The following is a 141494-nucleotide window of genomic DNA, read 5'->3' as shown; positions in this document are numbered from 1 at the left end:
GTTATGCCTTTAGATTCTAGCTAGTAGTAGATACAATGAAGCTTAAATAGATGTGTAACATGTACTGAACTATACCATCCAAAGCTTCCTTCTTTTTTAAGAAGCAATTTTTTGGAAGGAAAAATGGTGTAGGAGGAAAACAAAAGTTATATCACGTACTTGCAAGCACAAGCAAAGATAGCTGCTGTAATCATATAATTGGATAAAAAATTAGGTAACCCAATCCAAGAACAACTATGCATGGACAATGATATACCTTGCGAATGCATATCCTAAGGTCTGCACTGTATATGTCGGCCAGTATGATTGCACCTTTGGAGCTGTCATCTCTTTGTTGCTCCTACGTAGTGCAGGCCTGGACGTGCTTTGTGTTCCAGCACCAAAGCTGGTGCTCTCCCAGCAACAACACATAGTGAATGGTAGGGAGGTCGTTGAGTACACCTCGTCAATTTTGACTAAAAAAAATAAAAAAAACACTAAGAAGGTGACACAAGGTTTGTTTATAACTTTACAAGCAAACACTAAAAGTTTGAATGAGATACCAAATTTCTGTTATAGCACAAACACCATGGTTCCCTCCCCTCTGCTTTTGAGTCATTGGGTGTTTGACACCAGTGCAATAGCTCATCACCATTCTCTCGGGCAGCTTCAGTATGCTCTTCCTTCCCTCCATGCTAGGCGCCACTGCAACAAATGATTTTTTTTTATAATGATCTGAATTTTTTTGGGGATTCAATTAGATAGAGAGAAAATGATACAGGGTAATGCATGTCATAGACTAAATAGAGATTACCACCGATATCACTTAGTCGGAATGATGCTGGCCATAACGACACTGGCAAGGCACTCGCACTGGCGATCCAACATTCCATCCAACCAGTGTGCACCGAAAGCGAGCCCCAAGTTCACTCGTAGCTTGTAGATGTTGTGCACCAGCCTGTCCACTTCGACGTGCTCCACCCATCCCACTTGATATATGGAGACGTAATACAAGTCTCATTTTAGATAATATAAAGTACATATCGCATGAACAGTCTCGGAACCAAGGGTGTATGAAAACTAAAAGATTCAATCATGTACATATTGCTGACTTTGGAGCAGCCACCATCCAATCCCGCACCCCCTAAGCCTTGGCCAGAACACTGCCCCCTGGTACCAGTCTGCATCAGAAAGAGTATTGTGCAAGACCAAACTGGGCAGCATCCCTCGTCTAAGCATTTCGTCGAACAGCTCCCGGGTGCACCCAAACCTGTGTGCTTCTGTAACCAAACTTACGAAGCAATAGAATTCGCCCTGACGCATTCCATGGATGCCGACCGTGGGAGTGCGTGGGGGAGAGGAGGTTTTAGGGTGGGAGGAGATGCTGGGGGCTGGTACCTCCTACCTCCTCTTCGATGAGAACACGCTCCATCATGTCGATGTGGTGGTGCACGCTGTCTGGGGGTGCACCGCCGGCGATGAACCGGACCTTGAGGAGGCGGTCTACGGCAAGCCGGATGTCCGCGATGAGCCGGACCGCACGGCCCAGTCGCTTCATCGCCTAAGCCACCCACTTCGGCGGCGCGTCCCCGCCCACCAAATCATGCTGGTGAGCCACCATCGGCGCCACCGCCGATGCCGACGACGCCACGACAAGTGCCGATGTGACTTGGAGGCAATCTCCAAGAAGATGTCATTGGACTTCTTTGCTGTCTCCGAGACCGAGACCAGTGCCGACGAGTGCTTGGTCGCCTCCGCGGAAAGCTCATGCGGCCGCTTTGTCACCTCGCGGGTGAAGGCTCCGACGACAGCTCCCTCGATGGCGGCGCCTCGGCAGCCCCTACCCTCAGCTGCTGTGCCCCGGCAGGCTGGCGCACCCGCGCTCTCTCTTGCTTGGCACCACCACCGCCGTGATCCATAGTCATCTCAAGGGAATCCACCCTCGCCGTGTTCGCCCTGCACAGATCTAGAGCGGTGGTGCACTGGTGCTGCCCTGGCGGTTGTCCCGTACTTCGCACGCGCGTGATTTTCGCGCATGACGACATAGGCGATGTGAGGACGTGGCTGCAGACGGCGGTGGGGTCGAGCGGCGCAAGGTTGGAGGCCACCTGCGTGCGGAGTGGAGGGTTGGGTGAACACGGAGAAAGGAGAGTCATGTATGGAGAGTAATTGCCGGTGATTGGGTTCTCGTTGCCCGTGATTGGGGGGTGATTGCGTATCCCATCTGCTGGCGCACGAAGGCACGGAGTTGCGGGATCGCAAGGATGGCAGACGGACGAACAAAAAAAAAGTTGCACCAAAAGTTGTCCACACTTTGGTCTTTTTAGTTGTAGGAGATTTGTAGAATGGAATAGATTAATCCATCATCACCATATTCTGCACAAGCTAATAATTACTAGTATGAGAAATGAAGTTATTCTAACAAAATTGATGAATAAATTCATGATGTGCAACTTCATCTAGTATCGACTGACTTCTCAAACTAAACACCCTACTGGATGGAATTGTCGTTAGTCCGTACGATCAGGAAGGGATATGGTAATGCTGATCCTTTCCTTTGTGAGAGCAATTAATGTAGGAAACTGAGGATGGGTGAAAAAGGAGCAGAAAACCTTAAGGGACTGGTGAAAGACTAGACGTGTCGAGGGTTTCACGATTGGGTTTAGAAAGAAAAGCGCCAAAGGATTAGAGTTCGGACGGGATGTGATACCATATGTAGACAATGACACATCGGTCTTTTTAGCTGTATAGAAGAAAATAAATAAAGATAGAAAAGATATCTCACAAACTCATGACCCAATTTTATAATCCATCTAAACCATTACTTAACAAATATGCAATATACTATTAAAAATAGAGATAGAGAATCTTAAATATAATAGGTTTACGTTAGCTTTGTACTTTGAGTAGATTTTAGAGTCCTATATAGCGCAACATGTATTTGTGTACTTTGAGTAGATTTTAGAGTCCTATATAGCGCAACATGTATTTGTGTACTTTGAGTAGATTTTAGAGTCCTATATAGCACAACATGTATTTGTGTGTTAGAATATGATGAACATAGTGGTAGCCTAAGGATAAGTTAAGCGGACCTATATAGCACAACATATTCTCTATAACTTCTTCCTCTAGTGACGTTTTGAGGAGATCTGATTGTATAATAATCTCTATGAGACATCGCATCAATTAATTATTTAGTCTTTCAAAATCCATAGGATTAGTTTTTCTTCTTTCAAATTCAACACATGCATTATTAATCAACACATTACTATAAGTCTATTCGGCTCATCGTCCAGGAAGAAAATCTTGCCACGTTTGTGAGGCATGCGGTGGTGGTGGTGGACGGTGGACCTCTTGTCGTCGCCGACCATAAATGGGCCAAGCATCTTGTTCACCTGCAGCCTGCGGCACGTGGACTGACAAGAATGGCCGTTCTGGCCTACATACATACCATGTGTAGGGCTCAATATTAATTGGGCTTCTAAATAAATGAGGTTATATTGTCGACGTATGAAAAAAAAGAAAAAGGTCTAATTTTTCTTCCTTAACTTTTGCGAAAGTCCACCTTTTCTCTCTAAACTTTAAAATCGGACAAACCATCTTTCTTAACTTTTAAAACCATGTATTTTACCTCCCTGGCACGGTTATAAGCAGTTTTAAAGGTGATTTTGTCTTTTTCCTTTTTATTTATTTTAGCTGAATCTTTAAAAAAAATCATAAAATAAAAAATCTAATTTTATTAGACTCGAAATAAGTAGATTTATACAATGAATATATAATATAGTATGGTTTAGTATAAAGTTTTTGTTGTAGATTTTGATCTATTCTTTTCTATAATTAATTGAAATAATTCATAACTACAGTTTCTATGGTCCAGTTGTGGTAAATTTTTATAGTGACCTAATTATTTTATTTTTGAACTATAGTAAAATTTTCATACTCATTGGATAATGTATAGTTTATTTATAGATTTATTTAGATTCAACCAGCATAAACCCAAAAAAATTCTATAACTAAGTTATATATGATCCGATGACTATGAAATTTTTACCATATTTCAAGCATACAATAATTAGGTTATAATAAAAATTCTACCACAATTGGACTATAGAAACTACAGTTATAGATTATTCTAATTAATTACAGAAAATAATATATCAAAATATATGCAAAAAAATATATTAAAATATACTCATGTGGAGTCCAATAAAATTGGATTTTTTCTAAGGGATGGGGCCAACGCAAACCGACAAGCACGAGGGTGGTTTTAGCTTAAATTTACATGGCACGTAGAGAATGGTTTGGGACTCCAATCTCGCAAGTCGCAGCGCAGGATACTGCCGCTCAATGAAAGTGTTGCTTTATGTCATCTATTCACAATAGTTGTGAATTTACTCAGGCCAAGACCAAAACACATCACAAAAGGTTCAGCTTTCGGCTCCCAACGAGCGCTTGGATGGCAGTTTCTCACTTTTGTCAAGTAAAAACAACGGTGTCTTCTCCAAGTAGCACCAAAACAAGAAACCATTATACACATAGACATTACATGTAGACGTGGAACCTAAGGCATATATAGCCACAAGCCACGGCTAAGGCTATTGTGTCTTGTGCGAGTCAGACCATTCACTCTAGGCATTGTTTAGTTTCTTTACCTAAAGTTAGCTCCTATCACATTGAATGTTTGGACATATATATAAAGTATTAAATATAGACAAAAAGATAATTAATTACATAAATTGTGACTAATTTATAAGATGGATTTGTTAAGTCTAATTAGTTGATAATATGATGCTAAAGTAAACATATTGTTAATGATAGATTAATTAGGTTTAATAAATTTGCTTCACGGATCACTAAGGAGACACCCTACGTACCTACGGTACCAAACCACCGCGCTTGGACTGCTCGTAGTATTTGATAAAATGCAGCTCGACTGAACATGGTGTTTTCAGTACCTGTTTTAGAACATGACCACACGGACCACGCCGACGAACTGCAGTCCAGGTGCCAAATCAGCCTAAGTCATCCTCCCCTCCGAGTCCGAGACGCACGGTGTGGCCACCAACCGCGGAGGTCGCCCCGTCGTCACCGCCTTGCTCCACACCCTCCAGGCCGGGTCACCCCGCCAGGCGCCAGGGGCCAACACGGGCGCGGATCACCACGGGTCTGCTTTGTTTTCGCGGGGCTTGTTTACTTTTCTTTAAAAAGACTTTTTTTTGTTATATCGAATCTAACTACATATACATAAAATATTAAATATAAATAAAAACATATTTAATTCCTCTGCAAAGAAAGGAGAGGTGATGGGAGCCGTCCTGTTCTAGAAACCTGGCTCTGGACCACTTTGAACAGCGTGCAAACCAGGCTAACATGTTCAAAGCGCGAGGGAAACAACATGACCTATTTCACGTTTGGGTGGCACTATAGGGAAATGGTTCAATACTTATTTTTTTTTGTCTTCTCCAACAACATGATCTAAAAGAGAATTCTACCTGCAAATGAGTCTACAGAAAGAAAAGATACTCATCACTGCTGCATGATCGGGCATTAGCACCGGTCGGGAAGGGCCTGTTGCCCCGGTTCCCGAGCCGGTGCTGCCCTTCCGGGACTAAAGGCCCACCCTTTAGTCCCGGTTCGGGCAACCGGGGCTAAAGCCCCCCCCTTTAACACCGGTTGGTAATACCAACCGGTGTTAAAGGGTCCTGCCAGGGCTGCCACGTTGCAGGACCCTTTAACACCGGTTGGTATTACCAACCGGTGTTAAAGAGTTTCTTTTTCTTTTTTTTTTGGTTCACTTCTTCTGTTCTGTTTATTGTTTATATATAATATATAATAATAGGTTTTTCAATACATGTTTTTCTGATACAATAATATATTTATATTACACGCATATTAAGCATATATAAATGAAAATTATAGGCTTAGCTTAATAATTAAGCTTTGCCTATAATAAAATGAATAGACCACATCAAAAATTAAATAGATATGTAAAAAGCTTTATATATATATAGTTTTATATGTACAAAATTCGTAACACATATATACATAGAGTTTTTTCTCCCAATGTCTACAAACGATACAAATGATCATCGTTGTTTGGAATAAGAGTTTCGTTGCCGTTGAAGTGAAACTCGCCGTTTGGATTGATCACTTGGTCGCGGAGAAATCCTGCTATCGTCTCTTGGATAGCTTTGATTCGGTCTTGTTGTAGGACCTTTTCCCTCAGCCATTCCGTCTTTAATTTGAAATAAATAAAAAAGGTATTAGTTATCTAAGTTATTCAATATAATTCAGGAGATAATGAAAAGAGACATGTAACGTACTCTGAGCGTCTCTGTGGGTGTTTGATTGACTTGTGCCATCATGAATTTGCACACGTAATATGGACATAGATTGTTCCCCCCTTCTTGTCTTAAACACCACTGTACGATATATATATATAAAAATATTCACGACCACGACAATAAGAAGGCTAAAAGTTAGCGAAAGTTTGTTAGCTAGTAGAACTTACTTGTGGATGTATTATGTTAAGCGGCGCTTTACATCCACTGAGATGTTCACGGTCAATGAATCTTTCCCAAACCCTATACACAGCCGTTGTGGATCGTGAACTAATAATTACAGAGTCATATTATGATATTTTTGTAGCTGAGATCGACATTACGTACCTTTGAATAATGTTTACCATTTGTTGATAATTTTCTTGTGGTTTTCTCATTGAGTCAAAGATTATCAACCGGTTCTTGGGAATTTCAATGACCATGAGTATCCAGTGAAAGCTGTTTACACACACATATATATAGTCAGTCCTATAATGTAAAATAAAATATGCATGCACTTAATAACTATATAACTCACTCGAAGTTGAAGGGGAAGAGTATTTTTTATTTTTCTTTTTGGTTCACAAAGAACCTCATAAGATTGGTGCAGACTTCTGTCTCATGATCTGCTGTCCACACTGCCTGCGGAGCCTTGAAAACAATATAAGGGTCAACGAACCCAATACTATTGTCATTTTTCATTCTGAGCTCTCTCATTTGGTGCCTGCATATATACATACAAATCCTAAGTGCGTAAGGATTATATACATGTAATTAAAGAAGTTAGAAGTATAATAAAAAGAAAAAAAATACTTACAGACAAAAGCAGCTGACAAGAGATTTGTCAAGAGCGTCGAGGTGGCATAATTGGTGCACTTCTTCGAACTGCACGTATATGAGGTCATCTCCACGGAAGTAGTGATGTTGTCTAATACGAACAGAAATCCAATTATCTCCCCTTTTAGACGCCTCAATGCACCATTTGTTTATTGCAAACATTTGTGTGCCGAGCTCGTGTAAACGCTTAGGGTGGAATAGACTCCTGCCCGTTTCATATCTTGCCCTCCATTGATCAACTACCTCGGCTTTTTCAAATGTTTGGCATCCAAGAATGGCGGCAATTTCTTCCATATTTAACCGCTCTGTCCAAAGTAACGCTCAAGCGAGTCTAGCTCAGACAACGCTAAGGATTTCTTTAGCATCAAGTCTTCATTTGAGCCGTATTGATTTGGCACAATCAAAGGGGGCACCGGTTTTGATACTTCTCCGAGCTGTGGGACCCCCTTTCCTACTCTCTTCTTAGTAGGCTATGAAGACTTGACCAGAGACCGCTCATAATCCGAAAGTGCTGGCTTTTTCTGAGCTTCGCGTTGCTTCTTTTGATGGTCCGCCACCTTCTGCCTCAGTTCCGATGGCTTCACATAAAAGTACGGCTTTTCTGGGTTAAGCCGTTTTTTCCTATCCTCCTTTATTTTATCAAAAAATTGTTGGACCTCAGCTTTGGATGTAGCAATTACCTCTTCACTCTTTTCGTAAGGTAATTTTTCTGGCATCTTAGCTCTCTTTGCTGAGGCAGCCTTCTTTGGAGGTGGGACCGATGACTTCGGTCCTTCTTGGGCGGACCGCTTCTTACTACCTCGCTTTGGAGGCGAGGGGACCGACCGTGCACTCTTTGGAGAGGGCGGTGCAGGCGGTGGAGGTGGTGGGGCCGATCTTTTTGGCGTTGGAGAACGCGTTGGAGGAGTTGGAGACCTCGGTGGAGGAGTTGGAGACCTCGGTGGAGGAGGTGGAGACCGTGGTGGAGGCGGTGGCAGGGTCGGTGTGGCCACCGCAGGTGTTGGAGGAGATCCAGCATTGTCACCGCCCGCAGCACTATGATGCGCTGGGGAGAGAACTGGACTTAGGTTGGAGGAGTTCCTGCAAAGAAAACAATTACAAGTTTTGTGAGCAAACTTTTTTTAATTTCAATACATAATAAATAATATAAGAAGTAAAATCACACACAAACTTATGCTGAGGAATAATTATGAAGCGCTTGCGCCAACAAATAAATGTCTTCTCAGCTGCACCTAAGGTCTTCTCTCCGTCTCCCCCTTCTATGTCTAGTGGCACATTGCCACAACCTTTCTCAACCCTATCAACCGAGACGCTAGCATATCCACCAGGTACTGGTCGATTATGGATTCTTGGAGTTCTCGTTCGGTCGATAGGGTTGACAACAGCGATAGCCACCTTTTTGGTGGCATTCCCATCTGGTACATGCAGCTCACAGGTAGTAAAGCCTCTGTGACATCATCCACGGGGAAGTGTAGCTTCGTGTCATCCTGAATGGTTGGTACTTCCGTGGATGCGCAGTTGCTTTTCAACTAGCCTGAGGGGCTAACATTGACCTTAGGCTGTGATGTACCTTGCCCTTTCGTCATTTGACTAAGTGCTGCTTGCACTTGCCTTTGAATCTCTACCTGCATCCATTCTTCACGAGCTTTCTCGCGCTCTTATGACTGCAGAACAAAAGCTTCCAGGCGGCGGATCCACTCTGCCTCCTCATCCTTCTTTCTCTGGCGGCTTCTCTAGGTATCTTGATCGGCTTGGAATGATTGCAGCCACGGAACTGCCCCATAGCCTCTCGTACGCCACCGTGCTCAGGATTTTCAAGCGCATAGGTGAGTTCATTCTTCTCCCTGTTAGGCCTGAACTCACCAGACTGAACCGCCTCTTGTGCACGGACTAGTCTCTCTGCTGCTCTAGAGATTTCTTGGCCCCAAACTAGCGTCCCGGTGTCTGGGTCCACGCTTCCCCCATGACCGTAGAACCAATGCTTGGAGCGCTCGCTCCAATTCTTTGCTATTGTCTCGGGTGTGACCCCCCTAGCAAGCATCTCCTGTTCCATTCGGTCCCACTTGGGAACAGCACTCTTATAACCACCTGATCCCATATGATGGTGGTATGTCTTTTTACTCGCATTCTCTTTGTTTCTATTGGTTCGTTCCTCGCCCTCTTCTGATGTTTTGTACTGCACAAAGTCATCCCAGAAGGCCCTCAGCTTTACATAATGCTTGAGGTTGAAATTTGGAGTCTCATTTTTCTTGACATATTTATTGTACAAAGACTTCTTCCAATTCTGGAAGAGTACTGCCATCTTCTTCATAGTCCAGTCATAAATTCGCACCTTCAACTCTTCATCGTTGGTGTCGAAGGTGAAAACGTCTGTGACGGCTTTCCAAACTAACTCCTTGTCACGATCAGAGACAAAACTGATCTCAAGAGCACCTCGCTTCTCTCTCCATTCACGAGAACTGATCGGTATTTGATCTCTCACAAGATATCCACAGTGACTAACATATTTATTTGCATGCTCACCAAGTGGTCTGCCTGTAGCTATCTCAAACTCAGAGATTACATAGCGGCCCTCCAACGGCTTCTTTGGCCCTCGTGGAGGTACCCTGTAGAGGTCGATCCAGAAGGCTACACGTAGATATAGAAATAAAAATACTAAATTAATAACCAAGTAATAAGTCTAAAACCTAATGTAAAAGATGCATTAATTATATATGTTTACATTTACATACCTCGCCAGTATTTTCTTCTTGTTGCACGACAAGTTGTTGCTCAGGGGCATTGCCCTCTTGTTGCTCAAGGGCATTGCCCTCTTGTTGCTCAGTACGATTGCCTTGCATGATCTCGTGGTAATCAACAAAGTACTGACTACCGTCATCGATCATATTTTGAATGACATCTTCCATATAATCAGGATCATCATGAGGACGGTCAACCATTTCTATGTCTGCAACCATACATATATATATATTCTATATAAGATAAGAAATACACTAAAATAATATACTACAAAACAATACTAGAATAATAGTACAAACAATAATATATACAAAATCTAGAATAAATTTGGTGGCTAAACACTACTAAAATATATATTAGAGACTTATATACTACTACAAATTGGAGTGCTCTAAAAATAATACTAGAATCTTTTAAGCCAAGTAATACACTAGAATAATATATAAAAAATAATACTAGAATAATAGTACAAACAATAATATATACAACACACTAGAAAATAAAATATGATACAAGAATAATACAAGAATAATATACTACAAATATATACTAAAAATACTACAAGAATATATATTACAAGAATACTACAAAAATAATGAAAGTGTTGGAGTGCTCTAAAAAATAATACTAGAATCTTAAGCCTAGTAATACACTAGAATAATACACTAAAAGAATAATACTAGAATAATAGTACAAACAATAATATATACAAAACACTAGAAAATAAAATAGATATTAGAGACTTATATACTACTAGTACTACTACAAATGAAAGTGCTGGAGTTCTCCAAAAATAATACTAGAATCTTAAGCCTAGTAATACACTAGAATAATATACTAAAAGAATAATACTAGAATAATAGTACAAACAATAATATATACAAAACACTAGAAAATAAAATATAATACAAGAATAATACAAGAATAATAGTACAAACAATAATATATACAACACACTAGAAAATAAAATATGATACAAGAATAATACAAGAATAATATACTACAAATATATACTAAAAATACTACAAGAATATATATTACAAGAATACTACAAAAATAATGAAAGTGTTGGAGTGCTCTAAAAAATAATACTAGAATCTTAAGCCTAGTAATACACTAGAATAATATACTAAAAGAATAATACTAGAATAATAGTACAAACAATAATATATACAAAACACTAGAAAATAAAATAGATATTAGAGACTTATATACTACTAGTACTACTACAAATGAAAGTGCTGGAGTTCTCCGAAAATAATACTAGAATCTTAAGCCTAGTAATACACTAGAATAATATACTAAAAGAATAATACTAGAATAATAGTACAAACAATAATATATACAAAACACTAGAAAATAAAATATAATACAAGAATAATAAAAGAATAATATACTACAAATATATACTAAAAAATAATACTACAAATAATATACTAAAAAAATAATACTACAAAATAATACAAGAATAATATTAATATATTACAAATATATACCAGCATAATATAATTTATAACAGGTCAACACTACACTTATACTAATGTGCTAAAAACTATTACTAGAATAATATACTAACATCATGCATTATTTTTTAGTGTATATATATATATACTTAATATATATACTAGCTAGCATTCATTAATTATTATTTTTGTGTAAAAATATATAGAAATCACTAAAATTGCAAAGTGATTGGCATATAATTCATAACATTTATTTATTATATATATATAAACTGCAGTGGAGTATTTATATATATATATATATACATATATATATATATATATATATATATATATATATATATATATATATATATATATATATATATATATATATATATATATATATATATATATATATCGATCTCGGTTTTGGATTATACATGGCGTGTGTGCAGTGGACGCGCGGGGTCGGGCGTGGAGATCGAGGCGTAGATGGCGGCGTTGGTGGAGATGGTGGTCGCGGCGGCGGCGCTGGTGGCCGGAACTGGCCGCGGCGGCGTTGGAGACGGCGGCGCTGGAGATCGGCGAGGTCGCGCGCGGTCAGATGAACGGGCGGCGGCGCTGGATACAATGAACTCGACGAAGACGAAGATGAACTGCTCAGATCCAGAGCGCCCATGACTTAAATAGAGGTGGACCCTTTAGCACCGGTCCGTGGCTGGAACCGGTGCTAAAGGGCCTTTAACACCGGCTGGTGCCCTTTAACACCGGCGCGTAACACCAGCCGGTGTTAAAGGGTCCAGCGCGCGCTAGGGCGGGCTCCTGAAATTTTCAGGACCCTTTAGCACCGATTCCCACTATGGGCTGGTGCTAAAGGCCTATTTTTTTAGTTTAGGGTTTTTCAATTGTTTTATATATACAGTTTATATTATAAATTGTATAGTAAATTAAATATTTTGTATAATGTTTTTAAACAGTGACATATATTGTAATTTGTTTTAATGTACACAAGAAAATTTTTAAACTTAAATATCTTATTGTATTTTTATAATTTGCAATGATTTTGTAAGAAATGTTTAGTATTTTGTTAATGCAAAAATATATTATTCCAATAAATTTATAAAAACTATATCCAATGAACTGGAAATTTATTTTCACATCATATTGACGTAAATCTTTTTATTTTTGTTATTTATTACCAGGAATGCTAGTTGGATATAATTTTCATCAAATAAAAAATTATATAAAAATATATATCTTGATGAACACACCCTTTGACCGAACCCTAGATTGTCCTAAATGGAAAAGTCATGAATACAAAGATTGCTACACTCATCAAGTTCTACATTTTGTCTAATGGTCAACTTTTCATTTGGAAAAGTTTGAACCACTGAATTTTGAATTTTCATAGAACTCATAGCCACGCAGCGGTTTCGGAACCCTAGATGATCTCGAATGGAAAAGTCATGAATACCAATATTGTTCCACTCATCAAAATCTACATTTCATATATAGACCATTTTTGCATTTGACAAAGTTTTGGGAAGGTGTAGTTGAAAATCCACAATTGACACATATAGTTTCATATAGTTTGTGTGAGATTCAAGAATTGGTGGGTATTGTTAACTTAGACTTTCTCAAATGGAAAAGTTGTGTATATAAAAAGTTTACGATATCTAACAACTTGGTATTCAAAAGTTTTTCATTTGAAGTAATTTAGTTTGTCATTTGACCAAGTTTGACCAAAACCCGTCTTGGATTTTATAGAAATGTAATTAGGATTGGCTCAAAATTATCCAAATGGAAAAATGGACAATATATAAAATATAGATCTTGATGATCTCTAAAAACTTTGTATTCAAACTTTTTTCATTTGAAGTCATCAAATGGGCCATTTGACCAAGTTTGACCAAAGTCAAAGCATTGGTTTTTACAAACATGCTTTCCTTCTCTTCTTTGCTCAGAGTGTAGCTAGCAGGGCTTAAGTAATGACGTCCATCATCTGTCTTTTCTGGATGCAGGTTGTCTCGTTCTTTCATGCGCTGCAAGTCTTGTCGTGCTTCAAATTAATCCTTAGACTTCCCGTAGACACCCATGAATCCGAGCAAGTTCACACAAAGATTCTTTGTCAGGTGCATCACGTCGATCGCGGTGCGGACCTCTAGGACATTCCAGTAAGGTAGCTCCCAAAATATGGATTTCTTCTTCCACATGAGTACGTGTCCCTTAGCATCCTTGGGAATAGGTTCGCTGCCTCGTCCCTTTCCAAATACGACTTTTATATCCTTGACCATTTCGAGTACATCATCCCCGGTTCGATTGAGAGGTTTGGTCCGGTGGTCTGCCTTGCCTTTAAAATGCTTGTATTTCTTTCGTACTGGGTGGTTCACAGAAAGAAACCGACGGTGGCCAAGGTACACGACCTTTCGACATTTTTCAAAAATACACAGTCAAGATCTTCATAACAATGTGTGCATGCATTATATCCCTTGTTTGACTGGCCTGAAAGATTACTCAGAGCTGGCCAATCATTGATTGTTACAAACAGCAATGCTCGCAGGTCAAAGTGCTCTTGTTTGTACTCATCCCACACGCGAACTCCTGGTTTGCTCCATAAAAGTTGAAGTTCCTCAACTAATGGCCTTAGGTAGACATCTATGTCATTGCCTGGTTGCTTCGGTCCTTGGATAAGCACCGGAATCATAATAAACTTCTGCTTCATGCATAGCCATGGAGGAAGGTTGTAGATACATAGAGTAACTGGCCAAGTGCTGTGACTACTACTCTGCTCACCGAAAGGATTCATACCATCTGTACTTAAGGCAAACCGCAAGTTTCTAGCATCATCTGCAAAATCTAGAAATTCTCTGTCTATCGCTCTCCACTGGGATCCATCGGCAGGGTGTCTCAGCATATTGTCTATCTTACGGTCTTCTTTATGCCACCGCAACAACTTTCTATTGTCCTTATTTCTGAACAGACGTTTTAATCGTGGTATTATAGGAGCATACCACATAACCTTGGCTGGAATTTTCTTCCTATGACGTTCTTCACCCTCAACATCGCCAGGATCATCTCGTCTAATCTTATACCGTGATGCCTTACATACTGGACATGCATCCAAATTCTCGTATTCCTCCCCACAGTAGAGGATGCAGTTATTAGGACATGCGTGTATCTTCTAGATTTCTAATTCCAAAGGACAGACAACCTGTTTTGCTTCATACGTAGTGGTGGGCAATTCGTTGCCTTTCAGAAGCATCTTTTTTATGATCTTCAATAACTGTCCAAATGCCTTGTCAGATGTACCATTCTTTGCCTTCCATTGCAGCAATTCTAGTGTGGTACCCAGCTTTTTTTGCCCCTCTTCAGCGGTGGGATATAGCGATTTCCTGTGGTCCTCTAGCATGCGCTCGAACTTGGCTTTCTCTTTATCACTTTCACATTCTCTTTGTGCATCACGGATGGCATCACCAAAAGCATCATCGCCCCGATCATCTTCTGCCGCCACCTCTTCTTCATTATCTCCCCCCATTGCAACATCATTGAAGCCACCGTACTGAGCAATAATATTGGCATGGTCCAATTCTTCTTCTTCTTCTTCTTCTTCACCTTCATCCATTATAATCCCGCTTTCTCCATGTTTGGTCCAACAAATGTAGTTTGGTACGAAACCTGACTTTAATAAGTGTGAATGAAGAGTTCTTGAGTTAGAATATTCCGTCAAATTCTTGCACACGGCACATGGACAGCACATGAAACTGTCCCTCTTATTTGACTCGGCCACACTTAAGAAATAGTGCACGCCATTAATGAACTCTTCGAAGCGCCGATCGGCATTATACATCCAATTACGTGTTACCATCTGCATTAAATATAACATATATATTATGAAAAAATGCACACATATAGTTTCTCATCTTATTGCACAACATGTCTAAGATACATAGTTGATTAATTTAGGAAAGCTTGGCTACAACAAATACAATCGCAACTAGCACTAAAAAAACCAAAACTAAAATGCACTTAAGCAACATAATTAGTTCGCGTCCGATCCCAACTATAATAGATAGATCATTCGCTTGATCAACATCATTAAACTCCTTTCGTCGGCTCACTGCCTCACCACCTTCATCCTCAACCACCTGTGCAAAAGATTTCTTAATGTGTTCAATGTATTCTTCCTCCCAGTACCAACCTGTACATCCGCCGGTACCGTCCCACTGAAATTAAAAGAGAGAATCAAAAGTTTAATTAATATCATTTAAAAAAATATGCACATATATAAGCAAATGTCTGGAAATAACTCACATTACGATCTGGACACTTGTAGAATATACGACTCTTGTTTACTCCCTCTTTCGACACTTTGTACTCCATCAAAATCTTCTGCCCACACTTGCCACAAGTAATGAGAGGGAGTTCCGGACGGTATCGCTTTTGAACCCGTTGAGAGACCGAAGACCCGGTCACGGTTGCCATCTACTATCCATACTCAATTTTTAAACAATTATAAATTCTACATTTACTAGTAAACATGTATGATACAATGGACATTATATGTAGTAATAAAAATAAATCAAGTGATATTAACAAACCAATTAATTTGAACTATCCTACTTTCTAAGATCATAAAAATATACTATAATTCATTCTTGCAAACTACATTAATACTAGGTCAACCATTAAATACGATATATATATATATATGGATACTAATTCATGTGAATGATTCAAAATAACAACGTGGATTTGAGCTAAAAATAATGCGAACATCACAATCCAAAAACAACATGAAAAGACAAGAAAGACAAAAGTTAGTCACCTCCAAGCACGAAGAGACGATGACGGAGTCGAAAAAGATCAACGATGGACGTTGGAGATGAAGAACAAATGAAGAACAAGCAAGAAGAAGCTCTAAGAACAACAATGGTGCTCTCGGTTTCAAATGGGCAGAGGGGAGGAGGGAGCCGGCCTATAAACCGGAACTTTAGCACCGGTTCAGGGCAAAAACCGGTGCTAAAGGGTTACCCTTTAGCACCGGTTTGTAACAAAAACCGGTGCTAAAGGGTTTGCCTCGGACCGTGGCTCTGGCCGGTGCTAAAGGGACTCCTTTAGCACCGGTTCGTAAATACGAACCGGTGCTAAAGGGTCTCTGCCCCGACAGCACCTGTCAGTAACCGGTTTGAGGGAACTAGTACGTTGTCTGTTGACTGATTTCTGGATTTAGGAGGCCATTCACAAGGTGACTTATTTGTCGACATCTATCAATTTGCGAATTTAATGCAAGATAAACAATAAACATTCTTCATCAACTAGGTAAAGGAACGGAGAATCTCAAGGTTACTTTTTCTCTATTAGTAACTTCCGATGCATTAGAAATTTAATAAACCATGAAAACAGACAAATAACAAAGAACTTATATACGCAGAAAAAGAAAGAAAGGAGATGGACCACATTCAGTCCTTTTTCTTTCGTCGATACCTTGAGCATCTCTATTGGAATCTGAATTGCCAGCGAATGGAGATACTCCTCTATCTCTCTGACTAAATAGATTCATAGAGCTGTTTAAGTCAAAAATTTTAAGTTCTGACTGAATTTTTTTTTTAAAAAAAAACTAGTCAAAATTTATGACACCAAATTAGTACCATTAGATATATCATATAATATATTTTCGTAATATACTCATTTTATGTTATAGATGTTGTTACTCTTTTTATAATGTGCCCATATTGGCTTTATATATACTCGATATTGTATTTAAAAAGTAAACAAACACCAAAGTTAACAGAATGATAATACAAAGACCATGTTCTTCGCTCACTGGTAGATTTTGACACGACAAATGACCTGACCCCGGCCGGTCAGCACACTGAACACGAGAAAACAGAACGAAGCAACGACTTCAGATCCAGAACCCCTACACATCACATATCCTGGATTATTCCCCCATCAAATCTAAGCGTAGCTCTCATAATCGTATCACATCCATGTTTTGGCTGCTTCACTGCACTCATCATCGGACAAGGTGACTACACACGAAGCACGTGCAGAATAATCAGAAACAGACCGCCCAAAAGCATCACGAAGAGGTGAAACGCAACTGCCGGCGAGCTCGGGCCGGCGGCGGCGAGCCCATTGACAGCCAAGGAGGAGACACCGATTCCGGCGAACGGGAGGAGACGACGACGCAGGTGCTCGGCCACCATTCCGCCGGCGGCGCGCCCGGTGCCCCGGGACAGTCTGCTGCGCGAAGACGCCGTCGGTTAGCTGACCGACAAACACCTCGCCGCCGGGTGCGGGTTCACGGTGGAACAACACGGCGACAGGCACCTCGCCGCGTCCAGCGCCGCCGGCGCGGACATGGCGCGCGAACGCTGCGGTTGGTTCGAAGCTGGCGCGGCGAGGAGAGGCGGCAGCGCCGAGATGGCCGTGGAAGGTGCTGGCGCTCATGTGTGCCTGCAGGCCTCCCTGGACCGCGCCGGCCATGGCGACGTCGGTGGACTCCACCGTCGTCGTCGGCCTTGCCACCTCGCTTCCGTGGTCCATGTTCCCCGAGCCCCGGCTTCGTCTCCGGCAATGATTGGTTGCTTGGAGGGTGGAGCTCTAGGACTAGGGGAGTGGATTGCTTTAGGCCTCCTTTGGCAGCCCCACTTCCCCGGGAGGATCCCGGCCTTTTTTCTGGGCCAGCCTCTCCCGTGCCAGTCTTCCCTGGGCCAAAATCGTGCACCCTTTGGCAGCCCACCAAGACGAGAATTGCAGCCCGTTTCCCAGCGATTTCCACGAGGAAGAAATACACGATCCATTCGACCGGGAAGGTTTCCCGAGCGCTCGCGTCTCTGCTCGCGAGGTCGCGAGGCTTCTTCCTCCGCTCGACGCTGCCGCCGCCGCCGCCACAGCAGTCGGCCGCCGCCTCCGCCTCTGCCTCGGCATCCGACCGCCTCCGCCTCGGCATCCGGCCGCCGCCTCCGCCCCGAGATCCAGTCGTGCCAACGGGAACCCGCCTCCGCCACCTCCGCCGCCGTGACTTCCCTGGACAGCGCACCCGGCTCCGCTTCGCTCCATCACCGTCGTTATCGTCGGTCAGTCCACCTCTAACATATCCTTCACAGAAGCTTCTCGATCTGCTACGGTTTCGGGTCTCTTGGTCATCTCTTCTCACATTTTGTTTCTTGTAGATCTTGGAGCTGTCGCTGCGACCTCGACACCCGGTTGCCTGAGTCTGATCCGCTCTGAGCACGGCTTCAACACCACCTGCATCACCAAGCTCTTCCCCACACGCTCGCACACTGTCGTGGCACAGGTGAGACTAGACCCCTACGACATCCTGCTACTCTAGCTGATTGGGAAGGAACCAAAATTTATTGTGCATACTGCTTTGGATTAGGAAGGAACAAAAATTTCAGAAGTGAGCCAGGAACGAACGTGTGTGGGTGTGGCGGACGGCCGATATGACCTAGCTAACAATCGTTTAGGAGTTTGACCTACCAATTACATGCATATTTGCTAGCAATGTTATTTAATTTTGGAGCTGTCCTTGTTTGCATTTAATCTGTGACTTTGTTTCGTTCTAGTGTGCGTTGTTTAATTGGGTAGTTAAATTAATTTGCATGTATGCTTCATCATGATATACAATAGATTTGGTCCATCGATGACGACGGTAGTGTTGATTTTGCTGTCATGCATACATTGTTTAGTTTTTATTTTCCTGGGAGCAGGTGACTAGGTAAGTATCATGCTTTGTAGTTATCTATGCAGGTTACGTATAGAAGAGTTGATATCACAGTGCATAGAAGAGTTGGATTGTTTGAAAACATAACTTCTGAAGTTCTGATTAATTGGGTGGCTTTGTGCAAGAAAATTCAGAACATGTGTTTAATAAATTTGTCTCGTGGATTACTTACCAATTCTGTAATTTTAACACTGGGCCTTTAGCAGGCTGTTTGGATCACCATGCCTACCTGTCTGTCATCTCTTCTTCGTAACACTTGCTACATGGAGTAAGCTCAGATCAGCAAGAACCTAAGCCCTAGGGCCTGTTTGATCACTTTGATTATAAGAATTTGCAAATTATCGCCCAAATTGCGCTGAAATTCTTTAGAGACTTCAACAAAAAGTATCTCTTGCTTGGCTCCTTGCACACACAACTTGCTGTCTGTACCACAGTCCTATCTTCCTTCTTGTATGCACTTGGCCACACTTGACCACTTGTAGTACAGAATTGCCAATTTTAGGTAGGTTTATGCTAATCCAGCTATTTAGTCCTTGCACTGATGCTAAGCATAATAGTGACCATTAGCTGAACTTCCCCTTTTAACAAAATACTGGGTTTTTTTGGAACCAGAAGAAAAGAAAAGGAAAAGATAAGACCTAGCTAGACCACTTGTTGCTTGGTTCCCACCTCGATTAGAGCCTTGATAGCTTCCATCTTTTGCCTTGCTGATGTGCCTCTCAAACTGCTGCGCAAAGAAATCGACGTCCTGAGATTTTGTGACTGTTTTGCCCGGGGATTCCCTGGGCTTATTCTTAGGAAATTTGCAAAGTGTCTTTTTCAGCTGTTTCTTTTAGCCTTTTCTGTGAGCCGGTTGCTTTTATGCAGAACTGAGCTGGCTGTAGGATTATGTATCAAATTAGTGTTGCTGCTGGGCGTCATCAGGGATAGGGTGTTGGGACTGCTCATCCAACAGAGGGTGTGGCGTTGGCACTGCCTTGTTAGTTTTGTGTTGAATAAACAGAGCTTTTCCTATATAATAAATGATTAAAATATGGAAACTTGTATAGCTTCCTGCTGTTTATAGAGAAGCCAGGCGGGTGTGGATGCCAACGTGGTGGAATGACATGGAAGGCGACAGAGCCCGCCTAGATTTCACCGGGAGTATGAAGTAGACACACGTTGCTCGAAAATGTAGCAAAATAAGACACCAAAATACAACATAGGTCCAAAGGACCCAGAAACAAACGATATCGCCATCGAACATCTGACAAGTCCCAATGCCACAGGCTTAGTTGGGTGCAGACACGACCTTACTCGAACGCCACTTCGGGATCGAAGTCCGGATCTTTCTCTGTTTAATAAAGCAAGGGTGAGTACAAAGTACTCAGCAAATCCAACCTTACCCTACGGAAGGGGTTAACAATATATATGCATATGGATAAATCAAGGATGAGGCTTAGTTTTATTTGCATAAAGCTATCTTTTTACACATGCAAGGTTTCATTTCACAAATACTGTTGTAAAAGACCTCTTTTTCCACATATGATAGTATTTCTAAAAATGGGGGTTTGATCACAATTTTAAGTGTTGTTGAACCCTTGTTCTCACAACACAATGGCAGTCAACCATTTGTTTCCAAAATCACACTCTCACATGTTTTCACTCATACCAACCCATCTAGTTGTTGAAACCAAACCATAACCTGTCCGAGACCGCGGACACGGCTATCCAGATAGATTTACACTCTGCAGAGGTTGTACACTTTTCCCACAAGTAGGATACCATAACTTACACCGTCGTGCAAGCACAGATCCATCAAAGCCATTACCCTCCATAGCTAAGTAATGGCGCTCACCACGGGAACACTAAGGCCACATCTCATGATACCACAATAATTCACAAAGCTCTTTTCATACATTTCCACAATTTCACATACATCACTTAGTGTCCCGTTGCACACCTGCCTCCAGGTGATTGCCATACTAACTAGAGGGATTTAGACTAAGCTTTTCCCATGCAAGGCGAGTGGTCGTACGATAAATGAGTTAGGCAAGATGAATCATCAACTCAGTCCTTAATCGAGACAAGGCGAATATCTTCACGCTTAACCTCGCAAGGTATAAGCCACAACACCAAGGCATCCCCAAAAGAGATCCCATCCGCCTCATGTCCATAGTAATCACATCTATAACTTGTTCATTAACCCTTTCACAATACCCACAATATATTTTCACCACTCACACCTTTTACTTTTAAAATCATTATATTTGAAAAATATAGCGATGAGTATCCAGGATGAGTAACAAGTCCTAAGCATACTATGAGTAACAAGTCCTAAGCATACTAAATAATAATATTTTTGTCATAGCATATTATTTGTTTCTAGGTTCGAACAAGACAATTACCGAGTAATATCAATTCAAGGATGGCTATTCAACAGGTTTTAACTAAGCAGCGAAAATACTTCGTACATATATCGTACATGCAATATTTAAAACGGCTTCTACGGGTTGTGTTTAAAAATAGGATCAATATGCATCAAAGGGGATCGGTTGGACTTGCCTCCGTCGGCGTCCTCAGCAAACACGTGTTGACAGTCCGGGTCCTCGGCGTCAAACTCGCGGTACTCGTCTCCAACGTTCTCGTTTTCGGGCTCGTTCACTCCGTCAGCTAAAATACGCGACGAACGACACAGACAACACGCACAAATAAATAATCATATAAATTCAAATAAGCTCCAAAAATTATGAAATTAATATGAGAGGTAGATCATGATTTTAGATGAATTTAGGAAAAAGAATTATTAAAATCAGAGTTAGCATATGGTATTTGTGAAATGGTCGGACTTTAATCATACGAAAAAGGCTAACGATGATTAAGGAATAAATGCTTCACGTGGGCATTTGTTTGGCTGGTAGTGCATGCATGCATGTACTATTTGGTGAAGTTAATGCTTATGGCCCACGCATGTATGGTTAGAGAGAAATTAGCACGGGTCATGAGAGCTCTTCTGTATGTCGTGATTCTATTCGTAGAGTTCTTGGCAGTGAATCGGTACAGACAAATACAAGGAAAAATATAGAAAAATACTACAGAAAGACAGAGAAGAGCAAGGAGATGCTCATGAGCTGCTCACCTCGTCTTGCGACGACAGTCGAGCTCGCCTTGTGCGTATGGCCGTATACGGTATACGCGAAGTGAGAGCGAGTGAGCAAGTGAGTGAACGTGTTTCTCGGGTGGTGAGAGTGAGCACCCGAGGCTGGCTTTTTATAGGCCAGAGGAGTGAGGTTATGCCTCTGGTGCTCAGCTTCGTGCCATTAGAATTACTACTGTAGCGCATGGTCGGTGCCTAATTTGCATGCACGATGCATGCAAATGGACGGTGCCTAATCACCGTGTCCTTGCATGCAGGTGCATGCAAATGGACGGTGCATGCTCATCCTGTATGCATGCATGAGATATATATTCGTGTAGGTGCACTGCTATGTTTTCTTGCATGTAAGCTTGCTGGTACTTGCTGTTATTTGTGCGCGAAAAATATGGATGGATTAGATGGAGATACTATAGAGCTCAAATTATTTTATAGTTTTTGAAATATATTTTGAAAATAATTTTTAATGCGAGTGATTTTTGAATGTGAATTTTTGAGATGTTACATTTAGATCACACATAACATGATTAATCCATTTTAGGAGACTCTACTTACTACCTTGGATTGTCTGGTTTAAAGTATTTTCATGTCGTCGCGTAGCTTATATAGTTCGGCTTTGGCAGGGCGTGAAGCTACATGTGTAGTTAGGGGGTGCAAATGCACCCTCTAGAAATTGTGGAAATAATGCTTGAGTCCAAAATTTCATTATATACTAGGTAAATAACCGTGCGTTGCAACGGGAATACAAAATACCACAATAACATATGTATGAGGGTGTTTTAGAAAGATAGATAGTTAACTCTAATTTTAAATGTGCAACTAAAACATCAACTTCAATTATCTATAATGTAAGAACCTATATTTCAACGGTGATAGTTAAACATCAATATAATATTACATAAGCCTTTAAAAACATGTTACAGTTATATATAATTTTTACATCCAATCAGTAACATATCAGCAAGTCATAACTACTTGTCTCTCATTTCTTTGCGATCTCCTCTATTATTACCTAACATTCAGATGTATACGACAAATGTCAGTACCAAAGGACAGAAATGTAAAAATACAAAAGTTGTGCAAAACATAAGACAATACCTTGTCATCAAGTGAGGACCTCCTTGTAGACAATATTCTTTGTGAATGTACCATTTACTTTTGTCTTCTTTTTCTTATCATTCTTATCACTGGATGGGATGGCAAGGATCTTAATGTTCGATCTGGCCGTGGCTCTAGATAGCGCAACATACAACTGACCATGGGAGAACACCGGTTGAGACAAATACACACCAGCATTAGGGATAGTCTGCCCTTGTGCCTTGTTAATTCTAGCAAAGCAGCACCGGATCAAAATTCACACCTACATGATCCATGCAGGTGTTTTGTAGCAGCTGGTGCATTGGTTCAGAGATTCACACAACAAAAATGACAATCTATATCAAGGAGCTCTATCATTCAGTTAAAAAAAGAGTGTAAAACACAGTGAATCTTATTATACTAAGTTCTGTCTACAGTGAAATCCAATTCTAGCATCCTCTCTTTATTCGGTCCTCTTATTATACTAAATCAGTTTTGTTTGTGCCATGAATAAAAGGACAAAGAGAAAATATACTGAACAACTGTAAGCATGCTAGCACCAGGTTCTAAACCTCTTATCGAGTTTCAGAAGTCGTTCTTCCTACAAGTCTGTTTCAAAAGCAGGCAAGCACATGCTGCTGTTCTCTATTAATTCCTTCCGAACAAAAGCTCATCCTACCTTAGAGATTGTGACACACAATCTCTGAAATACCTTGATGAAGGAGTACTAAAGACTGCTTAGCTGAATTATCTTCAATAATTTTTAATAATTCAGAGACTAACAAGTGATCAAGATCTGATCCACAATGTTTTTAGTGTGTAGATGCGGTGATTTATTATCGGCTAACAGGTGATTTGTTATAGGCAAAGAATAGGAAGAATTTCATAAACCAAAAAACTGATGGCAACAGAAACAGAGATTTCAGAATAAAATAAAGTCTATGGCAAGCCAAGCTTCATGATCCTGGATCCCTACACTTTACATTAACTTGTCAAAAAAATAATTTTCAACGAATAATGGCCCAACATTCAAATAAATTTGTTTAAGACTTGGTTTTCATTCGCTGCAACTCGTGTGACAGTCTGAAACTCGTATATGAGAAGGGCAGTATAAGTCTGAATTATTTTTGTGCAGCAACATTGCTACATGCTAGCTTCACAATACCACAGATTTAGACAAGAAAAAATGTAGTCTACAGACCGTTTGAAAATGATCATTTTATTTTGGTTAAGCCTAAACAAATTCTGACTTCATGGCATGATGTAGTGTCCTAATCAGCAAATTGATCGGTGCCCGCTGCTTTTCGTAGAAATTCTAGACAATTTGTTTATCGAGTATCCACAGAAGAGTAACACAACATGAATCTGTACACATTTGAGGAAACAGGTGGTGGGCAAGAGCAGCCAACCTTACAAGGCGAGCACGAGGTCGCGCAACTTCGAGTCGGAGATGGCGGCAGCGCCGATCACACTGTGCATGTGCTCGCGTGCTTACCAACAGGAGATGTGCCGCGCCGTCGGTGAGTCGTCTTCTCCGTGGCACACCTCGGATTGCCGACAACCTGCTGGGCATGGGTGGCGTTCATCGGCCGTAGGTAGGCTACGGGGTAGCTTCCTTGGTCCTCGTCGTCGTCGTGCGCTTGCCTGGCATCAACGGTAGCGAAAGAGACCTAGGCGTGGTGGCTGGTGTTGAGACGATGGTGTTGAGACGACGAAGACGGCGTCGCGGCGACGGCAAGCAGGTGCGACGGATCGAGGAGGTCGAAAAGTGCAGGGAGCGGAGGAGAGAATGACACGGTCGTGTCCAGCGAGCGGAGGGTGGGAGTGATGTCTGGGTGGGTGGGTGTCCAGCAAGCGGAGGAGGGAGTGATGTCTGGGCGGGTGGGCGTTTCGGTGATTGGACGTTGCATCGCCTGCCCCGTCCACACGCATGAGCTGGGCCTGCTCATCTGCAGCAACCTGCAGGTGGGTGTAATAATGTGTTGCTACTGTGCATGCTAAATGCTAGCTAGGCCTTGTTTAGTTCCGAAAAGTGAAAAGTTTTCGGTACTGTAGCACTTTCGTTTGTTTGTGACAAATATTATTTAATCATGGACTAACTAGGATCAAAAGATTCGTCTCGTGATTTACAGCTAAACTGTGTAACTAGTTTTTATTTTCGTCTATATTTAATGTTTCATGCATGTGCCACAAGATTCGATGTGACGGGGAATCTTGAAAACTTTTTGGTTTCCAGAGTGAAGTAAACAAGGCCCTAGCCTGCTAGGAGTAGTATTGCAAGTAGGTGCCGCGCGTGCTGCTGCTGTGCTAATGGTAGCTAGCTTGCTAGGATGCTGCTATGCATGCTCAGCCTTATTTAGGCCTTGTTTAGGGCCTGTTTAGATTAGGAACAAAAATTTTTTGGGTGTCACATCGGATGTGTCGGAAGGATGTCGGGAGAGGTTTTTAAAAAACTAATAAAAAAACAAATTACATAACTCGTCAGGAAACTGCAAGACAAATTTATTAAGCATAATTAATCTGTCATTAGCATATGTGGGTTACTGTAGCACTTAAGGCTAATCATGGAGTAACTAGGCTTAAAAGATTCGTCTCGCGATTCTTAACTAAACTGTGTAATTAGTTTATTTTTTTATCTACATTTAATGTTCCATGCATGTGTACAAAGATTCGATGGGATGGATGAAAAAATTTTGGATAGAGAACTAAACAGGGAGTTTGGAACAAATTTTAAGATTTCCCGGCACATTGAATGTACATGTATAAAGCATTAAATATATAGATGAAAATAAAAATTAATTACACAGTTTCCTTTTAAATCGCGAGATGAATCATTTGAATTTAATTAGTCCTTAATTAAATAATATTTGTCAAATAAAAACAAAAATGCTACAGTGTCAAAATCCAAAATTTTGGAAACTGAACAAGGCCTTAGTTCTGGGCCTTGATTAGTTTAAAAAAATTTGCAAAAAGTTTTAGATTTCTTGTCATATCAAATCTTACGTCATAAGTATTAAATATAGATAAAAATAATAAATAATTACATAGTTTATCTGTAATTTGCGAGGCGATATTTGTCAAATACAAACAAAAGTGTTACTATTACTATTTTGAAAAAAAAAATAGAACTAAACAAGGCCTACAGAAAGTTTACAAAATTTTTCAGATTTCCTGTCACATTAAATCTTTCGGCACATAAATATAGACTCAAAAATAACTAATTACATAGTTTAATTATAAGACAAACTTTTTAAATTTAATTAGTTTATATAATTTAACAATATTTATTAAATACAAATAAAAGTGTTATAGTTTTTTTTTAAAAAAAAGTCGAATTAAACAAAGCCTAGGTAGCCTGCTGCAAGCTGCTTTACATGCTGGCCCTCGTTCCTGCTTTGCATGCTGCCTTGCTTCGTGGTTCGTGCTGCTGCTGTGGTTGGCGCTCCTGCTGCACGCCTGGACATCATGTGTGTGGGGCCCATTCAGAACCCGGGGCCATTCAGAACCCGCCTGTTCGACTGTGGCACATGCCAGAACTTGTTTAGTTCCTAAATTTTTTTAAGATTCTCTATCATATTAAATCTTTTGACATATACATGGACCATTAAATATAAATAAAAAAGATAACTTATTGTACAGTTACCTGTAATTTACGAGACGAATCTTTTAAGCCTAGTTAGTTTATTATTAGACAATAATTATTAAATAAAAATGAAAGTGCTACAGACCTAAAAAAATTTCGCAAACTAAAGAAGACCTAATTTAGTTTTACTTGAACCCGCAAAACTAAAAAAACCTATTAGTCACATCGATTGCTATAGTTCTGGGCCTTATTTAGTTCTTAAAAGATTTTACAAAATTTTTTATATTTTTAGTCATATCGAATCTTACAGCATGCATAAAACATTCAATATAACAATCTTTTAAGGCCCTGTTTAGTTCCCCACCCAAAAATTTTTCATCCATCCCATCGAATCTTTAGACACATGCATAGAACATTAAATGTAGATAAAAAAATAAACTAATAACATAGTTTAGTTGAGAATCGCGAGACGAATCTTTTAAGCCTAGTTACTCCATGATTAGCCTTAAGTGCTACAGTAACCCACATGTGCTAATGATAGATTAATTATGCTTAATAAATTTGTCTTGCAGTTTCCTGACGAGCTATTTAATTTGTTTTTTTATTAGTCTGTAAAAACCTCTCCCGATATCCTTCCGACATATCCGATGTGACATCCAAAAAATTTTCGTTTCCAATCTAAACAGGCCCTAAGCCTAATACGTTTAAAGTTTTGATGTTACCAAAAATTTAGAAACAAACTGTAGCCTGAAAGGACCGAGTAGTCATCCATTATGGCCTTGTTTAGTTCCAAAAATTTTTGCAAAATCGACACTGTAGCACTTTCGTTTGTATTTGACAAAAATTATCCAATCATAGACTAACTAGGCTCAAAAGATTCGTCTCGTCAATTTCGACCAAACTGTGCAATTAGCTTTTATTTTCATCTATATTTAATACTCCATACATGCGTCTAAAGATTCGATGTGACGGAGAATCTGAAAAATTTTGCAAAATTTTTTGGGAACTAAACAAGGCCTATGTTGCAGCCTAGGCAGTAGGCTAAAGCATCACAGGCATGTTGCAGCCTAGGCAACAGGCTAAAGCATCAGAGCAACCACATTGTGCAGGGAGCAACCAGTCGTATGAATGGGTCCCACAGCAGGTGGCACTAGTTATTCCAAACGCCACAATGTATAGGGCTCAACCTGGCCATAGAAGTGGGTCCCATGATGGATTAAAAATCTCGGTCCTCCTCAACCTCTCGTTCCTTCGCGCAAGTTGCTGGAAAGCTACGCTCGCCGCCGCCTCCGTCATCTCCGTCCCCGATCTCCCCCCTTCCACCAAATCAGGCCATGCCCTTCCATGTCCAGCTCCTCAAGTACTGCATGAACTAGGATCTGTAGCATCCTGTCCTGATGAAGTCTCCAAATTCAGATCGGGTGGCTTTGAGCGGCGACCTTGCGGACGCCCGGCGACCTGGGGCGCGGTCCCCCTCGCGAACGGCCGACGATGGACACGGCCTCCTCTCGTACTGCTGGCGACCTGAGGCGCAGCCACCTCGCAGACGGCCGGCGAGGCGAGCTCCCGTGGTGCGCGGACGGCCGGCGCAACGAACTCCCGTGGCGAGCGAATGGCCGATGATCTCGTGCGTCCAAGGCCATCTCACAGCGAGCAAGCACATGCCGATTACGGGGTCAGTGGAGTGTTTTGTCCATGCATCGAATAACCTCCCATTTTCTTCTGGAGTCCAATTGATGCGTTGACGCCTCTTTGGTTCTTCTTCTTCTTCTTCACTGCTAGCACTTAAATCTTCAATGTTGACTGATTGCTTCTCTTGTTGTGCAGAGTATCGAGAACTAGACTCAGATCCATGGGAGCAAGTGTTGGCTGCAGCTCCACCCAAATTGCCAAATTGAAGGACTGGTGGAGACCTATTGCTTGCAGATGCACCTAAACTTTCCTGGAGATGAAATCCTTGAAAGCTAGGTGGAGGAGCTTGTTGCCAACTCCCTTGTTGTGGAACACCTTGGAATGTGTGAGGAGAATGGCCATATGGTGGGTGTACTCCTGGAGGACCAAAAGGATTGAAGTTCTGTAGAAAATTAGATGTTGCAAAGGGAATCTGGGAGTGGGGAGGTGGAGAAATCTGGCCACTACCCTCATGATATTGGGTTGGAGTGTCTTGATTCAAGCCTTGATTGAGGAGGCCTGAAAAGTTTCTAGGTGGGGGTTCCATTCTTGTGTTGTAGAAGTTCGAAATCTCAGGAAGTGTGGAGAAAGAGTGAAGCACGGAGCTTCAGTTTTTGTAGGCAGTGAAGAAGTGAAGCAGCCTGTTTTTGTAGGCAATGAAGAAGGGAAGCAGCAAAGAAGCAGGCCAACGTCCACCCGCCCAACGGCTCCCTGCCGAATGCAACGGCTCTCTTTGTTTATTGTTGTACAGTGTAAATATATATACTTTATTGTCTTATGGGTTGTCCATAGTGCTAGGGATGGCTGGTGGCTATGGACTACATATGGACCACTCCCACAATGTATGGGTTGGCTGATAGCAATTATTTTATTTCTTATGGACTGCTTTTTCACACATTGTGGTTGCTCTCACAGGCGTTAGGTGCTACGCAGCAGCGGCCGACCTAAGCAGCACCGGCGAGCGAGCGATTGTTGTGTGAACGATTTAGTTTGAGCCTTTTTAGTAGTAGGATGTATCCTTCACGAAAGATGTCTATGTATCCACAAGCTAAGTGTACTTCTTTCTAGTTTGCTCTAGCTTCGTCACTGTTTGGATTGGTGAAAATTTCCTCTACCAATAATACAAGGTAGAAAATCGAGGCGGCTGTGCTGGTGCAAACGCTTAGGTGTGCACGGCCACGAGAGTCGGGCACGCACGTTTGCTTCATGCTGTATAGGGACGTAGTTTTTATGTTGTTAATGGCATGTGCTCTTGCTCTCTCCACCACTTTAAGATATATGTTTGTATACTTCTCAATATGAATCCAGTGGAAGGGAATGAGAGGTTAAAAATAACTTTACACACTAGTTAGCGCACACTCCGCCAGACGCCGTATTTGGTGCCTGCGGCGGCGAAAGCAAATAGATTAACCAATTACCGAATGGGATCTCCTAGCTAACCAGCTTCTTTTGGACCAAGCAGAGTGGGATCTCCTAGCTAATTATTGGTTTTTCGGAATCAAACACAAGCTCAGTTTGATTTACTAGCACTGAACAAATTATTCAAATAAACCGAAATTCAGGTTAAGATTGCTCGCCTCATCATGATGCGAAAGGGACCAGCTTGTTCGCGTCCTGATTCCAACTCCAGTCAACAGGAAGCTGTACTAGTCGTTTACTAAGCCGGGTTAAACTTTGCATGTGCAGTCATGCAGAATACGCGATGTTCATCAAATTAGTACTCCATCCATTCCAAAAATTATAAGTTATTTCAAAAATTTTGGAGAATCAAAGTTTTTTAAGTTTGACTAAATTTATATAGCAAAATAATAATATTTTTGGTACTAACCAAGTATTATTAGATTCTTTGTTAGTTATATTTTCATAGTGTATCTATTTTATGACATAAATCTTTATATTTCTCTCTATATTTTTTATCAAATTTAAAAATGCTTTGACTCTTGAAGATTGTTTGAATGACTTATAATTTGAAACGGAGGGAGTACATATGATTGCACTACTTTTCAGAAAAGAAAAAAAAACATATAACTGCATTTGATCAAAATGATCGAAATTATCTTACAGGACCAGTAGGGGAAAAAACCCAAACATCTATACACTATAGCAACTCAACGGACACTTGAGCTCGCATGGCATGAGAAAGATTATCCAGCAAGCACACTTATATTAAGGACAGGCAGCAGCGGCGGCGGCGGTGGTGAAGACGGATTCAATCGAGCGGTATGGCTTGAGGATTCAATCGAGCGTCAATACATTCAAGAACTGAGAACCGATTATTCAGCACGAGCTCCCACGTTGATCAGGGAGACCCCGAGCAAGAGCAGCGTGAACATTGCAATGCAGAGCACGGGCTCTGTCTCGCCGGAGACCACCGTGACGGCACAGGAAGCCATGACGAGCCCCACGGCGGCGGCGGTGTTCGCTCCGAGAGCATGTGCACCGCCGAACGCCGCAGGGACATCGGTCATGCTGACACCGACGGCGACCAGGACCCCCGTGAAGCAGAGGAGGAGCAAGCCGAAGCCGCCGGCGCCGGAGTGGATTATTATGCCCGCGCTGACAGAAAGCAGCATGACGGTGAAGCCGGTGCACATGGCCCTGCTTCCCGGATTGCTCATCGGCGACGGCGTGGCACCGTACGTGGTCCTCTGCTAATTAATTGGAAGAGCAACAAGACAACAACAAGAAACAATTTTCAAGAATCACGGAAACAAGGATGATGTCACGCGATCATCACGTGACCGAAAAATGGAAGTGCAGAATCACGGAACGAAGAATCTGCAAGAACTGAAGGACAGTTCGGACGCTCTAGAGTAGTAGTGTACTAGTACAACCGTCTGGTGGACCGTCGACCGGCACACTACAAAATCCCATCTTTTGACAGAAATAATCCGTGGGACAAATTTTGAGGTGAATACAAATTGGTATGCATACCGGAACGGAACGGAAGGAGATGGGGCGTGGATCGGAGGGAACGGGGATGAGAGGAAGAGGCGCCGTTGCACTTGCAGCGGGGCCGGGCGGTGCCGATGAGGAGATGACTGTACATATATAAGGCGGTGTGCGAGAGACAGAAACGAGACGGCCAAACATGGTCAGCCGGGGAGTAGTAGAGCGCAGACGAGAGCGACCGGTGGCGACTTTGGTGCCGGGAAAGTGGCACCGACGTGATGCTATTACGATGACACAAGGGAACAACTTGTAAATCAAACTGACCGAGTCGTAGCCCGCCGTTCTTCTAATTCTGACACCACCTGTTTCCCTTGCTTCTGGCCTTGTTTAGTTCTGAGATTTTTTTTGATTTTAGTACTGTAGTATTTTCGTTTTTATTTCATAAACATTATCTAATCATATACTAACTATGCTTAAAAGATTTATCTCATGATTTTACAGTTAAACTGTACAATTAGTTTTTATTTTCGTCTATATTTAATACTCAATGTATATGCCGTAAGATTCGATATGATAAGGAATTTTGAAAAAAAAAATTAGTTTTTGTGTGAACTAAACAAGTATATACTCCCTCAGTCCCAAATTATAAGTCATTCCAAGAATCTTGGAGAGTCAAAGTTTTCAAAATTTGACCAAATTTATATAGCAAAATAATAACATTTTTTTGTACCAACTAAGTATCATTAGATTCTTTGTTAGTTATATTTTCATAGTGTACTTATTTTATGACATAATCTTTATATTTCTCTATATATTTTTAGTCAAATTTGAAAATGTTTTAACTCTCTAAGATTCTTAGAATAGCTTGTAATTTTAGAACGGATGTAGTATATATGTAAAGTTGTTACATCTCCTATGCTTCCTTGATGGGCCAACAAGTCCAGCACACACCACCAGGCCGGGATGTGGTGTTGCCTGACTTGACGAGTTGGAGACCGGAGATCGACGAGAGAATTGTGACAACTGCCTAACTTGGGATCGGGGCGGGGGCATCAATCTCCGTCTACGCTGTACAAGAACGATTTGTTGTGGTCGTTAGCTAGGAGCCTAGGACGTTATCCCATGTTTGTTTGTTTGTTGGTTTGTTTGTTTGTTTGTTTTATTATTAAAGCCACAGTTTTCTGGATCCAGCAACTATCATCGTTGTCTGGTAGCTTGGTAACCAGGACCGTCCCAACTCCCAAGCCAGGGCGGCCATCGAGTCGGTCACGTTCGCATCGTCCCCACCCAAATGCGGCGATCGACGTCGACCCGTAGGTGCGGCACCTACGCGTGAACTCAATCTAGTTTTTTTACAATTTGATCCTTTTTTAAAACAAATTTACATTTAGTTCCTTAAGTGACATATAAACTGATCTTTAGACTTTAGACTTTATGGATCGGCGTCAAAGCTCATGGCTCCGAGGTAACACATCTCAGCACCATAAATTTTAGCTTTAAGGTACCTGGCTACACGCAGCAAGGCATTCTAGGTGATAGTGACAATGACATGGCTGGTACCTCAAAGCCACAGATCTTGACTCCGAGGTCGCACCCACAGATCTTGGCTCCGAGGCCGTGGTTCGTGAGTCCAACTGCTCGGCGCCAAGATCCATGGCTCCAATGTTGGAGCCACAGATCTTGGCTCCGAGGCCGTGGTTTGTGAATCCAACTGCTCGGCGCCAAGATCCATGGCTCTAATGTTGGAGCCATAGATCTTGGCTCCAAGGTCGGCACCAAGATCTGTGGCTTAGAGGTACCAGCCACATCAGTGCCACCTAGAATGCCCCTGTTGTGCGTTAGACTAGGCGTTCGATATTACCGAACCGATCGGTTCGATACTTCGGTACCCATACAAATTTCGATTCGTAAGAAAATAGGTACCATTCAGTTCCTAGGAAAACTCGGTACCGACAAAATTCAGTATCGATAAATTCGGTTCGGTTCCGATATTTATTGAAATTACTAAACAGATTTCAACAACATGTAACATCAGGTTTTATAGGCAATTTTGACAAAAAAATATGATCCCATGTAGAATAAGAGTACTAAAATCATACTTATAAAAATCCACAAGACTATAGGAGTAGATAACCACAAATACATAATATAGTTGTTCACAAAAGATCCACACAACCATACTTAGTACTAAGTTTCGGTACACGCTCGGTACATCGGTTTACCAAGGTACAGAACCTGAATTTACTTCGGTAATTTTGGTACCTAAGAAATAGGAACCAAAAAGGAAGTGATTTCTTCGGTTTTGGTATTTTTTTTGTTTCGGTTTCAGATAATTTCGGTTTGGGCCTTGTTTAGTTCCGAAAAGATTTCAGATTTTGGTACCGTAGCATTTTCGTTTTTATTTGACAAATATTATCCAATCATGGACTAACTAGGCTTAAAAGATTCATCTCGTGAATTACAAGCAAACTGTGTAATTAGATTTTATTTTCGTCTATATTTAATGCTTCATGCATGTGATCTAAGATTCGATGTGACGGGGAATCTTGAAAAGATTTTGGTTTTTGGGGTGAACTAAACAAGGCCTCGGTTCTCGGTTTTTGTGCCCAGAGTGAGTTGTGCGTGGCCCGACACCTTAGAGTTAGAGTTAAGATTTGTGACGCCGATATATATTACCTTAGAGCCATGAGTTCTATCGCTAACCCCTACACTACAACAAATCTGTTAATCCATGACGGATTTTTGGTGACAATTTTACAAAACATCACTAAATAGAAATGTATGGTGCTGGATATCCAACCCAGAACCCAATACCTGCTTTCATATATAAATGAGCCCCAAACCCTAATTGTACCCACCCCTGCCTCACTCGGTCCCTCCTCACCATCCGTCGCTCCAAACACGTCCCAGCTACACCACGGGTACAACCCCCATCCCACCCCGTGTCCACATACCAAAGATGCCGACGGCGGCTCGCATGACAACGGCACCCTCCATCTGTGCGCGCAAGGCAGCTCTCAATGGCAGTGCGACCCTCCCTACAGCCATGCCCGCGGGCATGGCGGACCCTGTTGTGGCGCGTCCATGTCGCACGCAAGGTGGCCCCCGGCGGTGGCGCGGCCACTCCCATGTCCCCCGCCAGGTCCTTCGCCTAGTAGATCCATCCGTACGTGACACCAGTTGACATGGCGGTAGCCCCTTCCGTCCTCAATGGCCAACCGAGACTCCCTGGCCCCGACATGCAGATGTGACAATCGTTGTGAGTATGATTTGTTCTAAGCAATTCTATTTTAATGCACAACAGATCAATAGCCAACTACTGGATCTAGTTTGTCATCCTGTCACCCTGCTTTGTATACAGAAACCCCGGTGACTCACTGCATCTGGTGTCTGGTCCAGGTTCCTGATATCACTGATCCACCATTCAAGATTAATTTAATAACTAGGTCATGAATGTACATCCATTGTTTTTTCATTGCTTTTTGGGAGCTAACTTCCGCCTGATTGATTACCTCATTGCCTGAAAGCCACGCACAATGCAGAATCTGCTACTCTATAAGGCCCTAAGGCCACCCACAATGATCCATTTTTTAATCCAATTTTTCATTCCAAAGCGAGTTTATTCTTTTGTTGGACCATATTGCAGATAGAAAAAATCTTGACCATTCTAGTCAAAAACTCACAACTGGGCACTACTGCAGACTATTGAAAAAAGGACATTATTTGCACTAGAGTTGGATTTGAAAAAGAGTATGTCATCTCATATTATATATGTTCCTTACTACACTGCTCACTGCACTTATCTCTATGAGAGTGATTTTGGTTCTGCACATTATTCAGATGGTGGCAGCAGCACGAAGACAAGGTAAGCTTCTTGTTGTTCCTATTCAGTCCATTAGCAGCAATAAGCAATTAACTTAGCCTTCCCTAGTTTTCACATAGCAGTAGCAGGACTTCGACAAGGTAAGTAGGTAGGGTCTCATTATCTTTTATATAGCTGTAATCAATTAACTTAGCTATCTGTGTTATTTTCTAGCTCTCATTATTTTTTATATAGTTGTTTAGATTATCTAATTAGTTATGTTTCTTCCTAGTTTGGTAGTAGCAGTTGTGTGTAAGTGTATTGACATGATCAGTAATTTAGTAGCAATAACAGTCTTGTTTTTCCTACTACTACTACTAATAATAATAATAATAATAATAGTGCTACTATTACTACTGTAGTTAGCTATCAGTAGTCTTGTTTTTCCTTAGTTGTAGCAGTCTTCATCTTTGTTTAGGAATTATGGTTCAGGCGCTACAGTTTACTACATGTGAAGCTGTGGTAAGTATCCTATGCTAATTAAGTGATATTGCCTTGCTCTATTTTTATATGTATTTGGGTTATATGACTATGAATATATACGAAGAGCTGGATGACTTATATCACATTAGATGGCTAACAATGAACCAAAACCTACTATAGCTACTATCAAGTATTTCATCACTTCATGTTTTCACTACCATGACAGACGGCACTATATATTATGTCAGAGTTGAAGGCTATAATTTTCTAGAACAACCATACATGTAAAAGTGTTAGGAATGGAACAGGCCATCTAAAATGTTATTGTATTACACCAAGTTCTGCATTTTGCATAATTTATCTATTCAATTGAACATAAATATCATTGATTTACTTAATTGATTATTGAATGATTGTTCCAGGTATATGTATTTTGATGGTTCATGTTAGAAGAAATGACACGTATTTCTTTGCTATAAACTACAAGTGAAATTTTCTGAACTGAAACTGAAAGCCAATCTATTACTTTGCTGGTAGTAATTCAGATTAAAAGGTCATTTGCTTTGTGAGGGTGACAAGTATGAATTGATTTTTCTATCCTAGATTGGATTGATACATGCTAGTTTGCTGTTGTGAATCACCAAGCAGTAGTGTTATATTATCTTGCCATTGCAGTGCTAGCTATCTATTAAGTTCTCTGAATCACCATTTGTTTGAACGTTTCTTTTTCATGGTTTAGTGCAGATGAGAATTGATGGATAAACAATATTGGAGAAGTGCTTGACAAGGGAGATCATTCCAACGAGATGGCTGCATTTGCTTATTTGCTTATTGCTGCATGGTGGATAGATAATGTTGGCTGTATGAATTAGTGTTGTTTGTAAATTGCTTCATCATCAATGTGTAAATATTTTATATATAAACATATTTGACCAAATGGTTGTAATTCTATAATTGAGAATGCTATAAATAAATGTTACCGTATTTGTCATTTAATAAATGTCGGGATTTTTTACAACAACAAAAAATAGATGAGCTAGTTGGTGATGCAAGCATTCATGTCATTGTTCACATAAGCAGTGTTGATGATGTGACAATTCATCCGTGACGATTTTAAACTGTCATAGGTATTGGGCTTGAGCTGGGCTAACTAGGCTTTGGGCTCAACTGTGACGGTTTAATATCGTCACAGATTGGGTTAATCCGTGATGGTTTTGTAAAAATCGTCACAGAGGTTAATCCATGACGATATATAAAACCATCACAGATATTGCATTATGACGGTTTTTTGGTGATCCGTGACAGAAATTTTTCGTCATGGATTAACAGGATTCTTGTAGTGCTAGGATTCAAAGATCAGTTTAGATCATTTAAGATGCCAAATATAAATTTATTTCAGGAAAAAAAAATCAAATTGTAAAAATTATGTGAACTTGCGGTGTCTGTTGGGCCAAGCATTAGTACTCTCTACACCGGCCAACATAAAACACCGTCATTCCTGTCTATACTGCACAATATACTTTCTCAATCTCAAAATAACTGTCTACTAGTATGTACGGGCTCCACGAAAAAGCATCCCTAGTACTTGTAGGAGCATGAGGAGAGACTAGCGCGCAGTGGCGCCAAAGTCGTCGGTTTCCTGTGAATTTTGGATTGGCGCGCAGTGGCGCTGGGCACTAAAATAGAATGGCTCTACCAACGAAGCCCCTAAAACATGCTCTCACAGAGCTTTGGGCATGAATGAGCCAAAAAAATAGTGGCTTCTTCCGGCTTAGATCGTGTCGAGTCCGCGGCCGGCATGCGGTTGCGCCACCGGCCGGTGGGGGCCGGTTGCGGTGGCTGCCTGTGCCTGAACGGCACACGTTAGCAGGTGAGTGAGTTGAGACATGTCGACAAGGACGACCGCGGCGTAAACGTAAACAGCAAGGAAGTTCACTCGTCGAGGTCGGGCGACGGGCGTGTCGTCGTCCTGATTCCTGAACGGGGGGGTTTGGCGCTTGCGATTCCAGTTCCAGTAGGACGGACGACGGATGGGATCGGATCGGATCGGCCTCTCATCGCGACCGGGGCGGACCCATCATCGATCGATCACCATCACGGCCGCAAGCGTCTAGAAGACGAAGATCCAATAATTCGTGCCGGGCTCGGCGCCACGCCCGGTCGTTGCCTTCCCATTCCAGGCCTAATCCCCTCCCTCCCTCCCCTGTCTCTGGCCTGCTGAGCTTTGCTAGTATAAGTAGTATAAGCGCCCAGCGCAGGCAAAGCAAGGCCGAGGCGAAGCCAACCACTCGCTCGAGCGTTGGGCGTTGTCGTAGACGGAGCCTGAGCCGGCCGGGAGGGAACATGGACCACGGAGGCGAAGCGGCGAGGCCGACGACGGCGGGGTCCACGTCCACCACCGAGCTCAGCATGGCTGGCGCTGTCCAGGGAAGCGAGGCCAACATCGGCAGCGGCGCCTTCGACGAGGTCCCTGTTGCCGTGCTGTTCCACCTCCACCACGGACCAGGACACGCCGTGGCGTACGCCAACATCGGCGAGTTATGGCGGCAGCGAGGCTCCATCCATGTGGCGCTTCAGGTTCCGGGCCTGCATCTCCCCGACGGAGTCGTGCCGGTGCTCCACGACTACGGGTACTCTACACTGCAGCCCAGTCCGCCGGGTGCCGGACATGACCAGGTGCTTGTCGACCTGCTCCCCAACGGCTACGGCGCCGGACATGGCGAGGCCTTTGTCGGCCAGCTCCCAGGCGGCGGCGGCGGCGGCGAGGTGCTTATTGCCCCGCTCCCCGACGGCGTCGGCGTGGTGTTGGACGGCTCAGGCAACTTCGGCCACGGGCAGCAGACACTGCCGGTGCCGGGCACTGGGCGCGCCGGCGGAATCGCTGGCATGCTCCGGCTCCGCGACCCCAACCTCGGCGCAGGGTACGACGGTTACGTGGCGCTTGCCGACGACCTCGGCGCAGTACTGTACGACAACCGCGGCATGGTGGCTCAACACCTGCGTCGTCGTCTCCTTCCGTTGCTCGGAATCGGCGCCTCCTCCGTGGCTGTCAATGGGCTCGCCGCCGGCCCGGGCTCGCCGGCGGTTGCCTTTCACCTCTTCGTGCTGCTCTTGGGCGGTCTGTTTCTGGTTATCCTGCACGTGCTCCGTCTAGGCTGAAGCAGCCAAGAATGATGGAGTACTATATGATTATCTGATTACAAGCTGCGCTTAGATTTACAAGGGAATAATCCGGCATGTGTGCTCTGTAGGTGTTCTGGATCTGGAGTCGCTTGTTCAGTGTCTCGGCGTCAGGTTTGGTCGAATTTGTCGTGCCAAAATGTACCAGTCAACGAAGAATATACGTCTTTGTATTATCATTCTGCTATAAAACCTTTGCTGCTTGTTTACTTTTCAATTGATACTCCCTCCAAAGTCGTTTTTAATAAAGTTTGGGTTAAACATTGGAAATATAATTTATGAATAACTTTTAAGTTATTGAGTTTAAAAATATAAAAAACATATGAACTTTAAAAATACATTCATAAAATATATACATTAACGAATCTTCTCCATCATTAGGGTGTGGTACATCATACATCGCTTGGCTGAAAGTATAGAAAAAAATATTATTGAATTACCAGTAAATTCAATACATAGGCTCAGACAAAACAAGGTGCAAAGTTATCCCCCTGGTTTGTCTACTAAGCTGCCAGGCTACCTGGCAACGTTGATGGTTGAATAATCGATCCAATCACCAAACTGGCTCTAATAATAAAAAACAAACAGACATGGGCTGACGACCAAAACCAATCGTTTGCGTAGATTGTTGGTGCCCTTTTTTCTTTTCAAGTTCCGCCTGCTCTGCAAATGTCCCTGTCTGGATCATCATCTGTTCGAGTGTTCGGCGGTGCATATGTGCACTCGCGGCGCTCGTGGGCCGCAACACCGCCGCCGTGGGGCTCGTCGTCATGGCTTCCTGTACCTCCACGGTGGTCTCCGGCGAGCCAGGCCCCGTGCTCTGTTTTGCCATGTTCGTTCTGCTCCTGCTTGGAGTCTCCCTCGTCAACATCGGAGCTCGTGGTGAATCATCAGTCTCCGATGCACTGATGCGATTAAGGACGTGGACGGTGCTTCTTCTCTAGTTTTACTAAATAAAAAAAAAATAAAAAAAATTGTCTATTCAGTTCATAAAATTACACTAAAAAGAACCACCGCAAGTACCTATTTGGAGAGCCACCCATCCTTATGCTTGATTCATCCTGCCTTGTTCGTTTGAGCGATGTGACATGAAAAAATTCGCCCCTCCGTTCTCCGTCAAGGCAACACCACAGGTTTCTTCCTCGTTGAGACACGCGCTCGCTCACTCGCCGCGCCGGCCCTACGCGTCCTCTACGGCGTACATGCCATTTTGTTTTTGGCTGAGAATTTGCTCCTCGGATCTTGTTTTTTGTTGGCTTCTTACTCTTCCAATTAACAGAGGGCTACACCACTCACTACGGTGCCACGCCGTCGCCGATGAGCAATCCGGGAAGCAGGGCCATGTCCATCGGCTTCACCGTCATGCTGCTTTCTGTCAGCGCGGGCATAATGATCCACTCCGGCGCCGGCGGCTTCGGCTTGCTCCTCCTCTGCTTCACGGGGGTTCTCGCCGGTGCAAACCTGGTCGCCGTCGGTGTCAGCATGACCGATGTCCCTGCGGCGTTCGGCGGTGCACGTGCTCTCGGAGCGTTCGTGATCCGCCGTAACACCGCCGCCGCCGTGGGGCTCGTCATGGCTTCCTGTGCCGTCACGGTGGTCTCCGGCGAGACAGAGCCCGTGCTCTGCATTGCCATGTTCGCGCTGCTCTTGCTCGGGGTCTCCCTGATCAACGTGGGAGCTCGTGGCGAATAATCGGTTCTCAGTTCTTGAATGTATTTTGGATGGAACCAGAGACAACCTTAAAGATTTTAGCATTTTGTATTTTATCATTTTAAAATAATTAAGGTCTTGTTTGGTTTAAGTTTTTTTATCACTCATCACATAAATATTTACACACATGTATGAAGTACTAGAGAATAATTTACGAGACGAATATTTAGAATCTAATTAATTTATAATTGAACACTAGTTATCAAATAAAACAAAAATACTATAATACATGTCCTAATAATTTTCATTTTGCAGGCCCTAATGTTGTGTTTGCCAATCACTTGTTACTACAATGCCTGTTACTCATGCCGTGCTGCGTGCAGTTGAAACCCAACACACGATTCTAAATAAAAAAAAAAAAAAAAGCTGAAACCCAACACACAAAGCGCTCTGACAAACTTCACCTTCGTTTCAGACCACAAGTAGGCTGCAACTCTGAGAGATCGGTTTGGCAGTGATTCGTTGGAAAAAAATGTAGTACTTGTAGATATTATTCTAATAAAGTATAATATGTTTGATCAAATTCAAATAAAAGAGTAAAATATAATATTTATTGTACTAAATATATATTATTAGATTCATTATTATTATTATTATTATTATTATTATTATTATTATTATTATTATTATTATTATTATTATTGTTGTTGTTGTTGTTGTTGTTGTTGTTGTTGTTGTTGTTGTAGTATTTTTTAAGAGAGTAGGTAGTACAAATATACTCTCTCTTCCATAAATAATTATATTTATTTGATTTCTATGACTTATGTTTGATCATTTGTTTTATTCAAAAAAATTTAATAAACATTATTTATTTTTATGACTTATTTTATTGTTAGATATCTTTTTATAATAATTTATTTATTTTATTATTTATATAAAAAATTTAAATAAAGCGAATGATTAAATATGAATCATAACAGTCAAATATGAATCATAAAGGTATGAAAACGGCTGTGTTGATTTGATGCTTTTGATTGACGGGTGCTGTCGGCCCCTTTCCATATCCATTGGTTCGATCCTGCACCCTGGTCCCTGGAGCTGAAGTCACTGCCTAGTACTGCCCTTTTTTTCCTTTTTGTTACCGTGGACTTGTTCAGTTTCAAAAAATTTTACATTAGGCTTCACCTCAAAAACCAAAAAGTTTTCAAGATTTTCTATCACATCGAATCTTTCAACACATGCATGAAGTATTAAATATAGACAAAAATAAAAACTAATTGCACAATTTAACTGTAAATCACGAGACGAATCTTTTGATCCTAGTTAGTCCATGATTGGACAATATTTGTCACAAACAAACGAAAGTGCTACAGTAGCGAGATCCAAAATCTTTTCGCATCTAAACAAGGTAGGTAGTATAACCACTACGAGATAACTAATATTTTATACTCAAAATATATAGATTACATAATAAGATAATAATACTATAAAAACTAAATAGCAATAGTAAACTTACATTTAATCTAAAAAAAATATAAAATTAACTTAGTTACAGAGAGCGTGGAGTCGCAGACTTATACAAACTCTACTATATTGAAATGATATATAGCTCTAAAGGTCTATTGTCTTTGTTCTACTTTTTTTTATAAAAAGTACTTTGTACTCAGTTTAGTTTTTTAAGCGCTAATCATATCATTTACTCCCTCCATCCCAAATTATAAATCATTCCAAGAATCTTGGAGAGTCAAACTTTTATAAGTTTGACCAAATTTATATGATAAAATAGTTATTATTATGATACTAACTAAGTATCATTAGATTTTTTTCTTAATTATATTTTTATAGTATACTCATGTTACGTTACAAATCTTAGTATTTTTCTCTATAATTTTGGTCAAACGTGAAAATGTTTTGACTCTCCCAGATTTTTGGAATAACTTACAATTTGGGATTGAGGGAGTAGTTTTGTTCAGAATAGAATAACCAAACAAAAATAGCCATAATTATTTAGTTGATTTAATCAAATTCAAATTAGATAGCCATAATTATTTAGTTGATTTAATCAAATCCAAATTGAATAGCCATAATTATCTAGTTAATTTAATCAAACCCAAATTATAATATATTTTTGTATTCGCAGAGTTTGTGTTGGTTTCATGTTTCACCGATGCCCATTGTGCTGACTGTTGAGGAGCATCGGGGCTCCTTTCGTTGTAGAGCATCTCCAAAGGCTTTGGCAAATTAACTTGACATTTGTTGCTATTTGCAAACTCCCATAACAAAATGCAAAGGATAAAAATAGGTCATCTCCAAGGGAATTGGCATTTGAACTTGGCAAATGATAAAAATAGAAGGTCTCCAGACGCGCGCGCTTTCCTCGCGCGTGACTTTGCTCGCGCGATCGGATTTGCAAAGTCGTCCACAGCTTGGCATTTTTGCCAAGTTTGCTCTCTCATTTGCCAAGTTGCCCAAATTGCAAACTCCAAATGCAAAACTGTTGGATACCTCTTTTGGAGCTTTTTAACAAATTACTCAAATGCAAACCTCAAATGCAAAACCCTTGGAGATGCTCTTACTCACGTGTCTGACTCCCCGAAATCAATTCTTTCCATTTTTCTCCCGGTGGCGTTCCATTAGGTACGCGTGAGGGACTTGCAAGATCAGGGAAAAGAAGAGCTACAATTTTACATCAAAAATCCTTTCTTATTTTTAATTTTTTACACCCTTTCATCTTTATGTTTATATATTCTTTTCCTCGTATACATTTACATAAGGAATTCTTGCTTATTCTTTATTTATTTTTACATCCTTCTACCTCCTAAGCAAAGCTACAATTTTACATCAAGAATCCTTTCTTATTCTGTAATTTTTTACACCCTTCCACCTTCAAGTTTATACTCCCTCCATACTCATAAAGAAAGTCGTTTAGGACAATGACACAGTCTCCAAAGCCTAACTTTGACTCTTTATTTTTTATAAAAAATATTTATCAAAAACTGGTATATATATATATATTATGAAAGTATTTTTTTAAGATAATCTATTCATATAGTTTTTACATTTCCAAAGTAAATAACTTAAAAGTTATTCATGATTCATATTCTCAATGTTTGACTCCAATCTTATCTAAAAACTTTTTTATGTGTATGGAGGAAGTATATTCTTTCTCTCTTGTACATTTGCATTAGAAATCATTGCTTATTCTTTTTTTCTTTTTACACCCTTCCACCTCCTAAGCACAGGGTTGTAGGATCGCACGTAACGCGCCGGTCTTACTTTTGTTCTTTTTAGTTGTAGAAGATTTAGCTACTATAGTATTTTTATTTTATTTGACAATTAGTGTTTTAGTGTTTCACCTCTAACCAAAGTTGGGCCATGGATCCTATCAAGATAGTCACACGGCTTCTTCCTCCCCATGACACAATGGTGCCCCTCCCTTTCCCATGGTGTGATGGCGCTCCTCTCTTCCCTTGGCATGGGGCTAGATCCGCCCCTCCTCCCCAGCGGCGGATTAGGCGACCTCCACCACCTCCATCACCTCCATCTCCAGATCTGGCGACCTCCACCACCTCCAGATCTGGATCTGGCCTCGGGGCTCGTGGATCCGATGAGCTCGCTGATGGGCCCACCTTCCAGCAACAAATCGAGGGCGGGCGTGGGTGAGGCAGCGACTCTCCTCCTTATTCGACATTGGGGAGGCTGGTTTTGCTAGTGGGGAGGCCAGCTCCTGGTCAGCGGTGGAGGACGCGCCCCGACGACGAATACCTGTGGATGAGCTTGGTGGGCTTGTCCATGAGTTTTCTTATTTTTATTTTTTATTTGATTAATTTAGGTGGACATTTAAACCGCTTTGGAAAAGATTTCATTTACTGTGACCTTTGGGCCGATGGGGTTACGATAGGCGAATCGGTCACTCACCTTGAACGCACGCACACAAACCAACCCTTATGAGTATCTTTGGAGACTTAGCTGGCAAATCCTCAAGTTTATTGAAGTCACCACAGGTGTGTCACTGTCGACGAGTATATCGCCTACCACTGAAAATGCAATGTCGTTAATTCAATCGTATAATATTCGCTCCCACATGAGCCAAACCAGGATTGTGGCGCTACCGAGCTAGCAACTCCAGCAGGGCCCCTACTTAAGCCCCAATAGCTAAATATGGGTGCCCAAGTTAAAAATCCAACTCCAGCAGAGCCCCTACAACAGACCCCAAATTTGTTGGCCCAACAAATTCCTCCCACCAGCCCCCATTCCTGTTGGGTCACCCCCTCGGCCCCCATCCGCCTGTTTCACCCCGCGCGGTACGAAACTGCGCCACCACCTCCCCTCCATCGCGCGACTGTGAGTCGGCCTCCGCTCCAGCAAGCCGCTCGTCTCCGCTCCGGCGAGGGCCTCCACCTCCCATCCACCGCGCGAGGGCCTCTAGCAAGCCGCCTACCTCCGCTCCGGTGAGGGCCTCCAGCAAGCCGCCCGCCTCCGCTCCGGCTGCCCTGCTCTCTTCCCTTCTCACCGCCTTCCTCGCCTCCCTCCACCGGTGCCCCCTCCCTCGCCTCCCTCCGCCGCGCTGGAGCGGCCCGGCCATACCTCCCTCCGCCGCGTGGGCACGCTACCCCACGCACGCAAGCGCGATGCTCGCCTCGCCTCTCTGCCTTGTGTGTGAAGAGGATGAGAAGAAAGGTCTGGCCCAATGACACATGGGTCCCCTATGTCATTGGCTGCTGATGTGGATTTTGGGAGCTTTGTTTGGGGGCTATTGCTGGAGTAGAAGAAATTTGTTGGGCCAATAAAAGTAGGGGTGAGCATCCAGATAAAAAGTAGGGGCTCTGTTTTTGGAGTTACTGCTGGAGTTGCTCTAACCACTAGGCTAAACTTGATGTGACCGTATTTCAAACTAATTCAAATCTATTAAAAATCAAAATAGAATGAGAAGAAAAAAGAAATAAAAGAATTAGAAAAAGAAAATATTTTTTAAGAGCTGGCAAGTGGAATAGGAAAAGCTCCGCCGAGTCGTGTGGAACTGTGGGGGACCAAAGCTCAATTTGCTTGCCGGAGCAGCAACCAACAAAACATATTTGGGCCAATAAGAGCATGGGCCGGAACAGCAGGAAGGAAAAGATCCACCTTAGCCGTCGCCGTCAGAAAAGGCAACAACTAGCTCAAGTGGATGTTAATATGTTATATACTTTGATTTCATCATCCATCGCTGAGCCATAGATAGAGAGGCTGTTTAGCCCTCAACATCCTGTTGAAAACACTGTAATTTGTGTATAACTGTATCAGCCCTAAACCTTCCCAAAAAAACCTCTAGTGCGGTCAGGAGGAATGGATACCTGAACTTGATTTTAATTTGAGTAACAACACCTAGTCATGTACGTATCCAGTGGTGACACAAGTCATTTTGATCAAAGCCAAGAATAGCAGCGCTATCTCAGAATATGTGGTGTTATAATCCTTATCTTCAATCAAACCGCCATTGTATCCTCTCATCAACACTCTTATTGAAGCAGCATGTGGCATAATATTGGACTGTCACCTTGGTGTTCCAATCTTGCCGAAAGACCATATAAGAGTGAACATATGCCTCTGGAACTACAAGCAACTATGTATGAATTGATAGAAGATTGGATCATTTGTATCTGGCTAAGGTGCTCCAAATATCCAATCAATATACTGAGACTCACAATAGGATTTTTCTTCGAAAATATGATAGTCATCATTAGAAAAAAAGAGTGAGAATTGTAATCATGAGCTCTTTGTATCCTAGTCATTGTACAATTGTTTTGTTGAAACAAGCTCCTTAAACCTTAATCTCCTTTTGCTTTACCCTTGATCCCCGGGTTTAGCTTTCCCTTTTTCCAGTTGGTTATAATAGAATCGTTTGCGAGCACCTGCTACTAATAATGTGATTCTCTCTCTGTGTGTGTATATATATATATGTATACCACTGTCATCCCTTAACAACAACGGAAACGACTCAGCTATCTAAACACCAACACGTATCAATGGCAGACGTCTCTGGCGCCATCACCCCAGCCAGCTGCAGGCGCTGTCTGTCTCCAACTGCGGTGGTGGTCCATGACGCCATCCAAGAGGACACAGTGCAGCAGGATGGGGCACCAACCATGGATGGCATGGCAGTTCGAATTCAGTTCTTGAACAAGTCCATCCTCAGGTTTCCTTCCAACCTCCGAAGGATCGCTGCAGACAAGGACTACATCGCCCCGAGGACCGTGGCTCTTGGTCCCTACTACCATGGCCTCCGCAAGCTCCAGGCGATGGAGGAAGTGAAGCGCACGGCCGTCGGCTTCTTCTTCCAGGGACTGGCTGCAGCTGCTGCTGGTGCCGCCGCCGAGTCGCGGGAGTCAGCCTACCAGAAGATGGTTCCCATCGCACGCCAAGTCCGTGGCTGGTACGCCGACGCCGCAGGTATCGCTACCCACGACGACGATGCGTTTACTACCATGATGTTCGTCGATGGATGCTTTCTGGTGCAGTTCATCGGCACCATGCTGCGTAAAGGAGTTGAAGAGACAGCTGCTGCTTCTCCGCTGAGAAGCATGATTCAGCCACACCTGCTGGGCATAATGAGGGACATGATGCTGCTCGAGAACCAGATCCCATGGCCGGTGATGGAGTTCTTCATGCGCCTGCAGGGCTTGCAGACCAAACACATCATAGCCTTGCTGGTGTCATGGGGCCTCGAGGGCAGAGTGTGGCGGGACTCACAGGAACCACTGTCTCTGGTCGACATTGACGAAAGGTACACCCCATCACATCTCCTTTGCCTCATCCGCTTCTACAAAGTCGGCAGCGCCTGCGGCAGCGGCGGCGGCGGCGGCAGAAGAAGAAGAAGAAGGAATGGAGAGGAGGGCATCTCCGGCAAGGCTGTGCCCATATCTACCAGCGCGGCGGAGCTGGCCGAGATGGGCATCAAGCTGAGAGCCAGGGAGAAGACGACCAAGCTGTCGGATATGAACCTCATCAAGGGCCCCTTGTTCGCCACGCTGTCCCTGCCGCCGCTGTACGTGGACAGCCTCGCCGCCAACTGGCTCGTCAACATGGCGGCGTTCGAGATGTGCACGGAGGCGAGCTCCACGGACGAGTACGCCGTCAACTCGTACCTCTCCGTGCTGTCGCTGCTGATGAACCAGGAGAACGACGTGCGCGAGCTGCGCGTGAAGCACATCGTGCACGGCTTCTTCGGCGACGAGGAGACGCTCGAGTTCTTCAAGAGCCTCACCCCGATTCTGTACCTAGATGGCCAGGCCTACCTTCGGATCATCGTGGACCTTGAGGCCTACAGGCAGAAGCGGCGTGCTTGGATAGCCGTCTACAGTTTCCTCTACAACAACGCCAAGACCATTGCGACGGTGCTGTCCATCGTCGGGGTGCTGGTGGGCATCTTCAAGGCGCTCTACTCGCTCAAGAAACAACAGATGTGATCGACTCTGACTCACTTGTCTTGTGTTCGTGCTATACTATGATGCTTGATTGTTGTATTATTGATTCACCTATATTTTCCAACTCCTATCATGTTTCATGGACATGATGATGTGTCATGTGTGTGTGTGTGTATTTTTATAAATATATAATAAAGTGGATACATATTCATGATACATGTGATAATATAACTCATGATGATATTTACTATAAGTTTTTGAGAGAGAAAAAATAATATTTATCATAATGTTATAGTATCGAAACTCGAACTGGCCGTAGAATAAGTTATTTTATAGACACTAATAGAACGTACTTACTTGGCGCAGTGGCCGAAGGAGGTGAATAGCATCGATGTGGCGCAATGACAGGGCCAATACATGAAGCTAACCACGGTGACAACATTCTCACCCGCACTGAAGTGGCTAGGGTGTTGCACCACTACAAAAATCTGTTGCGAGGCATTTTTATTTTTTCTTTCGAGTCGGACAGTAGTTACAACTGTCTCGATTAATACCTCGGATTAACCAAGACGGTTATATTTTATTAACCAAGACGGGCAATGTAATATGACCGCCTCGGTTAATACCTATTAACCGAAACGGACATTATAACGCAACCGCCTCGGTAAATCCATTAACCGAGGCGGGCATATTATGAAGCCCGCCTCTTAAAATAGTGGCCCAGTAGACAACCCATATCGGTCCGATAGCAGTCATCATATAAATATGGAGCTAGGGTTTCCTTCTTTGACCCATCTCTCACTCCCATCCTGATCCTCTTCCCTCCCAATCCTGCCGCCCCTTCCCTACCAGCAGCACCGGCCCCCTCCCCTCACCCTCCCCTCCTCCCACTGGCCCGACGTGCGCCCCCTGTCCTTCTCCCACTGACCCAACGCTCTCTTGCGAGCCGCGACGACGCCCGCTCACCCTGGAGCAGCGGCAGCAGCAGCGGCTGCTCCCCGCCACGCACGCAGCGCCCCAACTCCTCCCTCCGCTCCCTTCCCGCGCCCCTCTTCCTCCTCCTCGATGGGGAGGCCAACGGCCCCAGCCTCCATTTGTACTGCACAGGAAGCCCGCCCCCCTCCTTCATCTGTGCCGATGGAGAGCTCGACGCCACCTCCTCCATCTGCACCGACAGGGAGCCCGAGGCCCCCTCCTCCATGTGCGTCGACGAGGATCTCGGCGGCCCCCTCCTCCATTTGCGGCGGGCGTGCTCCTCCAGTGGCGGGTGCCGGCGCGGCCGAGGCCGGATTTGGCGTCGGGGTGGCCAGATCCGGTGGCGGCAAGGCCGGATCCGGTGAAGGACGCCGACGGCGAGCAACGGCGGGCATGGATGGGCTCAGCGGGTCTGTGGATGGGCTCGCGGGCCTGTCCATGGTTTTTTTTATTTTTTTATTCGATTAACCGTGGCGGGCAGACAACCATCTCGAAAAATAGGCCATTTACCGTGACCTTTGTTTCGAGGCGGTTGCAAAAACCGCCTCGTTTAATCATTTTTTCCCGTTTCCATTAATCATTTTTATAGTAGTGTTGCCTCCTGCCCTCCTCTGCGGATATGAAGAGATGGAGCTCATATCTACCAAGTACCAGAGGCAAACCGTGAGATCAACACTGATGGTGAGATGATGCCCACCATGGTGGGGAGTGGAAGGGGCAACCCACTAGATTGGGAAGCGCAGCGCCCATTAGGTAGGGTGGGTCTGGGGCGTAGACGCCTAGGTAGGTTTGGGGGATCATTGTCCAGTGGTGTGGGTGGGTTGACAATGGCGATTGAGGGAGAAGGAGGTTTACCGAAATGGTTGAGGGAGAGAAAAAGAGAGGAGATAGTGTGGGACGGGGGTCTAAGGGTGGTGACAACGCTATGCTAGAGTTAAATGTTGTTCTAAAAGTTTTTTACAAGCGACCTATATAATAAGTTGCTCATCTATAAAAATAAACTTTCAAAGGTGGACATCTTAAATGGACAGTATCTTTAAATGACTATTTACAAAGACGGTCTGCTTAAGATGTCTGCAACTAAAATCCATTTTAGAGAACATATTTTATGAATGTCTCCAAAAATATTTTGTCTCCTAAAGTTGTTTACAGTGATGTACGAAACTGACGCCTCTTCTGAAAATAAAAGCTCTTATCTCCGAATTTTTTTTTCGATTTGTCCATGCAAGCTCAAGGAAAGAAACATATATAATATTGTAGCTGTGGGCCTTATGTAAAATTAAACGGCCGGGACACAAAAAAAGCTAAAGCTGTAGGTGTAATTTGTGTGGTAAAGAAAAGGGAAAAAAAATATGTCGCATGGAAAGAAGCTGGTTCCGCTAATATGCACCTGCCGCATGAAAGCAAACCAACAACCTTCTGTTATGTCTCAGCGATGATCAAAGTTACACATCCACTTAAAAAGTTGTGCCACTTGTTGCCTTAGAGCAAGTATTATAATATAGCCAGCTGCTGGCTGTAAGATTTCTTTACAGTCTTCTTGTAACCTACTCATATAATGGTTAGCTCATCACTATTAATATATGACCCACTTGTCTGTCTCATAGATTTTCTTGGTTTTTGTTTCTGAGCCGGCTGTAAGTCGTCTCTCTTCTCCATCTCAACATTTAGCTGACTTACAGCCTGCTATAATACTTGCTCTTATCTGATGGCGACGGCCGACGGCTATATATAGGGCGCACCCTCTTCCTTCCTTCACTTTCAGTTCATGCTCTTATTGGCCTAAATATGTTTTTGTTGGTTCCTCCTGCCGCAAGCAAATTGAGTTTTGGTCCCCCCCACAGTTCCACACGACTCGTGGGAGCTTTTTTCCATTCCACTTGCTTGCTTTGGACTATTTATTTTATTTTATTTTACTCCCTTTGCTGCAAGGATTTTTTTCTTTTTCTTCTCATTTTATTTTTGTGATTATAACTTTTTGCAAGACGCAGCACAAAAACAGACGACACATTTACTCCTAAGATCGTAGCACACGCACGCACGTTCTACCTTAATTTGAAATCATATATGTCTTATATGTGGCCATACAAGATATTGCTAGCTCTCTCGCAATTGTGGTTGCTTCATGCCTCCACTTTCTAAGAGCTGGTCTGCACTGTAGAAATTTACTGTAGAGATGGCTGTTTCTGTGGTGAGATTTACGGTTAGGTACATTACGGTCAGGCTCCGTGTCCCCGTGGTGCCGACATGGCCTCGCCTGTTGTTTATGCGCTGACCTTTGCTGGCCCCAGGTCAAGCAAGCATTGCAACCACAACTAGATTTTTCAATTTCTCCTAGTAATGTGGGGTTCTCCTAGTGTTTTAGCATTTAAAATTTAGTATAAACTTTCCCTAGTAAATGCCTTCTAGTGAGGATTCCCTAGTGTTTGACTAGTGGTAGTGTTTTATTACTAACTAAAAACACTAGGAGAACTCCACCATTTTGGTAGTGAACGATTGGGAAGTCATTGAATCTACCACGAACAAATGCACGACACAGGCAGCTTTACATCTTTCTAAACTGTGGGACCGGGAGTGGTAAAAGACGAACGTGAGGCTTGGACTCAAGGGATCAGGAGGCCTTGTGATCAGTCGTGGTGGCTGATATCTGGAGATATTAACAAGTGCAAGTGTATATGAGAGTGATAGTGTTCACCGAATCAAGAAGACAGTCGAACAAGTCGAGTGGAGGCTTTGAAAGACTTGGCGGCCGGGCGATCGAGGGCGGAGGTGACACACGTCGAGTGGTGGAGAACGCGTATGGAGTACACTACTCATGGACAGTTTGGTGGTTTGGGTCTCAAAACCATCGAATGGATGGTTTTCGGATTTGGACCTCAAAACCCGGATGTAGGTTCCGAGGAAGAACGGGACGACACGTGGTGGAATCACAGAGGTTGTGTCAAGGCGAAGTTGATCTATGCACGAAGCGTGGTCGTCCAATCGACAGAAATTGGGTTAGACCATAATACCCTCAGGCTAGGTGCTTCGACCTAAAATATCTTGGAGCACTAAGAGTTGTGTAATATATAGGCCTATATAAATAAATGAGGCTGCCTCCACTCAGTTTACCTCTCTAGTTTCGATTTTCTCATTTAGGTTTTCCTATTCTCTAGCTTTGTTGTAGAGGTCTGTAGATATTTCATCCGTCTACGTAAACAACAGTGAATCTTGCTAAGTTGGAAGAGTGGCCTTAACCTCTTGATGTCCTCTGAGCTTTAAGAATATGAGTTCATGGTGTTTTTTTAGTTGTTTTGTGTTCTTTGTGATCGTTTTTTCTTTCCCCCTCCTCTCACGTTCTTTCTTGGATCTTGAGTTTTGGTGTGTTTTGGATCAAACCGATTGTTGGAAGATGAACTAGGACAAGAGTTGATCCATTCCACCGAAGAAAAATTTCTAAATCCTCACGAACTCAAAGATCGGGGCGATTCAATTTTTTGGGAGAAAAACTCATTCTTGCATGGATTTTTTTTCTATTCACGGAGTTAGAGTTTGTCTTGGGCGATGATCTTCTAGGAGTAGCCTACCTACTATGTGTTTTTCTCTCTGCAAAGTTTCAAGTCAATTCGAGTTGATTTTGATCGAGTTTTGGTTGTTGAATCGATTTTTCTCGAGAACTGCTCGTACATACTGTACATGTCCAGTGTAAATGTCGGACATGTCCCAAACTTTTGAGTTTGGAGCTGAAATTTGGTGAAGACCTTCCTAGTTGTTTTGATTAAAATTTTATAATTTTTGGACACCATTTGATAGGGTTTTCGATTTTTCTCCTAAAGTTGCTTTGTGTTGTTCACTATACGGGACGTGTCCGGTACATGCGGACTGTGCTTGGTTCATTGGCTTTTTTGAGGTCATGTTTACCAAACATGTCGGGTGCAGTTCCCGGACAGGTGTGGCGTGAGTTGCTGGCGTGTTGTCCGTGGTTTGTGCATTTGATCAGCTGGTAGTTGTTGTGCTCAATAACTTTGGATGAAGGCTACTTTGAATGATTTTGGAATCAAGTTCAAACAAGTGCCATTGCTATGTGATAATGAGAGTGCAGTGAAGCTCACTAACAACCCGGTTCAACATTCAAGAACAAAGCATATAGATGTCCGTCATCATTTTATAAGAGATCATCAACAAAAAGGGGACATTTGTATTGAGAGTGTGGGCACCGAAGATCAACTTGCCGATATATTCACCAAGCCAATTGATGAGAAGAGGTTTTGCAAGCTAAGGAATGAATTGAACATATTAGACAGCGCCATTGACAGCGGAGCTCGACGGGTTGCCGGTATCCTCGTCGCCGTCGCTGGCGTCGCGCGGGCGCCGCATTTTGCCTCGGCTCGGAAGTTAGCACGCGAGGGTCAGGCGAAGGCGACGAGGCGCTGGGCGTCGAATGGTCAGTAGGAAGGAACTAGGAAGTAAACAGGAAAAACGTGGGTCAGTAGAATTGCAAAAGGATCATTATTATCTTTTAGATGATCAACCAGCTTTTAAACATCCATCTATATCTATACCATAAAGGAGCAAATCTATACCATAAAGGAGCTAAGGAATTGTAAAATATATGTCACCTAAAACTATGTTACCCACCTTAACGCATCTGATTAAATATTAATTGTGGGCCTAAGCAGTGGCGGACCCAGGAATTGAAACCAAGGTAGTTCTAAATTTTTTTTTCATGCGCAACACGACAAAATTCAAAGAAAAAGTTTGGTAAAATATTGCTCGTATGTGTGGAATTTTGTGACTATCGAGGCTGCGTTTGGTTTCCCATGACTGAAGTTTAGTAGCTACTGAACTTTTGTCACTTTAGTGATTAAACAGCTAAACAATCTGACTAAAAAGGGACTAAAGTAGTTTAGTCTCCACTTTTTGTGTTGGTTTTCCATCGTGCCAAGGAACCTGTATACCCGTAGAAGTATTCTAGAAATCTGTGCCTGGCGCTCTCCTCTATATTCTGAGGGCCTTAACCATCTCCCTGAGAAAGTAGACAGTAAAAGCTAAAATAGGTACTCTCATCATCAGTTGGCTTGAGTATTTTAGATTTAGAAACTCGCCTCTTCTCCTATGAGTTGAGTATCTCATTCTATGTCCTTCGGTTCGTGAAGCATTTCTTGTTTATGGTGGCCCGTTATGTTCTTACTGAATATCTACCCACTTATTTGGGTTGTGGACATCACTATGTTTACTTTATATGTTTGACGGTTATTTTCACACAACGGCTGAATATTTAGAAAAGGAATTTGAGGCTTCTGTTCATCTCTCTCTGGTTGCTATTTTCAGTACTTCACAAAGAAACCTTGGACAACAAACAAATGCACAAAATAGGTATCATAAATCGAGTACATGTATATGAATTATGAACTACTCATTTCATATTCGTATTCATATTTATATCTGGTAATGGAAAAAAAATCAACATCGAACAATAAGTATCCGAGATATATTTGTATCCATTCCATTTTTACGCTAGCATTGCATCCGTTGGTGTGGCCTAGAGACCAAGTCGTGGATAGGCGACACGCGGAATCGGCGTTGTGGAACTTGAGGAGCTCCCAATTTCTAGCAGTCATGTGAACTGATGAGCTGGTTAGGTTCTTTATGGTGGAACCTGCTTACCTGAGTTTAATCTCTCAACTTAGCATGGGTATTCGTATTTTTCTGGATTTATCTCATGATTTATCGATGTTATGCTTTTAGTGGTAGGTGATGTTCCCGTCGTCAGTGAGACGCCTGTGTTGACTTCGTGAATATTTTGATCTATCGGCTCAGTCATTCGAAGGTGGTCATAGGATAGGATTTATGTACATGCATTTTTTTAATTATTTGTGTATGTATATTCATAGAAATAAGTGTGCATATGTAATATAATTCTTAGAAAAATACAAACAGTGACGGCGGGCTGGCCAAGTTGGGGAGGGTCGCCCCAGCCCATATAGCCGTGGCCCATAGGTAGCGCGACGCCTCCGAGGCTCCGACGGAAGAAGCTTCCTGGAAGCTTCATGTCCGCAACCGGCACAAGAACACGTCCCCATTCCGGACCTCAAAACCGAGCAAGGAAAAATAAAACGAAACCCGCTCGATGCTTTTGCAGTCTCCAATAGAAGATTCCAGAACCCATCTCCGCCCCATATAAATACCGCTCTCTTATTCCTCCTCGTCACCGCGCCCGCCTTGCTCCTCCTCCTCCGGGAATGCCTTTGCAAATGCATACTCTATTCGCTAGGTTGATAGGTTGAAAATACCGTTCTGATTCGTTGGTAGATTTTTCTGATAAACTCAAGCGAACTGAGCGATAGGTACTTCCCTATGCGCCTCATCCTCGCTGCTTGATCTTTTCTCTCCCCCTATTACCTTGTTATTAGGGTGCCCCAGCCCGGTTCACAGGTGAGGACGAGGTGACCACTCCGCCGATGGCCACTCGGGGCAGCAGCAGCGCGACGGCCACAGGGCTCGCCCTCACGATGATTGCTGTCGGCGTGGGCGTCAGCTCCGCCGGCAGCTTCGCCTTGCTTCTCAGCTTCCCCGGGGTGCTCGCCGGCAGCAGCCTTTGTTAGAATGAATGGATGGTGGTAACGTGATGCCTGTTGAGGCTCACGGTTGCGTGTTAAGTAAAGGTGGGAAAAGCCCCCACCGTGGCTTACAGGAGATGAGTTGTTACAACCGTACAAAGCCCAAAGACAAGGATCTAGTCTATGACTAATGCTCTATGTTTAGTACAACACATATGCATGATCACGTATGAAGAGGCCTACCACTAATACTAGTCAAATGCATATGCATGATCACGTATGAAGAGGCCTACCACTAATACTAGTCAAATGCTGAATATTTCTAACACCCACCGTCAATCACAACTGTCTTGACAAGTTGAGATTGTTCCTGAATTTAATCATCAAATTTTCTGGAAGTGCATTAGTGAAACCGTCAGCAAGTTGATCCGTAGTGCTGATAAATCTGATGTCAAGTAGTTTTGCTGCAACTTGTTCTCTCACAAAATGATAGTAAATTTTGATATGTTTTGTTCGAGCATGGAATACTGGATTTGCTGACAAGTATGTGGCACCAATGTTATCACACCACAGACACGCAGCTCGACGATGTGGAATACCTAGTTCATCCAATAGTTTACGTACCCACATAACTTCAGCTGTCGCATTAGCCAATGACTTGTATTCTGCTTCTGTACTCGAACGTGACACCATAGCTTGTTTCCTTGCACACCAAGAGATCAAGTTGCCACCAAGAAATACGGCAAATCCTCCTGTGGATCTTCTATCATCAGGACAGCCAACCCAATCTGCATCTGAGAAAGCACTGACTAACATAGAGTTAGATTTTGTGATTTTTATGCCTAGACTGATAGTACCTTGGACATATCTCAAAATTCTTTTAACTGCCTCCCAGTGTACTATGGTTGGAGAGTGAAGAAACTGGCACACTTCGTTAACTGCGAATGATAAGTCTCGTCGTGTGAGTGTAAGGTATTGAAGTGCACCAACAATGCTTCTATACCTTGTGGAGTCTTCAACTCCCAATCTAGTGCCACTTGTGATAGACAACTTTTCAGTTGTACATAATGGTGTCTTCACAGGTTTACATAGTTGCATATTGACTCTTTGCAAAATTTCAGATGCATACCGTTCTTGTGTCATTAGCAATTCATCCTTTTTTCTTTGAACTTGAATACCCAAGAAGTAGTGCAACTTACCAAGATCTTTGATTGCAAACTCCTTCTCTAGGTCTCGAAGAAGTGCATCCACGGCTTCCTGAGAAGAACTAGCCACTATAATGTCATCAGCATACACAAGCATAAAGATCACATAATTCCCTTTTTTCTAAAAGAATAGTGATGTGTCAGCTTTGGAAGGAACAAAACTGAGACTCTGCAATTTCTTACATAGCCGAGAGTACCATGCCCGGGGTGCTTGTTTCAATCCATATAGGGCTTTATCAAGTTTACACAAGTAGTGAGGTTTGGTTTTGTCTTCATATCCTGGAGGTTGTTTCATATATACTTCTTCTTCAAGATAACCGTGTAGGAAGGCATTTGTAACATCTAATTGCCTTAAACACCAACTTCGTGACATGGCAAGAGATAGCACAAGCCTAATTGTAGCTGCCTTGACAACAGGACTGAAGGTATCTTCATAATCAATACCATACCTTTGCTTGAAGCCTTTTGCCACTAATCGAGCCTTATATCTATCAATCGTACCATCTGATCTTCTTTTTATTTTATAGACCCATTTGCAATCCATTACATTCCTATTCTTTTGAGGAGGTACTAGGTGCCAAGTTTTGTTCTTATGTAATGCATCAAACTCAGTGTCCATGGCATGTTTCCAATTTTTATCAGCTAAAGCATATTTCAACGTTGGTGGTTCCTCAGGTGAGACAGCTAACTGACCATATCGAATTGTGCCATCAGTGTATACCTTTGGTTTCCGTATTCCATGTTGTAGGCGAGTGACACGTTGATGTGTAGGACCTACATGATCTGTAGGGGTAGCAGATCTAGCCTCTTGTGGTGACAGAGGTTGGTCGGGAGCACCAGCAGTAGCGCCCAATTCAGCAGCAGATTCAACAGCGCCCTGCTCCCCCATCTGCAACGCACCACCTGGCGAAAGTGGAGGCAGAGTGGACGCGTGCTGCTGATCTGATGCTGATCCGCCTGCAGGTTCTGCTGCGTGCGCTGGGTGATCACCTCCAGGATCTGCACCTGTCGTTGCCAAAAATGGAAGGACGGAGGGAGCATTTTGGATGATATTTCCACCATTTTGTGTCTGGTTTTCAGCAGCTCCTGCATTCTCATCAGCCATATTAGTGTGCATAGAATCAATGCCATTAGTATCAACAGTATTATTATCCCCAAAAGTAGAACAAGGATTTCGAAGTGAGGTAGGAAGGAGAAGTATTTCTGATCTCAATCGAGCTCCTGCATTTGGGTGGAGCTTGGCAAAAGGATAGACATCCTCATCAAAGACAACATCTCTTGATATGTAGATGCGACCCTCAGCTATATCAAGACACTTGAACCCTTTGTGCATATTGCTATAACCAAGGAAGACACATTCTTTTGAGCGAAATTGTAGTTTGTGAGTATTATATGGATGTAGGTTAGGCCAACATGCACAACCGAAAGTTCTAAGTGTAAGATAGTCTGGTTTTTGTTGGAAAAGACGTTCAAGTGGGGTTTGCTCTTGTATGACTTTGCTAGGGAGTCTATTGATTAAGTATGTGGCAGTAAGGAACGCCTCGTCCCAAAATTTCAGCGGCATAGAGGCATGTGCAAGTAAGGACAAACCAACTTCTACTATATGACGATGTTTTCTTTCAGCAGACCCATTTTGCTGATGTGCATAAGGACATGAAACATGATGAGATAATCCTATACGTTGGAAGAATGTATTTAGTTTATGATATTGTCCTCCCCAATCGGTTTGGATAGCAAGAACTTTTTTGTTAAATTGGCGTTCTACAATGGATTGAAAATCATGAAATTTTTGAAAGACTTCAGATTTGTGTTTCAACAAGTAAACCCATGTAAATTTACTGAAATCATTGATGAAACTGACATAATAATTGTTTCTTCCAACAGAGGTGGGAGCTGGTCCCCATACATCTGAAAATACAAGTTCAAAAGAAGATGCTGAAATGCTTGTCGATTTTGGATATGGTAACTGGTGGCTTTTTCCCTTTTGACAAGCATCACAAATAGAAGGTTTATTTGGCTCAGAAATAAAGGAAATTTGATTCTTGCTAAGGACCTGATGTACTACTGTAGAGGATGGATGGCCAAGGCAGTTGTGCCACCTAGATGATGACGGCTTGATGGCAGCATGTATTGTTTTATTTGTTGAAGATGGACCGGATGTGGATGGCAACTTTAGTGGATACAATCCACCCTTGCATTCCCCTCTAAGCAGTATGTTCTTCGTGACCTGATCCTTGATCAAGAAATAATTTGGATGATATTCAATAAAAGCATTGTTATCAGATGTAAGGCGATGAACTGAGGCCAAATTTTTGTTAGCCTCAGGGACATAAAGAACATTGTTTAAGATAAGATTGCATTTTGGGGTTTTAACAATACTTTGACCTATTTGGTTGATTCTCATACCTGCACCGCTGGCCGTGTGTACTTGATCATTGCCATGATACTTGTCCCTCACAGTGAGTTTGTCCAACTCGCCTGTGATATGATCGGTAGCACCGGTGTCGGTGTACCAATTTGTGTCGATGCCATAAGATGTGGTTGCAGCTGAGGCCGAGCGTCGCTCCAGTGGTGGCCTGAAGGAGGTTTCAAAACGCTTGTAGCACCGGTAGGCGCTGTGTCCGCCGTCTCCGCAGAGTTGACATGTAGTGATGTAGTCGCGGTTGCCGTGGTTGTCGCGGTTGTTGTTGTGGTTGCCACGGCCGCGGTTACGGCCACCTCCTCGCAGGAAGCCGCCACCGCGACCGCCTCCGCCGCCGCGCTGGGAGCCTCCGCGACCACCTCGAGTGGCGGTGTTCACGGAGGTGCCTGAGTTGTTGGGTTGGAGCAGATCCATCCTTTGTTCCCAGCTGACGAGATGCGTGTAGAGGTCCCCGAGGGTGAGAGACTCCACACGCGATGACATGGACGAGACAACCGGATCAAAATCCGTGTCTAGCCCGGCGAGAATGTACGAAGCCACCTCCTCGTCGTCAAGTTTCTTCCCGGCCGCCGCCATGTCGTCGGCGAGACCTTTCATCTTGCTGAAAAATTCAGCAACAGTGGACGATCCCTTCTGCGCGTGTGCTAGCGCCATGCGGGTATTGATTACCCTGCCGCGGGATTGAGCGGCGTTCATGTCTTGAATGACCTTCCACATCTCGGCAGAGGTTGTGCAGTTGGACACCTGTACTTGCACATCCTTGGACACAGATGAGTAGAGATAATTGAATATTGTCTGATCCTTACCAACCCATTCATCATAGTCAGGATTGGGGATCAACTCTTCTGGCTTGTCCGCAGCTTTAGCCACCATCCTGGCCGGCATGCCTGCGGTCTTGGCGTCGAGGAAATGTGTCAATCGCGCACCGCGAATGGCAAATAGGACGTGGGTGCTCCATGTGGAGTAGTTGTTCTTGGCAAGTTTCTCTGTTACTGGGCAGCCGATCAAGGAAAAGGCTGTGGGCTGAATAGAGGAAGAGGCCATTGGAGATTCTTGCGAATTGGCTTAATATTTCGTGGATTGGTTTACCTAAGCTCTGATTACCATGTTAGAATGAATGAATGGTGGTAACGTGATGCCTGTTGAGGCTCACGGTTGCGTGTTAAGTAAAGGTCGGAAAAGCCCCCACCGTGGCTTACAGGAGATGAGTTGTTACAACCGTACAAAGCCCAAAGACAAGGATCTAGTCTATGACTAATACTCTATGTTTAGTACAACACATATGCATGATCACGTATGAAGAGGCCTACCACTAATACTAGTCAAATGCATATGCATGATCACGTATGAAGAGACCTACCACTAATACTACTCAAATGCTGAATATTTCTAACAGCCCTTATCTTCGTCGGCGTCCGGATGGTCGTCGACGACCCGACGGCGCCCACAGGCCTCCCCGGGGTGCTCGGCGCTGGTGTAGGCTGCCTGCGCCGCAACCTCGGCCTCGCGGGCATTCTCTTGGCGTCCTCTGCCGTCAGCGCGACAACGGTGGACAGTGCGGCGGCCCCGGTGCTCTGCTGCTCCTGCGCGTTTGTTCTGCTCCTGCTTGGGCTCTCCCTCGTCAACATCAGAGTTGTTCTTCTTGGGGACGGAGAACCGGAACACTAGTACCAGTAGTGGTTGCAATTCTTATTAGGGGAAACTAGTAGTAGATGATGATCATAGTACTAAAGATCATTTCGTTCGATTGCTGTATCCAAACCGAACCCGGAGCTTTGTCTTTCTCAACACTATTCTATTGGGTCCACTGATGTGTGCTTCTGTTTTTCTTTTAATTCAAACCGAGCAAACGCCTAATACATCTTGAAAACTTTTTAGATTTCGGAGTGAACTAAACAAGGCCTAAGAGGATGTGAACTGAAAAAAAGTAGTTTCTTCTGATTATATGGAGTGATTTTTCATTGTGATTTTGAGAGTTAAAAGAATCACTTTTACAATAGAATGACGTATCCTACAGAATCATCTTCCATACAATTAGAATAGACGGAGCTCTATCAAATAGGCTTTAAGTTTGATCTTTTTTTGTGTCTTGCGATGCATAACCTTAATCTTACAACTCCACCAACAGCAGCTGATTGCTCCAAGAAGGACAGAAGCACTCATCTTCCCAACTAATGCCAGCCCTGATACCACAAACTACAACCAAGGTATAAATGTTTCACATGCAGGATCTAATGAAGCCTCACATCAGGGGAACAACTGTCCCACAACCATGTTTTACAGGTTGTTGGAACCGTTTCCTAATTTGATCCAAGGAACGCAGTGTTACATGGATGCCTCAACACAGTCAGACCTAGCGATCTCTCTCCCCGGAGAAGCTGAGATCGACATCTTCATTATCAATACTCAAATGTCGCTCCCATTAACCATATTCATCAAGGCAACAATGCAAGATTCCACTTCAGTTCTGATGGTGGAAACAGTAGCTCTTGCTTTAGCAATAGTGCTGCTGAAAAAATTGGAGCTACAGGATGCAACCTTGTTATCTGATAACCAGCAGTTGGTCCATTTCTTAAATGGAGCTGATCTCTCCAACCCTCCTGTTTGGAGAATAAAACCATATACACAAATAATCAGTTCTCTCTTGGCAGACACAAGCTCTTCCATTTGCAAGACTAGAAGATCTTAGAATCAAATGGCAGGCTTGTTGGCTAGACAGACTCTTACTGTTTTCCATTCCAATCATAACAATTTCTCAGGGGTTTGTTCTAAGGGGGTGTTTGGTTGGGGTTAGTAAAGTTTAACAGGTACTGTAACATTTTTATCTTATTTAAAATTATTGTCCAATCATAGACTAATTAGGCTTAAAAGATTAGTCTCGCAAATTACCCTCTAGTTGTGTTTTTAGTTTCGTAAATAACCTATATTTAGTACTCCATGCATGTGTCCAAACATTCAATGTGACGGGCGGTAAAGTTTACCGGAGGAAACCAAACACCCCTTAACGCACAACATGTACAAGAGTGCCCATTACTTGTGGCACTCCAATTTGTAACTATTAATAACTCTATAATGATTCTAACCGCTTCTTGTTGTTAATCAATGAATGAGGTTCCTTGTCAAAAAAAAACCTTAATCTCAACTTAGGTTTATCCATATATATAATTCGTCGACTCCTACATCAAACTAAGACTGGGAGCAGAAGAAAAGGTATTGAAAGGGTGTTTGGTTCTAAAAAAACCAATATTTAGCTACTCGTTTTGTTATAAATTATAAGTTATTTTGACTTTTGGCTCATTCATTTTGCCATATGTCTAGACATACTATTATATATAAATATCTATTTTATCTATTTTGTCATATACGCATAGAGTATATGACAAAATAGATATATTAAAAAATTAAAATAATTTATAATTTGGAACGGATGAAATACTAGTAGTTTTAGAGTGGATTCAAACACCTTGCTAATGATAATTTAAAACGAATTTACGGTACCTACGAGATCCAACTCTTCCTCCAAAGGAAGGCAGTTAGCTTTAGAAGCTGCATACTTTTTGTTGGCAAAAAGTTGGTTGGAAAAAGGATTGCTCAAAAAAGTGGAAAAGAGAGCTCCAAACGGATATACACGATCGGTCGTGTAGCAGACTAGCAGTAGAACACGAACGTGCAATGCGCAGTGACAAAATGAACAGTTGATTGAACACAGACCACGTTAAAATTCTTGCCAGCTTAAGGTCAACCTCGTCGCCCTTGGAGTACGTCACATCGACACAACACGACGGACTCGGCCGCCACCACGTGCGGCGTTCCCACAACGTGGCCACAACCTTCGCTTTCGTCACCAACGCAAGCAAAACTGTCTTTCTAGGTCTGACTATAAGGACTTGTTTAGTTCCGAAAAAATTTTAAATTTCGGCCTTTAGCATTTTCGTTTTTATTTGACAAATATTATACAATCATAGACTAACTAGGATCAAAAGATTCATCTCGTGATTTACAGGTAAACTATGCAATTAGTTTGTGTTTTCGTCCATATCTAATGCTTCATGCATATGCTCCAAGATTTGATGTGATGGGAAATCTTGAAAAGTTTTTGGTTTTCAGGATGAACTAAACAAGGCCTAAGACCTTGTTTAGTTTCTAAAAAATTTTGGTTCGGAATACTGTAGCACTTTTGTTTGTTTGTGGCAAATATTATCCAATTATGAATTAATTAGGCTTAAAAGATTTATCTCGTGATTTACAGGCAAATTGTGTAGTTAGTTTTTGTTTTTTACTATATTTAATGATTCATGCATGTGCCGCAAGATTCGATGTGACAGGAAATCTTGAAAAGTTTTTGGGTTTTGGGATGAACTAAACAAGGCCTAAGTACACTCTCTCCGTGCTAAAAAAACACAACTGTAGGATTCGTGTCTGTTTGGTTCTCTTGCTGAATTTTAATCAGCTAAACTTTAGTTATTTAGTAGCTAAATTTTCAAATACACTGATTAAAAAGGAGCTAAAATAGTTTAGTCTCACTAGTCACCCAAGAGTAGCTAAATAATTTTAGCTGGCTAAAATTAAGCAAGAGGAACCAAATAGGACCTAAAACTTGACCAATGATTAGTATTAACATTTAGGTCTCAAACATGATTTATTATAAAAATATATTCCATAATCAATCTACTATACTTATTTTGTATTATAAATACTAGTAACTTTTTTATATAATTTTTTATCAAAGTTGAAATTGATTGACTCCTTGAGAAATGAGAATTGTGTTTTTTTTTGTATAGAGTATCTCTATCATTGCTTTAGAGCATGACAACATGTTTAATTCCCGCAGCTAAAATTAGCACTATATTTGGATGCTAATTAGAAGGACCAAACGTGATCTATTTTAGTTTGTATAAACGGTGACTACTTGTTAAGACATATCTATTAATCCTAATTAGATCATGTTTAGCTCATACGGTACCACACAAAACATGGTCTAATCATGAGCTAATTAGGATTAATAGATTTGTCTCACTAAGTAGCTAGTCACTACTTATGCAATTAGTTTCCATATTAGTTCATATTTGGTCCTTCTAATTAGCGGCCCAACATTGTGCTAAATTTTAGCAATTGGGATCCAAATAAGCCCCTATTCCACACACGGCAATAGATGTGGTTTTGAAAAGCTACATGCACTCCATTGCTATAAGTATACTATACAAGCTTGGAAAATTAGAGATGCCTGTTTACTTCCAAAAAATTTTGCAAAATAGGAATAGTAGCACTTTCGTTTGTATTTGACAAATATTGTTCAGTTATGAACTAACTAGGTTCAAAAGATTCGTCTCGTCAATTCCGACCAAACTATGCAATTAGTTTTTATTTTCATCTATATTTAATACTCCATGCATACGTCTAAAGATTCGATGTGACGGGAAATCTGAAAAATTTTACAAAATGTTTGGGGAAGTAAACAAGGCCCTAGCCTCTTTCGTGAGATGAAGAGATGACCTCCACAATGGCCTCTAGCAGCCTATAGGGGTACCACTACCACTCCTTGTGACATGGAACATTACCGCCGAGCTAGATGATGGGATAGTACGCCAATGCTATTGCGTTGGGAAAGCCTTCATAGTTATATACTATATATCAATATAAAGGGCATGCTTGTAATGGCGTCCATTTTAATTAAACTTCAATATCTTAATATTTATACTGCTGTATATATACACGTGTGGTAATGCATGAAAATGCTTCCGATAAGCATTCTATGTAGTACAATCCATAACGCAATCTGATGAACATTTATGTTTTTCTTGAGTATATCTTTATTATCAATTTGTTATAAGAAAAAAACACTGCTGAATGACTGACGAATTCGGTTAATAAGGTCAAGCGAACGTGCTAGAAATATACTCTCTCTCTCTCCCTCTTTCTCTCTCTACAGATGGAGATATGTTTGACAAAGCAAGATATTTTTTGCAAAAAAAGACAAAGCAAGATTTGACATGAAAGAAAAGATAAATTGCTTCTTTTTTCCTTGGGAAAAAACTGTTTGTGATTAAACTGTGCACAAAATCGAAGGCGATTGCTAAATCCAATACACTTTGGGGCACCAATTATCTGGACAGGGAACGAAAGGGAAAAAAGAACTCCAAGAAAACCTGGTTTCCTGTCATGCCCAAACATCCAAAAATCTCATCTCAAATGGCCCAAGCTCACTACGATGATGATGATGAATTGATAACTAAAATAGCCCTCAAAACTAAACCTTCCGAAGATTCGGTTTGTTTATTAGGGGAAAAAAAGAGTTAGATAAGACTCGGTTTGGTTAGGAGGAAAAAAAACTCTTGGACCATGACCATTTCCACATCTACATCGTGTCACATGATCGATTCCCACCATTGATATTTGATTTAAAATACCATCTGAAATGTTTGCCGTCCGCACATTTCAACAACTATATGCCCATGTCATGAGCCATTCATTTAATGAGATTGGATGATTAGGATGATATATTACTTCCAAGAAGGTAATATGTGAAATATTAGTTAATTAATTAATTTTGGTAAAGTATGATAAACAAGGAAAGTTTAGATACAAAAATCTTTTTTCTAGATCCATTTGATATGATAAATCCTTTTATTTTGCAGCTTTGATCATCATTACATAATTTGATTAGTATATACTACCAAAATGGATCTAGAAAATCAAAGTATCTAATTAATTAATTAGCCTGTAACTTTTCGTTCCTCTGTACGTGATAGCTACATGTTTTAGCGTGTTTCGTTCCCAATGTTAGTTGGCATGCAACATAGAAGATCATCACAGGTTTTGGAAATGACAGACCGGAGGGAACTCTGGCCTCTTTTTATCTACCGGCAGCCATAAAACAATATGGGTGGGGATAACAATTAACAAAAGGGCCAGAGGTAAAATCTATATACCTAATAATAAAGAGTCAAAATCAAAGTATTTTTTTCGTCCATCCATTCGTTTGATCCATCCCTCCAACTAACAAACAATGAAGAGTTTCTTCCATCCAGACTTATACGTAAAGAAAGAAAGGGGGGAAAAAAATTCTCAGAACCCGCCAAACCGGCCGCCTCGATCGGCGGTCGCCTTCGCTTCCCTCTGCAGTTGACCTCACGTCTACCATCACCCACCGTGCAAGAAGAAGAACCGCAGCGGGAGCAGGGCACTCAGCCACACAGAGAGCTGAGCCGAGCAGGGAGAAGGTGTCGGAGTCGGACGCGAGAGCAGCAGCATGGAGGCGGCGGCGGAGAGGGGCACCGTCGTCACCGCCTGCGTGACCGGCGCGGGGGGCTTCCTGGCGTCGTGGCTCGTCAAGCTCTTGCTCTCCACCGGCCGCTACGCCGTCCGCGGCACCGTGCGGGATCTCGGTATGTCTCGCGTACGTCCCCGGCAGCAAAGCCCCTTGCTCTAAGTCTTCTGAGAGCTTCTCATCACGTTGGTCACAGCAATAAACTTCGTCCTCTGAATCTCAAGAGAAGTAACGGTGGTGATGATTTTGTGCTCCTGCGCTGCTGTAGGTGATGGCAAGAATGCCCATCTTATGACACTCGAAGACGCCGGCGAGAGGTTGCAGTTGGTCAAGGCTGACATGCTGGACTACGGCAGCGTTGCGTCCGCGGTCGCCGGCTGTGAGGGTGTCTTCCATGTCGCGAGCCCTGTCCCCTCCGGTCAACTCTCCAACCCTGAGGTGATTTTGCTCAAAAAAGTTTGGTCCTTGCATTGCTTTTTCTGAACTTTCCAGGTTGTAGCTAGTTTTGTTCCTCCAATTACAAACAGTGCTTATGAATTATGATGTTCTATACTTTCTGTTCCTTTATTATAGAACATTTTACCACAGTAATCTTTTGCAGGCAGATGTCATAGCTCCTGCTGTAACTGGTACACTGAATGTGTTGAAAGCTTGCCACGAGGCAAAAGTGAAGAGAGTTGTTGTGGTATCTTCAGTGGCTGCTGTGTTCAATAATCCTAACTGGCCTAAGGGCGAGGCCTTTACCGAGGATAGCTGGTCAGATGCAGAGTATTGCAGAAAAAATGAGGTATTATATATAGTAAATCCATTAATTAAGTAAAACTGCGTTGTTTCAGTTGTCAAGGCTTTATGTGCACATATAGTGGGATGGAGCATGTTTATGTTTATCTTTAGGTCTGATTGTCTGAGCAACACAATGAGTTATCGATTTAGTATTACTTATAGGATCATCCACGATTATGCCCTTTGTCCTTACTGCCGACTTGCCGAGCGCTGCAACTAATTTTGACATGCTAACATGTGGCTTTGATTCAAACTTTCAGAGGCGATTTTCCTTTGTGCATTCTCTCTCTAGTTTCCATTTGGATGTTTTCTTAAAAAATGAAACTACCGTCATTGTTTGGTTTAACATTAATGTAACATTCTTCATTCAACCTTATGGGCTACTTTTTCCATGGAGCAGGTAATAGTCATGTCTGAATCTACTCGTATTAATTCATCTGAGTTCTTGTTCTTGTAGGAATGGTATTTCCTTTCTAAAACACTGGCAGAACATGAGGCTTTTGCTTATGCAGCAAAAACTGGGCTAGACATTGTAACTATTTGCCCATCATTGGTGATTGGACCTTTGTTGCAACCCACAGTAAATGCAAGTGTTAAAATCTTCCTCGGTTATATCAAAGGTGGAGAACATTCTTCTTCTTTTTTTACTATTTAGTCTTTTTTTATTTGCATTGAGTAGTATTTACTGCATCTTTTGTTAACAAGTATCTTCATTTAGTGTATGGTTAGGACTCTGTCTTGAATGTAAGTGCTGTTCTTGTGCAGGAGATCAGGAGACAGTCAATAATGGATCCATGAATCTAGTGGATGTTCGTGATGTCGCTGACGCCCTTCTGTTGGCTTACGAAAATCCTCAGGCATCTGGACGGTACCTCTGCTGTTCACCAGCAATAAGAGTCTCTGATATTGTAAACACACTAAAGACCTCATATCCAACACACACTTATCCCCAAAAGTAAGCCTCTACCTCTTCCCCGGCAAGTGATTTTGTTCTGTCCCTTTCATGTCCCTCCGTATCTTTGATAGATTTGATTCTACTCTCTGTACAGCTTTCATTTTTGAAAACATAAGTATAATGTGTATGCATGGCCAGAATTGAGCTGGTGAAAAAATGAACATGACCCCAATTTTTTCTGCAAAAATCTCAAATCTTTTCTGATTGACCAAATGATAGTGCTCTAATCGTATATATCAATCATTGCTTTATAGAGACGTAACTAGTGCATTACCCACGCTGTTTAGCAGGTCTTAATTATGCTATTCAGAACTTTGCATCATGTTCTTCCTTCCCATCTGATTTACTCATTGAGCTCCTTTTTCTTTATCTGAAAGATAGTTACTGAACTTTTATCCTTCTCCGTCGCAATATAATGACTTGCAGATTCGTTGAAGTGGAAGGTAGCAACACATATATCACGGAGAAGCTTCGGAAGCTAGGGTGGACCTCTAGGCCTATGGAGGAAACCCTGCGGGACAGCGTCGATTGCTACCGAGCTTTGGGGATCCTGAACTGAGCTTCCATTCAGCTCTGGGCTTTGGCTGCTGCTGCTGCTGCTATTTTCAGCTTCTTTTGGATCTCTTCATGTAAGCAGTGAATCAGAAATTTAATTCAGAATAAGCTGGTGTAGGAACTAGAAAAGGGGATCGTGGGAGATGCTGATGCTAAGAATGAACTTGAACACCATCGTTTCTGAGTTTTTGTCTCTGCGTGCTTGAGGGCAAATTAGTACTCGCATGCTGTAACGCTTAAATCTGGTGTCGCAGAACTGAACCAACAATGAAGAGGTTCTGTGAATAAATCGAAGTACGTGGTAGACTAGCGCCATGCTGTGAATAACAAACGTGGTAGAACCGAACCAACAATGAAAAGTTTCTTTGCCAAATGTGCAATTCCTGGTTGCTGATATGGGCTTTATGGTCGACCAAATTTTATTTACTTGACACTTGTACTTATGTGCCTAAAACTTGCCATATGAAAGAAACTTTTCAGTCTAGCCTGGAATAAGCATTTATGTTACTGTTACTATGAAACTTTGGTGACTGACTGACTGGCCAGGAAGGTAAATATTCTAGCGAAGCAAAGAGCACAATGGCTAACAAATAAGGCAAGCAAACACAGGTGTCGCATGAAGTTCCACCACTCCGTTCATACAAGGGCCTTCCACTGGCCCAACAGTTGGTATATTGGATTAGACAGAAAAGGGTAATCTTACTACATTAGTTTGCAAATCACCTACCAAATCACAATCATTTTCTACTGCTGCCATGGCAGTTGGGAGTCGAAACTACCATCAGGAAACCCAAAGACCTAATTAACGACAACTGTTTCAGCCAGCAATCATCGGCACAAATTAACATAACCAAATCATATTTAGAGGCCTAAGTTCAGACCAAGATGTAATTGCTTTGCTGTTATCATCTCTTGGCTACTTTCAGGGAGACTGCTGCTGCTGCTCTTCGGAGGGTTCTTCCTCTGGCACTTGTGGCTTCTGCCACATATACGTCATTGGCTGACCCTGCTGGCCACCATACATCATACCTGCTCCTGGCACCTGCTGTGCTGGCACATAGTAATATGGATAAGAACTATGATCAGCTGGGGCCCCCATAGCAGGCGGCAGGCCAACTCTTGGAAGCCCGAGTCCCTCCTCTTTCATTTCATCCCTTGGGATTATGTCCACCAGGAAGTCATATATGTCAGTCCTGGTGATGGCAGCTGCAATGTCGTTCTTCTGCAAGGTCCGGCGCTTGTTCTCCTCTGTGTGCATCCATGACCTCAATGTCAGCTCTAATATGAATACCTCGCATGCCTTCGCAAAGACAACAGGAGCTTCTGCAGAGATCATCCGCACGTCCTCATCAGCCTTCATTATCTTCTTTATCCTTGCAAGTGGCAAGGTGTGGTTCTTGAAGTCAGTTGTTTGTTCAATCTCATCCATCTGGGTAGTCCAGAACTCCCTGAGCTGCTGTTGCTGCTGTTGCTGAAGTTGATGGTGAAATTGCTGAGCCTGCTGGTAGACCATCTGGTGCTGAGCACTGAGTTGAGCTGGATTGGGGAATTGTGCTGCTGGCTGTGAGCCAGGAGGAACAGCAGGAGCTCCAGCTACCATTGTGGGTGCTGCATAGGAAGCAGCAGCAGGATAAGGTTGTGACCCAACACCCATCACTGGCTGAGGCTGTGAGGATGGTTCCATCTTGTTTGTCCAAAATCAATGTTGTCCTGACCCCTGGAAAACAATTGCAAAATTGATCAGTTTTTTCATCCCATCCAGATCAACCAGAAAGATTACAAATTTACAGGTTATAATAACACTTGTAAAAATGCAAAAGACATATTGCAGGTTATAACACTGTTAAAATTCTCAGATCTACGTGGATGGATGGGATTGGGAATGCCTCTTTTGTATGAAAAAAAAACACAGGCCTTTATCTTATATACTCTTGTAGCTTGAATGCTACCCTTGAGAGCGGCAAATAATCAGACTGAAGTTACAAAAGATGCTTGCTTGTAAAATTTCATCTCAAGCACAAATTCATCTTAGAGCAACTGCAGCTGTGCTATAGCTCATTGGCATAGCATTTATCTTGATGGTTGATTTCAATATCACAATTCACAAATACATAAACTTCCATTAAACATGGAACAAACATATGATTAGTTGATTATTTCGGACAAGGGCAACTGGTATACAGTAAAGGAGACAATATTTTTAATAAAAAAATCACAACGTCTATTAACCTTGTCCCTAATTCCTGATAATGCATGACAGGAAGGCAAAATTACCTTTCATGCTCCCACTTTCAATAATTTAAAACTAGGTATTTGCACAACCAGTGAGTCCCTGCCAGTATTGGTCAAACAGGTTACTGATATTGCAAATAGCTTTGATGATGGAAAAAAACAATTTAGTTTGATGGTTCACTTTCCATTAGCTCTGTCAATGATAGCAAAGACACATTTGAAGTTTTCATAATGATCTCTTTTCATGATCTGTTACCAAAAATGAGGTTTAGTATGTTCTGCACGTAAGCTTAAGCTAGGCTGCAACTGCCTAAATAGAACTTAAATAACATGGCGATTCAGTGGTTTCTTGGGTAGTTGGCTTAGGTGGAGTAAAGCTGACATGTGTCTTGTCAACATGACACGCACTGTGAAGAACTCAACATCTTTCAAAAAATCAGATTCAATGGATGCATTGGACCAAAAGTTCACCTGTAAATTAAGTTTGGAATTGAGAGGGGGAAACAGTAGATTCTAGAACTACTATAGCATGTTAAATACCAAACTACAGGTCCAGAACCAAATTAATCATCACATCTAAGCTCTTGCAGAAATGTAATCCATATGCAACATGGGACTAGTAATCAGAGAAATATGGTAATGTGCACACTTGGAACTACTTAATTCCCATGTCACACCAATAAAAGAAATTACATGCCAAACTTAAGATAACATGCATGCCATTAGTTACAACATTATCAAAGATAGACGAAAGCTTAAATTCTGTTAAGATAGTACAAACCCATTACCCAGGTCTCCTTTCCCTACATAGGCACAAACATGATTTGACGGCTTAAAGGAATAATATTCTAAATTCCAGAGAGTTCATGAGCAGACAAATGGCGAGAGCATTATAGCATCAGCTACCCTCACAACTCACTACTCAGCAATGGTCAGTCTGTAACTGGCATGAGTACAACAGTCAACAAAAAAAAAAGTTCTTGCACACATCAAAAGCAGATGCGCTGGACTACCGGAGCAGTAAGTACAGAAGGTCAGGGTGTAGGCGAGTCAACCAGGTCTTCTTCGAAGAAGACACCGTGCAATATTCATATTCACTTATTCAGACCAGCCTTAGTTCTATTTTTAGAAATCAAACCAGTACCAAAGCAAGCAAGGGATTACCATCGAACGGCACAGGGGGTGGTCAATTGAACACCGAAAAAATCGGAGTTGAATTACATCTACTAGTACCACTAGACCAACACATATCGGAGGAGCATATGACCCGCCCAAAGGGATCCGGGCTTGTTTCATCACAGAAACGCGAAGATCGTGCAGGAAAAGGAGAGGAGGAGGAGATACGCACCACCTTGAGCCACCGCAGCCGCCGCCGTGTCTACTCCAACCCTAGCAAGGAAAACGGATGAGACCGAGGAGAAGGGGAAGGGGAAGGAGGAGGGGAGGAGGAGAAGATAGGGATGAGAACGGGGAGATGGAAGCAAGCGGCTCACCTGGATCCGGCGCCGAGCGCCTGCGGCAGCCCTCGTCGCCTGCGAGGCAGCCGGCAGCGGTGGCGGCGGAATCGGGAGTCGGGAGCGCTGGCAGCTGTCAGCCTGTCACGGAGTCGGGGTCGGGGGCGGTTTTTTTTTTTTTTTTCTGGCCTCAGGTGGAGTGGGCCTGGTTCCCGGATGGCCGAGATTCGGCCCAGATCCCGTCCGATCCGTACATGTGTTCAAATGAGGCTTCACCAGCTGATAAAATCCAAGCGAATTTTCTTTTCTTTTTTTTTATGGAATCAATAAAGTTTTGCCGGAAGGCTTTTAAAAAGAAAAAAGTGTTGTAACACTCAGAGCGTTTTATGCTCTCCTGACACCAGTTTTTTTTCTTGGTATCTTCTTCATCCTCCCGCCGCCCACCCTCACACGTGGTAAGGTCTTGCCGGCCGATGAAATCCTATCGCTCCGTGGCGACCTCTGTCCTGCTGTCATGGCTATGGCCGCCCTTTCTAACCTAGTCCGATCTCTCCTCCTCCGTCCGCTCCGGCGGCGTCACTACCGCCTCTGTGCCATCCTCTTTAAAAATATTTTCTAAGTCCGTCGGAGATGGAGAAGAGAGGGAGAGACGGAGATAGAGAAGATGAATTGAGTATTCCAACACGACTCCAAAAAAAGTTTATTTGACCTCCTTCGCCTATAGACGATAGATGTGGGTAGCATGAAGGGCGAATTGAACAGACCTGCTGATGCAGGAGCCCAGTACATGAGAACCCCAGTATATGGCAACAAGTACCATTCTATATCGTAAACATAGATGTTACCTAAGGGCACTCACAATGCAAAACTCTATCACAGAGTCTAAGACAATTACTTACATATTATTTATAATATTTTGCTGATGTGTCAGCATATTTATTGAAGAAAAAGGTAGAAAAAATAAGACTCCAAGTCTTATTTAGACTCTAAGTCCACATTGTTCGAGATAATAAATAATTTTAGACTCTATGATAGAGTTTGCATTGTGAGTGGCCTAAGTCAAAACAAAACAGAGATCTGTAGCATCGATAAATAGCCCCCAAACAACTGCGGAGCTAGTTAAGACAGTGCATCGTTGGGTTGGGCACACCACACCTCTGAACCAGAGCCAATCCCCAATTCAGGAAATGAATGTAAATCTAAAACACCCAGAAGCACGTGTTTTCGTTGCTTGAAGAGTACGGCGCCTGAGTAATGGCATATACACATACGAGAAAACAGCAGGAATATTCAGACATGCCAGTAGCTAGCTGCAAAGTGTATAAATTATTCCTGCTGTTTACTTCCAGACCTCTGCAGAGTGTATAAATTATACGGTATAAATCATGTGTATACACACAACTGAAAAAATTATATACAGTATAATTAAATGAGCAATGTGGCCTCTGCAGTATCACCCACTACTGGATCCTATGTTAATCACCATAGCCATCTACTAGTTGAGTACTTGTAATCTTCTATCCACAGATAAAAAAAAAGGTCCGCTGAGTGTCGGTACCTGACACTGACAGTAGCATGATAAATAGCCTGCAAATCATCCATTGGAAACACAAATTACAAACCCCCACCAGAGGACAAGCGTGTTGGAGAATATATGCCAATGCAATGCGACATAAAAGCTTTCTGTTTACTTCCCGTATTTTCAGTCTTAGCCATAATCCAAAGATGACATATCACAACGTTTCACAGATAAACAAAAAAAAATATAGATTATTTCATTCATGTAATTATGTAAAGCAGAATAAATCGTGAATAAATTAAATAGCATCACAGTCAGCACCCTACTTCGTGAGTTATTTTACCCATGATGCATATTGCGAATACAATAGTCTACAAGTACAAAGACATGTAATCATATAATGCATACATACATGATAGAAAGCACCTCCGTTATTGGAAAACTGTTATTGCATAGTGCGCCTTTTGGTCCTAAGTTACTGTAAATCGAATAGATGCACTACTGTTTACTTCCAGAAACCATCAGCGAAAGGGAAAAAAGGATGCTGTGACTATCAAATTGCTACTAGTTGTCTAGCTAATAAAGAAGAAAACACAGTAATGAGAGATGGCATCACAATCGTGCATTTTTCATCAAGAATTATTAAAATATATGCATGCTTACTTCTAGAAACTGGTATAAGAAAACTAACAGAACAACGAAAGCGAAGTTTTACCATTCTACTTAATCCAATCTTGGATGCATACGAGAGCCTCAATTGTTTTGATATTCAATTTGCTCCATTGCTTACTAATTGCTGGCCCCTCGCTGCTTAATGCTGCCTCACACTGAACAGCAGAACCAGGCATTGCCAATATGTCGCGTGCCATGACAGAAAGAGATGGATACTTTGCCGAATTACTCATCCACCAGTTCATAATATTAAAATCATCGTTCCTTGGAACAAGGTCATCATCAAGGTACTTGTTAAGTTCTGTCGATATCTGGCTCTGCACATTAAGATGCTTGTCCGGATCTTACAATGAGTCACTGTAAAATCCACCCACTTGAACATCACGACTTTTACAAATTGGTGTGTCGACACTTGGTTGATCTACAGAACTACAATATTCAACAAAGAGCTCCAAGATTGTATCATTTACAGCAGATACATATTTTGCTGCTTCGCTGCCAAAAGCTAGTTTTAGATGAAACTCAATAAAAGCAAATTTGAATCTTGGATCAAAAACAACAGGTACTGACAACCACACATATGAGTTTTGCCAGAACTCATCAAGTGCTTCCTGCATCTTCCAGACCATTCTAGAAAGTTCAGTATGATCAGTAGACGCTTGTTCTTCCAAAGTTCTCCTAACTATCCACAATTCATTGAAGTACATATTTGCTGTCGGACAAATAGGACCAGAAAATACTTGAACAGCATGATAAATAGCCCTTAATATCTTGCAAACTGACTCAACGGTTTCAGTTTCTTTAGCAGGTAACAACTCTTCGGAGGGAATGTCTTCTTGAAATGCAAAAGAACTTCAAGCCTGAAGTAAATTTTGTGTCACAGTTTTGCATCTTCCTCAGGAAATTTCAATTCCATATGTCTAGTAACTTCTATAAGCTTCTGTTGGGCCAGCGATGTGGACATACATGCCTGGATAAATCTCTCTAGTATGTCAGTAGCAAGGCACACGCGAGACAACAGCAAAACATCCCTTTCTTTATGGAAGTAGTGGTCATTGCCTCCTGGGAGATATGGAAGCTAAGAAATGATAAAGTGTTCAATAATGGCCCAGTCCACATTGACATTTGGTTCAGAAATTTCAAAAACCAGTGCCTCCTTCAATCCCTTCGGTTCAAGGATGATCTTAGATCAGCCTTTTGTTTTTGGCTAAATGCATTTAGTTAAATTCTTGTTGTATGTTTGTGCTCTTTTTTTCAAAATTTATAAAATGAAGTGCTGTGGGGATTTCCCCCACAGTTTTTGCCTTCAAAAAAAGATTAAGCATGGGTTGCCCTTTTGAAACAATGCTGTTAAGCACACCATCCAGGCAAGCAGTATTGCATAGCTCACCACCAATAGGAAAGCATTTCCTTTGGATGAGAAAGTCCTTCAGGTTAGATGTACGCTCATCGTTTCTGATTTCATGACACATGTCAAGCTAAAAAGCTTCCGATCAAGATTCCAATCTCTTATAGCTTCCCATATGACATTAAATGGCCCACTTTCAGAATCTAGTGCACGAGCCTCCTTAAAATGTATTATCCTATCCAAATTAGTGGGTGATGGCTGAAATACACCAAATTTGATGATTCTCTTTTCAAGTTTCCAGTCTGAATCAATGAAATGCACTGCCAGACAGAGATACTTGACCAAGGCCTCAGATCCATAAGTCCACAAACATGCTGATAACGAAACCAGATGGGATGAAAGCGCAATTTTCTTCTTAAGGTCAGCCTTTCTCTCCTGGAACAAAATAGTCGAAAACTCTTCGATATCAGTGCTTGAAGCCATGTTGAACGCTGGATTTAGGCTTTTTGCAAAACAAGTCATTTCTTCATGATTGAGAATGGAGAGGTGATAGCCATGCAAACTAATAGTCGAGCGATTATCCAGTGGGTCTTCCCTGTAATTAAATTTTTTTTCTATTTTTAAAAGTTGATTTTGTATTTTCTATAAAAAGATTTCTACAGGCGGGTGACATAATTGAACCACCTGTAGCGGTTCACATAACTGAACCGTCTGTAGAAATGAATTTCTACAGGCGGTTCTCAGTTACCTGCCTGTGGAAAAGTTTATTTCCACAGCCCAACAGCGCAGGCGGTTCGTCAATCCGCATGTAGAAAGGGGTTGCGAAACCTCTGTGTACTAGTGGGTGATGGACTTTACTCTAAAAAGAATCCACGGTTGTTCTTTTAAGTTTCATGATGATTACCCTTCAATATAAAAAAAATACTGATAGTTTAATTAGCCAATTAGGCATTACCGCATTAGCTCTAATTCTCCTAAACCGATGGACATAACAAAAACTGAACAAAGAACGTACCTGCTGGCTGCTGGTGCTGGCTGCTGCCTCTGGTCGCCTGGACCTGCAGTGCGGACAACAGCTCAGGGTCTCAGGGTCAGGGATGATCGGAGTCGGTGAGCCTGGACGGAGTCACGGAGGTGCCTGTGCCTGTATGGCCTGGCGGCGCCGACGGCACTGCGGCAGGCAGGAGCGTGAAAACTGAATCGCGATTTTTCAGCAAACATTGGGTGGGTCCAACGCACACAAGTTAAAAAGTAAGTTTGTATGAATATATTTTGTTAAAAGTTTAGATGCAGTAAACTTTGAGTTTATATGACTACGAATCCCTTTTTTTTGTTCTCTAACCGATTCTAGATACATATTCGATAATAATGTGAAATATCCAATATTATCTGTACCTGTGAAGAATAAGGTACCATCTAAAATTTAAAAACTTATATTTATGACTATTTCATTATGCAAATGATAATTATTTTTACTATAACAGATGATGCGTATCATTTAAACTATTTAAAAGTTATCTACATGGCTAATCATATTTATGGCTAATTATAAAGCTTAAGTTTAAATATTTTTCAATAAGTAAATTAAATATGTAATTTTTTCATAAAATTTTAAAAAACTGAAGTCCTTGATAAGTTTATTTTTGTCCCTCAACTCTTGTCTTTCTCTAACTTTAACACCTCAACTATCAAAACCGTTCAATTTTGGCCCTAAGCCAGTTTTGAGTGGTTTTCGGATGGCCCTAGGTTAAAATTGAATGGTTTTGACAGTCGAGATGCCAAAATTAGACGGCTTTTGCAGTTGGAGGTCAAAATTATGCCTTGTGTTGTTTCGGACTGTTTTTTTTAAAATAAGTATCCCATAGAATGTTTGGATACATGCATGGAATACTAAATATAGACTTTTTACGAAATAACACAACTAGAGAATAATTTAGGAGACGATTTTTTAAGCCTAATTAGCCCATGATTGAACACTAATTGTTATAGTTATAAATGTGATAAAATACATGTTAAATTTTAGTACCTCCAACCAAACATCATCTTAGACAAAAAAGGCAAGAGTCGAGGGCTAAAAACATACTTAATTCTCATCCCAAAGATCCATAACTGCACATAACAATACCATATAACCAACTTTCTTGACATGAATGGCAAACTTGATCAAAACCAACCAAGAAAAAAAAAATGCTTCGCACCATGCATAAATGGCAGTAATATCCACAGATGGCTAGACATATCAGACAGTTTGCACAAGCAAACAAACAAATTGTTCTTCTTTTTTTTTTTGAGACACGCAAGCAAACAAACAAAATGGTGCCTAAGGAGGGGAACGGAGGGGGTTGCAACGCCATTGGGCTCAGTGCATTTAAGCGGTGAGCTCGCGGGGAGCCCCGACCCAGTCCATGATCTGGGCTTAAATGGTCTGTGGATGTGAAATTAGACAGTCGGCCACAGCCCACAGGAGAAAATGGGCTATGTCCTCCATTCGTTCGCTGTTTCTCGATGCGTTGGTTTACTGAGCATATATGCTATTCAAGATTAACGCAAATGTTCAAGATCCACACTATGAGTATGATGATCTGAAGCCAGCAATCATTTACATGGTGATGTAACCTTACGAGCCTCAAGACCTGTAGATCAAATAAACCTGAGCACTACTGGTGATTGCTCCCAAATTTAGATTTTGATGGGGCACACTTGCACAGCACAACCAGCACGCCAAGATGAACATAAAAAGAGCATCAGTCATCAAATGGTTTTCTATTGCCGTCATACAAGAATTCTCAATCAGGATGAAGTCATTGGCACTGTACAAATAATCTGCACCAGATATACCTAATAACATGATAAAATCACTAGAGAACAATGTGCGCAATATAGTACATGTGAACACTCAGAAGCCCGCATTTGGTAGCTTCCAGTCTGCGAGATGTCTGATATACAGCACAAGAAATGGGCGGTGTACTCTTGCGATATCAACCTGTATTCCCGGGTTAGAAGCACTATGGTTATCAACTGTTTGTGATCTTCTGATCTGATGATGAGAAGGAAAAAAAAATAATGGTCAGCATTGATAGTTTGCTGCAGCATGATAGCCTGTAAAACGTACCACTCACCCCTAGGAGTCTGTGAACACAAATATCTCTATTCAGCGCAATACAAGCAATTTAAATTTCTCCGTCTATTACTTGTATTTGATTTGTTCCCATGATGATAACATTTTGCAATACAAAGTTTCTCATACAACTGAAATTTATCATGAGTGATTTGCATCACATGTACCGTCAAACCCCATTTTCAGTGGAAACGTAGAAATCCCCTAGAAAAATGAACTTAGAAGTTTTCAAACAATTTGAAACGATAAACATCCATAGTGAATCTATAGATGTACTTCAACACAAAAATTGAGCTGAAAACTCAATCTAGAAAAATTCATACAAAAATGAACGATTTCAGGTGCATATGCACTACAAGACAAAATTCTTCTAGTGCAGGTGCACCTGAAACATTTAATTTTTGTATGAACTTCTACAAAATAAGTTTACATCTCACCTTTTGTGTCGAAGTACGTCTAAAGATTCACTATGAATATGCATCGTTTCAATTTTTTGAGAACTCCTAAGTACTAAATTCGTTCCAAACTATAATTTGTTTGACTTTTTTGACCTAAAGTTTGACCACTTGCCTTATTCAAAAATTTGTGCAAAATATCATTTCTTTTGTTGTGGCTTACTTTAACAAAAGTTCACAAGAATGACTTAAATTTGAACTATGTTTGCACAATTTTTTTGAATAAAACGAGTGATCAAACTTGGGGTCAAAAAAGTCAACCAAATTATAATTTGGAATGGAGGGAGGAAGTTTTTCTAGGATGTTCCACGTTTCCATCAAAGAGGGGTCTGCACTGAATATTTTCCTGACTTGCAAACCAAATTCTATAACAAACCCTGACATCCTTGAGCTGCAGAAACCTCCTCAAAACTAGCTGTAACTATGATGCATATTTACTCATATATATAATCTAAGTACACAACATTTTCCTGCCATGACGGAAAAACAGTTTCAATATTTTTTTTCTCGAACTGGCCGGAGAGCTGCATCATTATATTAAGGAGTGAAAGAGATACAAGGTCAAAAAAAAACAAACAAACAAACATGTACACACACAAGCACAAAAAAAAGAAAAAGAAAAAGGGGGGGGGACCAGAAGTTAACACAGCTTCAATATTGTGTTAGTTGAGAACAAACCCATTTATTTCTATAAGATACTGCACATCCTATTGATGGTTATTTTTCAGTAACTACCCTGTGATTGTCTACCTAATAAGATACACTAGTGCAGGTGCAAGTGGAAATGTTTCAACTGTGCACTATCAAATTTTATCGAGAATTAACAGTTAAGATGCTAAACAAGACAAACCAATAAAGCAATGCTTCCTTACAAAACTGAAACACGGAAATCAACAGAACAATCAAAGTGAAGAGATTACCATTCTATTTAACCCAATCTCGGGTACATACAAGAGCCTCGATTGTTTTGATATTTAATGTGCTCCATTGCTTATGTATCACATTTACCTCACTGCTTAATGCAGCCTCAAAATTAACAGCAGAAGCTGGAACTGCCAGGACATCACGTGCCATAACTGAAAGGGTTGGATACTTAGTAGAATTACTCATCCACCAGTTCAGAATATCAAAATCATCCTTCCTTGGGACAAGACCATCTTCAAGGTAGTTGTCAAGTTCTGTCAATTGTTGGTTCCTTGTCTGTGCATTAAGATGCTCATCCCAATCTTCCAATGAATCACTGTCAAATACATCCAACTCAACATCACGAGCTGATGTATCAGCACACAAGGTATCTGAAAGACCACAATATTCATGGAATAGCTCCCTTACTGTATCACGAATGGCAGATACATACTTTTCTGCATCCGTACCAAAAGCTCGCTTTAACCGGAACTCAATAAAAGTAATTTTGAATCTCGGGTCAAGAACAACAGGTATCGACAACCACACGTATGAATTTTGCCAATACTCATTGAATGCTTCCTGCATCTCCCAAACCATGTTAGCAAGTTCAGTGTGATCAGTTGATGCTTCTTCTTGCAAAGCTGTTCTAACTTTCCACAGTTCATTGAAGTACATATTTGCTGTGGGGCAAACAGGACTACAAATCACTTCAACAGCACGATAAAAAGCCCTGAGTATCCTGCAAACAGACTCAACAGTTTTGTTATCTTCTGCAGATAACAATTCTTCAGAGGGAAATGCCTTCTTGAAGTGCAGAAGAACTTCAAGCCTAAAGTAAATTCTGTGCCACCATTTGGCATCTTCCTGTGGGCACTTCAAACCCATATGTGCAACAACTTCTAGAAGTTGCTGTCGAGTCAGAGATGAGAACATATGTGCCTGAATAAATTTCTCTAGTATGTTACCAACATGATAAAGCACTGGTTGCCCTTTTGAGACAATGCTGTTAAGCACATCATTCACACAAGCAATATTGTATAGCTCACCTCTAATAGGAAGGCATTTCCTCTGGATGAGCAAGTCCATCAGCTTTGCGGTTCCCTCGTCATTTCTAATTTCACTGCCAGACGTCAAGCTGAAATGCTTCTGATCAAGATTCCAATCTCTTATAGCTTCCTGTATGACATTAAATGATCCAATATCAGAATCTAGCACACAGGCCTCCTTAAACTGTATCATCCTTTCCAAACTAGTAGGTGAGGACCAAAACACACCAAATTTGATGGTTTTCCTTTGAAGTTTCCAGTCAGAATCAATAAAATGCACTGCCAAACAGAGATACTTCACTGAGGCCTCAGGTCCATGAGGAGCCCAAACACTTGCTGACAAGGAAACCCGATGGGACAAGAGTGCAATTCTTTCCTTAAGGTCAGCCTTTTCTTTCTGAAACAAAAGAGTTGAATACTCTTCTATATCAATGCTTGAAGCCATGTTAAATGTGGGGTTTAGGCTCTTTGCAAACCTTCTCATTTCTTCATGCTCGACAATCGACAAGGGATAGCCATGTGAAATAATCATTCTAGTTAGCTCTTGATAAGATGCTTCTTGGTCAGGTTTCCTGGTTATATCAGTAGCAGTCTGAGCTGATGAGGTATTTTGCTCTGAGGGATTCATATCATCCATTGCTGGTAAAGCTAGAACATGACGTTCGCCTGAGCTTCCTTTGAGGAACTTACTAGCATATTCTGCAATCTGAACTTTGCCATTTGTCAATGCAGGTGAAAGCTCATCTTGAAGGCTAGATTTAGAACTCGGTATACTGGACTGGAACAACACACCTTTCTGATGATTTAGGCTATTTCCACTCCGTGCTGGACAAGTCTGAGTATGCCGGTTCAAATGGCTTCTACCTTTATCTGCACTGAGTCGCTTGTGGCAATGGACACAGTCAGCACCCTGGACTCTCCCTTGAACATAGAATGGTATAAAATCCTTCCATACCTTTGACCTGAATTTGCTATTCTCACTATGAGTCAACTTTATCTCATCAAGTGAATCTGGAAGAATTTGGTCCACCGGCTCTACTTCATTCACCACTATATCTGTAATGTATAAAGTTTGAATAGTTCAGTCATAATATGCACAAAAAATGAAAGACAAGATTTTCCATGAAAAAGGCAGGATTTTAGCTTCATACAACATACAGACTAACAAACCACGAAATTTACGAAATAAAGAAAAATGAGAGGCGAATGCGCTGTACATAGTCTATTGTATGCTCCTCTGTTTAACAATGCATCTTTTTAAGTGTTCTAAAAATGCTTCTTTTTAACTCGGCTACTGAGACAGATTAAAAACGCACTAACCACTTAATATCCTTCACAACATTAAAGTAGGAGCGCACAACTAAAAGTAAAAAATGTAAGAAAATGTTTTATCTTTAAAATGGTAATCATCATGAAATGACAGTCCCATTGTAAAGGCCTAAAAGCTTCCAAACTAATTAAGGAACTAAAAACTTCTACAAAAAATTATAGGATCTGATGATCAATGTAGTGCAGCTTACAAAATACATAATACCACATAATATCATTATGAAGAGTCTACAGTTGTATTAGCTGCTTGAAATGAAAATTGGCATCTCCCTTAAGAACTAGTCAGTAGCTAAAGCATACCATACGGCAAGTCTGCGTCCTGTTGAACTGGGCTTGGACAAAACCCATCTTTTGCTCGGCAAATTTTCTGGTGTCGCCACAAATGACTTGTCCCATTAGATTGACCATCAGCACCTCTGCAACTCATGCGAATATGGCAGTAGCGACATTCCGCGCTCTGAATTGCTCCATCTACAATGATGGGCTTGTATTCATCCCAAACCTTGGACCTCTTCTTTCTGAGTCTGGAGGGGCCATCAGAAGCTGCCCCTACTTTCATGTCATCACTGTCATGCTCGTCCAAGTGATCCATATCTGCAGATAATCCAATATTATTAACTTTCTCAAATATCATTTAATCTCAATTAAACAGAATGACAAACATCATAATAAAAATGCTTAATCACCATGAGGAAATGTAAAGTGGTTCCACTGTAAGCTGAACTCCACAGAAAACCTCCTAGCATAAAATGCCAGAAGCATTCTGCACAAACAAACAATAAGTGCAGAAGCTAACTACTACATGGACAACAAGGTGCTAAACGCAAAGCAGATAGCCATTAACTCCCACCCATCCTTACTATTTATTAACAAGGACATACTTGCAATCACCACCACTTCATGCACACAGACAGCTACAACATAAAGCTAACACATAGTATTCTCTAAACAACTTCAAGTCTCCAAGCGCCCAATTAATGTCAGAGGACAGAATAAATTCAAGGTAGGGCGAAATCAATAGCATAGACCAAAAAATAAGGTTTAAAATCGATGTATAGAACACACATGGGCCTGTTTGGATTGTCAGAATTCATCTGAATTAGAGTCAGATTCCACACCAATCTGTTTGGCTCCACACAGGAATTATAAAGTAACATTCCAGAGCTTTCCATTCTAGAAGATGAAGGCCCACAACCAATTCATGGGCTTATATTGGAAATTGATTCTCCGTCCCTTCCCCACACCCCTGACTCGCCCCACGCCCTCATCCTGATTCCCGAGCTCTGTTCTCAGGGCCATGGCAGGTAGGATTTCCTAGTGCCAGCCCTTCAATAGGCCCCTTCATCCATCACCAGATCTGAGCGAGACGTCAGTGTCCTCCTCCCACCATCCTAGAAGCAAGTTCTGCACACGGGCCACCTCCCGCCACCTCAGCTTCCTGGTGCAATCCCTCACCCTGCCTCCGATGTGGCAGTCCTAGAACCACTTGTGCTCCGTCTCGACCAGGAGCTGCCCCACGCTGAGGGAGGACACTGCCGTGCAGGGGCAGGCCAGCGGTGTCCCGTGGCAATTGCAGCAGCAGTGGTGCACACCCCACTCTGTCATGGTGGCAGCAGCCCATGCCCAGCTGGCGACACGGAGGCTGCCCATGGAGAGGTCGGTGGAGTCCCCGAGATTTGTTGGCCCTACCAGATTAACCCTCACCTCGCCGCCCCTCCCTCCTCTTCATCCAATGGTTTGGGTTGATAGCATCTGTTCTCCAGTTACTCAACCAGCATCGGAGAAATGCAAAAGGCCTTGCAATGTTATTCATTCTAGAAACTGCAGCTCACAGAGTCTCCCCTCCCACAGTTATCGCTCCCCCAGATATACAAAGTTTCATTCGTTCCTGAAAATACTTCTCCTGTTTCGGTTAATTCCATGTCTGCACTCTTTCACCTGACAGCTGAGTATTGCTTCACCAGTAGTTGGTTCAATCATTCTAAACAATCCATCACATGGTTAGTGCTGTTACTTAAAATCAGTAGTGGGAAACTGTGGTTGTACTGAGATGCTACACTCGGTTCCCACTTCCTGGCGCTTTTGATACCCACCGCAAATTAACAAAATTCTAAGAATCAGCCAAAAAATGGAATTTAATTCTAAGCAAAAGTTTCCATGTCCAAAAAAACAAAAAAAAATGAATTGAATCAAATTCTAGGTAACCCATTTCTAGTGGAATCTAATTGCTATAATCATCTTTGTTAAAAAAAATCTATAACCATTCATGGAATGAGATACAATTACAGGTATCCAAACAGCCCCATATAGAAATGATTTCTCAGTCAAGCATCCGACATCTTGTTGTGCAATTCAGTGTTGATAATATTTATTTCCGTAAAAGGCCCATTCAACTGTCATGTAACACCAATACAGATATGCATATCTGTACCTGTCATTTGAAAAAAAATGTGGACACAATTCAATTTTGTTTAAAAACACAACACAGCAAGGGATCTGTGAAGAAAGGAATGCAAGCGTGCCACCACACCAGTCAAGGGAAGTCGCAGAACCTGGTGTAGAGATTTGAGGATCGAAGCGAGCAGCAAAGGTGGGATCTAGGTAGGGTTAGGTTGGAGCTGGACGGGTGTTGGGGGTGAGCTTGCTGGATCCCGCTCAGTTCATCATCTGGGCTCAAGTGAGCTCTGGAGGGAGTTTTCGCTCAGGATATAGAGAACACCATCCACGCAACCACTCATATGGCCCAAATTGTTAAGCCATTTGGCTGCTTGGGATATTTGAAGTTTGCAGCGCTTATTTTCAGGAAAATGATGGCAGCAGCACTTTCAAAGTTTTCTTTTTGGCAAAAAATTAGAGATGTTCTTGCCAAAAGATAAAACAAACTACACCGACACTCACTGTTTAAAAAGGGGCTAAACTTGTGAGAAATCTGATCGATCTACGTATTTTCAAATAAAACACCCCGCCAACAATGGGCTGATATTCAACTCCATGTAACTCATACTCACACTCATGCTGTTCATAGCAATGTAGTGGAACCAGATCAAGAAAAAAAAAACAGAAATGCAGATGCCACACTACCAGCGCTGAAACTGAAAGAAAACTACAGTTTAACTTCCTGGAGTTTGTGCTTCAGAGTTCATAATGAACTATATTTCACTAAACTTGGCTAATTTATCAAAAACAAAGTACCAGAAAGAGAGAATCCTTCGAACTTGTAACTTACTGCTTAAACTTATGTAAAAAAAAAATGGATCATATGTACTCTATACTCTAGACCGGTAGACACCCATAGCCGATATGTACATACCAAATTGTAAAATACTAAGCGAGACTAGCAGCACTGGGGCCAGTCTTCATAATAATGGAGAAAGAATTGGGCTACAAATTGTAAAACAGATCGAGCAAAGCGAAAAATCGATCGCCCCAAAAATCCTCACTTAATTACGGAATAAAATACAAGGTATGCGGCGCCAAGAAGGTGGTGGGGATGGCACCCGCGCAACCCCAGCACGGGTCCCCGCCGCTAGCGACTCCCGGCGGCGGCCAGGGTGGCGGCGGCCGAGAAATACGAGATGGGCGCGCAGTACTTCGGCGGGGAAGGGGATGACGCGGAGGATAAGATGGGGAAGGGGAGCTAGAGGTGGCGCACCTGGATCGACGGACGTCATGCGGGAACGGCGGCGGCGGCGGGGCCTTTTCCTCTCTGCGGGAGCCGGAAGCGGACAGCAGCGACCCGACGTGCCCAGGGACCAGGGTAACCCAGTCCGACCCGCGCCCAACCCGCATTTGCAGTGAACCCAACCCGGCCCGGCCCGGTAGCGGTTGAAACCCATTTCCACTCCGCCCAGTGACCCAGCCCATACAACTCATTTTGGCCCAATCCACGCATTGTGACGCTGTTCAGTTCACTGCATCGTAGCAGCACCTGACCTGACGGACGAAACCAACCCAAGCATTGTGATAGCAGAAGACGGGGAATTAAAACCGTATCCAAACTGCGTGGCTAATCTGCGCCTTTAGACTTCTCATTCAAACATAGCAACTAAAACATCTTACGAAATCAATTGAGTGAAAATCAACTGGCAGGTACGAAATGAAATTACCCCTGCTGCTTCAGGAGAACAAACCAAGAGCTGAAGTTTTGGTTGTGAATTGACATACATACACAAACTGATCATTCAGGCTTCAGGAGATAGCTAATGTACTACTAGAACAGACATGATTCAAATCTTAGATGTTCTGATCCTGGAAGGTACATCGACAGTAGCATCTTACGTATGGGATGCACAAGAAATGCAACGAAGCAAAAAACAGGTTCCAGGAATCGGAGTAACTATTATTCATTTTTTCGGAATATCTGAAAAAATGAAGATGTAGCAAAGAACTATATCATGTACTCGTGCAACGGTTGTATTATGTGCATGTCCCTGCTGCGAAGCCGATCGAAGAACTCAACAAGCTAACCTCAATTGATGTGGATAACGGCACCTGGTCAAGAATAAACAAACAAGCATCAGCCAGGTAGGGATTGACTACTACATGTAACAAAAACATCAAACATCAAACGAGAAGCTGGCTATCAGTGTCCTAAGGAACTGTAACAATGCCTGCCATTATAACATTTAATTATTGATCAGTTCTGATAAAAATTGGCAGGAAGGACCAATAAGGTGGGTATTTTTAGAAAACTAAGAATATCTGGCAAACCCATTTGTTTGAAAACTTGATTTGACCAACACAACATCGATATCAAAAAAAATCCCAACATCATTAGCATAATGCCATAACGACACCTTCAAGCAAAAAATGATAGTGCCTCTTCCAAGCAAAAAACAGATCCTTCATATATGTTATTTGCCTACAGTGTTATCATGCTGGAATTGTTGAAAGTGCAATTGCTACATCCAATAAATGACATGGTTCTGATTTATGAAAATAAATCATAGGAGTTCGGACTTTGAATAAAAAAGACATTGCCCAAAAAAAGTCAAAGTCAAGAATATTCTAGCTCTTGACATGGACAAGTTCCTCTCACCTCTCTTTTGACCAAATTCACACCAATGAAGTCAGAAACTCTTATTTGACAAACTGGCTAGTGGTTATTCCGAAATCAAAATTCCTAACAATGTTCTCAAAAGCAAATCAAGACGGTGAAGCAAATTCAGTATCCAAGTTTTTTTTCGCAACATACAAACTCAGAGCGCATGGTTGTCAACCAGCAGTATAACCAGCTACAAGTACAGCAGTGAGCAGTGTGGTAACCCACATTGGTTCGTCAATGAAGCATACGAACAACACTAATATAGTACCAGGACATCACAACACTACCCCACCACCCCAGCAGGACGATCTAGCTCCAGGCAGGGCCAGAACACTAGAGCAGTACCCATCATCCATCAAATGTACGCACTACTCCTTTTGACACTATAAACAGTCACTAGAAATATCAGATATACGGCAGTGAACAACATGTGGATAAATGATTTTACCTACTCAGTTGGTATGAACACAACCGGAATCGCTGGCTAAGCTGATGGTGTAGCGGAGATGTTGTAGCGACTGCGCAAGCCATCAATAGTCCTCTCCGCAGACTTCGCCATCTCAGGGACGGTCACCTTGCACACTGGTCGACACCACCAAAGTTAGAACACAACATGTTGAAGAGAGAAACACATGGAACTGAACTGAAATTCAGAGAAATATGTTGTTTCCGTCTGCAAAAGTACCACGAGATGTGGATGCCTGCACCTCAGCCACGAACTTCTTGTACGAGGTCTGCGATTCACGGAAAAGCACCAGAAAATTCAGAATTCAGGTCAACACAAGCGACCAGCAATAACAGAGTCAGTTACGTCTATGATGGAATAGCGATGGCAAACGTAAGGGAACGAGATCGGGGGGTACCTTCACCAACTCGGCATGCTCGGCGATCTTGTCGGCCATCTTCTTCTGCTCCTTGTCCGCTTCCTCCGCCAGCTGCAGGCAGCCGTGGGACTGCATCTGAGCGCAGGGCACGCGGGGAGAAGATGGCATCAGTCATCACTATCACACATCCACACATGATGAACTCGACGAAGCAACCAAAGGAGAGAGCGAGCGAGATATGCAGATGCAGGGAACGGAGACCAGCTACCTTGACGCGCTTGGAGATGCGAGAGTGGAAGGCCTCGAGGTCGCGGACGTAGTCGCCGTGGAGCGCGTCGAGGCGGCGCTTGAGGGATTCGAGGTGGGACGCGGCGAGGCTCCTCAGGTCTCCGATGGTGGACGTGGCAGCGGGGGCGGCGAGGGGCGAAGAGTTCCTGGTCCCGGGTTTCGCCGGCGGGGACGACGGCGAGAGGCGGAAGCTGAGATCGGCGGCGGCGGCGGCGGCGGCAGGGGACGGCGTGCGGCACGCGGAAGGCGAGGAGACGCCGGAGGAGAGCAGGGAGACGGGGCTGGGCGTCGCCACCTTGGGCTTGGCCCTGGACCTGGGCTTGGCCTTCGGCTTGGGCTTGGAGGAGGCTGCGGTGGTGGTAGCTCTCGGCCTCGCCATGGCCGACTCGGGCTCTCCTGCGATACTACCGTCTCTTCGTGGGTGGAAAGCGTGCAGAAGAAATTTGAAATTTGAACGGTGAGGGGAGCAGAGCACGCTTTATGAACGCAACGGCAGACGACGAACTTGTGGGCTCAGTTCACGTGGGACCCACGGTCAGTGAATAGGCAACCTCGCGCCTCCCAGCAACGTTTAGACCAGTTTCATAAGGTTGTTTTGTTTTTAAGGGTGTCGATAGAACACCCACTGAGAGTTTCATTCATAGTTTTATAGACATTTAATTTCAAGACTCACAGAGTTGATAATCGTGCAAAGAGAGTTTCATCTAGATAAAATTCATTTCTTCTCTCTTACCTGTCATCCAAAATGACTATGTGGCAGCTTATTTAATGTGAATAAAACTCAGACCTTGTTTAGTTTCAAAAAAAATTCAGATTTCACTACTGTAGCACTTTCGTTTTTATTTGACAAATATTGTCCAATCATAAACTAACTAGGATCAAAAGATTCGTCTCGCGATTTACATGCAAACTGTGTGGTTAGTTTTTATTTTCGTCTATATTTAATGCTTCATGCATGTGCCGCAAAATTCGATGTGATAGGTAATCTTGAAAACTTTTTGGATTTCGAGATGAACTAAACAAGGCCTCAAATGAAACTCCTACTGAGACTGACAGTGGCACAGCACATGCCACAAGGACACCACACACAAGGTACAAAAGGCTCACCAGCTGGCAGATGACAGACAGGACCCACAGAGCACGACCACTGTGGCATATCTGAGTTCCACATCTCGAGCTAAAAACAACTCATTGCAAGTCACCAGCATACATGGTGAATAACTGAATATGAATATACATTAGGCTGACTCCTCACAGGGGAGAAAAGCATATAGCAGAGGCACCGCGGAACTCTCCTCCATGCCCAGGCGGGGTGGGTTGGGGGGGTTATATTACACATGCTATCTAGCCCTACATTACACATCTAGCAATCTGAGCACCACCAAAACTGGGGCTGCAGCAAGGCGTGCGAGGAGATGGGCCCATATGGGCCTCGGCTCACACAACGGTACACAGCTTTTGCCGGATTATAAGATTATACAAGCTAGTACAACGCATCGTGCCCTGGCAAGTTGACCCGAGGCATTGAGGGTTCCCTCACCGATCATATCCTAAATAGGTACCGCAGGTCTTCGACGGTGAGCCGGGTCGCGTGGCCACCAGATTTGTCTTCACCAAAAGCAGAGTTCACCATGGCTCTCTTTTCCTCCTGTTGAACAAGCAAGGATCTGGGTCAGCTGAGCCAAAGTAACAGAAATTTACTAAGAACAGTTGTTACTATTAGAGTTGACATACTCCTATTGATAGGAGATGAGATCACTTCCCATGGTAGTGCAAGTGCTTAAATTAAACTGGGTTACACTTGCTTGGCCCCCTAGACATGGTTCAAGCACCTATCAGGTTATCATGCAATTCTCCCTAAGGGCCACATTATGTGGCCAACTAAACATCTTTAAAAAAAATGGTAGGAGCTCTCCCTTTCAATAATGAGAGTACAGAGGACACAGTACAGGTTAATCTGAAGGCCCAATGGGATGTAGGAACAGTTCCCCAACTAAACATCTATTGACTGTAGTCATCTTAAAAAAACATTACGTGATTAAATAACATTTGTGTACAACAATGTTAATGCATAGCACTCATGCTCAAAAAAATATCAGGTAAATGGGCTGTAAGCACGGGAAAAGATGTATCAGCACTTCAGCAGCAAAACTTTAACCAGAATTATTACCTGCAGAGCTAAAATACGATCTTCCACAGTATCTTTAACGGTCAAGCGTGATACAGTAACAGGCCTAGTCTGCCCAATCCTGTGTGCCCTATCAATTGCCTGGTCCTCAGCATAAGGGTTCCACCAGAGATCAAGGAGAATTACATGGCAAGCAGCAACCATGTTGAGACCAAGATTACCAGCTTTCAGTGACATAATCATAACTCTAACCTGAAGAAAGAAAAAACTTCTGCTTAGTATGTCTGGAAAATGTAAAAGAAACAAAAGGCATGAAAAAACAAACATATCAAATGACCTCTGGGTCAGTGTTAAAATCCTTCACAGCCTTATCTCTTAAATTGAGAGACATTGTTCCATCTAGTCTCCTGTACTGTATAAGATTGGTATTCAGTGAATTCTCCAGCAAATCCAACATGCCAGTCCACTGGGAAAAGACAATGGCTTTCACAGGGGCTACTCCACTTCGGTTTGATTCCATTGTATCACTTTCAGTAAGGGCATTCAAGTTAATGATTGAATTCAGTATATCAATGGCTGCTTGTATCTTGGATGAGACAAAGCTGATTTGACTGATTGAAGATGACTCGTTATCTGCAGATGAACTAGCTCCTGCAGAACTGGATTCGCCAGAGATGGAAATCTTTAAAGCTCCTGACGAAAATAACAACTCAAAACCTAATGTTCTACTGCAATTAGGGGCAGGGCACATAGTCTCATCAGTCGTTATTCGTTCATGTATACATTGATAGCAGAAAACATGACCACAAATTGTCACAATAGCATCCTCAGGTGTGTCCTGCAAAATGTATAATTTAATTGCAGACATATAACATAAGCCAAAAGCAAAGCATTTTAAAGTGCATGCAGTAGAATGAAAATTTGAAAACCAGCTATTGTAAATAACACACTTACATACTGCACGCCAGATTATAGAAAAAAATGAAATTAAAAAAGAAAAGAAAAAAACTCTGGCCTAGCTCCTTGGTAATGTTAGGCCTATATCCATGACACCAGATTTAAGCATGGCCAGAATAAAATATGTTTTCACCAGTTCAAGCAGTCATTTTGCTATGTGTTCATGTCCAATGACAAAAAACTTCTAAAAAATGAAGTTTGATGGAGTAGATTCATAACAAAGTGGGATCAACTGAAAGGCTGCACCTTAAATGAAGGAACAGACCTAAGTTGGATTTATCCAAATGTGCGTACTTTTAAAAAACGTATTAAAAATTTACACCAACTATTTCTGCAAAAATATGCTAAATGTGTGCTGTGCAAAGAGATAACAGATAAGCATCATTTGTTAAACATAACTATCTTTTGCAGTGCACATGTCAACATTTTTCTGAACGACTTTACATAGTACATATTTTAACATAAATGTCTGGATTTTTTAAGAAGTTTTTAAGGTGTATACATACCCATATTTTGGAGGAGCTAGTGGCCTAGTGCAGAAGATATGCATTTGGGATCACATGGACAAAACTTCTAAACAACTCATCCTATGTTGGGGTAATTAACCTACAATACAAGGGAGCCCATCCCTAACAATCGAATGAATCCAACTAATCACACATCCAGCAGTACACCTAAAAAGAAGGGAAAAGGAGATAGAAATAAGATGAACATCAAAATAGCGGCGAGAGATTAGATTGCTTACATCACATAAGCTACAGGCTGACCCCACTTCCAGTTTTGCAAGCAAATCTATCACCACTTCCTTAGGAAGTTTCTTTGCCATTTCTATAGAACCATCACCTCCATATTCTGACTGATTGCCCTTCACAAGAATAGGATGATCACAGGCTTGCCGAAGCCGCAACAACATTAAAAGGATGTTGGCATAGTTTTGTTTGAGTGTCCCAGCTGCAGCAAATGCCTGAAATGGGCAGGCAACACATAAGCATCCAGACATTTCAATTTCAAGATTTCCCATTGCAAATATGAGATGCAAATATTTAACTACTGATCACATGGATTGGATCGGTACAGATTAAATAAATATAAAAGCATGAACTCATAAGGCAATTTAAATAGAAAATGAGGGAAAAGCTAACAATATACAAATACAAACCCAAATAATGACTCTAGATTACGGCATTGATGTTGAGGCGTTGAGCATATGTATACAGTATAGTACAGGGCAACGAATAACCAACAAGTTTTAAGAGAGTAGCAACACCATCCAGGTGAAAAAAAACAAGATAAAGCAAGTGGAACTTGAAGACATAACCAACCTTGAATCGTTGCCGAGAGCGTTCTTCCAGCGTCAAATAAAAAGACCGTTCCTCTTGTGTGAAATCTACTTTTTTCAGATTAATTGTCTTCGGAGGTAAATTTATTATTGGTTTGCCATTAATCAGAGTTTCTACATGAAAAGGTATCATCCAATCATTATAGAGATTTTAACCAAATGGAAGATAGAATCAACTCAGCCAAGTCCACATGTACAACGAACTATAATGACAAAACAGAGATAAGTACAGAAAAGAAAAGACAACAATGCCCAATAAAATAGCAAGCACTTACAGGCTACAGCTCTATAGTAATAGTAAAAGCACAAGAAACAGATTAACATTCTATCTTAAATGAAGCTATCTAAAACTGGAAACAACATGCTGATATGGAATGTTAACCACAATTCCACAAACATTACATGTAAGGTTAAATGAAGAAATAAATTTCAACAAACCTCTTCACATGTCCTGTAGGAACAAATAGTTGAAATAACATTTAAGTGCTGCACATAGACTAAGTAGCATAAAAAAATATAACTGCAGGAAGACAAATTGAGTAAAAATCCAATTTTATCACCTTTTGTACGACGCAGGAGAACTACCCTCAGCACAGCCTGAAGTTTCTTGTATCCATGAATTGCATCTCTAGCAATTGGGTGCTTAATCATTGAGCAAAATGAGTTATACGTGGAATATGGATCATATTTCAAGAAACGGAAATAGCTGTACAGCTCATCAATTGCATTTTGTATAGGTGTTCCTGATAAGCACCATCTCCGTTTTGCTCTTAGCCCACAACAGGCTCTGGCCACTACAGTTCGGAAGTTTTTTATTGTCTGAGCTTCATCAAGCACAACCCTAAACCACCGCACTCTTGCAATTGGACCACTGTCAAGGTCAAAGTTTGAGCCCTTAAGTTTCTTCTTCTTTTTCTTAGCCTTGTTTTGCATATTTGCTGGTGGCTTTCTTTTATTGCCAGCAGAGGGTTCTTCACTGTTCTTTTGATCTGCGTCATCGTCAGCCATCTGTTTAGGTACTTCATTGGCCACAATTGTATATGTAGTGACAACTACATCATATTTTGCTAGCTCACTTGGATCTTTGGTCCTTGCGCCACCATGGTAGACTAAAACAGATAATTTAGCACTTTCGCTAACCTTGTCAGTTAATTCGTTAGCCCACTGCTTAAGAACACTAGCAGGGCACACTACTAGAGTACCTGCAGCTGGCCTTGTCATGGAACGTGAGGTGGATGCAGATGATGTGGAAGCTTTAGCTTTTTTCTTGCGTTCTGCTTTGGTTTCAACCATTTTATTCAGAATACTATTTGGTTGATTAACACAAAGTTCAGCACTAGTACCAGCAGCTGTTGATGATGAACTAGCACCTTGGTCCTTGTTAGGTTCATTGCTAACAGTTTGTTCTCCCTCATCATCTTCATCAAGGTTTAGTGCTTCAGATTTCAAACGATCTGAATCAACAGACATAAATTTTGACTGTTCATTCCTTTGTTTTTGTATAAGGGCAATAGTGGACACTGTCTTCCCTAGGCCCTGTTACAACACAACTGCTTGACTGTTAGAATACAAATATGAAAGATCTAAGTGCTTATGAAGAAGTAAGGAAATCAGAAATAACCTGATCATCAGCGAGAATTCCGCCTGCACAATGTGAGCTATTCTCCTTTGAAACCATCCAAGCCAACGCCATTTTCTTTCAAGTATTAAAGGTATGTAAGGAACATGACATCCAGCACAAAAGGAATTGACACATAATCAAGAGTTATCCATGTACCTGATGCTTAAGGAGAGGTACTGCTAGCACACCCTCGGGCAGATCATCTTCCCTTTTTTCACGACTGATATTCTGCATAACATATTTTGAAAACAATGACATTCATGGAGTAGAATGATGACACTCAGTACAATGAAATATAACAAGCAATAGCTAAATAAAGTTTACCTGGGTACTTAAATGTATAATTCCTACAGGGAAAATAAATCCTAGTTGAGCGAGGAAAAAAATAACAAAAATAAAAAAATGCATGCCTCACTTAAAAGTCAAAATCATTCAGAAAAGGAAAATTTGTAAATGGCTATGGTAGTTGCTACTTGCTAAACATATTTACTGATCATCAGATCAAAATCAAAATATGTAAAAATGCACCATCAATCTCTGGCTTCCTTGATTGAAGTACACTTACAATTTATTTTCTGAAAGATTATAGAGCTGAAACCTTTCTTTTTGGTAAAGTATGGATCAAGAAATCATCTTAGGAGCAAAATGATAAACTCAAAACATAGGTATTGCAAAGATAAACTTTCAGGCTGCAGTTGGCGTTGCTGCAGATTATGATAAATGGGATAGTCTCCCATTTGCTAGAACCGCTTTCAAATATTTAGGCGTTCAGTCAGTCAATTGAAAAGCATGTTGCACATGGACATATTGTTCCATTTCAAACTGTAAGTCACACGAGATAAAGGGGACAATCAACCATCACAGATCAGACAATCTAATTTGTTAACCGATAATCAGATTTTCGAAATGGCATGCTAGATTTTTCAGAACTACTTTTCTACTAAAAAAAGTGCCCCACACACAAGAAAGAATAAATAAAGCATGCAAAAAGCCCATTAAATCACTTTAAAAAGTGCAAAAAGGAACATTAAAGTAAAATGAAATGTAAGTATTTGTATGAATGATTTATTCAAATTCAACAAGTTGGAAGATGCAATTTATTTTATTTGAAAGCATTTATACAGCAATCACACATGTCGACATGTAATAAACTCAAATGTGATTCTCTCTATCCCTTATAGAGTATCCTTTTGATGAAGTGGGAAACTGCCAATTAGATAAATTAAAATATTGTCTACCACTAACACCCACTGATTCATCAAGTCAAGCCAGCACTGAGGAGAACAATGGTTACATTGTATAGAAACTGCCATCGATGTAAGTTCAAGCAAAGAGGGGATTACTATTAATCTAAATGTATTCTGATTGCCACTGGATTCAGCACACCACAGTATTAGTTGGGCAGGAAGCAAGCAACATGTACGCATAAATGATCAAAAATACCTGCAGAGCTTCTTGATATACTGCTCTCTCATCATAATCTAAAGCCCTATTTTCAGGATTAAGGCGACTGCGTGTCTCAAAGCCATTAGCAACTTCACTGTTATTAGAACTGGTTGCTCCAACCATTGGAGGTAGTACCCTATGTGAGGTAGAAGTAGAACTTCCATATACAATAACATCATCTGCCCATATAAGGGATAAAGATTAATGTTACTACAGAAAATCTGCACCATTTCCAATATTTATATAATTGATAAAATTATATCATGTGAGGCTATTGTACGCACCATCACCATCCACTTTCTGGGTATTAAGTGTGCTAGAACTTCCTCTTGCAATTATTGAAGATGAAGGCTGTAAATTTCCATTGGCAATATTTGTCCCCATTCTGTTTTCACCAACATTTGGTGACCTTTTAGTGGAAAAGTGCGGTGGAAGCTTGCGTGTCTCACTAGCAGCAATTAGATGCATAGATTTTGATGTGTTGCCATTTGAAAAGGATGGTGGAAGGACCCTCTTGTTATTGTCATTTGCATCTGCTGTTGAACTGCTATCAATTCTACTGGAAGTAGAAAGGCCCTGTCGCATTGGATGGGGATGAATCCTGTCCCCTGAACCAAATGTATAGCGAGTAGTCTCAGCATTTCTACCATTTGTAAGGGATGCTGGAAGAATCCTGTATTGACCATTGTTGTTCTCAACAGGCCTAGCCGATGACGGACCAGGAGCGCTCCTCTGCCAATCTTCATCCTCAAAATTGATTATACGTCCTTCAGCATTTTGATCAAACCTTGTGATTGCAGATGCTGGCTGGTGGTCATCACCAAAAATCGAGTCATCATCACTATCCGAACTCAGGTCAATAATGCCACCGTTTTCAATCATACTGAAGCTAGCACATGCACCGTATGTGTTATCAGGACTTCGTTTTCCTTAGCATGACTAAACCATTCATGAACCAATGGTTTGATTTAAACAGTACTTCCTTTTTTTTCAGATGATCACCAAGCTAAAGAGACAGCACACCACACATCTCACAGTTATTCAAGTTACCCTCACTGTGGGAGTAACCTGCAGGAAGATCAAACATGTTAGAGCTGACTAAATAACAAGTAGTCACAAATCGGAACAGCAACAAGTGCATAACAGCGGGGAAGCTATATATGTAACACAAAATAAACAATAATGAAGGAACAAGATCTCTTCCAATCAGCAATATTAACCTAACAGCTCCCCCAGCACGTCGGACATAACCGTTACAGATGCAGCCACAGCCCAAGTTTTGGTGTTAGGGCATTTATTATTTCCGGCTAATGTGGTATGCACTGGGAGAGCAATCCTAGATCAAGAAAACTGGATCGGATCGAACGGGCCCATTCAACGGTCATAGTTCCCAGTAACAGACGAGCAACCGGAACAAATCTTACATGCCTGATACCCCTTGTGTTCCCGACGGGATCAGCCAATCTGGCATAGGAGGCAGGCACGCTCCCAAACCTAATATATATAAAATAAAAAAAAACAAATCCCCAACCCGCCACAGCCCAGCGGCCGAGACTCGGCGTCACGCACGAGGGTTCACTTGCACGGAATCCCGCAAACTGTTCTCCGAAATAGATTGAACCCATGCCCATCACTCAATCGACAAGTAACAGGTCCTACGGTGGCAAGCAATGGCGATCTTGCACGGCACGCTGCAGGGAAAAAAAAAAGGGAGGAGAACCTCGTCGAATCAACCTATGTATTGGACGAATCGACAGGATTGGACTGAGACGTACACGTGAGAGCGGCGCGTAAAACTTTTCGGGTTTCGATCGAGAACAAAACCGACCCCCTGGAACCACGAGGGAACCCCACCCCACCCCACTTCGCCCATCCATCATCCATCCATGCGGAGCAAGCCGACTCACTCACCGCCGAGAAGGGAAGGGACCGAATCCGCGCCCCCGACGGACGGATCTCCGCTCCGCTGGATGGCCCAGGGAGAGGAGCGGCGGCGCGGCCGAGGATCCGGGGCCGGGGAGGAGAACGAGGGGCCTCGAGGGATGGAGCGAGGGAGGGAGACCGGCGGCGTTGCGGTCGGGGGATATTCAGGCTAGGTTTGGACTTGGGTCTTGTTTAGTTCACCCTGAAAACCAAAAAGTTTTCAAGATTTACCGTCACATCGAATCGTGTGGCACATGCATGAAATATTAAATATAGACGAAAATAAAAACTAATTACACAGTTTAGCTGTAAATCACGAGACGAATCTTTTAATGCTAGTTAGTTCATGATTGGATAATATTTATCACAAACAAACGAAAGTGCTACAGTGCCGAAAACTTTTCACTTTTCAGAACTAAACAAGGCCTTGGGCAACTGGCGAGGCGTCGCGAGGAAGTGGCGGTGGCAGGCAGCAGGGGGGCGAATGGCAGTGTCAGCCTTGCCCGGTCGGTCGCGGCGTCGGGTGCGTGCGCGCTGCGCCCATTCCCTTGGGCAAATCTATTTTCCCCATCTTTTTTTCCTGTGAAAAAAAAAAATCCCCATCGTCCCAGATAATATTCACGCAGGGCTTGGGAATATAAAAAAAAAAAAGCTTTCGATCACTATAACCGAATGTTCCGGTACCAGATTGAGATGTCGCATATTAGTTTTAAATAAGACTACCTGTGCCCCGTAGAAAATACGGATACATGGTTAATTGGTTGATCGAGATACCCAACATACTATAGACAAAAAAAATAATTTACTCTCTCTCTCTCTTTTGTCCTACTTTTCCTATCACATATTGTTGTTCATCAAAGATTGTGTCATAGACTTATTAGCCAACCTCTATCTCATGATGTTGTTCATCAAAAAGGCGTCGTCGGCTTCTAGACAGCTTGTCGACGTCCTTACCTCTAGGTAGTCCATCTCGAATGAGAGTTTCGACAGTTCTTTACTAATTTGTCCAAAAATTAATCATTCTTTGTCATGTAAGCGCGATAGCTATCTTTACTTGTAAACATTGTTGGTATATGATTGATCTGTCTGTCAATATATATATTACGATTTTAGAATTCTTACAAACATTAACATCTTGCTAATAGACATTATTTACTACAGAAAATGCATAACCCAAAACCACAATTAGAACCAATATTAACAAAAAATAAACTCCCATCATTCCAAAGAAAAAAACTTAATTCTCGAGTAGCCAAGCAATTATTTCATCAAATCTATATAATTACTAATATTATGATATGCACTTGACTAATCATAAAACATATTTTAATAACAAATCTAGTTAGATTTGGGATTTGTTGCCTTCTTGAAAAGTGAGATTTTTATTTTTTTTTCCTAAAGAAACATTTCTTGAGTTGAAAGGACATTGAATATTCATCCAATCTATATAACTAAAGTCAATCTCAAGCTACAAGTGGTCGTAGTTTACATCGCCGCTTAAAACAATAACAATGCTCATCTTCTACTCCCACTCATTACCTATGGCCCTATCTCCATCCACCCTCGTCAGTCTCGCCCACCGCTAGGCAGCGGCGCTAGTGATGCTATTGCCCATCTTCGCCACTCCTTCCCCACTCTTCTCTAATGACTGAAGGAAGAAGATGAAGATTTCTTCACCCTACTGCCTCACCCGCGACCCCTCAAACTGCCACCACCGCACAACCCTACTCCTTCTAAGGCCACTGAGCATAGAGACCTCTCCTAGAAATCCGAAACCCCAAATCACATCCCTACTATTTTGTAAATATAGGAAAACTCTGTCTTATTATAATATTTTTTGCAATTGTTTCCATATGAATGGCAACTCAAAGTGTCCATAGAACAATTAACCTAAATTTTATGATTTAGTTCAAGTTTGCACTAAATACTAGTAACCAACTTCTCAGACACATACTTATATAGAAGGATAAAATCATTTCATGAGCACTAGATTACAGCAAACATTGTAACACATGGACACATCAAACATGTTTGGTTCATGGATAAGCCCCTTGTCTCACCTTGCTTAGTAAGATGACCGACGGAAGAACGGTTTATGAAGCAAGCTGTTAACATACAGTGGCAAGCTTTTTGCCTTCTAATAAGGCCTGATTTAGTTCCAAATAGATTCAAGATTCCACGTCACATCAAATCTTGCGGCACATGTATAGAATATTAAATATAAATAAAAAATAACTAATTGCATAATTCGTCTGTAATTTTCGAGACAAATCTTTTAAACCTAGTTAGTCCATAGTTAAACAATAATTATCAAATACAAACAAAAGTGCTACATTAAGTAAAACTAAAAATTTTCACCAAGGCCTAAGGTGAGCCTTGTCGTGAGGTTAGGCTAGGCAAGACTCACGTGGAACCGAATGCATACATTACCCACAAGCAAAAAAAAAGTGTTATAGTCTCTTTGTTTTAAAATGTAAATCGTTTTGACTTTTTGAGAGATCTATAATTTTTACAATATATCTAGACATAACATATGTTAGCTTATAACAAAAAATATGTATCTAAAATTAAAACCACCTATAATTTGAAACGGATATAGTAGTTTATACAACAGCATACAATCTTGTTTTTTCAGAACTAGCGAAGAGTTGTATTTCTTTGCATTAAAAAGAAAAAGAAAAATCCTTAGAGCATATACAACGCTGTTCAGTGAGTCCTCTGCATAACAAAATATTTGCAAAAGGCCCCTTCACATGCAACAGCCGAGGCAAGGCCGTCGTCTCACGAGTAGACACCTCCGGCCCGTGCTCCGAGAAGCCGACCTGCGAGCATCGATCCTGTGTGCATGCTATGACCGTGAGTCTTTCCTTATCTGAAGAACGTGCAAATAGGTTCATCCTTATAATATCAATTTAAAAATGAAATCAAATCCAAAAACCATAATTCAAATTTATTTAGATTCCTTTTGATCAAACTATATTTTAGAAGTGATAAAACATATGTTACACATTGAATATTGCCAGATTAGTAGTTTAAAAATATTATAATCATATTTAACTTAATTATTATGCTTGATTTGTTTTGTACCAACTAGCAACACACTGGTGTACAAGGATCATATTCATACTTGATCATGACCATATGCAAGCATGAAATAGACAATTCATTGTATGAGTTACCTATTTAGCTGTCTGTGCACGGATTTAAAAAATTTATAGACAGGATTGTACATGCCCTTATAAACACACACCAACCCATCAACACAGTTGTCAAAAGAAAAACATCAGCAAAAAAAGACAAAAAAAAAGCACAGATCATGCAACACAAAAACAGCACAGATCATGCAACACGAAAACAGCACAGATCATGCAAGTTACAAACATTGCCGATGACATAAGACAAACATGACCAGACCCAGCCTAAGCTTGCTACGGTTTCATACAATCTCAATTGCAATAGCCAACAGACAGAAAATACGCATGAGAGCAAATGAGAAGGCCGGTCATACAATTTTGTTCTACACCTTGCAGCTTTCTGTTTGCAATTTCACTTGCACAACACAAAGTGGGCGCAAATCCCATCACCACCTACCACCTGCGTAAAACAAAAATACATCATGCTTCAAATTGACATGTACAACACAACTCATGTACAATTTCAACCATTTCCATCACCACCTGTGTAAAACAAAAATATAGCATCATGATTCAAATTGACATTCGCAACACAACTCATGTACAGTTTCAACCATCAAATCTCATGCAAACCATTTTATTGACTGAAACAGCCCAACTGAACCATAGAAATGCAACATGCCTGTAACTCATTACTGAATTCAAGATTGAAATTGTTCTGCATTTACATGAAACAAAAGAGAGGGAGGATTCCTATGGGGAAAATTCACTACATTAAATCAATGACGAATCTATCAGTTATTAACCAGATACATTTCTACAAGGAAGGTAGGGAGAGGAGAATGTACAGATGGGGGGTGGTGAGACTGTTACCCTGCTATCTAAAAGCTAAACTCCCCATGATCAGGTAGCCAAGGTGTGAGTCGGAAAAAGAATCCTGTAGACTAAAATCTCCAAAAGGGAGAAACAACCAAAACCATCTTATCTGCCTACAATCCTTTTTTACTAGCCTAGGAAAACGTTTGGTCTCGTCTTGAGCCAATGCACCATCTCCTTGTCAAGCGGGGAATTATTCAACACGGCGTCCATCATTGGACTACCAAAGAATCTTGGATCACTCTTGAACACCCATATCCTATCCTTTGGCCATGGTCTCTGTGCCTGTTTTTCCTGTAATCAACCACCAAAACATCATTAACTAAGATGTACCGGAACCAAATAGTCAAGGGAAAACAATTCGTAAGATGATGCCAGTCTTCATATTTCCAACATTTTATAGGCAAGACAGTGATCACTGGGATATAAAGTAAAAGAAGCACGCATGCTACATCACAGATAGGATCTATTAGCAGTCAATAGGCATAAATGTCTTCCGTATAGTACTGACAATATGCCAAGTTACACTAAGTAAACAGTTTGGGAAAGAAATTGAGAAAAAAAAGCTGGCAAGAAAACTTAATATTTTCTTCTAGAAGATAAAGGACAATAAGACCGATTAAACATCACTTTTTTATCCATGCAAAAGCATTCCATGTGCATAAAGTTATGACAAGTAGCACAAAATGATTCAGAAAAATAATGGTAGCAGTAGGTAATGATGTCTGATATATGGTATATGGGGTCTACAGCACCAAATTGTTTCATGATCCAACTTTTCTAGAACAAAATAATGAGTGTGCAAAACAGTTAAACTGCCATTACTTAGTTCTTTTGGAGTTTTGCTTTCTCCACCTCCCATTCCAAAATGAGTTAAGCACATGATTTTTGCAATCTGGTAACCCCAAGCACTCACAAAATAGCACTTACCATGCGCGATAACATGAATCTCACAGTTCTGTTTCCATAAACTCGCTCTTGCGATGGCTTAGCAGACTTCACATAGAAGGACGAGACATCTGGCAATGACATGCAACCTTTTCTAGCTCTTGTCAATCTAGATTCAGGTTCTGAATTCTGACTATACCAATAGATAAGCTGGGCTAAGCAATAATTTTCTGGGTATGTCTTGCAGTACTCCTGAAAGCCTGGTCCCAATTTATCAGCATATTTGGGGCCTAAGTCAAGCGGACTGATATGAACTGGTGGGGATTTTACTGTCTTGTAATCCTGCACGCAGCCATACCTGAGTGAGCTCTAAAAAAAAACAGATGGCAATACCACAACCATCATTTTCTCAGTAAGTAATAAGCTTTCACTTACCCGGACACGGAAGAAGCACTTTGTATACGCATACAAATGAATCAAATCTGCAGCAGCATCATGACGGCACTTGTAAGTGCATGGAAGAGTTCGCAATTCATCACGCAACCTGTACAAAAGGAGGATCAGATTCCACAGACAAGTAATTGTAGGGGAGAAGTCATTGCAAAATACTGATCAGGTCCCAAACTTACCACAAGAGAGAATTCCGGATGCCTCCCTCAATATCTTCAGAGTCTGGCGGGTCATGAGCACGGATTTTGACCTTCAGATCACTAAGTACCTCTTCTTCAACATGAGGTTCCATCGACTGAAGGAGTTCAGCAACTATCGAACTGTCCCCTTTCCAGATGGCAGATACCAGACTTTTCCCAGACAACCTTACCAGAGGAGGAGGAGCATTCTTTGGGTCTCCAAATACGCATCTCATAACATATCTCACCTGAAGAGTTAGTAGAGAAGCCAATAAGGATAAGCAATGATACAATATGTACGGTAGCTAGGTATCATCAAACAAGCCCAAGATTGAACACAAATAAATATTCACCTTGTCAAGTGTATGCACTATTTGCTGTAATCTTGAATTTAATACTCCCTCTGCCTGAGCGTGGCAACATAATTAGGTCAAATTCAGCCAAATAAGAAGGGAGGGGGCAGAGAACTAGGAGGCCTGACCAAGCCATCAGCTAATTTACCTGAACCTCAGCATCATTCTTCTCAGAGTCCATGTTTATTTCTATAAGGAACTGGCGCTTCTCATCCACATTGTGCCTTAAGATCTCATCAGGAAGTTTCTGCCTCTCAAGGTATATAAACCGCACCTTTTACAACAAAAGTTGATATAAGGACCAATCTAAAATGGTTACAACATCAGAACAGAAACTGAACAAAAGACAGCTATTACAATTACCAGGTTAGCCGTGTAAGCAACAAGCCATCCAGGCAAACCAGCAAGCAAACAGGTACCAAGACCAGCTCTACCCAAGTCAATTAAGTCTTGTTGAGAGACAGAGTCTGTTTCGCAAGCCTGTAGCAGCAGGCTATGCCTATCGAGCACACCATGGAATTCCATTAATACCTGATTCACAACGACATAAGTAGATGTGAGCATGTCAGAATCATGCAAATAATCAATAAATATTGGCACTACAGGCATCCCTTCCAAACTATCCACCAGCAAACTTCCAAAAGTTCACCTTCTCAAAGGCTCCTTCACCAGAAAAATTCAAATAGCTGCCGCGGCATACTTGACTTCCACAGAGGCAGACTGATGCTTCATGTTCTTCTTTGCTCTAGCAAAATAAATATGTATATAGACATCAAACATTGCAATATAATACATGATTTCATAAAGAAACCAGAAATGTGCTCACCTCAGTTACAGAATTGTAATCAAAAGTGATTTCCTCGCCTTCTGCAATTGGTCGAAGTGTGTAAACTCCAATCTGGTATTTACCATCCACTGCTGTCACTCTATTTAAAAAAAAAATCAAGAAGCATAAATAGTGGACATTAGCCTTAGGGAGAGAGGAAAAAAGTCCAAGCATTTTGAGCCATGCAAACATTGTAGCACATACATGTATTCAAATTATCAATGGTTGAGTATCAATTTAATTAGCATAGAAATGCACAAGCATAATAACCAAGCAAATGCGTACTGAAGTTTGTCAAAGAAACTTGATACATAAATCCCAACTCAGAATAGCACTGTGATCCAACAAATAGAATGAAGCTTGGATATGCGAGAACAGCTACACTATATTGCTCAATGCTCAGTCATACTGATTTCCAGACCCGCAAAATATAATAAACATTATTTATGGAATGTCATGTATCTTGAAAGAGTACATAATAATCTAAACCCACAGCAGAATTCCAGGAAAAAAAGGATTTATTAGAGTAACAGCAGACCAGTGCAAATTTTGGAAGTAAAGCAGAGCGCTACATCTATCGCAATTGTTAACAGACAAGCTTGCATAAGCTTTCATGCCAGTTTTTGCATCATCATGCATATAAATTCTTTTTTTTTCTCGAACAATGCAGGACAGCTGTGTGCCATTTCATTAAGACCCAAAGGAGGGAGGGGGGTACTCCCTCTAAAAAACACCCCATTTGCATATAAATTCTGACCAATAATCAAAGAATAATATTATATAACCACAGAAGCAATGGAACAGTTAACATTCACAAGGTAGAAATCTGAAGCTCAAAATGAGCTTACTTTGCTTCGCAGTTAGGGTTGCAGGAGTGGCAGATTCTACTCGCATAGTTGGCCTTGTGCATCGCATCAACAAAAACCAAGTCATATCCATCTCGGTCTCCCTTCCATCATGACAGAAGTAAAAGGTTAATAGGATGAAAAAGACCATGAATTGAAATGACACCAGTTACAGGTTAGATCTCATTAACCAGAGACTGAACACAACCTTTGGCCTTTCTAACATAATGTTGTAAAACTCAGGAGCTTGATCTTCGCTGTTGTTTTGTATATGTTTAATACCATCTTGCTTTTCATACCATCTCCAAGAAGGGTAAACCTGCAATGTTTACAAATCGACATATTCATGGCTATACTACTGCCCCTCGATAAGAATGGATGAATATTAAAAACTAAGGCATACCTCCCCAAAGAACTCGACAACAAAGTCATCTACACCAAATCCACCTTTTTTGTTGCAAACAACACCAAGACCCTGGAAAAGATGCACCAAACGTGTCAAAAAGACACAAGAAATGACCCTAAGTTAATATAGGTTGCTGAAGGCTTGCCTTTCTATAAGCGACAAAGTTCTGATCAGATCGATTTCTCATGGTCTTTAGCATCCCCAAGCACATCTTTGAAGTTCGTCTGTCACCATTATCCTCCGCAGACCTTTGGATTTCTTCAATGACAGGCCTAAGGTTATAAGTCATAGGGGTATTTCCCGAACCAGTGAAACGCTTAACTTGCTTATTCAATGTATTCAGAAGCAACTGCATTGAAAATATTTTGGGTAAGTTCAAAGCTTGAACAGAAAGAGAGAGGGGTGTGTAACCTAGCGCCAATTACCTCCTCGATAAAGATATGCTTGTCAGTAGGTGACAACTCAAGATCAGCAGGCATGATGTCACTCAGTAGATTGTGTGTGTATGGATCTATGCCATATACTTCTTGCTCAAGAATTTCATCTCCTGCTACTTTTCGGGGTTGATAATCCTTAACCTCTGGAAGCTCCAAATTTTCAGTGCCATTCTTCTGTGACAGCAACTTCTCAGAATAGTCATCAGGTAAAGCAACTCTCATTTTTCGTTGTACTTCCTCCACATCTGCTACAATAAGGTACTCCTCAATAACTTCATACTTCCTAGTAACTGGTGGAACAAGGCTGGCCTTTGTCATGCGGGCACCCAATATACGATCATCGGTCACAGATTCCCCAGGTTCAATTAACTTTAGACCGTTTCCTTTTAAGTCCCAGGCTCCAGAATTTACATCAAGGTCACTCTCGGTATCAGAAACGGTAGTTTCGCTCTCAGTTTCATCACCTTCAGAGTAGACATCATCATCATCAGATGTTTCACTACCAGAGTAGACATCCTTTTTCTTTAATTTAGACAGGCTCCTTTTGATTTCAAGGTCAAATGCACGAGATGAATTATCTGCTCCAGCAGCCACCAAATTTGCTCCTCTTGTTTTGTTTTGCTTCTTTTTGAGTTTAGTATCAAATGAATATTGACTAATGTCCAGACTGTCATGGGCTGCTGCTCCATTTCTCTCAGAAATGTGCCTTGGGTTCCCTAGTCTCTTTGCTAGCTGTATGAAGGAGACAACAATTTGCTTTATATCTCCCGAATCATTGCCATCTTTATATCTGAGGTAGAATAGGAAATGTTAGAAATACAACAATCACATAAACTTCTAGAAATCTTCAACTAGGCTAGACTAGGTCATTTTTACCTCAATGCATCTTGGCACATGGTACGGATGTCATGCTTGATGGTACGAAAGCCATGGCGAGCATAATACCCATTTTTCAACCTACCTTCGATCTTGGCAACCTGTAAAATGGAACAGACATGGGTGTGAAGTATTAGTACACCGTATTAGATCATCAAGAGGACTCATCCAAATAATTACCAAATAGTGATGGTACCTTTGGAATGAAAAAATCAAATCTGTTACTCCTCATAATTTCTCTCAGTCTGTTTATGACAAACTCTTCCATCTTCCTATAACTGTTCTCTGCCTGTCTCTGCATCAAACGCCTCATTTCTGCATCCCTTGACAAAACCGCAGAGGACTTTCTAGCATCAAGCAATTTTGATCGTTTATAGAAACCTTGTCCAAATGAAAGGTTAGCATTCTCTCTATTTGAAATATCAGCAAAATAACCATCAAGCTCATCAGAACCATCCAGCTGACTGGTGAAGTTCCTTGCAACTTTGGATGTGTAGTTGTTCCCATCACCTATCTGCTTCAAGGTTTTCATTTTCTGATATGACTCCTCTGGATTCAATGAGCTCCTGATCCATTTTACATGCTGAAATTTACTTTTCAGATCCCCTAGATGACCGCAACCTTGAATGTGAACATAAGATATTTGTGGAAGCTGCTCAAGTACTCTGCCAAGGGCATGTGAACTAAGATTCGAACAACCAGCTAAAATAAGAGTCCTAATATTTTGCTTCTCATAACCAGCCTGAAAGGAAGATGAATGATTGTGAGTCCAGAGTTAGGAGATGACAGAAGTAATTTCTCAAGAGTTCAAACAGATAGGCAAGACACATACCATAATATCACAAAACACAGAATCAGTGCAAAGAGGGCCAACAGAAGACAGATCAATGAATCTACACATGTTCCTGTAATACTTCGCGGCAGCATTCCAGCTCCTACAGGTAGCTGCAGAAGAAATAAGTGATTTCACATCTGCCCTCATAAAATGGAAGATTCTTGCTAACACATGGCCGTTTAGTAAACCCCAGCTTTCATTTCCTGCTCTGGGATTCACAGAATCATTATCAACAGAAGATGATGCTCCATCACATAACTCTTCAAAACAGATGTCCTCCTTCCGACTGGCAAGAATGTCTTCTGACAAATGAATATCTTCATCACTCTGATCAGGTAGCAACTTGGCCCTTTTTGCAGACCCACCATCTTCTGTAAGGCTCACAAAAGAAAAGGAAATGTTACACATGTCCACAAATTTCGTTCAGTATTTAGCAAGAAGGAATATGTGAGAGTGAAACAAATTTGACAGTTCAAGATTTCAAATGCATTAAGATTAGCTGAAAGTTAAAATTTAAGAGCTGAAAGTAAGTAAGATGTCGTGTAAGGCATGACCACAGTACCTGGCAGGAAATTCCTAGATGCTGAATTGTGAGAAAAGTATGCTTCAAACTCTTTTTTTGGTTGTTTTGCTGAAATCCATGGGTCCAAGACCTCATTTATAGCTAAAGTAAGTTCCCTGCTCTTGAAATATTTCATGACTAGTTCATGTAATTTACCACGTGTATAACCCACAAATTGGGGGTGCAACTCATGGAAGCTACCTGATCCTTGGTTCACACCAAAATTATATTGGTCTGGGTGCATAAGAGCAGCAGTAGAATTTGAGCTTCTTGCTGCACTGGGAACAGAGCTTCCAGGTTTTAAATCCTTCAGAACTGGAAACCATGTGTTATCAATCTTACGGAACACACTACTTTGTTCAATGATAGTGCCCTTTTTAACTAATTCTTGCAATTCGGAATAAGAAAATGGACCATGCTCATGCCCAGTGCCATCAAGGTAGTACCAGTCACCCCGATTAACTGATAGCTCATCAACAGTGCATACACGGTCCTTTGGAATGTTTGGAACAGACTTGGACTTGTGCAAACTTTGTGAATCATGGTCATGGTGCTTCCTGTGCGTTGAACCTTCATGGACAGAACTTCTCTCGGCCCCAATTGAATGGGAGCGTGAAGATCTCGACAGTGGTCGATCAGTTCCTCTAGGTTTTGTACGGGGTTCAACAGATGATTGGTCTTTGACAACACGAGAATTTATCCTAACCACTGGAAGCATCATGCCCTTCACTCCCCTAGGAGGCTGTCTGGTCTGACCTGGCCTCCCGGGTACAACACCACTTTTAGTGGTGTCATTAACACTATCAGTATCTTCTTCGGTCGATGAGAATGCCCACAATGGCAGGTCATGCTTTTTAGCACGTACAGGGTAGTACAACTCATCCTTGCAGGGCCTGCGTGGATCCTCATAGCTACCTTTTGGCATTTGACACAGAGGATACCCTTCATTGAGAACAAGTTTTTTTCTGAATGGAGTATCTTGGCTCAATTCGTCATTTCTCATCCAGTCACCACCTTTGCAAGACCATCTCCCAGAAAACCATTCGCTAGACTCAACATAATGATGAAAGTTGTTCTTCTCCACAGAAACAAGGCCATAAGCATCTGTTGCTCTGTTTTCTAAGAATTCCGTGCCTCCATTGATTCCATCATCTCCTTCAGTGTGCACATGGAACCTAGTAAAATCTGACATAATAATAATATGTAAATCACAAATTCCGGGGATAACAGAACAAAGGCAACCAAAGAATTATATGGTGGCATCATGAAAAAAACTACAAGAAGAGAAGAACTTCTGTAGTTTTTGATGAAACAATTTTAAATATGTTTTTCTGAAGAATTGTAGGCTCAAAAGCAGATGATAAAATACGAAAAGCAGAATACAGAGTCAGCATCTTAAAGTTGGATACCATCTATAAAACGAAGAAAACATATAGCCATTCCCAAAAATTGGACAAGGAACAGTGCAAATCCTAAGGCCAAATAAATTTTGAACTGGTACAATACCTTCAGGGTGACTCCAACTTTGCCAATCAGCAGGCTGAAAATCTGCGCCTAAAAGCTCTGCAATTTCCAAATGGCAAAATACTACAACATTAGTCCAGCCATGAGGTTTAACACCATAAATTTGTGCAAGTTCAGGCCTTCAGGCTGCTGGGAAAGTAAAATGCAGGATGAAGTACAGTGCAAGTTCACAAAGGTACAGTGCAATTTATTCAAAACAAATAAAAGAAAAAAATAGCAGATCTTTAACATGACCTGGGAAGTTCTGTATTTGCATTTACCCCCCCCCCCCCAACCCCCCCCCCCCCAAAAAAAATAGAGATAAAGTATTAATTGCCCAATTAAACCTGACACCAACAATCCTGATTTTACAAGGCAGATTAGAGATCTACATTCAAACATGGTATGAATAGATCTGATACAATTACACAAAAAATCAAATACAGAGCTTTAGAAGGATATATATGTAAAAAACTGCGACTTTTTATGGTAGTCAGATCAAAAAAATGTTCCCGGGGGTGCAGATGCAAAACAGTTGAAACAACAAAAATTCCTATAAAAACCAAGGTCAGGGCCATTAGATTTTTTGCAACAGAAAACTGTATCCAAACAAGACCAATAATAATGCAAAGCTTATGGGCCCAAACGGCCCAAACCCAAGCAAATAGACACCATATAACACCTCATCGGCTCTCAGGTGCAAACTGCAGTCATGATGGGATGCGTGTTTATTGCCTCCACACCCACAAGAAACCAAAGCCAAGGGCTTCGCAGCCAACTCCAAAAGGATATAACCAAAAAAAAAAAGGGAGAACCCAAGTCCAGCCCAGCCCACAGCAAAAACGTGGAACTTCAAATATAGCAAAGTGAAATAGTTTTACCTCCAATGATCTCCAGCTCCTGGCCATGGACCAAAATCGATCCATCCATCAGTGCTTCAACCCTATCATCAATGTAGAATTCCTCACTATCTTCTGCAGAAGCTTCATCCATTTGTTTATCCTCAGCACCTGATGCCAAGTTAGAAGCTTCCTCTAGAGCTTCATCGAGCAAATTTCCTGGGGCTTCTGGTGGGTTAACCATCTGTGTTGATGTGTCCGAATATAAAGAGGGGAAATCAGATGGCACCAGTGGTGAAGCTGCATTCTCTACGGTCACCCATCGGTTGCTATCAGCATGTTTTATCAGATGATCAGAAAGAAGATATCCATCTTCCACCAGCTTCTTCAACTCAGCAAGCTTGGAAGGTCCTTGCTCGATACCAAAGTGATCAAGGTAAAACCACCTCCCTATATCACAAATTGGTTCGGTGGGTTCAGGTGCTCCACTAGTGTGAGGTGGAGTGTCACAGATATCCATGTCTTCTATCATATCTTCAGCTAGAACTCCAGTAGGCTCAGGATCTGGTGATGGAGGCAGGGGAGGCGGCACCGCAGGTGGCAGAGGCGGAGGTGGCGGAGGCGGAGGTGGTGGCGGTGGTAGTGGAGGTGGTGGTGGCAGTTCAGTGTACTGACTGCTTTCAGTGGGCTTTTCTTTGGAGATTTTCTCCTCATTCTTCCCATTGCTACCACTCTTGGTCTTTGAAGATTGCTTTGCTGATTTGCTTTTGTGCTGTGACTTTTCTGAGCTGCTGCCACTTCTGCTCTTCTTGCTTGCTTCGTGAGTGTCAGTAGGCCGACAACGTTCAGAAGGCGATTTGTCATGACGAAATGGGCTACGGTCTCTGACATCCTCATGCTGGACCCTCCCACGAGGGGAATTCTCAACACGACTTGGTGTGTTATCCCTCAAATGGGGATGACGAGGTCTATGTCGAGGTGAAATAAATGGACTGCGGTCCCTGCTATCGTACTGGCGACCACGCTCCCGGTGCGGGGAACGCTCCAAGCGGCTCGGGCTCCTGTCATACCTGTCATGACGAAAGCGATCATGAGGAAAACGGCCCAAGATGCCTGGGCTCCTCTCGTGCCTATCACGCCGATCCCGTGTCGGTGGCGAGACCTCACGATTTCTCCCAGACAAATGTCTGGAGGCAGATAAACTCTTCCCTTCTCCCTTCCTGCGACTTTTTGATCCTGACTGATCAGAGGTGTCAGCGTGGTGCTTGTGGTTAATGCTCTGAGGCTCCGTTGGCCGGTTCTTCCTTGCACTGCCACTGATGCTGCTCTCTGGCTTAATTTCACCAGGCTCTTCATCAGAATCCCGCAAGGAGCCTTTCTGGGCAGATGAACCTGGCCTCCTGCCATTATCATCAGCCTGCTGGGACTTAGCATCCCGCCTTTTTTCAGACGGTGCAATCTCCCCTGGCTCCACTTCATCCTTGATAGGCTTCCTGGTGCTCTTCCCAGAAGACTTCTCCTTCCTCTGCCTCTCCGGCAGCAGCTCTACCTTCTCAACATCCCCGTTCCTCCTTGCCTTCTTCAATGGCACTGCTTGCTTCGTACTCACGATCTCCCCAGGCTCCACCTCGGCAGCAGCTGCTGCAGAGGCTGCCAGGACCTTCCTCCACTTCTTAGGTGGCATGCTCCTCTCAGGCAACCCATTGGTGTCGGCCTCCCCATTGAGCAGCTCACCCTCCTCCAGGTCAGCAGCTGTCGTCGACTGCTGGTTCTTCCGGTGGTGGTGGTGGTGGCCATGAGCCTGAGCCCTCTCCCCCTTGTCCGGCATCGCTTCTCCCGCTCCTCCTCTCCTCACGAGGGCGCCGGCACGGAAGCCCTCGACTGCGCGGACGGCGCACGCGACTCCCCCATCTCCCATGGAAAACCTAGGAGGCTGCCGGGGCCCGCCGTCGTCCGCCACGCTGTGCCCCACGGTGCGCTTCAGAACCCTAGCTCCCCGGGGCTCTCCACGCTCATCTCCGTCGCCGGCGCCGCAAAACCCTAATCACAGAGGCAGCCAAGGTCGGAATCAGGCGGCAGCAGCAGCAGCAATGGGAGGAAGGGCGCGAATTGGCGCGGGGGAACCGGGCCGGATCGAAAGCGGCCGCGGATCAGGGCGCGTACCTGCGGGGAATTGAATAGCGGCGCCCTCAGATCGGGAGATCCGCCGGCGGCGAGGGCTCGGTCACCGGCGGTGAGCTCCCCCCTCCCCCTGCGCGCGGCCCCGGAAGCTTCCGGGATTGGGGGCTCCACACCTCGCGTCGTGGCCTTGGCGCGGGCGCGGGCGCGGGCGAGGGCGCGCTCGCTATCGCCTGCCTGGGTTTGTGTGTGTGTGTTGGCTTTTGGGGACTATGGCTCGTTTGTTCGTAAAGCCTCCTCCGCGGCCGCGGCCTCGCCCCTTATGAGGAGGGGAAGGGGGGGGCGGAAGGAACGAAGACGGGACGCAGTCTATCCCTCTCCAGGAGGAGGGGAGGTGACATTTATCGGGGCCTTTACCAATACCGGCCAACGGTTTTCCAGATTGCACCACTGGTTCCCGCCGTATTTGCAGGTGAGTCCCTGGTTTGGTTTGGTTTGTCTCTTCATGTTGCTAAATTAAAAAAAAATCAAATTTCTAGCATGTTTTCTTCATGTGAGATTGAGGAACTTTTTCTCGAGACTCGAGTTGTGGATGAAGTTTGGAGTGAACCGATAGTGCATTTTACTCAGCGTGAGTTTTTTTAGTGTTGCTATCTAGAATGATCTTGGTATTTTTGGAAAGTACCTAAGTTAATATGGTATCATCATCTGTAAAATTAACTACCCGACAATTAGCCTAACATGCTATCGGGTGATTTGGTAGTAAATTGTAGAAGAGTGATGAGATTTGAAGGTAGGAAGTTATTTCGGCGTTATTTTATCTTAAATAATCAATGAGGTGGTTAATTTTTTTTTTATTTAATTTGGTAGTTTCTAGCCTTAAGATACGACAATATTGGAAATTGCAAGGTACCCCAACTCTAGATAATCATAGAGCCAGGACCTGTTTGGATACGCATTCTTCCACTGTGTGATGTAATAGCATCTGGCATTGACGAGATTTTTTTTTTTCAATTTTCGTTATGGGGCTACTCAGAATTCAATTTTAATCAATTGCAAATAGGGCCAACGTCTTAACAAAATCTTCAAGCGATTGTAATAAAGTTTTGTTCCGAATATGTTTTTTGCATTAAAAAAGTCCTTGTTTTTTTTCTTTTTTATGCTACCTCCGTGATATATATGAGTATTCGATACATGGGCCCTAGGTACCTATAGCAATATGTTATACTTAATCATACCTATGTCCAAGAAAGTCATACTAAGCATGAATCTTATGCTTGAGCCACACACCAAGTTTCTCTCATCTTATGCTAAATGAAATTTCCAATGTGATTTCTACTTGAGAAACCTTTCTCGAGGGTTGTGGATGAAGTTTGGAGCCAACATGGTATTTTTGGAAGTACCTAAATTAATATAGTATCATATATGAAATCAACCACCAACAACTAGCCTAATTTGCTATCGGTAGATTTGGTAGTATGTTGTATAAGGGTGATGAGATTTGAAGGTAGAAAGTTATTTCGACGTTATTCTGTCAAAAATAATCAATGAGCTGATTAATTTTTCATGATTTGTTTTGTCATCTCTAGGTCTAAGATATGACAATATCGGAAATTACAAAACACATTGATACAAAATAATCTAAGAGCCAACGATCCTATGTTGGGTATGTGTTCTTCGACTTTGCGATGAAATAGCATCAGACATTTGGTGAGAACTTTTTTATTCTCGTGATGGGGCTACTAAGGATATGACTTTAATCAATTAAAAACCGGGTCGACATCTTAACAAAAACTTCAAGCTAGTGTAATAAAGTTTTGATCCAAATGTGTTTTTTGCCTTAAAAGATTCTTGTCTTTTCTATTGTTTTGTGCTACCTCCATGTTATATACTCTCTCTGTCCTATAATATATTGCATTCTAGGAATTTTAAGATAAGTTAAGAGAGGATATAAAAGACACATGTACCCTCATTTTACATGATTAATGATAATTGGTTGATAAATAAAAAATATTTAATGCAAAACTGAGTTTTGTCCTCCAAAATACACTATATTTGAAGAGAAATTTTGAATGCTATAATACATTATACTACAAGACGGAGGGAGTATGAGTATCCACTACATGGGCCCTAGATACTTATAGTAGTATGTTATACTTAATCATAACTATGTCCAAGAAAGACATACCAGGCATGAATATTATGTTTATTTTCTTGCACCTTACACTCACATAAGAGTTGAGCCACACGCCAAGTCTCTCTTATCCTGTGCTAAATGAATTTTCAATATGTTTTCTACATGTGAGATGGGGGAACCTTTCTCAAGGGTCCTGAGCTGTGGATGAAGTTTGAAGCCAACAAAAGGACCCATGATGCATTTTACTCCACATGAGTTCTAGTATTTATAAAATGGTCATGGTATTTTTTGGAAGTACCTAAGTTAATATAGTGTCGTCTATAGAATCAACCACCGACAACTAGCCTAATCTACTATCACTAGATTTGGTAGTATGTTGTACAAGGGTGATGAGATTTGAAGGTAGAAAGTTATTTCAGCATTATTCTATCTAGAATAATCAATGAGGTGGTTAATTTTGGTGAGAGTCATGCATGGGGTTGGCCTCTGTCGGCTTGTTTGAGCACTTATGTTGGCATGCTTATGCTAGGTGTGCTAGAGCTTATCCAAATGTCATTGCAAATGTTTAGCCCATGATTAACCCTCAGGAGAACATAAGTTCTTTTTTGTCGCAAAGAAACAACTTGTGCATGAAATTGATGAAGATCTGGTGAACTTATGATCTAACAAGTTCTAATGACAAATCTAAAAAAATCCAAGAATTGTTAAGAATTTGTTGCTTTGCGTTATATCCAATATGATCACTTACTTGCTTCATGTGTTTGCCAAAGAGAAGTAAACACTTGGTTGTAAGAAGTTGAATTAAGAATAAAAAAAGGCTTGGATTAATATGTGGGTGTTTGCAGTGATCTTTGTATAAGGCTACATCACCTTGTTTGATCATGTTTAACACTTGTTGTTAGTCTTGCTCTATACATTCTTGGTTCTATTTTAGTGGTGAACCTTTTTTGAAGCCTAAATTTTGCTCAAAATGCTTTGCTAGTCATGGTTTGTGCCATGTGATCGTTTTGAGCATTTGCTAGCATATGGATTTATTGTTATACTCAAGTGGTAGTATCACTTTGAGTATCTTCTCATTCTTGATGACCTACTCCTATATCTCTCTCGTCTACATCCTAGCGCCTTTCAAAGAATATTTTGAGGGAGACTTGAAGTTTTGTTTAGCTTGATGTATCCATGTGCCAAGAAAGGGGATAATGGTTACACATAGAGTTGTCATATGCAGAGAGTGTGCATTCATGTGGGGGAGTGCACTTGTTCGGGGGGAGTTCAAAAGCCCTAGTTTGGTTTTGGATAATTGATGAAATCCTAGTACTAACCTCTATACTAAGTGTGTGTAGACTTAATGATGTTGGTACATGCCAAGTGATGGAGCAAGAGATGGTCATGGTGATAACGGTGATGACCACAAGATGATCAAGTGCTCAACTTGGAAAAGAAGAAAAAGAAAAACAAAACCCTATGGAGATCAAGGCAAAGGTATTGCTTAGAGTTTTGGTTTTGGTGATCAAGACACCATAGAGGGTGTGATCACATTTAGGATAGATAGTCGTACTATAAAGAGGGGAATTCTTTGGCTAAGCGGTTATCAAGTGCCACTATGTGTCATTGTTCATGTGCATGCATTTAGAACCTAGTGAGTTAACTTACCTTCTTCGAAGAAAATGATTGTGAAAATGCTAACACACTTACACATTATGGTGTACACTTGGTGGTGTTAGCATACTTTGAGAAGGAAGTGGAGGTTGAAGGGTAGAGAGGGGTTTGGGTTCCTCTCTCCCTTCCACCGAGCTTGCGAGACGGGATTCGGAGCTTTTTGAAAAAATAAAATGCATATTTTCTATTACACCGGTGGGAAGTTTGGAGAAGTCGCGGGAGAAACACTCACCGGACGTTGGCCGCAGAGGCACCGGACGCTAAGCCTGTGCGTCCGGTGTGCTGTCGTGCTTGGCTCCATTAGGATTAAGCACCGGACGCTGAGCACCGGACACAGGGTAACTCTTGTTCATGCGTCTGGTGCTGCCTGTCTTCTACGAATGTCTCTGACTGAGAGCACCAGACGCTCCTGAGCGTTTGCAGTGCTCTCTGGATAAGGGACCGGACGCTTAGGAGCGCGTCCGGTGGTGTGGGTCTGGTGACCCCGTGTGTTTGCAGACCTCTCTGCGTACGAGATCGGTAGGCACCGGACGCGTCTGGTGCTAACTTGAGCGCGTCCGGTGATTCAGTTTTGACCGTTAGAGATCAACGCGCCTGGTTCAAAAAGTTGACACGTGGCTCTATTCCAAGCACCAGACGCACAGTTGAGCGTCCGGTGGTCACTGGTTATGCGTCTGGTGGCCCCGACTTTTGCCCAGTGAAGGAGCCAACGACTCTATTTGTTTGAGGGACTTATAAATAGTTATGGCCGGCTTGGGGCTCACTCTCTTGGCATTCTAGCATACTTGACATCCTTGTGAGCCTAAGCAAACACCTCCCACTCATCTCCTTCATAGATTAAACATCTTTGTGAGATTGAGAGTGATTCCAAGTGCATTTGCTTGAGTGCTTGCATCTAGTGGCACTTGGGGATCGTTCTAGTGGCGGTTTTCTTGTTACTCTTGGTGATTGCCACCACCTAGACGGTTGGTGATTGTTCGTGACCATCTCCCAGTGATTGTGAGGGGTCTTGTACCTTCCCGGCGGAGAGCCGAAAGGTAACTCTAGTGGATTGCTCGTGTCATTGAGTTACCTCACTTGTGGGTTGGTTCTTGCGGTGTCTTAGTGAGGACAAGGTTCATGCTACACCTCTTAGCCGCCGAATCACCAAGTATTGGTCGACACAATGGGGACGTAGCGTGCCGGCAAGCACGTGAACCTCGGGAGAAAATTGTGTGTCTCGATTGTGATTGTTCATTGGATTTCTCCCAGTGATTGGACTTTATATTATTGTGATTGGTTCATCCCCTCTACACGGCGGTATAAATATCTCATGCTATCCTTTATTTACCCAAAGTAGTGTAATTAGTTTAGTTACTTACTTTGCCTTTTGAGTATAGCTCACTAGTGTAGCTTGTAGTGACATAGCTTTTGTGTGCCTAGTGATCATATCAACTAGAATTGTTGAATAGGTGGCTTCCAAACACCCCATTAGAGCTAGAATAAAAAGCTTCGCTTTGTTATTTACTAACCTCTTGCTCTAGTGAGTTTGTAGATTTTTTTAAATAGGCTATTCACCCCCTCTAGCCATATTAGGACCTTTCAGAGTTGCATTTGAGAATGATTTTGGCTTTTGAGGCTGCTTTTGCTAGTTATCTTGAGCCTCTGCCTTTTCTAGAGGGACTAGTACTGTTTCTAGAGGTTTTTGAGATGCTTTTGGTCTTCTGCTAGTGGTGTTGATTTATTTCTACGTCTTATTGACAACTAATTGTCTCGCTTGGTTGTGTCAAGTCGAGCATCCACCTATGCCTTTAGGAACCAAGTTTTGCTTCTTCTCGGTTGCATCGAGTCGTTACCCATGTCTTTAGGGACCAAGTTTGCTCATTTCAAATGACTTTGATTGCCTTTTCACTGGCTTTTGGTCGTTTAGATGGGTTCACAATTTTTCTTTTGCTTTTGATTCATCTCTTTGTATGTTGTTGACTATTCACTCGTCAAGAGGATGATTCATTGTAGATTTGTATGTACCTAGGTCATTGGAGACTGAGATGCCGATATGCAGTCTGAGAAAAAAATTATGTGTGTTTATATTTTTCTTGTATCATCTACATGAAGCTAACATCTTAAAATGTATGGTGCGAAATCAAATAATCTTCTGAAAAAATAGTGGTGGCACGTGCCGAGATACCGATTGCAAGCACAAAACATGCTTGGCAAAGTTTATAAATCCATCAATTAACGTGGTTTATATAGCTCATTCATGAACTACTTACAAATAATTAGCTAACATTGACACGTTGTTGAACAAGCCTTTTGGGTTTGCATTCAGTTTTTTTTTGTGCCCGTGCTACTTATCAACTTTTTGGTGCACGTGCTACCTTATCAAGAACAATGGCCTATTTATGTTTGCATATTGAGAACAATTACTGTCTCCTGTGACATGTTATGATCATATCGACCTATTATATCAAGCATTACTCTATCAGCATGGTTCAAGGATTAGCTTCATCCAACAGCTGACTTAGCGTGTTTTTGTTAGGGCCTGTTTAGATTGGGAACGAAAATTTTTTGGGTGTCACATCGGATGTGTCGGAAGGATGTCGGGAGAGGTTTTTAGAAACTAATAAAAAAACAAATTACATAGCTCGTCAGGAAACTGCAAGACAAATTTATTAAGCATAATTAATCTGTCATTAGCATATATGGGTTACTGTAGCACTTAAGGCTAATCATGGAGTAACTAGGCTTAAAAGATTCGTCTCGCGATTCTTAACTAAACTGTGTAATTAGTTTATTTTTTTATCTACATTTAATGTTCCATGCATGTGTCCAAAGATTCGATGGGATGGATGAAAAAATTTTGGGTAGAAAACTAAACAGGGCCTTAGCTTCATCCAACAGCTGACTCCACATGCATGCGGATCGGATCATCCGTTACTGTTCTGAGGAACGAGCGTAGCTTCTGTTGATCAGACTGGGTGAGCTAACAAACGAGTTGAGTGATGGCATGGGCTTACGAGTTACGAAATTACAATGCAAACCAAATTCCGTTCACAGGTTCGACCTTAGGATCAGATAATTGCCGACTGATCAATATGACAAACAAGAGCTTTGCTACGATACTCCCAAGTAATTGTGAACCATTTATTTATTTTGATCGAACGGTAATGATCACATATTACCTACAAGAAGGTAATACTGTGCAGATGAAAGGGAACATATCTGGTGGAAACCACAACCTTTATGAAAACCTGTGCAAACTACGACAAAAAAAGTCGTCTAAATTTACCAAAAAAATCACACATGTATATGATATGATGATACACAACATTGTAAAATATCTTGTCTAAACTCAAATTTGTTTGTGAGATATAAAAATAATAAATTTCAAGCCAAAAAGCTGTCCACGGGATTTGTTAGAAAAATGTTATTTTTATATCTCACAAATGAATTCGAGTTTGGACAAGAATTTTTTTGGTGTATCATCATAATTTACTTTTTTGTCGTGGTTTGCACAAGTTTTTATGAAGTTTGTGGTTTTCACTAAATACGTTTCCTAGATAAAATATATATTTATTTAATTTTTATTTTGTAAATTATGATAAATAAGAGAAGTTTGAGGTATAGAAAATCTTTCTTTAAGGTTTGATTGATACACCCGTGAGCATCCCCAACCGTTTTGCATAATTGGTTTTGGTAAATGAGGGAGTTTGCCAAGTCTCAAAAAATATGGCAAAGGTAAAAAGAGGCAATCTCCAATGGTTTGGCATTAATCACTTGGCAAAAAAGAAAATTGTGGACCCACACAATTTTTTTGTCGAGCTTTTTTCCTCTCCGCGTGCCGGGTGAATGTTCGCGGAAAATTTATTTCTATCGAGGCGCTGAGGTCGCGACGTTTGTGCATAGCCGCTCGGAGTTTGGCGGCTGGAGTCTTTGCCGGCAAAAACGATCCGAGACATCGATGGAGTACCTGGCGTTGATGGAAGACCGATAGGCAAAAACACAAATAATTGGGAGGGCATCGATGGAGTACCTGGCGATGATGGAAGACCAATGGGCAGTTCGCAGGAAAGTCTGGCGGCGGAATGTCGCCAAACTCGCGCGACCTTAACCTGTAGCCGCGCACGGACTTCGCGCCAGTTTTCCAATGCCAAGTGTGAACAAGCTTGGTATATATGCCAATCCTTCCTCTTTTTTTGCCAAGTTAATAAAATTGCAAAGTCCAAATGCCAAACTATTGGATAGGTGTTTTTAAGACTTTTTTGCAAATACATGAATGCAAAGCCTATAAGCTCAAATACTCTGCAAGCTCAAATATATTAATTTATTTATATTTCACTGGAAGCGTCACACGTACTATATGTGAATATGAACCGAACAGTTTGAATTTAAATTTATATTTGGATACAAATTTAATTTTAAAGACAGCAAATATCCACTTACTTCATCTATTATTTTATTAGAATAAATATTTGTGCATGTTCAGATTTAAAACACACGTCTCCGCCTCCAACTTTTCTCTCGCATACATAAAAGAAAGGACCACGACTCCACGGACATGGAAGATGACAAGCCTCTGGTCGCATAGAGAAAGAAAGGACAACGTGTTGAGAGGGGATTCAACAAGTTTTTTTTTTTTTTATTTTCCTAGCTTAATTAATCAATAAATTAATTCAGAAACTCAAAAAATCAAAGGTTCAGATTTATTTGAAATATTACCTCTTTGCAAGTAAAAAGTGCACCGTAGCATTGCCCGACAAACAAATATAATGCCATCAGTTTTTAAGTCTCTCTACGATCATAGCCATTCTTTGTCATATCTATCTCAAGATTAATATTCCATTTACCAAACGCAACCGCAAATTAAGGCATATCTTGTCTGAGCGCGTAAACTGTTAGTGTTTGACAAGAAAAAACTGCATTACCTTGAACAACACGAGCACGAGCACAACAGAGTCCATGCATGACCAACCTCCCTTCTCTTGATTGATACTAATAATTATAAGAAGATAACATGACATGCCAAGTTTATAGCTAGCAACAGTATCAGTAGTAGTGCCAAATCAATTCAGGACATAACATATCAAATGCGGGCCTACTCATCATACAGAGGTAGTCGACCTTGGCGCCTCCTGGCTCCATCAGAATCGAACGAAATCGTACCTTCTTCTTCTATGACTTCTATCTTGGCCTGTTTGACCTGCCCCGACGTGCCGACTGTCTGCTGCTGGTGCTGGCCGCCGCCGCCACGCTTCCTGCTGCTCTCACGCGACATCTCCACCATCTCCTCCATCTTGGGAGTCAGGTACGCGCTACCACCACCCTTGCTCGCCGACGTCGACTGCGGCACGACGTCCATCCCCGACGCGCGCTGCTGCGCGTGCGAGCTCATGCCGGCGAGCAGGCACGCGCGCCCCGTCTGCTGGTACTCCGCCCGGTCGCCCACGCGGGCGCTGAGGTCGCGCAGCTCCTCCTTGATCGCCTCGCACGTCGGGTCGTTGCCGGCGGCCCCCGGCGCCGACTGCTCCACGGCCTTGAGCCGGGACTCGAGGATCCGCGCGGCGCCGGCGTTCTGCCCGCCGTCCGCGGCCGTCCGCGCCGCCGCGATGTCCTCCGCCGCCGCGAGGCGGACGCGCTCCCGCTCCACGTCCAAGGACGGGGCAGGCAGCGTCGCTAGCTCCAGCGGCCTCTGCACCACGGCGGCGGGCGCCGCGACCTTGCGCGCCGCCTGCCCCGTCGCGGCCTCTCGGTACGTGCAGCTCGCCTTGATGAGGCGGGTCACCTCCTCCGTCGACCGGGCTCTCGGCACGTGCACGAGCACCAGGAACCGCCTCTCCTCGCCGTCGTAGAGCTCGCCGACGTCGATGGTGGCGGCGTGGCCGTCGGCGCCCACGTGGCTGACGTAGGCGCCGGACTTGACTTGCTGGACATGGACGCCACGGTGCAGGCACGTCACGGCGACGCGCGCCTCCTGCACGGCCACCGAGAGGAGCCCGCCGACGCAGCGCGCGAACGAGTCCTGGATCGCCGCCTCGTCCCCGACGAACGAGAAGGTGCCGCCCGTGGCCTCCGCGACGGCGTGCATCGCGCCAGCGTCGTGGCTGGTGCCGAAGCCGAACGTGTGGATCGGCGCGGCGGGCCGGCTGCTGCCGGCGGCGACCGTGAGCGAGGGCGGCACGAGGTTGACGTAGCTCTTGGTGCCGTCGGGCCTGACGCTTGTGCCGCCGCAGTTGTCGTGCCCGTCCGAGAGAAGGATCATGCCGGCGACGACGTTCTTCTCCCGGCGGCCGGCGAGCACCTCGGCTGCCACATGGATGCCCTGCTTGATGTTGGTGAACCCCTGGACGGCAAGCGACTCCACGGCGATCTTCGCCGAGGCCTTCCCGGCGTCCGACATGCGGGCGAGGCGGGTCAGGCGGCTGGCGTCGTTAGAGAAGGTGACGACGGAGAGGCGATCGGCGGGGCCGAGCTGGTCGATGACGAAGCACATCGCCTGCTTCAGCAGCGCCAGCTTCTCGCCCTTCATGCTGTCGCTGACGTCGAGCACGGTGACGAGGTCGAGCGGCGCGCGGGACACGTCGGACGGCGCCTTGGCGTGCACGAGCACCGCGAATCTGTCCCGGGAGGTGAACCTCCCGACGGCCGGGAACTCGCACTGCGTGCTGAGGACCAGCCCGCGCCCGCCGTTGGCTGCCGGGCCCTGCGGCGGTGCGGTCGGGCGGTCCAGCGGCTCGTCGTCTTGGAACAAGCCAGCTGCCGGCGGCGGCGGATGGAGATGGGGACTCTTGGTGTTCGACATGGCTGCCTCGCTGATGATTTGCTTGGTGGTAGGGTTCGGCAAGGCAGCCAGCGCCAGGCAGACGAGACGGTATAAATCAACTCCTCCCTCCGTGGGCCCGGGCCGTGGCATTCGATCCGAACCGTCGCTGCCCTTTTGGCTCCCAACTCGCAACCCCGTAGATTGCGTCCCGGATCCACTCCTGTTTGCTGTTTCCAAGTTCCAACCAACAACCCGAGTAACGATTAAATTAAATGACCTATCATTCTATCAATATACTGATATGACACAATCTATATCTAAATACCTACAATAATAATATGAAAGAAGTCATCTATATCTATATCTATATCTATATCTATATCTATGAAATATATTTATATCTATATCTATATACCTATAATAATAATAATCCATTGTAGCATAGGAAATCGCATGCCTCGGCTCTTTGTGTCTGTCGTGCTGACTTGCTTCCTATGTAGAGCATCTTCAACAACTTGGTATTTCAACATGCTATCCTACCAAATTTGCTAAAAGCATAAAAATCCTCCATCAAAAACTCCGTATCTCAACTTGCTAAATTTTCCAAGTTGCTATCCAGAGGTTTCTACTGCCGAGATTTGTCAAGTTGCTATCCCAAGTTGCTATCCCGAGCGCAACTTGTTGGAGACACATATTCTTTTACCAAGTGAGCGGATCCCATCTGTCATCCTCTATTTTTACCAAGTGAGAATAACAACTTATTGGAGACACATCTTTTTTTCTTTTGCTAAACAAATTAGCAACTTGCTATAACTCAAGATTTGACAAGTGAATTTTACCAAGTTGTTGGAGATGCTCAAGTGACTCTATCTTTACATGACTAGAATCTATTCGTTTGTCTTATAAGCTATATTTTTCTGCTAATCAGTAGTATTTTCTCTAAAAAAAACAGCAAACAATACTTTCATCCATGACTTTTTCAGACAAGCAAATAGGCTCTAACTTTGTTTACTACTTCCTCTATCTCAAATTATAAGACATTTGACTTTTTTACCTCAAGTTTGACCACTCGTCTTACTCAAAAAAATTTATGCAAACATATTCAAATTTAAGTCATTTTTGAAGAACTTTTATTAATAAACCAAGTCACGACAAAAGAAGTGATATTTTGCATATTTTTTTTAATAAGACAAGTGGTCAAACTTGGTGTAAAAAAGTCAAACGTATTGATAATTTGGGATGGATTGAGTATTTGACTTCTGTTAAAACCTCTAGAGCCTTGTTTAGTTCACCTCAAGTTTCAAAAACTTTTTAAGATTCTCTATCACATCGAATCTTGTGGCACATGTATGGAGCATTAAATATAGATAAAAACTAACTAATTACACAATTTGTTTATAATTTGCGAGACAAATCTTTTGAACCTAGTTAGTCTATGGTTAGACAATAAGGCCATCCTCAATGAGGGTTTCATGACACAGTTTCCAACTCATACATATTTTGGAAACAATGTAGAAAAGTTTTATCCCTATGAAACTCTCTCTATTTTCATAAAACTCTTATTACCTCTCTGTTCATTAATATGGTGTCACATTAGCATATTTAATATTCACTAAACTATAATAAAATCCTATTAAGACTATCCTAATTGCTAAATGCAAACAAAAGTGTTACAGTGTCAATTTCTAAAAAAAAATTGGATCTAAACAAGATCCTAAGTTGGAAGAAGCGCCGAATAAAAAAAGCCCCTCCGAGTGGAAAAAAGGAGAAGGATGTGAGTAAGAAACAGAAACACAAATACGGTTTCAGTGATAAATAACTATAAAGATAAAAAGTGTCATACATGTATAAGTTAAAAAAATAAAAAAAAATACTTTTATTAGGTTTCTATAAACAAAATCTACACGGTATATATCATAAAGATCATGAAATAGGCTTACATTGTTAGGTTTCTATAAACTAAGGCTCCATTTGCTTTGTCTTAGGCCTTGTTTAATTTCAAAATTTTTAGTAAAATAGACACTATAGCACTTTTATCTGTATTTAATAAATATTATCAAATCATAGACTAACTAGACTCAAAAGATTCATCTCACAAATTACAGGCAAACTATGTAATTAGTTATTTTTTATCTATATTTAATGCTCCATGCATGTGTCGTAAGATTCGATGTGACGGAAAATCTGAAAAATTTTGCAAATTTTTTTAGCAACTAAACAAGGCCTAATGTAAGCCGTACCTTTTTTCTGCTGGCCAACAATATTTTTCTCTCACAATAAACCGAAAAAATAGTACTTTCAACCATGACTTGACAAGCGAACAAACTTTTCTACACAACACTGAAAGCCCTAGTTTGGTTTTGGATAATTGATGAAACCCTAGTACTAACCTCTATGCTAAGTGTGTGTAGACTAAATGAGGTTGGTACATGCCAAGTGATAGAGCAAGTGATGATCATGGTGATGATGGTGATGACCACAAGATGATCAAGTGCTCAACTTGGAAAAGAAGAAAGAGAAAAACAAAACCCTATGGAGATCAAGGCAAAGGTATTGCTTAGGGTTTTGGTTTTGGTTTTGGTGATCAAGACACCATAGAGGGTGTGATCACATTTAGGATAGATAGCCGTACTATAAAGAGGGGAATTCTTTGGCTAAGCGGTTATCAAGTGCCACTAGGTGTTATTGTTCTTGTGCATGCATTTAGAACCTAGTGAGCTAACTTAACTCCTTCGAAGAAAATGGTTGTGAAAATGCTAACACACGTGCATTTGTTGGTACACACGTTGTGGTGTTGGCACACTTTGAGAAGGGAGTTGAAGTTTGAATGGTTGAGAGAGGATGGGTTCCTCTCTCCCTCCCGCCGAGCTTGCGAGGCGGGATTCGGCGCTTTTCGAGAAAATGAAGTGCATATTTTCTATTGCGCCGGAGGGAAATTTAGTGAAGTCGCGGGAGTGTTTCTCGCTGAGAAAACACTCACCGGACGCTGGCTTAGAGGCACCGGACGCTGTGTCTGAGCGTCCGGTGTGCAGACAGTGCCTGGCCCAGCTAGGGTAAGGCACCGGACGATAGGCACCGGACGCTGGCTTGAGCGTCCGGTGGTGCGCGTCCGATGTGCGGGCGTTTTGCGACCCTCTCTGCGCATGGGTCCGGTGAGCACCGGACGCTGAGGGTGCGTCCGGTGAACCTGCGAATTTGCGAAACTCTCTGCGCATGAGTCCGGTGTGCATCGGACGCGTCCGGTGCTAACTTGCTCAGCGTCCGGTGCTCTGCAGGTTACCGTTAGGCTCTGACACGCGGCTGACGTTGGAGCACCGGACGCTGGTGTTGAGCGTCCGGTGCCCCTTTAAGAGCGTCCGGTGACCCCGAGTTTTGCCCAGTGAAAGAGCCAACGGCTCTATTTGTTTGAGGGGCTATATATACGTGTTTGGCCGGCTTGGGGCTTATACTCTTGGCATTCTAACATACTTGACATCCTTGTGAGCCTAAGCAAACTCCTCCCACTCATCTCCTTCATAGATTAAACATCTTTGTGAGATTGGGAGTGATTCCAAGTGCATTTGCTTGAGTGATTGCATCTAGTGGCACTTGGGGATCGATTTGGCTGCGGTTTTCTTGTTACTCTTGGTGGTTGCCGCCACCTAGACGGCTTGGAGTAGCGGAGGAGGATTGGCACGAGTTGGTGATTGTTCGTGGCCATCTCCCGGTGATTGTGAGAGGTTTGTGCCTACCTCGGCGGAGAGCCAAAGGCAACATTAGTGGATTGCTCGTGTCATTGAGCTACCTCACTTGTGGGTAGGTTCTTGTGGTGTCCTAGTGAGGACGAGATTCGTGCTACACCTCTTAGCCACCGAACCACCAAGTGTTGGTCGACACAACGGGGACGTAGCGTGCCGGCAAGCACGTGAACCTCGGGAGAAAAATCGGTGTCTCAATTGTGTTTGATTGGCATTCTCCCGGTGCTTGGTTGTTTATATTGGTGATTGGTTCATCCCCTACTCGGTGGTATAATTATCTCATCCACTCTTTTACATTCCCGCAAACTAGAGTAGCTTACTTACTTGTATAGAAACTTTAGGTAGCTTTCTAGTGTAAGTAGTGACATAGCTCTTGTGTGCCTAGTGATTATATCAACTAGAATTGTTGGATAGGTGGCTTGCAAACACCCTATTAGAGCTAGAGCAAAAAGCTTCGCTTTGTTATTTACTAACCTCTTGCTCTAGTGAGTTTGTAGAATTTATAAATAGGCTATTCACCCCCCCTCTAGCCATATTAGGACCTTTCAAACACATGTCATAAAGATCATGAAATGGGTCTATTAAACTAAATTTACATTGTCTGTCAATATACTAGTATGACTCAATATATATCTAAATACCTACAATAATAATATGAAAGAAGTTATCTATATCTATATCTATATCTATATCTATATCTATATCTATATCTATATCTATGAAATATATCTATATCTATATCTATATCTATATCTATATCTATATCTATATCTATATCTATATCTATATAGTACCTATAATAATAATCTATACCCCTAATAATAAATAAAACATCTCTAGGACATTGTAGCACAGGAATTCGCCTCGCTCGGCTCTTTGTGTCGTCATGCATGACTTCCTTCCTATGTAAGTGACTCTGTTTCCATAATCCCTACATACTCTGTTTACTACTTCCTCCATCTCAACTTAGAAGACATTTAACTTTTTATCTCAAGTTTGACCACTCGTCTTACTCAAAAAATTTATACAAATATATTCAAATTTAAATTATTTTTGAAGAACTTTTATTAATAAACCAAGTCACGACAAAAGAGTGATATTTTGCACAAATTTTTGAATAAGTCAAGTGGTCAAACTTGGTGCCAAAAAAGTCAAACGTCTTGATAATTTAGGATGGATTGAGTACTTGACTTCTATTAATACCTCTAGGGCCTTGTTTAGTTCACCTCAAGTTCCAAAAACTTTTTAAGATTCCTTATCACATCGAATCTTGTGGCACATGTATAGAACATTAAATATAGATAAAAGATAACTAATTGTATAATTTGTCTATATTTTGCGAGGCAAATCTTTTGAGTCTGGTTAGTCCATGGTTGGACAATAAGGCCATCCTCAATGGGGGTTTCATGACATAGTTTCCAACTCAATACATATTTTGGAAACAATGTAGAAGAGCTATGAAACTCTGTCTACTTCCATAAAACTCTTATTACCTCTATATTTATTAATATGGTGCCACATTAGCATATTTAATGTCCATTAAACTATGATCAAACCCCATTAAGACTGTCCTAATTGCTAAATACAAACAAAAATATTACAGTATCAAAATCCAAAAAGTTTTTGGATCTAAACAAGATCTAGGTTAAAAGAAGCGCCCATTAAAAAAAAACCCTTGCAGTGGAAAAAAGGAGAAGGATGTGAGGAGTAAGAAACAGAAATAAAAATATGGTTTCAGTGATAAATAACTATAAAGATAAAAAGTGTCATATGTATAAGTTAAAAAAATAAAATATAATTTTGTTAGGTTTCTATAAACAAAATATACACGATGTATGCCATAAAGATCATGAAATAGGCTTTATATTGTTAGGTTTCTATAAACTAAGGTTCCATTTGCTTATCTTAGGCCTTGTTTAGTTCCAAAATTTTTAATAAAACGGACATTATTGGACTAACTAGGCTCAAAAGATTCGTCTCGCAAATTACAGACAAAGTATATAATTAGTTATTTTTTTTATCTATATTTAATGCTTTATGCATGTGTCGTAAGATTCGATGTGACGGGAAATCTAAAAACGTTTGCAAAATTTTTTAGGAACTAAACAAGGCCTTACACAACACATGTCATAAAGATCATGAAATGGGTCTATTGAACCAAATTTACATTGTCTACCTAATTAAATTTGTTCGTCTAAATTCTAAAAGCCTTAAGCCACGTAGGTCGCTGTAGGTGGGAAAATTTCATGGGCCTGGTATGTGAACGAAAAAAGAAAAACAAAAATACTAATTTGAGAACGACTCCGGCTGGTCACTCCCGAGGCCGCGTGCACCACCATCACCATGCTGCCGCCAAAATCAAAGCCCCCGCTCGGCAGCTAAGCGAAGGGATCTCGCCCGCCATTGCCACTCGCATCGGGGAGGTTGCTGACGCGCCAACCCAACTCGCTAGCTACCCACCAAGTACCACCAGCGGTAGCTCGTCGGACCACAGCTGGTGTGCAATGTTACTAATCACAACTATTTAGATATATAATGATATGGACTTCATATTTTTAATGTAATTGAGTTGTAGATTTCTTATTATCTTCGTCTAAACTGCAAGCCATCTACATCCGTGGAGATAAATACGTGACCTCCGTGCAACGCAAGGGCACATATGTAGTATTTAATATTAAAGATGTGAATTTTTTTCTCCACCATTTTCTGATTAGTTTTCTGTTTCCAGTTACTGGTTCCAGTTTCTTTGGTTCTCCATTTTTTTCCCAACAAAACTGTTTTTCGATCGTGGCTGCACATGGTTTCCAATTCTTTTTCATTTTCGATTTTTGTTTCATGATTTTCAGTTTGTTTTTTATTTCCAGATTTTTTTTCCACCGGCGAGGCGAGTTTTCTTTTCCGGTACGTGATCACACTTACAATTCAACCAGATATCACTTTTTCACACATCAACACATGATCAAATTCACAACAAAACTAGCACAATCTAATCCAGATCATTACGAGATCACTTTTTAATTAACCGGTGCATGATTTTTGGTATGGACACAAATTACGCGATCACATAAATTTAGAGGGTGTTTCGGACTGCTCTGCTCCACGTTTTTTAGCCAAACGGTTTCAGCTCCACGCACTGAGTTCGAGAAAAAAGGGTGGAGTTGTGAGAGTACCTAAAGGGATACTCCACAAACTCCAGTTTTTTGTGGAGCTGCTCTATGGTGGAGTTTGTGGAGCAGTCCCAAACACCCCCTTAGTTGGAATTGGTGTAATCTTAAATCAAATAAATTTCAAGATTATTATAAAAACTAGCGCAATGAAGATTAAACTCATATAGAAAATTGACAGAGATTAACTCAACTTAAATGAGTACACCTGGTGTGAGTTTACGAAAGATGAGGGGGTGAACCACACGTCTGCATGACATGAATGGCGTGGCACAAAAGAGGATTTTGCAGTTGTAAACTAAGGCCTTGTTTAGTTCGTAAAAATTTTCAAGATTCCCCGTCACATCGAATCTTTGGTCGCATGCATGGAGCATTAAATAAAAATAAAAATAAAAACTAATGACACAGTTTATCTGAAATTTATGAGATGAATCTTTTGAGCCTAGTTACTCCGTGATTGGACAATGTTTGTAAAATAAAAACGAAAGTGCTACAGTAGCCAAAAAAACCAAAATTTTGCCAACTAAACAAGGCCTAAAAAGAAGGATGGAAATAAGAGACGCCGAACTTAGTGAGGAACCGACGGACGAATGGAGAGAGTGAGAGATAGCAAAGATTACCTTTATTCACTTTCCGCTCATTGTTAATAATTTAGGAGCAGTTCATTTTTTGCAAAATTAATGAAAACAATCCAGAGAGAATTTATTGTTAATTTTTTAAACTTGTTATTTCATAATTAGACAATGTTTATAAAAAATAAAAATACTATAGTATCAAAATAAAAAAAATCTTATCTAAACAAGACCTCAGTTTTCAGCTAGATGAAGACATAAAGAAAGACCGGTGGAACGTTGGGAAATGTTACTCCGTTTTTGGATCATCCCCTGTACTGTAGTACTACAGCAATACTAGGCGGCAACCCTGGATTACTCCTGGCCGCACCAGCGCCGTGTAGTTGAACGATGACCGCTGATACAACCTACCAGCAGTTCAATCACGCCGGTGCCGCTCATTGTTTTTAGCAAAGATAGGCCTTGTTTAGTTTGCAAAAGTTTTTGTTTTTGGCTACTGTAGTATTTTGTTTTTATTTGATAAACATTGTCCAATCACGAAGTAACTAGACTCAAAAAATTCATCTCATAAATTACAGGTAAACTGTGCAGTTAGTTTTTATTTTCGTCTATATTTAATGCTCCATGCATGCGACCAAAGATTTGATGTGACGAAAAATCTTGAAAATTTTTCAAACTAAAGAAGGCGTAAGTTCATCGCAGAAAAAACATTTTTAGGCCTTGTTTAGTTGCAAAAAATTTTACAAAATAGGTACTGTAGCATTTTCGTTTGTATTTGATAAATATTGTCCAATCATGGACTAACTAGGCTTAAAAGATTCGCCTCGTCAATTCCGATCAAACTGTGCAATTAGTTTTTATTTTCGTCTATATTTAATACTCCATACATGCGTCTAAAGATTCGATGTGACGGAGAGTCTGAAATATTTTGCAAAATTTTTTGGGAACTAAACGAGACCTTAGTGATACCATTGGAGAGGGTGATCAGCAGTGGAGTTTTTTTTTGAATCAGCAGTGGAGTTACCGACCCAAAGCCTGCCTGTGCCTGGCGCCGCCGCCTGACGTACCCAAACCCAATTGAAAGTTCGCAGCCTGTACCCAACCGCTCCGAGTGTACGCCTCTACCCAATTCGAGCCACCGGGGAAAAGCTCTGCGTCGTTGTCGTCGTCTGCGGCGGCCGAATGAGCAAGCGGCCCCGCGTCGATCCCTCCTCCTTCGCCTCCGCGCCCAAGCGCCAGTACGGCGCAGGTACTCCTCCCGTCGCGTCGTCCCCTCCTTCCTGTCCCCACCAGTCGCCCGGGCCGGCGTCGTGGCCGAGGTGAGGCGAGGCGGAATAACTAGAGGTTGAGGGCTTTGGGTGGCAGGCGGCGGGTATGGCGAGCAGCAGGGGTACTCGGAGGAGCGGAGCAGCGCGCAGCGGGTGGCGGACCACTACAGCGCGCGGTCCAACCAGACGCTGGAGGAGCGCGAGAGCAGCCCCATCATCCACCTCAAGAAGCTCAACAACTGGGTGTGTCTCAGATCCTCAGTTCAATTTAACCGCCCTACCACACACACTCCATCCCTGTTTGATTCCTTGATGGAATGAGGAACCCCTGTTGTTTGTGTTACATCCAGCCATTACCGTGCTAGCCGAGTAACCGTCGTTCAATCTGTGTGTGTGTCTCGGCAGATAAAGAGTGTTCTGATCCAGCTGTATGCACGCCCGGGCCACTGTGTGCTTGATCTTGCTTGCGGGAAGGTAAGTGGCCAGCTGCGGCGGTTAAGTAGTCAGTAGAAATAGCTCTGCTTCTCGTGCTTGAAGTTGGCGTTAACCATTGACCTATGCTGCTCTGTTTTGTAATGTAGGGAGGTGATTTGATAAAGTGGGATAAAGCCAAGGTTGGCTACTACGTGGGAGTTGATATTGCTGAAGGCTCGGTTAGTTTCTTATCGCACCAAGACATTTATTCTATGTTTATTACAAGTAAACCAGGAGTAGTTGTGTATTATATGTATCTTCAGCTAACCCATCTTCAGAGACATTTTGTGTATTATATGTATCTTCAGCTAAACCAGGAGTAGTTGATGGCCCTCTGAACATTGATATTTTCTTTCTTTTTGTGCTCTTGTGTGTTTATGTTTCATGCCTCTTAGAGGTCTCAATTTACAAACCAACAGACTCAACACTTTCTGTTGTAATCTCATCTTATGTGCAATATATTTTGATGTATCTGCACCACTTTTGGAGCATGGGCATATGATGGCCTTAAACTTTCAGATAAAAGATTGCATGACCCGCTACAATGGTGACACAGATCAACAACGGAGGAAGAAGTTCAGTTTCCCTGCACGACTTCTTTGCACAGATTGTTATGAGGTAAATAAAAGAGAGAAAAATGCTAATTGGTTGCCCATGACTAACTTTGATGGTTTGCCTTTTTTGCGCATGCAAAACCCACTAATAGACTGAACATGTTACCAGGCATATAACCACAGGCTGTTTAAAACAGCTGATTATTTCTGTAATTATGTCAAATTCTATGCAAGCATGCGCCTTGCATAAAACACTTTTGGGCTTGTTTATACTTTTTTTTACTGAAAATGTGATACAGCCTTTTTCTTTCACATTGTTAGGCAGAATATAGTGTACCTCATAATTCGTTGCCTGTGACTTTCTTCGTATGTTAGGCAGAATATAGTGTACCTCATAATTCGTTGCCTGTGACTTTCTTCTTATGGTTATTAAGTTTAAAGAGATTGAAGTACAAACAGACCAATTTATTTTCTTGTCATTCTTCCATAGGCTCGTTTGGATGAGTATCTATATGAGGATGCTCCTTTTGACATATGTAGCTGTCAGGTGAGGCATCTCGCTTTCTACTTTTAGCCATTGATTTTTCATTTCTCCATTTTGTTGTGTGGGTTCAACTTTATCCTTACCTAATTGTCAGTGCACTTTTTTATTTGTCGAAGCTTCTCTAAATCCACAAGCCATGAATGCATTCATGACAGACAGCTACCATGCAAATATTTTTCAATAAGAAGATGGTTCAGTATTTAGTATCATCATTTTGCACAATGAAAGAAAAGTTACTACTTTACTACGATGACTAAAATATTCTTTTAATTGCTTATTTATTGTGAAATCTTGTAAAACTTATAAATAATAGTTGATTAGTTGAGTAAGGTTATAAAGAGCTTTGCTGTTGTCGGTACAAGGAATTCTCTTCGATCATACAAACTCTATTTTGAATTACTCCCGCTCTACAATTTCAGTTTGCTTTACATTATTCGTGGTCAACTGAAGCACGTGCCAGACAAGCCTTGGCAAATGTGTCTGCATTGCTTCGTCCTGGAGGCATTTTTATTGGGACGATGCCTGATGCGAACGTCATTATCAAAAGGCTTCGAGAATGTATGTCTGAAAGCGACCATCTGGAGCTTATGTTGGCTAACTTTGTCACACTGTACTTGCTCTTGCTGTAAGCTGTCTGATAGTATAAAACTCTTTTGCTATGCTCAGCTGAAGGTTTGGAATTTGGGAACAGTGTTTACTGGATTAGCTTTGGTGAAGAGTATGCTGAAAAGGTAAATTCTGCTCCGTTATTTTATAACATCTTCCTTCCTTTTGTTAGTTACTGATCCAGTCGTTTTGATTTGATGATGCTGTAGAAATTCCCTGCATCCAGACCTTTTGGTATCAAGTACAAGTTTCACCTAGAGGTAACAGTGGGACAGTTTTTCATTAATTTATGCATAGTGTTCCTTTTAGTTGAATATGCTCTGAAAGGGTAATTAATCTTGACACTAGTTTCTCTGCCTTCCTTTAGAGTTCCTTTTGAGTTCCTTTTGTGTTTGTAAATCATTAATTAAAAAGAAATGCTATAATAAATCTCTTCTGCAACATGCAGGATGCTGTTGATTGCCCAGAATGGGTTGTTCCATTCCATCTCTTCAAGCTACTCGCAGAGGAGGTATTTTTTTGTTCTCTTGCTTCGACAGTGACCAAGTGCTGCCTTTGCCTCAACAGACAGAAGTTACTAGTTACTACACATTGTTTTTGATGCCTTGCAGTATGATCTTGAGCTGGTTTTGACGAAGAACTTCCACGAATTTGTGCATGAGTATTTGCAAAAGCCAGAGTTTACTGAACTGATACGGAGGCTGGGTGCCCTTGGTGATGGAAGGCAGGACCAAAGTAATTTCACACCGAATCTTGGAGATTGGCTACCCTTGAATGCTGACTGTTTTCCCCCATCTTATAACAGTAAAAACGTAAATTACAGGTACACTGTCACAGGATGAGTGGGAGGTTTCCTATCTTTATCTCGCATTTGTCCTTCGGAAGGTACTGTGCAATTCACAATTTCCCGTTCTGCTAACATTTAGATAGACGGATTGGTAACACTTTCTCCTTTTGTAGCGAGGGCAACCGTCTACCCAACAGAGAGCGAACAACACAAACAAAGGGAAGATGTTCCTCACCGAGGGTGACATTGAGTTTCTTGGGATATAAGCAGAAGTCGTCTACCCTTATTATAGAGCTTGCTAACAGCTTTGCCGATCCTATGCCCCCACATAGCGTGAAAGAAAATTGTAACTTTAGTGTCTCACTGTTCACAAGTTATTTATTTCTCCAATCTGTATCTGTTGTATAACTTCACAAAATTAAATGTATGGACTCGTAATGCAATTTTGGAGGAATGAATGAACAATAGTTGGAGCGGTTGCTCGTCAGCTTCAAAGATGCACTCGCAAAATATACTTCTTTTTAGGGAATTCACAAAATATGCTTGTGCGCACGCATTTTATTATGTCTTCTATTTACTCGAAGTTTATGAACGTCCCATATGTTTTGTTTTGGAGTTTGGACGCAATTGTAAGGTGGTTGACGGGCACAGCTGTAGCTGATGAGGCCATTAAGAATCAAGTGTCTAGGGGAATTGTCAACTCCGGCTGAGCAACTGCAGAAACGAATAGTCACTGACTCACTGGTCACTGGTCAGCTGCATTCCAAGTCACTGACTCACTGGTCACTGGTCAGCTGCATTCCAAGTGGGATAATGGGCCTGCTCTCCCTATACCGGAATCACTGGGCCGTTGTCACTGACTCCTCCAGCTAGAGAGAGGTGATCAGCTAATTAGCAGAGTGTGAGAGCCTGCGCTGAGCTTTAGTACCACCTCGTTTATCTGCAAAGAGCAAGCACAAGTTATAAGCTCGGTCCAGGTACGATGCGGCACGACCTTACTTGAACAGGATCTGTTCTATAGGATCGTACCACTGCATCCTTTACCAACAAGGAGGCAAGCACTAAGTCTGGTTGATGATCCAGAACCTCTGGGCCAGAGCGTGATTGACGGCTAGGATGCTCCGGAAGGTGCCATCTGACGGCTGTGGAGGATCGTTCCTGCTAGGCCTGTCCTGGTTAGGGTGGCTCAGAGGTTGTCTGACAGACTATTTTTGCATTTTCATTTTTTTTCTACCCATTCAGCATGGCCTTTGTTTAGTTCTAAAATATTTTGCAAAATCGACACCGTAGCTTTTTCGTTTGTATTTGACAAATATTATCCAATCATAGACTACTAGGCTCAAAAGATTCGTCTCGTCAATTTCGACCAAACTGTACAATTAGTTTTTATTTTTGTCTATATTTAATACTTTATGCATGTGTCTAAAGATTCGATGTGACGGAAAATCTGAAAAATTTTGCAAAATTTTTTGGGAACTAAACAAGACCTATACTCATGACAAGATGTTCAGTTCAGGTCAAACAAATGACGACCTTTGTCATGTTACTATACTGTAATTTGCAAATGTAATAATCAAGCACAACATTTGGCTCTTACGGTGTCTGCACATCAGAGGTTCAGAAAACCAAGATACACACAAAATACTATAGCATAGATAGTCTTTTATTGTACTGTTTCCAAGGACAAGGACACAAGCTGTACAATACATTCAGAGTTCTTGACCATACGATAGACAAGTAATTTTCGACAGATTTGAAGTACCATGAGTCCCAGAGGGTACTCATGAGCTATCATGCCCTCTTGAGCAGGACAACTAGGATGACCCCTATGGCCAGAGCCATGAACGATCCGCCGAGAGCCATCTCTGCTGCAGAAGGACCCTTCTCAGCTGAAGGGCCTGCTCCGTCCTGTGCTCCCGCTGAGTCGAACAAGTCCTTGAAAAAGTCGGTTATATTATAGATCACATCCATCACTCTCTTCTTCGCATTGTCCACAAAATCAGAGAAAGGTGAGCCAGTGGGGAGTTCAGTGTTGGATGCATTTTCAGAGGTGGCGTCTTCAAAATTCCCCGGCGACTCTACTGTGGCTGCTTCTTCAGGGAATGTCTCAACTAGAGCTGTGTCATAGCAGAGGACAACAACAATGGTCATACAGGTTGGTAGAAATGATGAATGTGATACATATAACTTTGGCTAAAGAATCACTGAGGTACATACTTGTCTGGTGATTCTTGTAAAATTCCATAACCTTCTCATTCTTCAATACTGCTTCCCAGACATTTCTATCTGATGCAAGGGAGGCTACAACACTCTAGAGATCAAGAGTCAAAAGAAACAGTTTTCATCAATTGTTGTACGGTTATATGATCATCAGCTAAGATAAACTACGTGATACAGCTACATATTTAACTGTGTAACTAAAAAGCAAAGACTGCCCACAGAACTCACTATTGAAGATCAGACAGGAGCAATAAACAAACATATGTCAAAGGGTTTCTTCTAAAAATTCATAATTATAGCAGGTAGATAACACACCAAACCACTGGCAACACAATACATAATGATCCTAATAAAATTCAACAAACTAGGTAGCATTGTATGAAGGTGACGTATGTGACAAACGATTTCCCCCTTGGAATGGCATCTAAGGGTGACAAATAATTGATTTCCCCAAATTAGTAGTGCAGTATGTTTATTTTTTCTTTCTCGAACGTGCCTCAGGCATAGTGCAGTATGTTTACAAGGGCCATTGCACAAACCTGAGCCTCCGGGCTTGATTTCAGCAATGTAAAAGCTTGGACCACATGTCCAGGCATGGAAGGAATTATGGCATCGGTTGCCTGCTTATTAAACTCTTTATCCTGTTCCTTAACAACCTCAACTGGTGTCTCATTGAAATAGGCCCTGTATCAAATTATTTTGTGAGGATAGGGTGAATATGCATGAACCAAATGTGAAGCAAAGTATTTCCGGTGCAGACGCAACAGACTGTAATGACATCAAAGTGTTGTTGAGGGCATCAATAGACATGTACGAGAAGGTACAAGTACCTCAGAGCATCACACTTTCATACTTGAGTATGTAAGATGCACATGGATGAAACATGTAATACGACAACTAAATTGGTAGGAAGCTTTCTTAGCTTACGAGGCTGCATCAACTAGACAATTTGAGTGAACTGAATAGCAAGCATCGGATTCTCCTTTCCAATAAATCTATTGCGTTGTTAGGCCTAGGGTTCTTATCACCAGTTGGGGAATCGAATCCCATCGTCTAATATAACCCTATAAAAGCCTAATCAGATATTCAGATGCTTCCTAAATCCCGTCAAAAAGAATTATTTCAGCCTAACATGTCAGGATGAATAGATCGAGCAGTCGAGATAACGAATACAAAATTCTCTCCTTCCCCATCCAATTCGACGAATCCACAGAGGGGAATTGCGAAAGACGCGATCTTTCACCTCTCTATGGCGTCCCTGAGCTCACTCGTGGCCTCCTCGGCCTCCTCCCTCGACGGCGGCGCGAAGACCAGCCTGGGCTTCGCGGCCGCTGCCGTGGCCTCCCTCTCCGCCACCACCACCGCCGCCGCGGCGGAGTCGTCCCTCCAGTCCGCGAACTCCCAGTCGTCCAGCTCCCAGGACGCCGCCCACTGCGCCGTAGCGGGGGGCACCGCCTCGCCACCGGAGGCGGAGACAAGCGGCGCCGCCTCAGAACCCGCGGCGGCGGCGGCCGTGGCGAAGGCCGGTGCGGCGTGGCGGAACCGGCCGCTCTTTGCCGCCGCCGCCGCGCCTCCGGCGATGCCGACCTTCGCGGCGGTGCGCATGACTCCTCCCCCCATGGTGATGGCGACCTCGCGTTCCCTCTCGGTGGCGTCGTGTCCCCCCTCCCTAGCTTCTCGACTTCTCGGTCCTGTATGTGTGGGAAAAAAGTGCAGAAGAGACCTCGAAGTTGATTGGTAATAGCGTAGATAAGGTCTTTTGCTGGAACAAGAATGATGCTAAGGGTAGAACTGTGATTCTTTATGTATATAGGGTGTTTTGTGGAAAATCTTGGTGGAAAGATGCCGTGCCGTGTGAATTGAATTTGGCAGGCCGGCGATGGGATTTTTGTGGAAGCAGATAAGGGGCTGTTGGCCCTGTTTAGTTCCCTACCCAAAATTTTTTCATCCATCCCATCGAATCTTTGGACACATGCATAGAACATTAAATGTAGATAAAAAAATAAACTAATTACACAGTTTAGTTAAGAATCGCGAGACGAATCTTTTAAGCCTAGTTACTCCATGATTAGCCTTAAGTGCTACAGTAACCCACATATGCTAATGACAGATTAATTATGCTTAATAAATTTGTCTTGCAGTTTCCTCACGAGCTATTTAATTTGTTTTTTTATTAGTTTCTAAAAACCTCTCCCGACATCCTTCCGACATATCCGATGTGACACTGAAAAAATTTTCGTTCCCAATCTAAACAGGCCCTTAGACTGGCAATGAAAATTTTTTGGGTGTCACATCGAATGTGTCGGAAGGATGTCGGGAGGGTTTTTTAGAAACTAATAAAAAAACAAATTACATAACTCGTCAGGAAACTTAAAGATAAATTTATTAAGCATAATTAATCTGTCATTAGCATATGTGGGTTACTGTAGCACTTAAGGCTAATCTAGAGTAACTAGGCTTAAAAGATTCGTCTCGCGATTCTCAACTAAACTGTGTAATCAGGGCCTAAAAGGGCGCAGTTGACTTCGACGCTAAGTTATCTACTCCTACGTGGATAGATGGACAGTCGATGACTTGTGGGGTGCCTGCCCCCTTCTGTCAGACAGACATGGTCAAGCATTTCATCCTAAAAGGCTATCTATTTTTTAACATTACTATGAAATAATTCTAGGACAAAAAAATTGAGAAATACTAATCATAACTTTTTAGACAAATGAATAGACCCTTTGAGTTTTTATTCTCATAATATTTTGTGTTTCTTAGCAAGTCGTACCTTTACTTTTCCTTATCACCTGTCCATTTCGCCATGGAGATTACGGTAGATACATATCGTATATCTTAGTTGCTTGATTTTTTTTCATTGTGAATTTTAAACTTGCGTAGGATGCTACAATAAGGGGTGTGTTTGGTTCCGAGGCTAACTTCTAGCCTGGCTAGAAATTTAGTCTGGGCAACTTAAGCCTGTTCCCAACAAACCAATCTCTAGTTGTTTGGTTGTCTGTATTATAGTAGTCTGGCTAGCTATAGAGTGTGTTTGGTTGCATGTTTTGTTTTGATAAAGTCACATATTTTTATAATAGGTAAGGTTACCTTTTGTCTGTACTGAATTTACTGAATGTCAATTTCAGTTTGCGAATACCCAACTTTAGAGCTCTCTACCTACCACTCTGATCTAAGTTAGACTTTGAACCTTTAAGCAATGTTGCAGCATTCATGTAGCTCTACAATATAGTGCAATTGGTTTAGATTTTTGCTAACTGGGTCGGAAGATAGAGATGGCAGAAGATGGTTGTTTCAGTCGAGCTAACTAAATCAAGAGCCTGAAACGAGCTAACTGACGAAACTGAATCAACTTTGGTTGTGTTCTTCATGATGACTGTGGCAGCAGTAGTAACAGAGCATCCTCCTCTTGCCCGCACAAGACGCTAGTAGCATCAAGGCTCGGACTTGCAGCAGCCTGGTGGTGGAGGAGCAGCACGTACGAGGGAGTGGTGGTGACGCCAAAGCTTGTCCCGCTCGGCGACCACGGACGACATGAGTGCCAGAGCTTCGCCTGGTGCACGGTGAGTGATGTGTGGATCTGCAGGTGGTGCGGACTCCATGTGCCAGAACTCCCGTTGCACTGCCAGTGGC

General features: G+C 42.1%; 13 protein-coding genes, 3 long non-coding RNA genes and 1 pseudogene across 27 annotated transcripts; 7 read left to right on the top strand and 10 right to left on the bottom strand.

Moving 5' to 3' along the window:
• On the top strand, positions 17976–19277 carry LOC110437124. Of its 2 annotated transcripts, none has more exons than XR_002455246.1 (3): positions 17976–18402; positions 18499–18623; positions 19259–19277. It is a non-coding gene; the product is annotated as an uncharacterized LOC110437124 (long non-coding RNA). The 2 variants fall into 2 exon arrangements; XR_002455245.1 differs by lacking the exon at positions 19259–19277 and adding an exon at positions 18708–19223.
• On the bottom strand, positions 23112–25089 carry LOC110436931. The gene is made up of 2 exons (XR_002454862.1): positions 23284–25089; positions 23112–23197 (listed from the first exon to the last, which is right to left on the bottom strand). It is a non-coding gene; the product is annotated as an uncharacterized LOC110436931 (long non-coding RNA).
• On the bottom strand, positions 30790–33063 carry LOC110437201. Its single transcript, XM_021465553.1, has 2 exons — positions 33007–33063; positions 30790–31164 (listed from the first exon to the last, which is right to left on the bottom strand). Exons 1-2 carry the CDS (start codon positions 33061–33063, stop codon positions 30790–30792), a joined length of 432 nt encoding a protein of 143 aa, XP_021321228.1.
• LOC110437348 lies at positions 34293–36616 on the top strand. Its single transcript, XR_002455435.1, has 5 exons — positions 34293–34667; positions 34770–35158; positions 35249–35273; positions 35689–35732; positions 36433–36616. It is a non-coding gene; the product is annotated as an uncharacterized LOC110437348 (long non-coding RNA).
• On the top strand, positions 37889–39090 carry LOC110437127. The gene is made up of 2 exons (XM_021465417.1): positions 37889–38811; positions 38945–39090. Exons 1-2 carry the CDS (start codon positions 38037–38039, stop codon positions 39061–39063), a joined length of 894 nt encoding a protein of 297 aa, XP_021321092.1. The 5' UTR covers positions 37889–38036; the 3' UTR covers positions 39064–39090.
• On the top strand, positions 39579–40565 carry LOC110437200. The gene is made up of 2 exons (XM_021465552.1): positions 39579–40006; positions 40153–40565. Exon 2 carries the CDS (start codon positions 40191–40193, stop codon positions 40563–40565), a length of 375 nt encoding a protein of 124 aa, XP_021321227.1. The 5' UTR covers positions 39579–40006; positions 40153–40190.
• LOC8084997 lies at positions 46529–47968 on the top strand. The gene has a single exon (XM_002445114.1). It carries the CDS (start codon positions 46529–46531, stop codon positions 47966–47968), a length of 1440 nt encoding a protein of 479 aa, XP_002445159.1.
• LOC8071113 (cinnamoyl-CoA reductase 1) lies at positions 66128–69016 on the top strand. Its single transcript, XM_002445113.2, has 6 exons — positions 66128–66452; positions 66603–66772; positions 66936–67121; positions 67575–67737; positions 67883–68072; positions 68499–69016. The coding sequence occupies exons 1-6, from the start codon at positions 66317–66319 to the stop codon at positions 68629–68631; spliced, it is 978 nt and encodes a 325-aa protein (XP_002445158.1). The 5' UTR covers positions 66128–66316; the 3' UTR covers positions 68632–69016.
• On the bottom strand, positions 69219–72489 carry LOC8071112 (nuclear transcription factor Y subunit C-4). 6 transcript variants are annotated; one of them, XM_021465016.1, is made up of 4 exons: positions 72353–72489; positions 72208–72248; positions 70902–70959; positions 69219–70344 (listed from the first exon to the last, which is right to left on the bottom strand). In XM_021465016.1, exon 4 carries the CDS (start codon positions 70309–70311, stop codon positions 69550–69552), a length of 762 nt encoding a protein of 253 aa, XP_021320691.1. In that variant the 5' UTR covers positions 70312–70344; positions 70902–70959; positions 72208–72248; positions 72353–72489; the 3' UTR covers positions 69219–69549. The 6 variants fall into 6 exon arrangements, with proteins under 6 accessions (XP_021320691.1, XP_021320694.1, XP_021320690.1 ...); XM_021465019.1 differs by having other exon boundaries at positions 72208–72237; positions 72353–72468; XM_021465015.1 differs by lacking the exon at positions 70902–70959.
• On the bottom strand, positions 74552–77073 carry LOC110437199 (annotated as a pseudogene).
• On the bottom strand, positions 78580–86510 carry LOC8070396 (zinc finger BED domain-containing protein RICESLEEPER 1). 2 transcript variants are annotated; one of them, XM_021464980.1, is made up of 5 exons: positions 86359–86510; positions 83393–83469; positions 83007–83300; positions 80346–82433; positions 78580–78889 (listed from the first exon to the last, which is right to left on the bottom strand). In XM_021464980.1, exons 1-4 carry the CDS (start codon positions 86493–86495, stop codon positions 80350–80352), a joined length of 2592 nt encoding a protein of 863 aa, XP_021320655.1. In that variant the 5' UTR covers positions 86496–86510; the 3' UTR covers positions 78580–78889; positions 80346–80349. The 2 variants fall into 2 exon arrangements, with proteins under 2 accessions (XP_021320655.1, XP_002443958.2); XM_002443913.2 differs by lacking the exon at positions 83393–83469 and having other exon boundaries at positions 78645–78889; positions 86359–86482.
• LOC8069689 lies at positions 86779–89289 on the bottom strand. 2 transcript variants are annotated; one of them, XM_021464982.1, is made up of 5 exons: positions 88843–89289; positions 88614–88709; positions 88436–88484; positions 88203–88332; positions 86779–87197 (listed from the first exon to the last, which is right to left on the bottom strand). In XM_021464982.1, the coding sequence occupies exons 1-4, from the start codon at positions 89239–89241 to the stop codon at positions 88235–88237; spliced, it is 642 nt and encodes a 213-aa protein (XP_021320657.1). In that variant the 5' UTR covers positions 89242–89289; the 3' UTR covers positions 86779–87197; positions 88203–88234. The 2 variants fall into 2 exon arrangements, with proteins under 2 accessions (XP_021320657.1, XP_021320656.1); XM_021464981.1 differs by having other exon boundaries at positions 88199–88332; positions 88843–89275.
• LOC8069687 (helicase-like transcription factor CHR28) lies at positions 89981–98445 on the bottom strand. 2 transcript variants are annotated; one of them, XM_002443910.2, is made up of 11 exons: positions 98265–98445; positions 96638–97421; positions 96351–96532; positions 95064–95135; positions 94908–94982; positions 93847–94822; positions 93270–93400; positions 92693–92911; positions 91328–91828; positions 91033–91242; positions 89981–90510 (listed from the first exon to the last, which is right to left on the bottom strand). In XM_002443910.2, exons 2-11 carry the CDS (start codon positions 97233–97235, stop codon positions 90406–90408), a joined length of 3069 nt encoding a protein of 1022 aa, XP_002443955.2. In that variant the 5' UTR covers positions 97236–97421; positions 98265–98445; the 3' UTR covers positions 89981–90405. The 2 variants fall into 2 exon arrangements, with proteins under 2 accessions (XP_002443955.2, XP_021320400.1); XM_021464725.1 differs by lacking the exon at positions 98265–98445 and adding an exon at positions 98129–98241 and having other exon boundaries at positions 90031–90510.
• On the bottom strand, positions 102018–113759 carry LOC8069686 (histone-lysine N-methyltransferase ATXR3). 3 transcript variants are annotated; one of them, XR_002455198.1, is made up of 21 exons: positions 113449–113759; positions 111328–113325; positions 110450–110506; positions 108944–110128; positions 108379–108752; positions 107743–108288; positions 107547–107647; positions 106659–107460; positions 106379–106582; positions 106231–106302; positions 106036–106146; positions 105831–105931; positions 104983–105082; positions 104806–104901; positions 104520–104687; positions 104305–104430; positions 104157–104206; positions 103804–104051; positions 103610–103718; positions 103217–103516; positions 102018–102580 (listed from the first exon to the last, which is right to left on the bottom strand). XR_002455198.1 is itself a non-coding variant. In XM_021465267.1 (21 exons), the coding sequence occupies exons 2-21, from the start codon at positions 113201–113203 to the stop codon at positions 102416–102418; spliced, it is 6792 nt and encodes a 2263-aa protein (XP_021320942.1). In that variant the 5' UTR covers positions 113204–113325; positions 113449–113757; the 3' UTR covers positions 102018–102415. The 3 variants fall into 3 exon arrangements, 2 of the variants coding, with proteins under 2 accessions (XP_021320942.1, XP_021320941.1); XM_021465267.1 differs by having other exon boundaries at positions 104157–104210; positions 108379–108749; positions 113449–113757; XM_021465266.1 differs by having other exon boundaries at positions 104157–104210; positions 113449–113756.
• LOC8084996 lies at positions 122271–124059 on the bottom strand. Its single transcript, XM_002443908.2, has one exon. It carries the CDS (start codon positions 123972–123974, stop codon positions 122271–122273), a length of 1704 nt encoding a protein of 567 aa, XP_002443953.1. The 5' UTR covers positions 123975–124059.
• Positions 132491–136136, top strand: LOC8069685 (mRNA cap guanine-N7 methyltransferase 1). Its single transcript, XM_002445112.2, has 13 exons — positions 132491–132657; positions 132774–132919; positions 133082–133150; positions 133258–133329; positions 133670–133768; positions 134195–134251; positions 134668–134806; positions 134915–134979; positions 135064–135114; positions 135303–135365; positions 135466–135589; positions 135678–135739; positions 135815–136136. Exons 1-13 carry the CDS (start codon positions 132591–132593, stop codon positions 135905–135907), a joined length of 1107 nt encoding a protein of 368 aa, XP_002445157.1. The 5' UTR covers positions 132491–132590; the 3' UTR covers positions 135908–136136.
• On the bottom strand, positions 137212–139651 carry LOC8084995. Its single transcript, XM_002443907.2, has 4 exons — positions 139105–139651; positions 138401–138545; positions 137859–137952; positions 137212–137758 (listed from the first exon to the last, which is right to left on the bottom strand). The coding sequence occupies exons 1-4, from the start codon at positions 139479–139481 to the stop codon at positions 137433–137435; spliced, it is 942 nt and encodes a 313-aa protein (XP_002443952.1). The 5' UTR covers positions 139482–139651; the 3' UTR covers positions 137212–137432.

This window comes from Sorghum bicolor, chromosome 7 (assembly GCF_000003195.3).
Source record: "Sorghum bicolor cultivar BTx623 chromosome 7, Sorghum_bicolor_NCBIv3, whole genome shotgun sequence".
Classification (NCBI taxonomy): domain Eukaryota; kingdom Viridiplantae; phylum Streptophyta; class Magnoliopsida; order Poales; family Poaceae; genus Sorghum; species Sorghum bicolor.
This window is presented reverse-complemented; position numbering and strand designations above follow the sequence as displayed.

Excerpts from the sequence above, each read along its gene's own strand:
- LOC110437201 (XM_021465553.1), bottom strand. The coding sequence starts at position 33,063 with ATGGATCTTGGCGCCGAGCAGTTGGACTCACGAACCACGGCCTCGGAG. Across the intron at positions 31,165-33,006 it reads CGGCCTCGGAGCCAAGATCT|AGGACCACGTACGGTGCCAC; the intron begins GTGGGTGCGACC and ends ATTAATTAGCAG.
- LOC110437127 (XM_021465417.1), top strand. The coding sequence starts at position 38,037 with ATGGACCACGGAGGCGAAGCGGCGAGGCCGACGACGGCGGGGTCCACG. Across the intron at positions 38,812-38,944 it reads CTTCGTGCTGCTCTTGGGCG|GTGTTCTGGATCTGGAGTCG; the intron begins GTCTGTTTCTGG and ends TGTGCTCTGTAG.
- LOC110437200 (XM_021465552.1), top strand. The coding sequence starts at position 40,191 with ATGAGCAATCCGGGAAGCAGGGCCATGTCCATCGGCTTCACCGTCATG.
- LOC8084997 (XM_002445114.1), top strand. The coding sequence starts at position 46,529 with ATGGCAGACGTCTCTGGCGCCATCACCCCAGCCAGCTGCAGGCGCTGT.
- LOC8071113 (XM_002445113.2), top strand. The coding sequence starts at position 66,317 with ATGGAGGCGGCGGCGGAGAGGGGCACCGTCGTCACCGCCTGCGTGACC. Across the intron at positions 67,122-67,574 it reads AGTATTGCAGAAAAAATGAG|GAATGGTATTTCCTTTCTAA; the intron begins GTATTATATATA and ends TTGTTCTTGTAG. Across the intron at positions 68,073-68,498 it reads ACACACACTTATCCCCAAAA|ATTCGTTGAAGTGGAAGGTA; the intron begins GTAAGCCTCTAC and ends AATGACTTGCAG.
- LOC8071112 (XM_021465016.1), bottom strand. The coding sequence starts at position 70,311 with ATGGAACCATCCTCACAGCCTCAGCCAGTGATGGGTGTTGGGTCACAA.
- LOC8070396 (XM_021464980.1), bottom strand. The coding sequence starts at position 86,495 with ATGCGGGTTGGGCGCGGGTCGGACTGGGTTACCCTGGTCCCTGGGCAC. Across the intron at positions 83,301-83,392 it reads CCACTTTACATTTCCTCATG|ATATGGATCACTTGGACGAG; the intron begins GTGATTAAGCAT and ends GATTATCTGCAG. Across the intron at positions 82,434-83,006 it reads GGACGCAGACTTGCCGTATG|ATATAGTGGTGAATGAAGTA; the intron begins GTATGCTTTAGC and ends TATACATTACAG.
- LOC8069689 (XM_021464982.1), bottom strand. The coding sequence starts at position 89,241 with ATGGCGAGGCCGAGAGCTACCACCACCGCAGCCTCCTCCAAGCCCAAG. Across the intron at positions 88,710-88,842 it reads GCATCTCCAAGCGCGTCAAG|ATGCAGTCCCACGGCTGCCT; the intron begins GTAGCTGGTCTC and ends CCCTGCGCTCAG. Across the intron at positions 88,333-88,435 it reads GCAGGCATCCACATCTCGTG|TGTGCAAGGTGACCGTCCCT; the intron begins GTACTTTTGCAG and ends GGTGTCGACCAG.
- LOC8069687 (XM_002443910.2), bottom strand. The coding sequence starts at position 97,235 with ATGATTGAAAACGGTGGCATTATTGACCTGAGTTCGGATAGTGATGAT. Across the intron at positions 92,912-93,269 it reads GCTCTCGGCAACGATTCAAG|GCATTTGCTGCAGCTGGGAC; the intron begins GTTGGTTATGTC and ends TGCCCATTTCAG. Across the intron at positions 91,243-91,327 it reads ATTTTAACACTGACCCAGAG|GTTAGAGTTATGATTATGTC; the intron begins GTCATTTGATAT and ends TTCTTTCTTCAG.
- LOC8069686 (XM_021465266.1), bottom strand. The coding sequence starts at position 113,203 with ATGGGAGATGGGGGAGTCGCGTGCGCCGTCCGCGCAGTCGAGGGCTTC. Across the intron at positions 110,129-110,449 it reads AAGTTGGAGTCACCCTGAAG|ATTTTACTAGGTTCCATGTG; the intron begins GTATTGTACCAG and ends TTATTATGTCAG. Across the intron at positions 107,461-107,546 it reads ATGTGCCAAGATGCATTGAG|ATATAAAGATGGCAATGATT; the intron begins GTAAAAATGACC and ends ATTCTACCTCAG.
- LOC8084996 (XM_002443908.2), bottom strand. The coding sequence starts at position 123,974 with ATGTCGAACACCAAGAGTCCCCATCTCCATCCGCCGCCGCCGGCAGCT.
- LOC8069685 (XM_002445112.2), top strand. The coding sequence starts at position 132,591 with ATGAGCAAGCGGCCCCGCGTCGATCCCTCCTCCTTCGCCTCCGCGCCC. Across the intron at positions 134,252-134,667 it reads TTGACATATGTAGCTGTCAG|TTTGCTTTACATTATTCGTG; the intron begins GTGAGGCATCTC and ends CTACAATTTCAG. Across the intron at positions 135,115-135,302 it reads AGTACAAGTTTCACCTAGAG|GATGCTGTTGATTGCCCAGA; the intron begins GTAACAGTGGGA and ends TGCAACATGCAG.
- LOC8084995 (XM_002443907.2), bottom strand. The coding sequence starts at position 139,481 with ATGGGGGGAGGAGTCATGCGCACCGCCGCGAAGGTCGGCATCGCCGGA. Across the intron at positions 137,953-138,400 it reads AATCAAGCCCGGAGGCTCAG|AGTGTTGTAGCCTCCCTTGC; the intron begins GTTTGTGCAATG and ends CTTGATCTCTAG. Across the intron at positions 137,759-137,858 it reads TTACAAGAATCACCAGACAA|CTCTAGTTGAGACATTCCCT; the intron begins GTATGTACCTCA and ends GCTATGACACAG.